The sequence below is a fragment of the Sebastes umbrosus genome, chromosome 10 (assembly GCF_015220745.1).
Source record: "Sebastes umbrosus isolate fSebUmb1 chromosome 10, fSebUmb1.pri, whole genome shotgun sequence".
Taxonomy (NCBI): Eukaryota; Metazoa; Chordata; class Actinopteri; order Perciformes; family Sebastidae; genus Sebastes; species Sebastes umbrosus.
The window spans coordinates 32,052,634-32,196,812 of record NC_051278.1 but is presented as its reverse complement, the minus strand read 5'-3'; the positions used below and the strand labels follow the sequence as shown (position 1 = coordinate 32,196,812).

The window sequence follows — 144,179 nt, the reverse complement described above, 5'->3', positions numbered from 1 at the left end:
GACAGACCTAGTTAAACATATAAAAATGACAACAAGGTTAGAGGTGTTCATCTGTTTTGTGGCGCTTTAGCTCTGACTCATGACTGACTCAGAGTTTAACAAGTCGATGCTGAACTTCTGCTTTGATTCCTGCTGCTTTGACAGCGGTACACTCTGTATTCAACTTCTTATCTCATCCTCCTCCTACTTACTCCCCATTTATCATCGCTGTCAGCAGGGCAACTCTTGCTCTGACGTTAAAACTATGTACGGGCTGAATCTGTCGAAGAAAATTCCATTAGATGATAATAAGATTTGCCATGACTAGAAAAAGAAATGTAGTCAGTGTGACGTTGTCAACACATCCTGGGCATTTGATGTGACTAGAGTGCCACTTAATCAGACTTAATGGCAACATTTATAAAAATAATTTGAACTAACTGCAGAGAGACTCTAGGGTTTGCATTTGTCCTTGATAATTTATGCTAAATATATTACTGTGTGTGTGTGTGTGTGTGTGTGTGTGTGTGTGTGTGTGTGTGTGTGTGTGTGTGTGTGTGTGTGTGTGTGTGTGTGTGTGTGTGTGTGTGTGTGTGTGTGTGTGTGTGTCTGCAGAAAGGGGACAGGCTGATTCATCATTCTAGTTGGTTATGCAGACAGGCGTAGAAAGCAGCTCCCTGGACATGGCACGGTTCCCCTCCAACATCAAATATTCAACGCACACCTTTTCCAGTCCTTTCCCCGGTGCTAAATGTCTACCTAGAAGCCCTGTGTAGAATGCTGATATTGTTTACCCGCAAGCAGTGAGTCTCCTAAGGACGTTACAACTCCTCCTTTGCAACAGAAAAAACAAAAGTGATTGTTGAATATCACAAAGAAATAAAAGAGAGAGTGTAAAGTGGAAAAACAGCTTATTCCTCCAGCAACAGCAAAAGATCCCACAACATGCAACATTTAGAAACTTCCACTGTATGTGTCATTGAAACAAGAGTTTACAACAAGTTCCTCAACACAGTTTGAATGGGACACAATAAATATAGTCCATGGTATGCCAACTTTCTTATAAGTATACAATCAGACCTGGTTTTTTTATTATTGATTAATTTGATATTCTTTCAATTAATTGAGTTGAGTAATTGTAAAAATGTGATTAAAATGAAGAATTACAATTATGATTTCCCAGAGCTCAAGGTGATAAATTCAAATGTCTTGTTTTTCCCAACAAACAGGCCCAAACCAAAGATATTCAATTCACAGTGATATAAAACAGAACTAAGCAGCAAATCCTCACATTAAAGGGGAAGTACGCCCATTTTCAAAATTCATACATGTTATTCCTACGGTCTCATGCCGGGATCAGACTAAATGATATTCTTGTCTTTGACGATGGTCACCATGTCAGATCTAACGATCACAGCGCCATAAACTCTTGCAGTGTCTTGGTCGGGTGACTGGCAAGACTACACGTATGACCACGACCAATCACGGCACGTCGTATTCCACGATCGTGCGCAAGTTCAGACGTCATCGGGGAAGCGGTTGAAGCAACTGTCAATCATGGCGACAGAAGCGTTGTGTGATGCTGGTGGTCTTGTGTTGCGAAAAGAAAAAGAAAAGAAAGGACGCGTGTTGTGGATGCACTCCTGGGTGGCACAGAGAGGACGGTACGGGCTGTCCATACTTCAGTCAGTTTGTCTCACCTGACAGCAGCAAACTCTGCATCCCTCCTCCTTTTCTCCATGTTTGTTTATTACCAAGAGACCTGACTGCGACTGCGCGCTGGAGAGAGCATCTGATTGGTCAACGCAAAGAAACACGTCGTTGGAGATGTCACACTAGGCGTGTCGAGAAGAAAAATTCTGACAGGCTAGACTTTTCTTCGGGGTGTCGTGGGGCATCCCAGACGTGGCGTCGGTTGTCGTGTACTATGACACACTACACGAGATAAGAGGATCGATTTTCGCACACGACACTCATTTATTGTTCCCGATCCCCTACGACGGCTGTGTCCGGCCGATATCGGGCTGATATCGTGTAGTCTGTACCGGGCATAAGATAGTCCAAAAAATATTAGTAAACATGAACAACTCTCTCCCATATCTGAAAACTAGAGTGCTAAAACTCAAACTTGTGATGTCAGGTTATAAAGTGAGGAGCTGCTCCATAGACAATGAATTAGGAGAGATGTTCTAGAGGACAATGAGAGCATAACATATTGGAATTCTTAATTTAGGTGGTGTTCCCCTTTAAGGATGCTGAAGCCAGTAAATATTTGACATTTTTAGCTTGAATAATGAAAATAGTTGCCAATTGAATTTATGTCAATCGCCATTGTCCAGTATAGTGTCTCCATACCAAACCCTGATTTCCAGCACTTGCATACTGCACGTACACCTACTTCTTCTTCTTCTAATACCCATCCAGTCTTGGGTCCAATAATCAATCATTACAGTCAACAGAACCCATGTCCTCTCAGATAGTATCATCATATCTTAGTGACAACATTGATAGTTCTCTCCTGTTTTATCCAGACATTTAAACTCTAATGTCCTGAATAGCTTAAAGCAGCAGTAGGCAAGATTGGAGCAAATATGATTAAAAAAGTTATTTTTAGAAAATGGTTGCTATATCGTAGTAGTAGTACATGAGACAGGTAATCTGAAAAAAAATCATGTCCTCCGGTGCTCATAATGGCATCTGCAAGATTTCACAGACCGGAGGAAAACAACCAATCTTAGCCGATGTGGAGTCTGCCGTTCAGCTGCCGTCAATGAGCCGGCTGTCAATCACTCACAAACTCCGAAAAAACGGTCAAACTAGGCAGCGCTGATCAAATATGAATCAATATTCTGTTACTGTAATGCCTATTTCTCTCCTCAGATGTTTTCAGAATCATCTTGTAGTGCACGGTTTAGCTGTAAAATGAGAAAGTTTGTGACTCGGCAGCCATGTTGAGGTCTGTCGAGGAAATACCAATCACCACCCACCAGCCGGAGCACAGCCAATAGGAACGCTCCTGCTCTCTGAAATGACCTGTTATTGGCCATAGTCTCCCATCATGGGCTAGATCTTCTAAAGCCTGAAAACAGAGCCGTGAGGAGGCTTGAGAACACGTGAATTACAGTATTACGACTGAAACTTTAATAAACCAGTGATCAGTGTGTAAGAACATGCCTCAATGGATACTCACAAATAAGTATTTTTTAAGTGTTTTGGTTGAGAAAAATGCATGAATGCAACATGTTTTGACTAAAAGTATTAGTCGAATAGTGTTGGCTTTTTCACTTCCTACTGCACTACTCTTTAAAGGACCAATATATAATACATTTACTTTAATAAATCATAAAATGACCACGATATGTCATCAGAGAATAAGGAAACATGCTGAATTGAAATACTGGCTTCTCCGACAACAATGATACAGCCAGTATGTTCTCCTTTGAAATGTCCATTCCGGTCCAGAATGTCTGTTTTTGTCTTTTGTTTTTTTTGTTTTTGTCACAAACAAATAAGTATTTCTTGAATAACTATAACTGAATGACTTGAGCATTTTAGCTCCCTGGTGTTTTATCTCATCATCTCAGCTCCAGTATTCAGAACTTACATGTTCCAGTTTGTCCTTCCTGCGAAGGAAGACGCCGGATGAGTATTCCTGCTGTTGAACCGACGTTATTATGGAACTGGCTGGAATCCCGACGGGTGGCAAGCCGAACCCTAACCCGTGACTCTTCAGGTCCATGCCACCTACTGTCCCGCGGCTCCCTCGTACCTCCATATGGCTAGATGGATGGTCTTCTCAGTCTTAAGTTAAAAAAAAAAATCAATTAACTTGTTGATTTCCTGTTAATAGCTGAAGGAAACTTCTTTTTTGGGATGCATCATGTACATTTAGCTTGAAAAAATTAATATAACTGTTCAGCCAAAGGTGGTATTTTCTTCCAAAGCAATTTGCTGCAAGCTCCAGTGGGTTGTCTTCTGACAGGATGAGGCGGATACGGAAAAAATATCACAAAGTTTTCAGTAAAACCCTTTTCTTTTTTTTTTAAACCAAAAATTGACAAAAGATCTGAAGCTTTACATTCCTCAAATGCATCACCACACAGCTTTCATTGTCATCATACCCCTGTGCTCATAAAGTAGGAGCCTCCCTGTCTTCACCACTATTGGCAGATGTCCACAGGCTGGAGGAAATCCTCTCCCAGTGTGCCTTCCAGAAAGCAGGGTTCCTTCACCTTCTCATGGTGATGCAGAGACCTTTGCTGAGCTGAGCTTTGCTAGACTGTTTTTTTAGACTGTTAGGCTCAGCTCCCAGCTCACCAGGGGGATTCAGGCATCCCCGGTGTGGGAGTGTGTGTGTGAGGAAGAGGAGGAGAGAGGAGAAGGGAGGGGTATGGAAACACAGAGGAAGAGGTAGGAAGAGAGAGGGGGGCGGAGAGAGTTGTGGTGATGCTGAGGCAGCGTCATAGAGGAAGGAAAGACCCCCAGTGGAACCCTGATGACAGTCAATGGACACACCCATACCTCCCAAAAATCTATTCTGAATCTCACACTCTCTCATTCCCATTCCTCCTTGAAGCCCCGCAACTCTTCTCTATATGTCAGATACTTCCACACATTATATATTCCTCCCTACACTTCGCCAGCTCTCTGCTTCTTTCACAGTTTTCTGCTGCCTATAGTCCATATACCGTCATGTTCTCTCCTTCTTCCCACCACTCCCAACTGAAAATTGAGTTTTTCTTTTTCTTATTCAGATGTGCTACTCTTTGCTTTGAGGGTGCTATACCTGGCCACACATATATACTTCTGACTACACACACTTACACACCTACACACACACACACACACACACACACACACGCACACACACACACACACTCAAACCTTGGCACATCACAGCAGAGTGGTGCAGTGAGGCTGCAGTGCCTCCCTTCCTTTACCTTGGCTTGCCAGAGAAGCAACAGAGCTTAAAAACTTTAATTGGCTTATAACTGACATCGGGGCAAAGCCATACACACTGTACGCACACACACACACACACGCACACACACAAACACACGCACGCAGATACTTGAAATAGAAACTATTATAATTATATAATTATAAGTGCATGCCTTGACTCTCAGCTACTGCTGTTGAGGTACTTGCAGCCAGCAATAGAATACCCAAAAACCTCCAGAGATTAAGATGAATTCAGGGTGCTGTCAGAAAGAGGGTTTATTTTCAGGTGGCATCTGTATCAACCTGAATAGAACCTCCATCCAACACTATTCACCTGTCAACACTACCAGTTATTGGTGCTATATCTGCAGGTATGTTAGAACCGACACAGTCTCAGGGAAGCTCATGAAATAGTCACATATTTTAATATAATTCATATATATTCATTCTTTCCAAATTTAACTACTTAATTAGGTTTAGGAAAAGATAGACTTTGTTAGGCTTAGGCAACAAAATACTTAGTTAGGTTTAGAAAAAGATCGCAGTTTGGGTTAAAATAACCCAAATAACCCTTAAGTACGGAAGTTACGTGACAAATAAATCAACATTGACTTGTGGTTTCACACAGGACACAAACACCAGTCTCCTGGGTAAAAGTCCTGTGTTTTTTGGACCACCCATCCACCCCGATCTCCTCCCTATGCGGCGTTTGCCGCTCTTTATACTTTCCGGTTCACAAGTACGTGGATTATATACAAATCGATTTCGTGCTGACTATCACGAAAAAAAAGTTGCAGTTTGTGTCTAAGTACACAAATCAATACATTCAATTTCGTGACTATTTCACAAACTGCTGTGCAACTGGGCTGGTTTATGAGGAAAACTGTGATGCCATCTGGGTATCTAGTTGTTTCCTTTTGGACATGCAACACAATTAAATGAATTCAGGGTGCTGTCAAAATGGTTGTTTATTTCCAGGTGGCATCTCTATCGATTTGAATGGAGCCTCCATCCAACAAAATTCACCAGTCAACACTACCATTATTGGTCCTATCTGCAGGTAGGAAGCCGATCCTAGCTGACATTGGGAGAAGGCAGGGTGACACAGGGCTGACACATAGAGACAGGAAACCATTCACGTTCACATTCACACCTACAGACATATATAGAGTCAACAATGAACTGTGGGAGGAAGCCTGAGAACCCGGATATAACCCACGCTGCAGGGAGAACATACTGAACTAACTCTTCTGCAGTGTGTAGAGAGTAGAGCGAAAGAGCGAAAACAAGCGCGGTCTGTGAGTGAAGGCAGGCAGAGGAGCAGAGGAGCAGAGTACAGCAGAGACTCTGGTCCTGGAGACTAAAGCTACGGTCTCCCCCGCGTCCTCCGACCGCGGCCAACACTGTTTAACAGACGGGCTTCACTAGATACAAACAAGAGGTTTTGGTGCTTCTGTGTAGTTTGTGTTGGAGTCTGAGTCTGAACAGCGTAGCCACACGGGAGCGCGCATGGGACACCGACCTGCAATGATTTATACGTGTAAGAAGTTACAAACAGTCCCTTTAAATAATGATTCACAGGCAGTTAGTTCCTCATTCGTTCCATGTTTATTTCCAGGTAACTACTCACATTTTTGTATACCGTATTAAAGCAGCAGTGGGTGGAACTGGAGCAAATACAATTTAAAAAAGTTATTTCTATAAAAAGGTCACTATATCCTGACAGTAGTGCATGAGACAGGTAATCTGAAAAAAACACATCATGTTTCTCTGTGTCCTCCGGTGCTCCTAACGGCATCAACCAATCAGAGCTGATCTGGAGCCTTGCCGTCTCTGAGCAGCTGTCAATCACTCACAAACTCCGATCAAATGGTCAAACTAGGAAGCGCTGATCAAATATGAATCAATATTCTGTTACTGTAATGCCTATTTCTTGCCTCAATGCTGAGTCATGCACATTCAAACTGTCACAGTCCCTCCTACAAAGTCCCTCTCATCCAGTCCAATCACATGTCTCTCCGCTGGCTGAGTGCACTGTATCAGCGGCCATCAGAGGAGACGCCGGCTGAATGCTGAGCACTGAAAGAACTTAACTGAACACGAGCCAACTCAACGCACATAAACTTTAAAAGGCTTTCAGATTTAAGCCATAGAGAAATGCATCACATCACGTCATCTGCCAGGCTTTAAATGGGCCTCGCTGACGAATGAGAAGCTTTCATGCACTGAATCACAATTAAATATTTCCACAGATTACCATTAACATGTTCAACTAGACAATACAGCACGAAAAACGCACCACAAAAACATATCACGACCCTTTCAACAGTCAACAAAGCATGTTGCAGTGCATCACAACAGAACAAGACACCATAATTCATACACAGGGATCATGTTTAATATCTTTAACAGCACAATGCAACCGTGCAGCCTGTTGAAGCTGCAGCCCTCCTGAGGCAGGGCGCGGCTTATGAAACTATAATTCAGTGCTACGAGGGGAAGCAGGGGGTGATTTGTTTACACACTCTGTGATGAAAACAATCAATAATATTTTCCTTCCAACGTTTCTTTTTACCGGACGCCTCATTTCCTCTAAAAATCAAGTGAGCTTGAGAGGCTGACAGATATAACAGATTACCGTATCAAGGCCAGGGAAGTGTATAATAAACATAATCCTTATCACAGAAGGTATGCTGATGATGACATAACACAAAGTTTAGATGCTTTTAGCATTTTATGAGAGTTATATTTGTAAACTAGGAAGCAATAACCTGCACGTCTCACAACTCTTAAAGGACCAGTGTGTAATATTTAGGGGCATCTATTTGCAGAAATAGAATATATAATATTTATAAATATGTTTTCAATAGTGTATAATCACCTGAAACTAAGAATCACTGTGTTTTCGTTAGCTTAGTATGAACCCTTCGTATCTACATAGGGAGCGGGTCCTCTCAAAGAATGTATATTGATAAGAAGAGAAAGTCAATTGTTCGTTCCATCGCAACATCAGTGCCCAGCAGTGAAGTGTATAGAAGCGAAGAGGCATAACTCTGGTGCCTTTTTTGACAATGGTCACTAGATGGCGTTGCAATAGCGATTTTGGACTGAAAACAGCAATAAGTCAATAGCCATGAATGTATGAAGTATAAAGGGACGTTTGTTTTTTGAGGTAAATCAACTTCCCAGTACGAAAACTTAAAGGGACTGTTTGTAAGAATCAGAATGTCTTGTTAACAGTGACACCTGTGGCTGTGAAGTCAACGAAAGTCAGCGTCGGGCTCGCGCTTGTGCTCGCTCTACATAGACATGAACGAGCATCGCTCAAAACAGTGAGGCGACACACATCAGCTAAAACCACAATATCGCTCTATATTTCAGCTGCTTGGCAGTAATGTTAGCTGACCAGACGAAGGTCTCTCCATGAATCAATGCTGATCCTAGTGTTGGCTTTTCCTGCCTCAGCCTCCCGACCGTGGCCGGAGGGAACAGGGGAGACACCGGAGTTTTGGTCGGAGACGATAACGTTTCTCTCTGCAGAGCCCCGTCACTTCACAAGACACAGGAAACCTCTGTTGGTCTGGAGGAGCTGCAGCAGTTATTTCTGCACAAACGTCCACTGTACATTCACTAGATATTCTCAGAGCTAAACTAACTCTTCTGCAGTGTGGAGTGTGCGCGCATGCACGTGAGAGTGGAGTGAAAGAGCAAGAACGAGCGCGGTGTGTGAGTGAAGGCAGGCAGGCAGAGGAGCGGAACGGAGTCTGAGTCTGAACAGTGTAGCCACACGTGAGCGTGCATGGGACGCCGACCTGCAATGATTTATACGTGTAAGAAGTTACAAACAGTTCCTTTAACTAGTCCTCATTTAAATCATTTTGTCCTAAAAGTTATAAACAGCTGAATCCAGAGTTATTTTCCTCGGCATTATGAACGTGCATCAGACCCACGACACTGCACCGTCTTGCACACTCATGTAACATATCCGGTTGTGCCAGCTTCCTGCTATCTGTATGCGGCTGTAATAATGGATATACTGGCTGTAATACATAACCTTTATCATCTTCTAATACACCCATGGGCTGTATGCTGTCAGCCTGTACCGTGCCTCCGCCATTTTGGACTGAAGGCGACTACAGGACGCCAGTAAAACGTCTACCTACAAAGTGCCGTACAAAAGTAAAACAAAATTATTTCTATTCTATTGTCATAATTTTAATGTCTCTACCGAAATGGCCTGTGTTGAACAATACAAATATTAGAAATATGCATACTATTATAACTAGTTACTTACTTATTTATGTATTAAAGGAGGAGCATAAAGTGAGCGATGGACATAAATGGAAGTTAGAAAAATCCAGCACACAGATTTTTGAGAGCAATCTCAAACTTTTCATGTCAAGGATCCAAAATGGAGTCCAACAGACCACAGAGCATGGATGTATAGAGGTTGTGTCCTGTGCTTTTGCCCTGCATGTCGTTAATAGCCTACAACTACATTAAGTTCTGTTTATGTCATACTACTATCGCTACTAGCTACTGGCCGATAGCCGGTTGTTTGGGAACAGAGATGTTAATACATCCACCACGGTACAGGCTGACAGCATACAGCCCATGGGTGTATTAGAAGATAATAACAGTGATGAATTACAGCCAATATATCAATTATTACAGCCGCATACAGAGGTTTCCCGTGTCTTGTGAAGTGACGGGGCTCCGCAGAGAGAAATGTTATCGTCTCCGACCAAAACTCCGGTGTCTCCCCTGTTCCCTCCGGCCGCGGTCGGGAGGCTGAGGCCGGAAAAGCCAACACTAGGATCAGCAGTGATTCATGGAGAGACCTTCGTCTGGTCAGCTAACATTACTGCCAAGCAGCTGAAATATAGAGTGATATTGTGGTTTTAGCTGACGTGTGTCGCCTCACTGTTTTGAGCGATGCTCGTTCATGTCTATGTAGAGTGAGCACAAGCGCGAGCAACAGGACGCTGACTTTCGTTGACCTAACAGCCACAGGTGTCGCTGTTAACAAGACATTTCTGATTCTCATAAACAGTCCCTTTCAAACCAGTTGCTCCTTCCGTAACTTCTCGGGCCGAGTGTCTTGTGACATCTGCTTTACTACCCATAAAAGAAATGAGAAGACATGAGATGTACCCAGTGCACAGTCCTCAAAACGTACTGCAAAACAGACAGATTACTGCCTTCATGTCCTGAAAACTGACATACACAGTGCTTTCTTTCCCAGCCTATGAATTATAACAGCTATCTGCACAAACAAGCCTTGCAATTACTGTTTGGAGTATTAATATGAATCCCTTTCATTATATGAGTCAAATTCAGCTTGGCTAGTTTAATAATACATGAAGCTTTAGTCACAAAGCTACATTACAAAAGTCAAAACTGTTTATTATTTTGTTGCTCACTAAATATAAAACTTTTTTATGTTTATTTCTCTGCTTAATTCAAGCACCTTGTGCCTTCTGACGTGACGACAGATTGCTCTCTTTCTTCTCAAGCTGACGGTCCAAACATTAAATGTCTGCCCCTGATGTTTATATTATAAAGCACATCACTGTGATGACTGCACCACCAGCTTCAATGACCTTTCATTTACAGTGGCATCCAAGGATTAGTCAGCCAAATATGCCTCAGCCAAAATCAATAACTCCCCTAAACCATCAACAGCTTTGAAGATCAGAGACGCCTTACCTCCATTGCTGCCTCCAGCTCTGCTCACGCCTGCTGTGTGCGAGCGCTGTTTCATCTCATGCAAGAGAAAATGCAAAAGACTGTTTTATCCCACATTGAACAGACTGTTAAATGCTGTGTTCCATATCAGGTTGGTTCTGGGATAAATAATCCTGAATAAGGAAAGGTTAATGGACTATCTGTCCCACCTGAATGTGAAGATTAAATACTTTCAGGCCCTCTAGAGTATCTAAGTGCTACAGAAGAAACCACCTGGTGTCTAAGAAGTAATCATTTATGTAGGGGCAAGATGGATCTTTTCAGATGAGCCTGAAGTATAGTTTCCTCCTGAAGTTTCTGTCTGTCTGTCTCTTCTATCAGATGGCAATCACTCTCTTGTTCTCTGTTAGATACTTCTTTTCTCCATCTTTCTTAGTCTCTCTCTGTCCTCCTGTTACTTCAGGCTCTGCCATTTTTGCCATTTTCTCCCTCTTTCTCTCCCGTCAATGTTGTTGTGCACTTTCACAAGGAATAATGGACTAATGTAGTGGTTCTCAACCTGGGGTCCGGGGAAACCCAAGGGGTCCTTGAGGTAGTTCCAGGTGGTCCCCAGAAAAAATGGAGGAATAGTTCATTTTCATTATTTAATTCACTAATAATAATAATAATAATAATAATAATAATAATAATAAATTCGACTTATATAGCGCTTTTCAGGAACTCAAAGACGCTTAACAATATAGACGGGAAGCGGTGTGAGACAAACAGCAGAAAAAACGACACACAGGCGCACTCTCATACGTACACACGGACAAATGGATAAGGGGGGGGGGTCTAGGAGTAGACAGAGGAGAAGAGATGGGTCTTGAGGCGGGACTGGAATAGTGTGAGGGAATCAGAGTCTCTGATGTGTTGTGGGAGGGAGTTCCAAAGCCTGGGAGCTGCCTTGGGGAATGCTCTGTCCCCAAAGCTGCAGAGGTTGGACTTGGGGATGGAAAGTAGACCAGCTGAGGTGGTTCTGAGGGACCGTGAGGGTCAGTAGGGTGAGAGGAGGTTAGAGAGGTAGGGGGGGAACCAGTTGGTGGATTGCTTTGTAGGTGAGGGTCAGGGTTTTGTAGGTGATCCGGTGAGAAACAGGGAGCCAGTGGAGGTCTTTGAGGACTGGGGTGATGTGATGCCATGATTTAGTGTGAGTTAGGAGTCGGTGGGAGAGGGTGAGATCAAATATCACGCCAAGGTTGCGTACCTGGGGGAGGGGGAAACAGAGGTGCCATCAATGGTGAGTGTGGGGTTGTTGAGTTTGCAGAGGGTAAATTTGGAGCCGATGAGGAGGAGTTCAGTTTTGTCGCTGTTGAGTTTGAGAAAATTCTGTTGCATCCAGGTTTTTATTGCAGAGAGGCAGGAGTTGATGTGGGAGAGGGGTAGGGTGTGTGGGGAGTTGGTGCTGAAGTAAATCTGTGTGTCATCGGCATAGCAGTGGAAGTCCAGGTTGAAATGGCGGAAGTGAATCCAATGTAGGTTTCACTTCCTCCACATTTACCTCCTCAACTCTATTTGACAACTATAGAATTCAGGTCTTAATCATATCTAACAACCAAAATCTTTTCAGATGGAGGTCCCTGAAGCGAAATCCCATCAAAAGGGGTGGGGGGGGTCTGTGACCTAATGTGTATCAATTTAGCAAATATATATATATATATATATTAGAGTACAGACTCAATTTCAGAGCCCTGAAAAGTGGTGACAGTTGGGAGATTCAGTGGCTTAGATTTTGGATTTGAGAACAGCATGAGTTTTGTTTTGTCAGCATTTAAAACAAGTTTTAAGCCACACAGGGTGCTTTGTACAGTATTAAAAGCAAGCTGTAGCTGACAGAGAGCCTGGTCTGGTGAAGGCGCAGAGCAGTAAATCACAGTGTCATCGGCATAGAAGTGGAATTTTACATTGGGAACATTTTGACCAAAACTGTTGATATATATAATAAAAATGAAGTGGTCCCAAGACTGATCCCTGTAGCACACACTTAGTTACATTAAAGGAGCTGGAAGTGATATCCTCTGCCTGCACACTGAGATCTGCCTGATAAATAGTTACTAAACCAAAGGACAGTTTGTTCCGACATTCCAACACTGCAAAGTCTTTGTATTAAAATTGTGTGATCTACAGTAGCAAAAGCCTTGGATAAATCGATAAAAAGGGCTGCATAATGTTGCTTGTTATCTAAAGACTCAATAAAATCATTTAATACTTTTAGGGCTGCTGTCGCTGTGCTGTATCAATTTAGGGGTCTTTGATACGAAAAAGTATCAAGAGTGAGGTGGAGATCTATGGTGGGCGCCCTATGCTCCCAAGGGGGCCAAGAGGATTAAGAAGAAGAAGAAGAAGAAGATACGAAAAAGGTTGAGAACCACTCGACAAATGCATATGATAATAAACAGATCATTCCTCTTTCCCACCATAAATAGCCTGCTTATGTACGACACATATAGCCCATATCACAGGAAGAAAGGGGAAATACCAGGGCCAAAAAAATCAGCCCTGGCATTTTGGTCCAGACCGGACCACACACACCACCCATCCTCACACTCCAAAATGTAGGATATACCAACCATGCCACTCTCTAAAAACACTATCGTTTCCGACCTAAACTCCGGTGTCTCTCCTGTTCCCTCCATTCGCGGTCAGGAGGCTTAGGCAGGAAAAGCCAACAATAGGATCAGCATTGATTCATGGAGAGACCTTCGTCTGGTCAGCTAACATTACTGCCAAGCAGCTGAACTATAGTGTGATATTGTGGTTTTAGCTGACGTGTGTAGCCTCACTGTTTTGAGCGATGCTCGTTCATGTCAATTTAGAGCGAGCAAGCGCGAGCCCGACACTGATTTTTGTTGACTTATTGTCCACAGGTGTCGCTGTTAACAAGCATTTCTGAAAGGTTACAAACAGTCCCTTTAAGAATTATGTGGGGATTTTTTTATCCCTCTTCCTGATCAAAGCTCAGTAAGTTGAGTGGAAAAATTATTTTTACACATTTGTCGAGTTTCAGTACTTTGTAGTTTCACGACTGGTCTAGAGTTTGCCTCACGGTCCGCACATTCTCACGTCACGTTGATTTTTATACATCCCGGCGTGTGCGTGAAACACAGCGTACGCAACATTTTAGTACGTGTGCACCGTTTATACAAGAGGCCCCTGGTGTGTGATGGCAGAGCTTCAGGACTAGCTGGCAGAAAGGACTCTTGGCACTGCAGGGCTTTGTACTGGTAGGAGTGGGGATCTCTAGATAGGAGGTATTCATAAAATGTGATGGCTCGTTTTTGAATTTGAATTATTATCTCACTTTCACAGTCTCTCATCGAAGTGTCATCCTGTCATCCAGGCTCTCAATACTTTTGACTTGTTCATTTTAACTTGAAAGAAACACAACGTTTTTAAATTCAACTCAGTCCATGTAATCACTAAAATAGTGTAATCTTCTGGGGGGGGAGGAACGCTCGTTTTACTACTGTTTAATCCAGCCCAGTCGCCAGGAAAATATGTTGTCATTGTACGTGTCATTTTTTGTGTCATTTTCACAGCACAACGTAGTAGTTTAAAGCCCAACCATGTAGTTCTTTCCTAAACCTAACTATAGTGGTTTTGTTGCGGTTCTTACGTTACTTTGTTATGTTGTTACATTACTATTTGAACACAAACCATGATCAGCCGTGACCGGAGGCATTATGTTTTTGGGTTGTTAGTCCGTTTTGGCAAAAATGTCCACTTGGACTCAAAGATAAACTAATTAGATTTTGGTGGTCAAAGGTCAAAGGTCAAAGTCACTGTAACCTCATGTCCATCCCATTCTTTTGATCATGATATCTCAGGAACACCTATACAGAATTTCTTCAAATTTAGTACAAATGTCCATTTGGTTCTAGGATGAACTGATTAGATTTTGGAGGTCAAAGGTCAAGGTCACTGTGACCTCACAAAACACGTTTTTGGCCATAACTCAAGAATTCATATGCTAATTATGACAATTTCACACGAATGTCTAATAGGATAAAAAGATGAAGTGATGACATCTACAGATATGGATGTAAACTGTAACTTGACTGGTTGGCGGAGGCATACAACCGCAAGGTGGTAATTCTAGTTTCTAACCTTAACCAAGCAGTTTTGTTGCCTAAGCCTAACCAATCATTTCACAACGTTAACCACGGGGCATTGTGTTTCTGCAGGCGTCATACGAGACTGATATGAAACGTATTTATGAAACTTATTTTTGGTTTAGAAAGGTCGCCATTCATTGTATCCGTGGTTTGCAGAAACGTCCAATGCCAACATTTTTTTCCGGCGAATCCTCTCAATCTTACTTCCTTCTTCAGGCTGTGGGTTATTGCAGCGATTGTTATAAAACAGTGCAAATTTAACAGCTCTGCTAATGAGTATCTCATTACATCCATGACACTTTATCCTCCTGTGTCTCTAATTATTTACTCCAGTTCTCTCTCACTCTTTTTCCCCTAGCTCTCTGAGTGTCTCATCAGCTGTGCTCTCTCATGCATACTCTCTAGCACCAGTAGACTGCACAGTCTCTACAGAAGAAACCCAAGTTAATTGGATTGATTCCTCTCATCTTCCTCTTTGAATTTGGAGCTTTGTATAAAGTACTGATATTTTGATGCATCATATGGCCTCTTCAATAATAGCAGGATGAAGTGCTTGATCGGAGACATTCTGCAATATGTTGGGAATACTGACAGTTTCAATAGAGGGTGGCTGGCAATACTGCTAGTATTGCAGAATCTGCTTTGCACAACATTTTCTAATATAACCTGGGAAAAAAAATTCGGAAACTTGTGTTTGGTCGATGATTTCTCTGTTGTTACAATGCTAATTGGCATTGTATTTTACATGGTTGGAAAGCCTGTTTATTTACCTTCACAATGATGTCCAACTTGTAAGGATCATGCATTTGTGGGATGAGCAGCACAGCTGATTATGTGGGTAGCGCCCAAGAAAAATTTGTCAAAATGCTCTGCCAATGGTAAACAGTGTATTCTCCTGTTGGTATTGACTCTTGTTTTGAGCTCCAGGTGCTGCCAATCAGGTACCTGATTGGCAGCACCTGTGTGCATGGGGCCTGCTGGGTGCTGCGTCCTACTAAAGTGATCATTTGGTGTCTGTTCCAAGCATCGGCATGCCACATTTATCTAATCTGGATAAGGCCCATGCGATAGGGCAAGTTGAAGCTGGTGTTCCGCAAAAGGCAGTAAAAGTGGGCAACAACATCTCATCATACATGACCCTCAACACAGGTGCCCTGGAGGGTTGTGTGCTCAGCCCCCTCTTATATTCCATCTACACCAGCGACTGCACAGCCAGGCACAGCTCCAATGCCATAACAAGTTCGCCGATGACACAACAGTCATTGGTCTGATATCCAACAACAACACTACGGATTACACGGACGAGGTGATGGCGCTCTCCACATGGTGCCAGAGGAATAACCTGGAGCTTAATGTGGAGAAAACTAAAGAGCTGATTCTGAACTTTAGGAAGAAGGCTGAGCACACACACGATCCCATAACCATTAATGGTGCGGCCATGGAGCGAGTCAGGAGCTTCAGGTTTCTTGGTGTCCACATCTCGGAGGACATGAAGTGGTCTCGGCATGTGGACACACTGGTGAAGAAATCCCAGCAGCGCCTTTACAACCTAAGAAGGCTGAAGAAATTTGGAATGTCCTCACCTGTACTGAGGAACTTCTACAGGTGCACTATTGAGAGCATCAGGACTGGCTGCATCACCACCTGGTATGGCAACTGCTCCGAGCAGGATCGACGGCGGCTTCAGAGAGTGGTGCGGTCGGCCCAACGGCTCACAGGTGGAGTGCTGCCTAATGGAGGACATATACACCTAGAGATGTGTAACCAAGGCAAACAAGATCATTGCTGATCCCAGTCACCCGAGCCACGGCCTCTTCATCAGGAAGCAGTCCAAGAGGAAGCCTGGCTACATCAGCATCAGAGCTAAAACCAACCGCATCAGAAACAGCTTCTATCCCCAGGCCATCCGGATGCTGAGCTGAGTCTCACAACTGACCCTGACCCACTAGAGCCTCTCTCTCTATCCATTCATCCATTCGTACCCACCTCCTCACCCTTGGTTACACTGCACTTATTGCACCACACACTTACTTGTGTGCGGGTGGGTGTATATTCTCTGTGTATATTCTCTGTTATTTATTTTATAATTGTCTCATATTTATCGAACAATTTGCTATTGTTGCTGTTATATTTATATGTTTATAAGGATGATTGTATTTAATTCATTATTGTTATTCAATTGATTGAGAGATCGATCGATTGTCTATTATACAGGGATGAGAGAGTAACAAACAGGAACAAAGAATCTCACTGCCATGTCAATGTGTATGTGATCAATAAACTAAACTTGAACTTGAAAAAAAACAACAAAGAAATAATCGACCAAACACAAGTTTCCAAACTTTTTTTTCCCAGTTTATGTCATATGTTAATATATAACTATACTACATCCCAAAATTGGAACTTCAACATGAGAGGACATGTAAGGATCTGTTAATTGGCTATGGGAATACTTTTTGAAGGCCTATCCAATTCAATTCCAACTGAATATATTAAATGAAACTCTGAGAATATGGAATGAATTGTGACGTCATCACGGCGCTGCTGCCATCTTGTGTTTTAGGTCATTATCCGTACAGATCAGATGAGCGAGTCAGCACGAAATCTAGTATCAGCAATCCTCAGTAATGAGGGACGAGGGATCTTTCTAACCATAGTAAGGTGGACAATGAGCTACAGCTTGGTGTATCTCTTCAGCCGGGTGGCCAGAGCTGTTAGCCTCGGTTTGGCAGTCTTTAGCGCCTCAGGGTATGGAGAGCTCGTTGTATCTCCTGGGTACCCCTTTATTCATCATATTGCCTTTAGCTTCTCTCCGTGCTGCCTTTATCCTAGCCTCTAACCGTCTCTTCCATGGAGGGTACTGCTTCTTATGTACTGTGTTCATCTTGTACCCAAGCAAATTTATATATATATATACAGACGTAGGCAAAGTTGTTGGTACCCTTCCGTTAAAGAGAGAAAAACCCACAATGGTCACTGAAATAACTTGAAACTGACAAAAGTAATAATAAATAAAAATTTACTGAAAATGAACTAATGAAAATCAGACATTGTTTTTGAATTGTGGTTCAACAGAATAATTTTAAAAAACAAACTAATGAAACTGACCTGGACAAAAAATGATGGTACCCCTAGAAAAGATGTAAAATAATTTGACCATAGGGACATGTTAAACTAAGGTGTGTCCTGTAAATAGCATCACAGGTATCATCAAACTTGTAATCAGTCAGTCTGCCTATTTAAAGGATGAAAAGTAGTCACTGTGCTGTTTGGCATCATGGTGTGTACCACACTGAACATGGACCACAGAAAGCTAAGGAGAGAGTTGTCTCAGGAGATCAGAAAGAACATTATAGACCTTCATGTTAAAGGTAAAGGCTATAAGACCATCTCCAAGCAGCTTGATGTTCCTGTGACTACAGCTGCACATATTATTCAGAAGTTTAAGGTCCATGGGACTGTAGCCTACCTCCCTGGACGTGGCCGCAAGAGGAAAATTGATGACATATTGAAGAGACGGATAATACGAATGGTAACCAAAGAGCCCAGAACAACTTCCAAAGAGATTAGAGGTGAACTCCAAGGTCAAGGTACATCAGTGTCAGATCGCACCATCCGTCACTGTTTGAGCCAAAGTGGACTTAATGGAAGACAACCGAGGAGGACACCAAATCATAAAAAAGCGAGACTGGAATTTTCCAAAATGCATATTGACAAGCCACAAAGCTTCTGGGAGAATGTCCTTTGGACAGATGAGACAAAACTGGAGCTTTTTGGCAAGTCACATCAGCTCTATGTTCACAGACGCAAAAATGAAGCATCCAAAGAAAAGAACACTGTACCTAATGTGAAACATGGAGGAGGCTCGGTTATGTTATGGGGCTGCTTTGTTGCATCTGGCACAGGGTGTCTTGAATCTGTGCAGGGTGCAATGAAATCTCAAGACTATCAAGGCATTCTGGAGTGAAATGTGCTGCCCAGTGTCAGAAAGCTTGGTCTCAGTTGCAGGTCATGGGTCCTCAAACAGGATAATGACCCAAAACACATCTAAAAACACCCAAGAATGGCTAAGAACAAAACATTGGACTATTCTGAAGTGGCCTTCTATGAGCCCTGATCTAAATCCTATTGAACATCTGTGGAAGGAGCTGAAACATGCAGTCTGGAGAAGGCACCCTTCAAACCTGAGACAGCTGGAGCAGTTTTCTCACGAGGAGTGGGCCAAAATACCTGTGGACAGGTGCAGAAGTCTCATTGAGAGTTACAGAAATCACTTGATTGCAGTGATTGCCTCAAAAGGTTGTGCAACAAAATATTAAGTTAAGGGTACCATCATTTTTGTCTAGGCCAGTTTCATTAGTTTGTTTTTTTAAATGATTCTGCTGAACCATAATTCAAAAACAATATCTGATTTTCATTAGTTAATTTTCAGTAAATTTTTATTTATTATTACTTTTGTCAGTTTCAAGTTATTTCAGTGACCATTGTTGGTTTTTCTTTCTTTAACGGAAGGGTACCAACGATTTTGCCTACGTCTGTATATATATATATATATATATATATGTACAGTCTCAATTTCAGAGCCCTGATAAGTGGTGATAGGTGGGAGATTCAGTGGCTTAGATTTTACATTTGAGAACAGCATGAGTTTTGTTTTGTCAGCATTTAAAACAAGTTTTAAGCCACACAGGATGCTTTGTACAGTATTAAAAGCGAGCTGTAGCTGACAGAGAGCCAGTAAATCAAAGTGTCATCGGCATAGAAGTGGAATTTTACATTGGGAACATTTTGACCAAAACTGTCGAGATATATATATATACTGGAAAAACAAAGTTTGGAAACTTGTGTTTGGTGGATTATTTCTCTGTTGCTACAATGCTAATGGTCATTGTATTTTACATCGTTGGAAAGCCTGTTTATTTACCTTCGCAATGATGTCCCACTTGTAAGGATCATGCATTTGTGGGATGAGCAGCACAGCTGATTATGTAGGTAGCGCCCAAGAAAAATTTGCCATAATGCTCCGTCAATGGTAAACAGTGTATTCTCCTGTTGGTGTTGACTCTTGTTTTGAGTTGTTTGGTGGATTGGATGATTGAACTCTCTATCAGTAACAAGGAACAAACAAGACATATTGGCTATTTTACACTTTATTCATTTAATACACCGTCAGGAGCCTCAGTAGCGGTGGAAGATCCATACGCAGCCACAACAGCCTGGCACCTCCTCATGCTGGTCACCAACCTGGTCACACGTTGCTGTGGGATGGCGTTCAATTCCTCAACCAGGATTCGTTGCAGGTCAGCCAACGAGGTTGTGTTGGTCACTCTAACACGTACAGCATGCCCAACCTGATCCCACATGTTGAATTGGGTTGAGGTGTGGACTCTTGGCAGGCCGTTCCATTCTCTCTACTCCCACATTGTGGAGGTAGTCTGTGATAACCCTGGCTCTGTGGGGGCGAGCGTTGTCATCTTGGAGGATGAAGTTAGGTCCCAGATTGTGGAGATATGGGATCGCCACTGGCTGCAGAATCTCGTCCCGATATCTCACTGCATTGAGATGGCCTTCAATGATAACAAGCCTTGTTTTTTTTTGGGCGCTACCCACATAATCAGCTGTGCTGCTCATCCCGCAAATGCTTGATCCTTACAAGTTGGACATCATTGCGAAGGTAAAGAAACCGGCTTTCCAACGATGTAAAATACAATGACCATTAGCATTGTAACAACAGAGAAATAATCAACCAAACACAAGTTTCCAAACTTTGTTTTTCCAGTTTATATATAATAAAAAGAAGTGGTCCCAGGACTGATCCCTATGGCCCACCCTTAGTTACATTAAATAAATAAATCGATAAAAAGGGCTGCACAATGTTGCTTGTTGTCTAAAGACTCAATAAAATCATTTAATACTTTTAGGGCTGCTGTCGCTGTGCTGTGTTTTTTCCTAAAACCAGATTGAAAATCAGATAAGATATTGTTAGTTGATAAAAACAATTTCAATTGTTTAGTCACGAGGGATTCCAGAACCTTGACCAGGACAGACAACTTGGAGATGGGCCTATAGTTGTTTAGGACAGTAGGGTCACCACCTTTCAGCAGAGGAAATACAAAAGCAGATTTCCATGTATGGGGAATTTCGTTTCTATCTAGGGAGAGATTAAAAAGATGTGTCAATGGTGGTGCGATAAAATCAGCCGCTAGCTTTAGAAAGTAAGGCTCCAAATTATCTTGACTTGCCGATTTTCTGGTGTCCAAAAGTGTTAGGGCTTTACGAACCTGTGAGACTGTAACCAGGTTAAAACTTAAGGCTTGACCCACTGTAACATGATTGTCAGAGCAAACAGTTGAAGAGTTTCCATGAGCAATGTTCAGAGAGTCGAACAAGGAACCAGAGGTAATGAAGTGCTCATTAAAACAACCAAGCATTTCGGTCTTATCAGAGATTTTAAGAGAGTCCGTAACAATGCATGGGGGAAGCTCTGTGCCATTGTTGTTATTATCAGCTAGAGATTTAATAGTTTTCCAAAATTTAAAGGGATTGTTGTTTAGTTTGGTTGAAGTTTTAGTTTTAAATGATCTGTTTTGGCTTTTCTTATTCTCTGTAATGCGCATGCCAGAAAAGCAGCCAGTCTGAGTCAATACTTGTTCTCCTGGCTTTTGCCCATGCCACATTGCGCTCATGAAGTAAACTGGACAAATCTGGGGAGAACCGTGCATTGTTTCGACCTTTTACTCTGTACTTTCAGAGGGGGGCATGCTTGTCAACAATTTTAATGAAACCATCATAAAAGAATTTCCAGGCAGTTTCAACATCAGCAATGAGGCTAATTTTCTCCCAGTCAAAGTAAAACAGATCATGAAAAAATCCTTGTTCCATAAAATGTTTCATGTCACGCTCTATAATGATGCGTGGCTTGGTTTTGGGAACTTTTGTATTTCTAACTGTGGCAACTACACAGTGGTTGCTAATGTCAAAACAGATGCAGCTGTGTAATTATGAGGAACAGTTGTTAGGATTGGGTCAATCAGAGATGATTTTTCAGGATATTTCAAATTAGGTCTCGTGGGACTATCAACGATCTGAAAGAGATTCAAGCTTCAAGCCCTTTATTGTCATTGTGTAGTACAACGAAATTAGATTGTGACAATCCCATAGGTGCTAATGAAAAGATAATATAATAAAAAAAAGAGATAGTACAATATAAATATAAAAAAAATATAAAAGATAATACAATATAAAAATACAATATGTATTTTGGTGAGATGACAGTTTTGCCAGATTATTGCACAAAGTGTCCGTCAGATAATTATATAATTATTGCACAGCATCAGATAATTATTGCACAGAGTGATCAGCATGTTATTGCACATATCCGTAACAGTAGATTTACAGTATTTACATTGAACAAAAGTGACAAAAGTGACCAACGTGTTATTTGCATATGTCCGTGACAGTAGATTTACATTGCACGTGTTCAACTCAGACAGAGGAGATGTCAGAGTTCAGGAGGTTTATGGCATTTGGGAAAAGGCTGTTTTTAAGTGTGTTTGTGCGTGTGCGGATTGATCTGAAGTGCCTGCCTTATGGGAGGAGCTTAAACAGGTTGTGTCCAGGATGAGTGCTGTCCTTGATGATGTTTTTGGCCCTTCTCATACAGCAAGTGTTGTGAGGGTGGTCAAGTGATGGCAGCTCAGTGCCATCAATGACCTGTGCTGTTTTCACAACACGCTGCAGGGCTTTTTTGGCAGCTTTGGTGCAGCTGCTGTACCAGGCTGTCATGCAGTTGGTCAGGATGCTCTCTGTGGTGCATCTGTAAGAGTTGAGCAGCAGCTTCTGGGGGAGGTTGACTCTTCTTAGCCTCCTCAGAGAGTAGAGGTGTTGCTGTGCCTTGCCTACTACCGATGAGATGTTGTCAGCCCAGGAGAGGTCCTCTGTGATGGTGACTCCCAGAAACTTGAAGCTGTAGATTCTCGATTCTATGAGGTGGCACTGGCCAGCCAATATAAATAAACGGCAACCTCCAGGTCTTTTCCCCAGCCATGGTCCTTGGCGTACCCCAGACACTCGACCAAGGCATTTATGGTGTGCCTTGAAAGACGGAAGTCTTTTTAAGTCTCCCTCTCCCAGGTAGAGGCGGACTACAGGGGTGTGGGCATTCAACCTCAAATACTGCCCTCGAAGCGGACCCTGTAGGAGTAGAGTAGGAGGAGAAGATGTTTTTAGACAATTCTAAGTTTTTATTGTTTGTGTGTACTGAAAATCTGTCTATATATAGTTATATAAAAATGTAAATAAAATGAATATAATGATTTTTCGATTCTCTACTGTAACAGTTAATTTTTTTCCACAGAGTTCACTTGTTTAAAGAATAAACCGTTTTCTAATAAACATGTTTGTCAGAGAATATTATTTATTGACTTATCTGAATAGTACCTATGTTAGGTTAAGAGCCGAAGTCCTTTACCTAACCATAGCTAATTTGCAAATTTCCCCACTGTGGGACTAAAAGGAATATCTTATCTTAACCCTTAAAGAAAACTTGATATGTACTTACATGGGATTCATATTGACTGATAATGGCCAACATACTTCTCATGGTGGCGTCCCTCCTTCGTCGCCTTCGTGCCACATTATTGGCATTTACAACACTAACGTATGACATTTTAATATTCTATCTATAACTATCAATATCTATTTAATATTCTATCTATAGCTATCTATATCTATCTATCTATCTATCTATCTATCTATCTATCTATATTCTATTTAATATTCTATCTAAATCTATCTATATTCTATTTAATATTCTATCTATAGCTAACCTTTCTTTCTTTCAATCTTTCTTTCTTGGCAGCAGGGGGTGATAGAGTAGCGGAGGTTTTCTATTGTTCGTGCTGTTTACTTCCGCTTTCCAAAACCGGAAACCCGCGAAACTCGGCCTCGCGTACTACAAAATAAACCGATTTACGTTCCATACTGCATACTTTTGAGGATGCGCAGTATGCAGTATGTACTGCATACTGCGTTCCTCAGTAGTATGCAGTATGCGTTTCGAATACAGCCCATGAGTGAGACATGAGACATTAGGATCAGCTGTGAAACTGCAAGCCCCCTTCAGGACACATTGTTCCGGAACAACTGCTTACAGGCGCGACAATGCGTCAGCCTGAACATTATCCCTGCCACGGATATGTCGGACTTCCATGTTGAAGGCCTGTAATCGCAAACTCCAATTCAACAAACGTCTGTTTTTGTTCCGAATCCTACGCAGAAAAACAAGCGGATTGTGATCTGTATAAACAATTACAGGAGCATTAGCCGAACCGACATAAACCTCGAAATATTCAAGGGCCATGACAAGCGCCAACGCTTCCTTCTCTATGGTTGAGTACCATTTCTGGTGGACATTGAGTTTTTTTGAAAAATAAGAAATTGGATGCTCAACTCCATCTGAACCTTCTTGCAGGTTGGATAGAAGGACAGAAGGACAGCGCCAATGCCAGTATCACACGCACCCACAGCTAGCTTTAAGGGGCTGATCAATCTGGGGCGCCGCAAGAACGGGTGCGCTCACCAAGAGACGTTTTGTCTGCTCAAAGGCCGACTGGCAGGTATCAGACTACTTAAAGCTCACCTTCGGACTCAGCAGATCAGTTAAAGGCGAGGCCACGGCGGAGAAATATTTGCAGAAGCCCCTATATTAGCCGACTATGGCAAGATTACGGCGAAGCTCGGTTCGGTTAGTTGGAACAGGGAAAACTTCAATGCACTCTATTTTTGCTCACACAGGACGAACTTGACCTCCCCCCACCACCTTCCCTAGGTAAGTCACCGTTGCCTGCCCAAACTCACATTTAGACAAGTCACCGTCAAACCTGCCTCCTTCAGACGACAAAACACTGCACGCAAATGCTCCATATGCTCAGAACATGACTCAGAACAGACAACCAAATCATCAAGATACGCTTCGCAAAACGACAGACCAGACAGAACAACATTCATTAAACGTTGAAAGGTGGCCGGCGCGTACTGCAGAAAGTCATCAGGTGTAACAAAAGCAGAGATCTCCTTTGCCCGCTCAGTCAAAGGGACGTGCCAATATCCTTTCAGCAAGTCTAACTTCGTCACAAATCTGGCACCCCCAACACGATCCACACAATCTTCCATTGAGGGAAGAGGATAACAGTTGGGTTTTGTTACACCATTCATTTTCCGAAAGTCTGTACAGAAGCGATCTTCACCATTAGCTTTATCAGCAAGCAAACACGGGGAGGTCCTGGCACTAACACTAAGCTCAGCAATATTATGCTGCACCATATACTCCACCTGCTGCTTAAGACGACGACGTTTGTCTGGATTTGCAAGAGACACGGGGAGCATCCCAAAGCACTTATTTTTCGTTTCCTCGCTCCTTGCTCCTCGATCCTCGCTTGAACCGGAAGTTGTTCTGGTGCGCCATCTTGAAGACCGTCCCAAAGCTCTTATTTCTGCACGGAGGAGCGAGGACCGAGGATCGAGGATTGAGGACGGACCTCCAAGGAGCGATGAGCGAGGATACACGAGAGCAGCCTTCACGGAAGTCGTGCAGCTTAAAAGCCGACGTACTCCGCCGACTCTCCCTCCAGTTACATCTGCCAAGCATTTGAACTATGGCGGAAAAACAGCACAAGTGTAGGTGCCCGTTATTCTGTGAAATAATGTGACGTTAATGCAACGTGTTTACATTTATTTCATCCACAATCCGTTTAGTTATGTCATGACAGCACCTCCTAATGTGTGTATTGTAGAGCATCCGTTATTCATCGGACCTTTGTTAGGAAATAAGTATGTTACGCCAGAGCAAAAGTAACGTCATCAGTATTCACATGGCGGACATGCTGCTTATTTCAAGAAACAACCTATCATTAATTGTTCTTCATATGATGTGAGCAAAATGATGTGTGACATTGCTTAATGTTTTCCAATTTCTGATATGTATGAAATATGTGTCATTTAGCATGGACAGACGAAGACACAAAAAGTCTAATAAGTCATCGCTCTGATAATGACCACCTCTTCACAGGGAAGAGACATACGGCGAAGAAGGCCTGGGGGTGAGTTAACTGTTTTACATCTGATGCCCTTTTATTAATATTGAACAGAACTATCTTGTGTCTGGGGTCAGGGATGCAATAAGTTGACATGTTTTATACTCCACAGGGAAGTCATAAGAATGATGGGCCTGGAGGGGCGCCTCACCTTCATACAGGTGTCCAAAAAATGGGACAACCTAAAGAGGAAATATAAGGTGAAATATTGTATTTCTTATGAGCTCAGTTCACTTCCATAAATAAGCATTTGTGACTATTGTATTTTTTACATAATACATCACATTATCGTGTTTTAGTCTGTCTTCATCTAACTGATAAATCCCTTGTTTGATATCTTCCAGGAGCTGAAAAATCCACCAACGGGGACAGATGAGGGGGAGGCCACGGCAGCCACTTGGCCGTGGTTCTCCCTGATGCATGAGGCCATCGGCAGGTGGCCCTCTATCGAGCCCCCCAGTCCTGATGGACTCATGTGTCGGGGAAAACCATGAGCCTGTTGCTGACGTGGCCCCCAGTGGCTCATCATCCGGAGCTGGGGCCGCTACTTGTTGCCAGGCATCTGAGGAGGAAGAGGAATCTGTGGAATCTTGAGGAGTTGGTCCGAAAGTGATATAATTTAGATGGTGGGGGACTTCGTCGCCTGGTGTCATTCCAACCACCTGTAGCTCAACACCGCAAAAACCAAAGAGATGGTCATAGACTTCAGGAAGTCTCGACCACCCCCACGACCAGTCCAGATCGATGGGGACGAGGTGGAGGTCGTGGGTACCTACAAGTACCTCGGGCTACAGCTGGACAACAAACTGGACTGGACAATAAACACTGACCACCTCTACAGGAAGGGACAAAGCAGACTGTACTCCCTGAGGAGGCTGGGATCATTTAACATCTGCACAAAACTCCTGCGGATGTTTTACCAATCTGTGGTCGCCAGCGTCCTTTTCTACGCTGTGGTGTGCTGGGGGGGGGCAGCACAACTAAGAGGGACACCTCAAGGCTGGACAAGCTGATCAGGTGGGCCGGCTCTGTGGTCGGCATGGAGCTTGACTCTCTGATGACGGTGGCAGAGGAATGAACACTCAACAGACTGCAGGCCATACTGGACAACGCCAGCCATCCTCTGCACGCCGTCATCACCAAACAGAGGAGCCCGTTTAGTGGCAGGCTGCTGCTCCCCAAGTGCTCCACAGACAGACTCAGGAAATCCTTTGTCCCCCGAGCCATCAAACTGTACAACACCTCTTTAGACTAAGCTACTGGAGCTACCCTGCACTATACTCATTTATAACAGTCTCTTCTGCACTTTTTAATAGTCGTGTATCACAGCTGTTACTCTGCACTATATTCAGTTTTAACAGTTTTCTTCATCTCCTTGTATTTTTCAAATCTGGTATATTTTTTTGTATTTTGTACTTTGCACTACTAACTTTTTTACTGCCTTTTTACTAACATGTTTTGCACTATGGAACTGTGATGCTGGAACCTTGAATTTCCCTCGGGATCAATAAAGTTACTATCTATCTATCTATCTTAAGGTCCCATATCGTGCTCATTTTCAGGCTCACACTTTTATTTTGTGTTTCTACTAGAACATGTTTACATGCTGTAATGTTAAAAAAAAACACGTTATTTTCCTCATAGTGTCTGCCTGAATATACCTGTATTTACCCTCTGTCTGAAACGCTCCGTTTTGGTGCATTTCAACAGAATTGCAACGGAATTGCGTTGCTAAGCAACAGCTTGGGTCCATGTTTACTTCCTGTCAGCTGATGACATTTACATCCACTGCAACAGGAAATAAACTGGGACACATTTAGAATGTTTACGTTTAAAGCCGTGTAATGGTCTAAATATCGCATATTTGTGACATCACAAATGGACAGAAATCCTGACGGCTTGTTTCAAACGCACAATTTCTGAATACGGGCTGTGTGTATTTCTCCGTACATTTTGATAATTTAAAAGTATTTATAAAGCACTTAAACCTGCTTTATAATATGAAAGACATGAAAATCTCACTTTTTACAATATGGGACCTTTAAAGGCCTTATAATCCTGATCTACACTCCAGACCAGCTGGTGGCGGTAATGCCCCATAGAGTTGTTTGCCAACCGTAATAAAACTCCAACGAAGAAGAAGAAGAAACCGAAGAGGAAGAAGTAGAAGAAGAAGACATCAACAACACAGACAGTGGAACTATGGCAGACGACAAGGTCGAAGTTTACAACTTCCTACGTTAACTTTACATTGTAGATGTTTGGTGTCACTGTAGCCTGTTATCATAATAACAAGCTGAACATACAGCAGCTATGCGGCAGTCATGAAGTTATCAAAGCTTTATGAAGTAAAGCTGAAACAGTCTTTAGGCTGCGGTAACGTAGCAACCTGCTGTCGGTTAGCTTAGCTTGGTTAGCGTTAACCTAAATGCTAGTTGGCCAGTTCTGTTAACTAACTAACGTTATATGGATGTAAATACGCTGAAACCAGAATGATTGAGGGTGTTTTAAACAGATGTACAGGTCCATTAACAAGCTGCTACAATACAAGAGAGAATGAGCTGCTGGCTAACTACCGTTAGCCTAGTTAGCTAGCTGTTGACTTGAACTGTGTTCAAATACTAACACGTGTATCAGGATAACAGCTGGTGACGGCTGGTGTCTGTGATCAATGGCCTCCTAACTAAGTGAACTAATACACGAGGTTAGTATAGTGAATGAGTGATCAGCCACTACACTAGACAACAACATGTATAACAGAGTGGACTAGTTTGGATCAATCCTAGACCTGTGCTGTAAAATCAGGTTAATGCCGGATATGAACAAATTGCTCTAAAAGTGAGCTGTGTTGGTGGTTTTCACTTAGAAGATAGGGGTGAGATTAGCCTAGAAGTAACTATTTGATAAATGGTCCATACTTGCAACCATTTTGACCTTAGGCCAGCTGTTAAAATGGTCTATTGATATAATTGATTAGTTCTTTACTGGGTCTACAGTGTTTGAGGTCCTGAGAATGACCAGAATACACAGTTTTCATGTTTATATTATCATTTTGTTTGTACATAATACAATGTTTTCCCGTCTTTAGATGTGCTCTATGTTTTAGGAAACCCTCGACAGCTCCACTAACCTGACCTGTAGTTTGTTTGTCTCTGTGTGTGTGCAGGGCCCTCTGGGCCAGCTCAAGGACCTGGTGGAGCTGAAGGACCAGCTGGAGGACATTCAGAGACGGATGGAGGATGAGATACAGGCTGGGGTTCCTCCAGTAAGGCTCACACATAGAGATGTTCAGATACCATTTTTTCCTTCCTCATACAGATTCTGATACCTGAACTTGCGGTATTCACTGATACGAGTACCGAACCTATATCAGCATGATTAAAGGGACTGTTTGTAAGAATCAGAAATTGCTTGTTAACAGCGACACCTGTGGCCGCTAAGTCAACGAAAGTCAGCGTCCTGTTGCTTGCATTCGCTCTACATAGACATGAACGAGCATAAACTCAAAACAGTGAGGCGACACACGTCAGCTGAAACCACAATATCACTCTATATTTCAGTTGCTTGGCAGTAATGTTAGCTGACCAGACGAAGGTCTCTCCATGAATCAATGCTGATCCTAGTGTTGGCTTTTCCTGCCTCAGCCTCCCGACCGCGGCCGGAGGGAACAGGGGAGACACCGGAGTTTTGGTCGGAGACGATAACGTTTCTCTCTGCGGAGCCCCGTCACTTCACAAGACACGGGAAACGTCCACTGTACATTCACTAGATATTCTCAGAGCTAAACTGACTCTTCTGCAGTGTGTAGTGTGTGCGCATGCACGTGAGTGAAAGAGTGAGAACGAGTGCGGTGTGTGTGAGTGAAGGCTAGCAGACAGAGGAGCAGAGTACAGCAGAGACTCCGGTCTTGGAGACCAAAGCTACGGTCTCCCCCGCGTCCTCCGACCGCGGCCAACACTGTTTAACAGACGGGCTTCACTAGATACAACCAAGAGGTTTTGGTGCTTGGCGCTATAGTTTGTGTTGGAGTCTGAGTCTGAACATCGTAGCCACACGCGAGCGCGCATGAGACACCAACCTGCAATGATTTATACGTGTAAGAAGTTACAAACAGTCCCTTTAAAAAAACTTATTGTTATTATTATTAAACAGCTGTTCACTACTGACCATGTATGGATATGACTACTATCTTTGTTGTATGGCATGGCATAGGTTAAACCCTTTTGTAAAACAGGACCAAATACAGTACGTAGTACATACAGAGAATGATGAACTTGGCAGCACTAGTGCCACTCCTCGGAACGGAAGCCTTACATACTGTACATATTGGCGTTTTACTTGTTGGATTTTCCACTGTGAAACATTGCCAAATGGCTGACATTTTCCTTGCTCTGACTAATGTTACTTTTACACTCTCCACTAGCGCCGCACTGTTGTTTGCTATTGTCATGTGACAAACTATCTGCAATCAGTTCTTCTTCGCTGCTCTAAAACAGTAGTTGCCAGTGGCAACCATGATACATCCAGTGTAACAGCACAGTGAAGGCTACTGTTTTGAAGCTGCAAAGAAGAATTGATTTCTGGTTAAACAAGGTGATTTTTTTCTGAGTTAATAAATTGCGTTATCGGATCAGTATATAGACTGGTGTACTCGCCGATACCCGATCCGAATTTTGGGCAGTATCGGACGCATTTCCGATACTGGTATCAGAACAACTCTACTCACACGGGCACTAATCTGTACATGCTCAGGTTACTCTGCCTTGAATTTGGCTCACAGGCTCCACATTGTTTTTATGTTCATACGCCTTTTTAGGCACAGGTTATGAAAACATAAACTGCTAGTGTGTGGATGTATATATAAACCCACTGATCAGGCTACCTAGTACCTGAGGTCTAATCTCTGCTCTCCTTTCCTCCTTAGGGAGGCAGTCTGCTGGCCTCTCCTTTCCTGAAGGGTTTTCTGGCCGGGTACGTTGTTGCAAGGCTACGCTCTTCAGCGTTGATGGGTGTTGTCATAGGGACGTGTACGGGAATCTATGCAGCACAAAGTTACGCCGTTCCCAACATTGAAACCACCGTCAAAGACTACATACGCAACTTAAAAGGAGGACCCAAATGAGAAGAGAGGAAGAAAAGTAAGAAGGAGAGAGGAGGAGGAGGAGGAGGAGGAGGAGAGAGGAGAGAGGAAGAGGAAGAGGAAGAGGAAGAGGAGGAGGAGGAGGAGGAGAGATGTCTTCAAACAGAGGGCGTCACCACAGCTGCATATGGGAACAGATATGTGTTTCAAAAGTTCAAAACTTTTCAGTAGTTATTATTTTCACCTTCCAGATGGATGAGTAAATAGGAAGTTTCAAACTTATGGAGTAAGGTGAAACAGTGATTATTTTAATATTTCTTTTGATTCAGGTGATCATCTGAACTCTTGCTACATACGTGTGGGGGACTGGCATACATTTTGTAATACATTTAGCATATTAGCAGCAGGTGGAAAGGATTACAGTACAGTTAATTTAAACACAGGAGACCCCACATTTCTTTCCATTGTGGTCAATGATTGAAATTTAGACTGCTACCTATAAGTATATCATTATACCTGCCATAACTGATTTCTGTCCTCAACCCTATCCATTTCTGAAGATTTATTGATAAATAATGAGACCAACCAATATCCACAGGCAGGCCAGCTGTGCTGGCTATTTCCTCCCCTTTCTTAAGGAGGTTCACTACAGAGAAACACACCACATCTCTTTTGCTGTCCAAATAGATCTAGAATAGTATTGCGTCTCTCCAAGAGGAAGTGTGTCATCTTCTGCCGTCTAGTGGTTAATAATCAACAATAGCAGCCTTTAGTATTTGCACTTTTTTTGCTCAGGGGGTGATAAAGCATGGAAAAATGGTCTCACCTCACAATCATGGTGCTCTTCAGTGTAAAACCTGTCAATACCCTTCCTGTTTGCAAGTCTGTGTTGTGGTGTGATGCGTCTTTGCAGGACAACACACCTCTCTATGTGGTTATAGGTCAATTTTTCACTTTGTACACCATTTTTATTTTTGAATTATAGGCATATAATCTCTACATCTTTGTAGAGGTTCATGGAAAATAACCTGTGATTCCAAAATTTGACACACTTGATTCAAAACTACTAAATATTTCTCTATATATTCCACTTCACACTGCTTAAAGGAGCAGTGTGTAGGATTTGGCGGCACCTAGCAGTAAGGTTGTAGATTGCAACCAACTGAAACTTGTCCCGTGTGCCAAGTGTGTAGGAGAAATAGGGTAACCAATGCAAACATGTGAATGTCCCTATCTAGAGCCAGTGTTTGGTTTGTCCATTCTGGGCTACTGTAGAAACATGGCGGCCGGCTCCGTGAAGAGAGGACCCGCTCCCTACGTAGATATAAACGGCTCATTCTAAGGTAACAAAAACACAACGGTTCTTAATTTCAGGTGATTATACACTAAAGAAAACATACATATTAATATCATATTCCATTTCTGCCAATAGATCCGCCCTAAATGCTAAAAACACTGTTCCTTTTTTTAAAAGGTCAGACTTCAGCCTGTCCTGCATACACCAAAGTGAAATTCTTGTTTAAAGATGTAGCTTTAATTGCCCTTGGGGTTTTAACGAAACAGGAAAAATGTGTATTAAAGTATTTTATGAAAAATATATATATATTATGAAGAGTGCCTACTCTGGTCTGGACTTGATATTATCATCTCATGCCATTTTGTGCAATAGCCTTTCCTGATGGGGTTTGGCTGCCTATTTTCATATGCTGGAAACTAGTTGATCTTTTGCACTTGTGTGAATTTTAGGGATTTAAAGTCGTTACTTTGTCTTTCAACAATCAATGGTTTTGTTTTTGGTCCAAGACATATCAAAACCTGTCAAAGAAAATCAGTGATATAGTGACATGTTTACTTAAATGTAGTGTCTGCAGCATGCTTTGATGAGTTGGATGTACTGAAAGGTGTCTTTTTTTTTTGAGGAAGATAGATTTTAACTGTAAAATGGACAAGTGACAATATTACAGCCATTCATTTGGCTTGACAGATATTTCACTTCGCTGGATTAACCTGAAAATGTACACATTTTTGTTAAGTTATGATTTAAACCCACATATAGGAGGTGTTTTTTTTTCACATGACCCCCAGGTACTGTATTGCTGCCATTGAAATTGCTGCCAACGCACAATGTTTATGTACACAGTCAGGCCTGTAACAGCTATTAGACAAAAAAAAAGCCACATTTGAGTTCAGATTGATGTTGTGCTCCGTTTAGTTTTGACTTTGACTGGAACGTATATTAGAAACCTACTGTATAGGTGTTGTATGTTTGAGAACTGGAACACAGAAACAACTTGTGCCTATTGACAATCATTATGTTGTTGTCTTTATATATTGCATGCTCTTACTTTCTTATTTTCCCCGTCTATAATGTTTTTGCATGTTTTTCTCTTGCTTTACTTTGCTTTAAACACTCGACATGCTGTGGAAAATAGAATATGACAGGTCAGTCGATGGTGCTTTGTTTCACTGGCTAATCATGTCGTCATGGGGTTTTCACTCAGTTTGAAATTCCCTTGTGATATTGTCAAAGAAAACCACCGGAACTGTCTTTTAAGAGTTTTATTTTGGGTTGGTCAAATAAATGGAGAAAATACAGTTTACCATTGTCTGAAAAGTTTCCTGCTTCCTGATTTTGCCCAAAAGTGTCAATATTTTTTAATCACAGTTTGATCCCCCTTTAGCCAGAGTAATAAAAAAAGAATGTGAATATTAAAAGTATAGGCTGTTGTTTAAAAAATCCACTGCTCTCTACAAACTGTTACCAGCCATTTACAAAAGTGAAAGATGGTGTAATCAATAGCAATAAACCGATAGGATGATAGCAAGCAGATAAATGGTTCTAATTTTATCAGCAGTATATAAAACCCCATTAGCTTATCAAATATTACAAATATGATTTGGATTAGAAATTAATGAAGATGTTAACATGTCATGATTCGGAGTTGAACTGTTGCTCGTCTCTGGAGGAGATTTCATCAGCTTCAATCACCTGAGAAAGAGAAAACAGATGAAAAAATACAGTTGAGTCAAAGTTTTAGCAGCAGTAGAAAGTCAGTTCAGTAGACTTCTGCACCTCCTCATGGCTCTGTTTTCAGGCTTTAGAACATCTTAAAAATTCCTATCGGCCGTTCATTCAACGGAGGCAGCTGTCAATCACTCACGAACTCCAATCAAACGGTCAAACTAGGCAGCGCTGATCAAATATGAATTAACATAAAATGTTTTCAGAAACATCTTGTAGTGTACTGTTTAGCTGTAAAATGAGAACGTTTGCTCCGGCTGGTGGGCGGTGCTCAGTATTTCCTCAACTTGATCTCAACACGGCGGGCGGGTCACAAACTTTCTCACTTTGCAGTATTTTATAAAAATAACTTTTTTTAAATCGTATTTGCTCCAATTCTACCCACTGCTGCTTTAAATGCATCCCTTCCCAAGTGTTTAAAGAGACTGTTTGTAACTTTTTAAGCGTATAAATGTACCGGGTCGGGACACATGCGTGCTCGCACATGCGCGTTCGCGTGTGGCTGGAGTCACTGCTCCTCTGCCTGCCTGCTTGCCTTCACTCAGAGCGGGCGCGTGTTCTCGCTCCACCTCTAGACGTGAACGCGTGCTCACTCCACACTGCAGAAGAGTTAGTAGCTCTGAGAATATCTAGTGAATGTACAGTGGACGTTTGTGCAGAAATAAATGCTACAGCTCCTCCAGACCAACAGAGGTTTCCCATGTCTTGTGAAGTGACAGGGCTCCGCAGTGAGTTACTTTATCGTCTCGTTACCGACCGGGTGCCGGTGTCTCCCTGCTCACTCTGGCTGCGGGTGGAGAGAGCAGGAAGACACCCTGCGGAGCCCTGCTGCCTCAGCCTGCGCTGAGACACTAGGATCAGCATTGATTCATGGAGAGACCTTCATCTGGTCAGCTAACATTACTGCCAAGCAGCTGAAATATAGAGTGATATTGTGGATTTGGTTGACATGTGTCGCCTCACTGTTTTGAGCGATGCTCGTTCAGGTATATTTAGAGCGAGCAAGCGCGAGCTCGACGCTGACTTTCATTGACTTCACGGCCACAGGTGTCGCTGTTAACAAGCATTTCTGAAAGTTACAAATAGTCCCTTTAAATATTCAGAGTCTAAAAAAAAGCACTTCTTGATTGGACTGAATTGAAACTATAGCGGCATATAATCCCATCCTACATGCAGTGCTGCTCACAGATATTAATATATGAATACATACATGGAGAATCAGATGGAACCACACGTGTACTCACCACAGCATCAGTTGACAATATCAGGTGCAGGCAACAGTTTGCGCATGCCACCTACAAAGACAGAAACTTGACTGTCAATGATATTGTAGCTTAAATCAGGGTTCAGAGATAATCATTATTTTAATAATATAAATGGTTAGATATTTTAAATCTGCATCTAAAGCCATCAAAATACAAACGGTGATTGGCGATAATGGAATTGCATATGCCAGATGTTTTTTCATACAATTAAATGCAGTATTTCATTTACAAAACGTCAATAATAAAGATTTAACTAAAATTCACTAAAAATGCACTAAAAATGAATTATTGTTTCTTGGCTCATGGCGAAATCCAGGATATTTCACATGAAATCAAGCTCCTATAATGATTTACTGAAGGGAAAATAAAACTTTTGGGATTTAAACTACTACATACATTAACATGAAACCATTGGTTCAAACTGCACATAAAATACAAATCAAATTGTTGAGTGTGGCGGCTGCCAAAATGTACTCTCAGTCTGACTTCCTGATTAGTTATCTCGTCTCACCAGTGAATAGGTCACATTGGGCCGCTCCATTGCTCATGGATCCAGGGATCGTTTCCCCGTTGGTCGGGTTCACACACCAGCACGAACGCATGAAGCACTGCTGGACCTGGTAGCGGCCGCTCTCGTCACATTTCGGGCGGAAATTTGGGACCCGCACAGGCTTCAAACCAGCAGCCTCCAGCTGGCAGGAAGTGGCTGGCAGAGCATCTGGGAGAGGAGAGGAGAAGAGATGAATTTATATAATAATATATATACATGCGATTAAATATTTTTATCAATTGACAGCCCTAAATATATTGATATAGTAAATATCTACAGAACATACCATTTTTTTCTGTGACTCCGGTAGAAGCCTCCTGCAATACAATCAGTGAAATAAAATAGAGAACTGAGAAAACGATGAAGACCACATCTTAAACTGCACACGAGGAACAAGACAGATTTTTGAAACTCAGCTATTGATCAGTATCAGCCTAAAAAAATCTGGTATTGGCCTATTATATTTACCTCGTCCAAGGTGTCCATTAGCACGGGCAAGGCGTTCATGGGCCTGTGCATCTGCACGGGCACAGCAACTACAGACACAAAGAGAAACAGTGTGTGTGAGAGGTAGAAAAAAAAAACATTGATTGAGAAAATGAAAGTTAGACCCCGGTAGAGATAAATGGAAACTTGGATCCAGTCTGGTTTGAATTTTAAGCCAACGATAACCAGTACACTACAGCTTTACCTGCTATTTTGTCCATCTTACAAAGAATACATACAAAGATTAGCCTATCCCTATTTGGTAACACTTTTTATTACACGGCTGTGCTGAATACTCGATTCTGATTGGTCAATCACGGCGTTCTGCGGTCTGTAATTTCTGCACAACATACCGTTGCTATGTATAGCAGACCGTTGCTATGTATAACAGACCGTTGCAATGTATAACAGATCCCCCTGTTGCTATGTATAACAGACCCCCCGTTGCTATGTATAGCAGACCGTTACTATGTATAGCAGACCGTTGCTATGTATAATAGAGCGTTGCTATGTATAGGAGACCGTTGCTATGCAGAACAGACCGTTGCTATGTATAGCAGACCGTTGCTATGTATAGCAGGCCGTTGCTATGCATAACATACCGTTACTATGCATAGTAGACCGTTGCTATGTATAGCAGACCGTTGCTATGTATAGCAGACCGTTGCTATGTATAACAGACCGTTGCTATGTATAGCAGCTCTGATGTCGGACTCTGGCGGACTGTTTTTGTGTCAAAATATTGATTTCTTAAGTAAGTAGCCGTGTAATAAGCGGGATAATGTACAGCGAGCGGGTCATTGTTGTGGGCGCAGAGAGACCCTTCCACCAGCATCGCCCTATCGGGGAACAATACACAACAATGACCGGCTCGCTGTACATTATCCCTTACATAATAACCATCATTTATAATTGGTAAATTGACAGTTAATTAAACTTAGTCAATAGTTATTTTACTGTTAACAAACAATGAAATGATAATTATTAATGTTTACTAATTATTAGTAATGCTATAATTTATGTTATTTCATAATTTGCTTGTGTGATGTGAAATAATCAGTTTATAAATGATATATTGTATCACAGCTGATAGGATACAATAAAAATTGCATTCTGATTACATTAGTAAAGTATTTATTACCAGTCAACTGTTGCACACATTATAACATTTTATATATTAGATATTTGTTAGTGATTACCAAATGATTTGTAAACCTTTAAGATATTGTTTGTAAATCATCTATAAACATTACATAGATAAATGGACCAGGCACCGATTATTAACCATTGACAAAGTATTAATTATGTATCTAAATAATGTTTATAGACGCTTTACGAAGTATTTATTAACCATTTAACAAGGTATTATAATCATCACTTTATAATAGCCATCCAAATAATGTTTATAGATGGTTTACAAACCAATTATTAACCATTAAAGTGTTACAAATATCTGTCTACGTAATGTTTATAGATGTTTTACAAACAATTTCTTTAAGGTTTACGAATAATGTCTTAATCATTAACAAATACTAAATATATATATATATATAATGATATAGTGTGTGCAACAATAGACTGTTAAGATAACATAAATTATAGCATTAGTAATAATAAGTAAACATTATTAATGATCACTTTATTGTTTAACAGTAAGTAACTTAATTAACTATCAATTTACCATTTTTAAATGATGGTCATTATAAAGTGTTACTGTTTTTTGTTGTTGTTGTTTGTTTTTTACAATTGATTGAATGTTTTTCTTTTTATCAAACGTCCTTGGAAAGTCCTTTCAGATCACTGTCAGAGCCACATATGGTTCAACTGGCTTTTAGCCTTAGAATAAAAGAGGAAGAAGTGCACTAATTTATCATGAATGGAATGAGTAATACTACAGGCCACTAGGGATTTTTCTGACATTTCCACTTCTTCTGTCATTTTCTTATATTATTTTGCTGCTCACAAGGCTGTTGGCATAAGACATTCTGCAAAGTGTCAACAGCGTCCAGTATATCCCTCCTGATCTGAACAGAATGTGGCCTCCTCACCAGATCTTCCCTTCGTCAGCTCTGACTGCAGGCCACTGCTCTGCTCCTTCAGTGATTTGATGTCGCTCCTCTGGCTGAGGAGGAAGTAGGCGATCACCACCTGGCCCACGATCAGGACACAGGCCAACATCGTTAAACCCGCAACCTTGTAGGCCCGGGAGGGGCGAACACTGGGAAGTTAAGAAGAGAAAGAAGGAGGGAGGAGGTGAGGGGAATGGAGGTAGAGAAGAAGAGGAGAAACATGTTTAATTTGGAGGACTTGTTTGACATTTACATATTGAAATGGAATCAGACGGAGAAAGAGTGACGGATGGTAGAAAATGAGGAGGGACGCGAAGAAAATGTCTTTAACATGACGGGGTGTTGTTATTTCAACTGTTCAAGAACCGGTATGTCTTTCTTTATTAATGACTATAAGATAAAAAAAAAGGGAAAAAGACACTGATAATTGATATCTGCCACTGACAAGGAGGTCATAGGGACTTTAGGTGGGAGAAAGAGATGACAGAAAAGAAGAGACATGTGAAAATGAGGGAGCAGAGAATAATACAAAGTATGAGGAACCTGACAGTATAGAGGCTGAGAATCACGGCAACTCAATGAAACAGGAACCAACTCAATAAACAGGTATTTACAGTACGTCACCACCAAATGAGAGATGAAGTCAGTTGTTGCCAAGGAGAAACTTGAGTGAAATTTTGAGATTTTCTTTTATGCCTTTTCCTATTTTTGGCTCAGACCAAGACCTCCTTTTGAAATTCCCAATGCTTTAAATGCCATGTCCTCTCTGTACTGCTTTTAAATCTCAACTAATCGATATGTCTTTCCTGTAATGAATTGATGCTAAAAAATGTTTTATGTTTTTTTAATTTAATTAGCACTTACTCATGAAAATAAAACAAAATACATGAAATAAAAGAAAAAGGACATCCACAGACTGTTAGTAGAACTACATCCCATTTAAAGGACCATACCTTGCTTTTGCAAATTGTATTTCTTTATCCTCAACTTCATGTATACTTTATGTTATTGTTGACAATTTTTGGGGAATTTTCTGTGTTTTAAGGTATTTCCCTTGCTTTTCACAAATCCATTGGTTTCCATTCACTTCTAGCCAATCCTATAATAAATCAGCAGACTCTGGAAGCTGGATTCAGATTGGTAATCCATCACTTTTGTCACAGTTCCACTATTGCTGTTTGGTAATGTTTGGTAAATGCTGACAGTTTAGAAAAGTCTGTTTACATGTTCAGTGTGATGGATCACATCAATCAACCAAGTTTCAAGAGTCTGCTGGTTGATTTTAATGGAAATGAATGGCTGATTGGAGGGTAGAAAATATCCATTAAAAAATCTGAAGAAGAGCACAGGTGATTTAAAAAATGGTTAGGATTAAAGTATATATATATGTAGCTTGTAAATGGGTTAAAATGATGATGAATAATCACTGTTATGGTTTTGTTTGTACAAACATTCAGTTCAACTTCAGACATGGATAAGGTAATATTACATCTCACAGGACACTCATTTATCTGTCTCCGTCTCTTTCTCTCTCTCTAACACACACACACACAAACAAAAACACACACCTGAACTGTTTTTCTATCTTTTTTTGTGAGGATTTATAACAATACCCATCAGGGAAGTCTGTATAACTAATTGACAGTAAATGGTCAACTTTGGGGACCAGTTTTTTGGTCCTAGTGGTGGGTCCCCATAAAGATAGAAAAACATCCAGTACATCCACCATCCTTACCTCTGTGCCGGCTGGTTGGGAGCTGCCAGGAGAGGCTGGCTGGTGTTCTCAGGGTCCGTCATCTTCACACACACAGAAATGATACCTTATATCAAGTCAAGTTGCAAAGCTCTTTCACAAATATCAATGGACAGAATTCAGTGAGATTCAACCTTTAAGGCTGAGGAGAGACAGAAGGAACTGAAAGCAACAGGCTGGGGAAAACCCACACTCAAGCAGAACAACCAAATTCTAGTCTGGCTGCATTTTTTTTCAAACAGAATTTCTGATTGGTTCCTCATGCTGACGCATCATCTGTTACCAGGGGCAGAGTATAAAGATATCTAGGAATCATGAAACAGCTCTTTGAAGTATATTCGTATATTCCCTTTATATATATATACATATTGTTTAAATATGTAATTAATGAAATATTTGTTGACAGACAATAACATGATAATGATACAGTAATTATTAAGAAACAGGTTAAATTTGTAAGAATACAAACAATGGATACCTGTACCATTATGGATTTAATACTTTACATTATAAATACTCACTGTATTAATAGGCTATTATTAGTATTATGGTTTTGGTATAAGTAGTATTATTTTTCATTTCAAGTTCTACTATTATTTCTGGGTTGAGGTAGATTACTTTATTACACCTGACCTGTAATGAAGTTTCTATAATGTGAGTCCCTTTTTGCTATATATATATGTAATTCCTTCTTCAAGAGCTACTGTATGCTTCCATCATTCACACCAATTAATAATCTTGCAGTTCAGGATTCATAAATCCTTAAGTCACAAGTTTTGGTCCCACAGCAGACCCCAGCATTTAGACAGTTATCAAGTTGTTATGGTATGTTGTCATATCATAGAAATAATGATAGGCTTTATTCATATTTTTTATACAACATTTCATATAAATATCAACACATTCTGTTCAGAGATCTCCTATGATTATGTCTTCTTACCACTCTAGTATACATATGTAAATGTAAATTCAGTGCCCATGTTGTACTTGCAGACTGGTTAGGCCTACTGAATTAATCCAATGATCTACATTTATTAAACCAAATCTAATAAAGCTTTCGCTCTAGCTGCTCCACAATTATATTATAGCATTTCACATTTCCCAAATATTTCGAAATTTGACCGAGACTGGTTTGGTCTGGCAGTAGGCAGTATCTTTTGGCATCATTGGGCAAAAATTCCATAATAACCTTTCCGCATATTGTAATTAAAATGTTCTGAGAGAGCGTTCCTATTGGCTGTGCTCCAGAACTTGGCGTTCCTTCACCAGATTTCACAGTGGCAGCGGCATCACAAACTTTCTAATTTTACAGCTAAACTGTGCACTACAAGATGATTCTGAGAACATTTGAGGCGAGAAATAGGCATTAACGGCATTAGGCAAAGGCAATAGGCCTTGACATAACATAATATAATATAATATTGATTCGTATTTGATCAACGCTGCCTAGTTCGCGAGTGATTGACAGCCGGCTCTCATAGACGGCAGATGGACAACAGACCTCGGACCTCAACTCTGACTGCTTGTTTTCCTCCGGTATGTAAAATCTTGTAGATGCTGTTAGGAGCACCGGAGGACACAGAGGCACACAATTTTTTTCAGGTTACCTGTTTCATGTACTACTGTCACGATATAGTGACCGTTTTATAAAAATAACTTTTTTTTAATCATATTTGCTCCAATCTTGCCTACTTCAGCTTTAAGCCATCTGCTTCTCACATTATGGACAAACAAAACAAAGCCATCATATAATTATTGAGCCAATACAAGTATTTAGGTTTTTACTTGTTTTGACTTTCACTTTTGAGGAACAAAAAAAGTTACATCAAATGGAGATACGATGGAAGTCTGACATTCGAGAAGCAGTGACTGATTAAAGGAAGTGAGAGCTTAGTGGGGAACACAGGGGGATGTAGTGAGACGGCTGAACATTTACAGGAAGTCAAAAACAACCATGAACAAATAAAAAAGAAAAAGCCTACATAGTAGTTATTCATAGGGATTTGCAGAAGTTATAACAAAGTTTCCTTGTCCTCTGGTATGAGTTAGATCATTTACAGACAGAACAGATTGAGATATATAATCATAATCATTATTGGGATAGTCCCAAAGCTTCTTTAATCATTATTGTGAAAACAAAATGACTTTTTTTTGCAGTAATAGCCCATCTATTATACCAGACTTCAGTCCAGGCACTAGACGGGCCTGTACGCTCACTTGCCAACTAAAGAAGGAAGTTGTTGGCCCTTTAAGACATTTGGATGTCCTGACAGAGTGGTGATATGCACAGATTCAAAACCTGTCTTGGAAAGTATACAGTCAACAAAAGCTGTAAGGCAAGATCTAATCATTGAATTGTACTATAGCTTGCTAAGACTGCACAGAGAGGGTATAGATATACTATTCTGTTGGGTTCCAGCACATGAGGGGGTGAAAGGAAATGAGTTTGCAGATAAACTAGCAAAAAGTTCCTTGCAAAAGGAAATAACAGTACCAGTTCTACTTGGTAAGGAGAAGGAAAAGCGGTGATTAAAAGGAAAGGAGTGGAGATATGGTACAAAAGATGGGAGGAGAACCAGAGAGGAAGGGGATATTTCAGAATACAAAAGTCGGTCATAACAAAGAAATATAAAGAAAGGAACAGAAGGGAAGAAATCATCATAACAAGACTCAGACTGGATCACACAGGTCTTAATGGCACTTTGGCTTTAATGGGGAAAAGGAACAGTGACAAGTGTGGGGATTGTGGTGATAAAGAAAATGTGCAGCATATCCTAATTCATGTAAAAAGTATGAAGCTGAAAGAAAAAGATCAGAGAGGAGGGACGGGATTGGGATTTGATGTGGATACTGGGAACAGAGGGTGAGGGGGTTGAAGGCACCAGAAAGGCAGGAAGTCACTATTAATGTTCTTAAGAGACACAGAGTAACAGTCACGAGTAAAATGACATGATGTTACACACTCTTGTACAGTAGGTGGCGGTATGCACATTAGAGCTGGTTACGATCCACCAGAAACTGAGAGAAGAAGAAGAAGACATCTGGATGTTGTGATTGGTTGAGCCGGGTTGAACCCGTACTGTTGCAGGAAGCAGGCATCCCTGCTTCATTAGCTACGAGTTCCAACCGGAATACCAACAGATAATTATAAGCATTTTCAAAGGTATAAAAGTACAACTTGTCTGTTCCGTGTTCTGCTGTACGGGAAGATAGTAAGATAGTCCATACATGTATATGACACGTTGTTGTGCTGTTTAGCAAAGCGAACTGTGCTAGCGTCAGCGAGGAGCGCCAAGTTTGAACTGTGAGTTAACAGCTAGCTGACATTAAGAGCTAGCTAACGGTAGTCTAACTTTGGTTGTGATAGGAAGTTCACGTCTACTTCAGTAAATTCAATGTTTCCTTTAAAGTTAACTCAGACTAAATGTTCCTGCTGTCTGTTTAGCTACCTGTCATTGCAGGCTGTGGACACAGTAATATAGCGTTAGCTGTGTTAACTGTGGAGAACTTAAAACGCTGACCACAATTTAACCTGACTTTATTTAGTATTATTATTATGACCGTTCCTCGCTCAGTTAGCTGAATGATTTGATAGCTCTGATGTGATGTATGCTGGCTAACTAAAGACCTTTTCTAACAGATGATGCGCAGACCACGAACAACTACTGCCAAAGTGGTAGAGAACAGAGATCTGGACTCCGACTTGTGAGTGATTTTCATTCATGTTCTGCTCTGACAACAGACTGTAGTAATCTAGTAATCAGACTGTTAGGGGGCTTCAGCCCCTAATGACAATTAGAGGCTGAACACTCCAGTATTAATAAACTCATCTAGTGTCTGCTTTTAAAATGTCCTCTGGACATGTGTGTGTTCACAAATATTCATTGAACTGGCATCACACAGTGGAACAGCAATGCTTTTTTTTCTCACCAATTCCTTTGATTTTTACTTTTATTTTTTATATATTTTTATATGAAATTATGATTTCAGATTCAGATATGCCATTATTCCACATGGAGGGGGTTATTTGTTTTTGTGTATTTGCATATATGTATATTTGTATGTATGCAGGCTACGCTATGTGTCTCCTAGTTTTTTTAGAGACTCTTGTGACAGTTCAGATGTGAGGTGTGCTTGAGCACCCCTAAAAGGAGTCTAAAATCACCACTGACTGGAATAACAGCATATTGGTGTTCAGGGTCACAGGTGCACGTTGAGGTCTATCTTCACTGTTTTTGACAAACACACGTTTACCCACATTATGAGACTATGTAAATAAGAATATGTAATCCAATAGAAACACTAGCCTGTGTTTATAATGTTGGAGGAGAGCAGGTAAACCCAAGGAAAACAGAAATCACCAGAAACTAAATCCTATTCTAGTATTAGAATTTTCAGATTTTCCTTTTTGTCTGTCATCAGGTCCTTTTCCCAGACGGCGAGTAGTGATGAGGAGGATAATGAGGAATGGAGGCCAACAGAGCCAAAGCCAAAAGCCCCCAGCAAGGCAGCCAGAGCCCCTGCAGCAGCCGGGGAGAAGAAAGCAGCTGCCAAGAGAACTGCTAAACCGAAGGAGCCAAAAGCACCCAAACAACCTAAAGCTCCTAAAGTGCCTAAAGTTCCTAAACCAAGGGCACCACCCAAACCTGCAGCAGAGCGAAAAACACAGGCCCGTAAAGTCCCAAAGAGTCCTGGTGCACCAGGGTTGGCTGGAAGAAAGAGGAAAAATATTGATGAAGGCAAAAAGGATGATAAGGTTGGAGAAGACAAAGGAGGAAAACAAATGGACTGTCCAGAGGGAGAGACGGCCAAAGAGAGTGGACCAAGTATCAGAACAAAGGAGGAGGTAAGTCTGACGGCCATCTTAGTCAGAGTACATCTGCTAGGGTGACCAGATCCCAACAAACCAAATGTGGGACAAAGGGTGTGTTTGTGTGGGACAATGTGGGACAATGTGGGACAATGTGGGACACGTTAACAAGGCTGAGAGGTAGTCTACAATTTGATGTAATGTCTTATCTAACTCAAAGGGACTGTTTGTAACTTCTTACACGTATAAATCATTGTGGGTCGGTGTCCCATGCGCGCTCGTGTGTGTCTACGCTGTTCAGACTCAGACTCCAACACAAACTACACAGAAGCACCAAAACCTCTTGGTTGTATCTAGTGAAGCCCGTCTGTTAAACAGTGTTGGCTGCGGTCGGAGGACGCGGGGGAGACCATAACTTTGGTCTCCAGGACCGGAGTCTCTGCTGTACTCTGCTCCTCTGCCTGCTCGCCTTCACTCACACACCACGCTCGTTCTTGCTCTATCGCTCCACTCTCACGTGCATGCGCGCACACTCCACACTGTAGAAGAGTTAGTTTAGCTCTGAGAATATCTAGTGAATGTACAGTGGACGTTTGTGCAGAAATAACTGCTGCAGCTCCTCCAGACCAACAGAGGTTTCCCGTGTCTTGTGAAGTGACGGGGCTCCGCAGAGAGAAACGTCTCCGACCAAAACTCCGGCGTCTCCCCTGTTCCCTCCGGCCGCGGTCGGGAGGCTGAGGCAGGAAAAGCCAACACTAGGATCAGCATTGATTCATGGAGAGACCTTGGTCTGGTCAGCTAACATTACTGCCAAGCAGCTGAAATATAGAGTGATATTGTGCTTTTAGCGGACGTGTGTCGCCTCACTGTTTTGAGCGATGCTCGTTCATGTCTATGTAGAGTGAGCACGAGGAACAGGACGCTAACTTTCATTGACTTACCGGCCACAGGTTTTGATGTTAACAAGACATTTCTGACTCTTATAAATAGTCCCTTTTAAATAATAAACATTTATTTTCTCCCCCTTATCTTGTAACATCTCTATGCTTTGTCCGATTGCATTCATAGATCGACACATCTCTTTTTGATCCGCAAGTATCTTGTGAGAATCACGTGAACTGTGTCGCTTCATGTCGTATTACCCCGTGTGCCATTGAAAAATAACTGGGAAATTTCACCAAAAACTCTGAAAATCGCCTTCCACTGGCTTATAAATACTTGTAAGTAGTTTCACAGTCTTTTTTTATACCTGCTCTTTCTGTTCTTTGTGGTAGTTTCCATCATATTCCGCCTAAATCTGCATAGCTTGTGACTTTGCGATGACTCGCAATATTCTCCGTTGGGCATAGCGTCGCAAAGACGGTGAAATGTAAACCTGTACTTGATCCACGTGTGCGCAGTTTGACAGCAAACACAGCCCCGTGATGACAGCCTTCCCTGCTTTCTTCACAGCTATTGGATAAAAGCCAGATTTAAAAAAAACGTCTGTCTTGCAGCGGTTTGACATCTGAAAACTAGAGCCAATGAAAATGTGGGACATCGTCTCAATATGTGGGCTGTGGGACAAGGGATAAAAATGCTGTGTAGTCCCTCGTAAAGTGGGACACCTGATCACCCTAACACACATGCAAAAGAAGATGTTGGCAATTATTATAACCACAGGTTTTTTTAGTGTAATTTACATAACGCTGATTTATGACTGAATTTAGAATATCTCTGTGTTCCTGAACAGTGCGCACAAATTGCTGCATGTGGAACGGTCAATTGAACAAACCAGTTTCGTTGAGTTGTCATTCTCTTTGCAACACCTTATAAAAACAGCAAAGCTCTCATTTGTGTATGGCTGATGTTAACCTTCTAACAAAGTACATATCCCATCACTTATTATTCATTTTTAATCTTTTTCTGTCTCTTGTTTTTTCTTGTAGAGGGTGTCATTTATCGTGTCAGACGCCCATCAGGCAGGCGAGGGGTCGTCACTAGCTGGGCTTCAAGCAAAGAAAGAGGAAGTGGAGGAGGAGGATTTCACATTTGATGAGCCCTGTCAAAAGAAGCAGAAGATCAATGGTGCCTACGTGGGACAACCAAATGCTTTACCATCATCAGAAGGACATGCTCTGAAGAATGAACTCAATATGAACTGGGACTTGATGGAGGTATTGAAGGGTTTGTTGGTGTGTTTTATGGGTGGGGAAGTGTTACCTGGGTCCAATGGACTAACATTTTTTTTCAGTTTATTGAAAAGTTAATAATTGGTGGTCATATGAGCAGTGTCTTACTGCCTACTTATTTGTGTATATAGATGTACTGTTTGAATATCTGTGGGTGTCTTTCCCCTCAGCTGCTGGCCACCCTGACATGTGTTGAGCAATGGGTGTGCGCAAACATCATCGGGCTGCTTCGTGAGGAGAACACAGTGCCGTTCATGGTGCGCTACCGCAAAGAGATGATTAACCACATGGACGCCGATGCTGTCCGAGACGTCCAGCTGGTGTACGAGGAGTTATGGTAGGCGAATGAAATGTCTTAAAGGGTAACCTTCTGTATTTTTCAATCTCCCATGTTTTTGTAAGTGACTAATGGGGACAACAATTTTTGAAACTGGTCCAGTATTGAGGGAAAACGCTGTAACCGGCAGCCACGAAAATGAACTGCGAGGGCAAGGGAGCAGAGTAAATGTGATGTTACGTCCTCTGAAAGTGCTTGTTTTTGCCAATGACAGGCTCAGATTGTTATTATAAAGCGTCTGACAACATTATGGAAAGAACCCTACAGAGAAATAAAATGGTTTTTTTTTAACCTTTTGCTTGATCCGGTCTGTTTGTTAGGAGAAGGAGAAGTCTTGTTGTAAAATCTGAACATCTGTATACTCTGGCTCAAATAAATACGGGTGACCATTGAATTTCAAACCTCATCCACATTGTGAAAATCATCTAAATATTTAGCCATGACATTGAATATCTTTTAGATAACACTAAGCTACGCTTTCTGTACTCCGACACAACAAACTCTGCTCGGCTGGCACTCTCATTTTCCACTGTGGATGTTTTCCACTATTCCCCCGTTGTCTTCCGGCAACACGTCACCTCCCCAGATTTCAGAACCAGACTTCTCCTTGAGTGTGACTCTTTCCATAATGTCAGACACTTATAATAATAATCAGAGCCTGTCATGGCAAAAACAAGCACTTTCAGTGGATGTAAATGACGAGTTAGTTTAGCTCTGAGAATATCTAGTGAATGTACAGTGGAAGTTTGTGCAGAAATAAATGCTGCAGCTCCTCCAGATCAACAGAGGTTTCCCGTGTCGTTTCCTGCTGCCGAGTGAATAGATGGGGCTCCGGAGCGAGTAACGCTATCATCTCCGACCAAAACTCCGTGGTCTCCCCTGTTCCTTCTGACCGCGGTCAGGAGGCTGAAGCAGGAAAGCACAGTATCAGCAGTGATTCATGGAGAAACCTTTGTCTGGTCAGCTAACATTACTGCCAAGCAGCTGAAATATAGAGTGATATTGTGGTTTTAGCTGACGTGTGTCTCCTCACTGTTTTGAGCGATGCTCGTTCATGTCTATGTAGAGCGAGCACAAGCGTGAGCAACAGGACGCTGACTTTCGTTGACTTAACGGCCACAGGTGTCGCTGTTAACAAGCATTTCTGATTCTTACAAACAGTCCCTTTAAATTAAACAAAAAAACAATACACCTCATTACCCACTCATATTCTCACTAGCACTCATTAAATGCATGCAGAGGCACATTTAGATTCAGAGTTTCATATATACAGCTGTAACCATTAAATGTTGTAAGTTAGTATTAGTCAATAACTAATATTTCAAAATACACCAGTCTTACAAAAGTCTAATTAATTCAACAAGCCAGCACTTTCTTATGTGAGCTGAGCAGGATTGGGTTAATTTCCAGACAGCATATTTAACATTGGCCACTAGATGGTGCTAGTGGTCAAGCTTTGAGGCCTGAAACACTATCAACTGTGTGTGATTGTTTTACTTGAGCACGTGTATGTGTGTGTTGTAAGTTTTGCACTGTATATATAATCTGTTTTTCCATTTCTTTTTGTATATTTGTGTATGTGCGTGTGTTGCTTCAGCTCTCTAGCCAAGAAGACCCAGTCTGTGATTCAGACCCTGAAGAAGGACGGGGTTTTGACAGCTGAGCTGGAACAAAACCTGAGGAGCTGCCGATCAGCTGATGAACTGGATCATGTGGTCAGAATCACATTTTTTTTTTCCTCATTTAAATGTGATTTGGGGATGTAAATGTTGGTTGCAGTATTATTTATTATATACAATTGAATGTGGCTCTTACACCCCCTCATTTCCAATCATCTCAGTCCAGTGCTTCTGTCTTTGTCTGTAGTATTCTCCCTATAAGAAAGGCAGTAAGCTGACGAAGGCTCGCAGGGCCAAAGCACTCGGCCTTGAGGAGGCCACCTCTGTACTCATTGACGCACCGCACACTCTGGATTTAAGGACATGGGTAAAACCTGGTACTGAGGGTAAGACATTGACACATACACACAAAATGAGGAGTTTTTTAGATATTAAATTAAACGTAGTTTAGTAGCACTGAAGGTAGAGCATTATGTAGCATTATGCTTGGACAAGAACCCTTGGACATATTGACCTTTTCTTGTGCCACAGTCATGAAGAGAATATTTTCTACATAATAGATCACGTTTGGAGAAATTACTGACGCTAGTTATTTATTATGGACATATTTTGAGCCGTTGAGGATATTACATGAATTAGGGGCATGTACCTAATGGTCACTGATTGGGCTGGACAATTTTCAGCTTTGATTCAAATGGTTAAAATGTACAGATTCAGACATATGCATATTTATCCGCACCATAAACATATACAATCATCACATTTAAATTGGGAAAAATGTAACAACACATTGTTGAAATTATATTTTCTCTTACCGGTTTATAGAGCTCATTAAAGGGGACATGTCATGCTCATTTTCAGGTTCATACTTGTATTTTGGGTTTCTACTAGAACATGTTTACATGCTTTAGTGTTTTAAAAAAAACTTTATTTTCCTCATACTGTCTGCTTGGATAAACCTGTTACCCTCTGTCTGAAACGCTCCGTTTTAGCGCATTTCAATGGAATTGCAACAGAATTGCGTTGCTAGGCAACAGCTTGGGTCCATGTTTACTTCCTGTCAGCTGATGTCATTCACATACACTGCAACAGGAAATAAACTGGGACACATTTTAGAATGTTTACATTGAAAACTGTGAAATGATCTAAATATTGCAGATTTGTGACATCACAAATGGACAGAAATCCTGACGGCTTGTTTCAAAAGCTCAGTTTCTGAATACAGGCTGTGCGTATTTCTCTGTGAATAAAGTGTTTCGATACTTTCACAGTATTTATATAGAACTTAAACCTGCTTTATAATATAAAAGCCATGGAAATATCACTTTTTACAATATGGGACCTTTAAAGGTCCACAAGTGGACTGTTTTTAAGTACACGATGCATGTGTTTTTTTGTGTGTCAGGTCTGTCATCGGTGGAAGAAGTGGCTACAGGTGTGGAGCATATCTTGGCTGATATGATCGCCAAAGACCCTGAGACACTCACCTACGTGAAAACATTGTGAGGACGTATCCACATGCACACAACATTTCACATTTTCTGTGACGTTTGATTTTAATTTCCACAGTGGTCTGTGTTACATTAATATTGACCAGAGTATATTTTACCCGCTGCATTTCTAATGATACAGTGCTGTCTTCTACTCATTCCCTCTGTGTTTCCCTCTTGCTGTGTCAGGTGTGACAAAAGCTTTGTGACCATGCAGTCCGCTGTGTCCAAGTCGGCACTGAAGGAAAAAGAGCAGGAGAAGTCTGTCCAAGGCCCTCATAAACCAGGGCCCCAGCACAACAAAAACAAGGACATCGACAAGTTCCACCTCTACGTCGACTTCAACTGCAACATCAACCGCATCCAGCCTCATCAGGTAGCAAGACAGACCATTTATGGTCCCTCCTTTCCTTCTTTCCTTCCTTCCTGGAGTAGTGCAGTGGTCTGCAGGATAGTTTGAAGATTTTGGTACTCACACGTTGGCATTTCACGATATCACTACAATTTTGTAATAGCACGGGAACAGTTGGGTATTTATTGTCTATCTGAAGAGTTAGCCCTGATATTCTTGTCATCAATGTTTCTCCCAACGCTCTGGCTATTGCTACCTATACCTTCAAAATAAATGCCCCAGCCTTTACGGTATAACTAAGGGAACGAATAATAACACAGCTTTAACCCCTTACCATTCCGCCCTCTTTTTTTAAGAGGGTAGGGGTGGGGGATGTTCAGGGAGAGATAAAAAATCAAGAGTATATGCCACATAGAAGTGAAGATTAATTTGAGGTGCAGCTCAGCACTGTGTCAAGTTGTTCTAGTTAAAAATGAATAAATGAATGAATTAAAATAACTTGTAAAAGTGTATAAGAGCTAAAACATTATGATAGAAGTATATGATGGCCATCCCCTTGCTCTATTATGTCTCCTAAATTGTTGCAGCAATTTTTGGGTTGATACCATTTGTTACACAGATTCGGTGCTAAATTTATCCATTTTTTACCACTGGAGAATTGATAAAAATGATTAATAACCCCTCCAAAATACCACATTAAGACACCAAGACCTTGAGGAGCACCATAGAAAAAGCCATGCTGTGATTTGGGATCAAAAACTTTTGACATTTGAAGTTTTCTGCAAGAATTGCATTTTTCGGTGATGGGATGGCGAGAGCTTCTTTTCTGGAAACTACTCAGAAACCCCCTTATTGTGAATCTAGCTAGGAAAGCCATCCATCCTCTGAATGCTCTAGGTCTCTAGTCTGATCCATCCATCCTCTGAATGCTCTAGGTCTCTAGTTTGATCCATCCATCCTCTGAATGCTCTAGGTCTCTAGTTTGATCCATCCATCCTCTGAATGCTCTAGGTCTCTAGTTTGATCCATCCATCCTCTGAATGCTCTAGGTCTCTAGTTTGATCCATCCATCCTCTGAATGCTCTAGGTCTCTAGTTTGATCCATCCATCCTCTGAATGCTCTAGGTCTCTAGTCTGATCCATCCGTCCTCTGAATGCTCTAGGTCTCTAGTCTGATCCATCCATCCTCTGAATGCTCTAGGTCTCTAGTTTGATCCATCCGTCCTCTGAATGCTCTAGGTCTCTAGTCTGATCCATCCATCCTCTGAATGGTCTAGGTCTTTAGTTTGTGGCTGTAAAGTTTCATGAGGCTGTGATTATCCTAGAGGTCACCACAGGTCATTTTATAAAGTGAAGTCACGTCCACAATGAAATGGCTCCTAATGGGGACTAACATCATCATATATTAATACAACTTGGCTCATTGGATTGATAAGAGTCTGAGATTTCCAGCCATACTCAATTTATGTAATTCCAAAACTGTTTAGGGACCCCAATATGCAGAAATATTCAAACACACCATTTTATAATAGGCGAAAATAACACATTTGTACTGCATTCAAAAAAACTGCATGATTGCATGATTTTTACCCCAAACTGCATGTGATCATCATAAAGTGTGCATGTCTGTAAAGGGGAGACTCATGTGTACCCATAGAACCCATTTACATTCACATAACTTGAGGTCAGAGGTCAAGGGACCTCTTTGAAAATGGCTATGCCAGTTTTTCATCTCCAAAATTTAGCGTAACTTCGTAGCGTTATTTAGCCACCTTCCCGACAAGCTAGCATAGCATGGATGGTAACAATGGATTCCTTAGGTTTTCTCAGGTACTCTCTAGCTTGAAAACTGAGCCCACTACAACCTCTGAAAGACAGAATAGCAGCCGGGCCCGCTTGTGGGCGGTTCGAACACTTGAAAAACTAATTATTGAAATAACGGTATGCTGGACCATCTAAAAGTCATTTACACCTGTATCCTGTGTTTTGCCTTGACTGATCCTCACACGCACGCACGCACGCACACACACACACACACACACACAAACAAATGTCATTTCTGTCTGCTTCACGTGTGCCGCTTCTGAATGCTAGCCATGTCAGTCGCAGTTAGCTTTGTCTGTGCCTCCCATATTTCCCCCTCCTTCGCCCTGCTCTGCCCCCCCTCCTCAACCCTCCCCGTCCCTCTAGTGACTAGTGGGTTACTCAGAGTTGGTCCCGGGCCTCATGTGTCACCACAGCTTCCATCAGCCGCTGCCTCTCTGCCACACCACACTCTCTGGCAACCGCGCTCTGCCCTACAGTCATACAATCACATAAACATACAGCCATGTGCACACACTTTCTCTCACACAAGCACACCCTGCAAGTCCCCTCATTCTCTCCTCTTAACATATGTGACATGTCCCCTGCCGACATGCCATTGGATTAGGAGGCTTTGATTGACAGGCGCTCTCCTGTAGTGACAGCTACTGCTGCTGGGCCCACAGGCAGACGGACGGAAGGATGGGGAGAGGGAGAGGGGGTGGTAAAGGGAGGGAGAGAATGAACAGATGAGCGACGTTGAGGTGCGTCCGTCACTTATCCCTCTTGCCTTGCTCTGATCTGCCTCCCTCTCTCTTTTTCTGACTAAACCTCAGCCCTCCAATCCATTCCACACCTCCCCTTTCCCCCCATATCCTCTCCCGTGTATGAGAGGCCTTTAATTCGATGACTCGCCTTTGCCACGGAGCGTTAATCCACGGGCTGCCGTGACCCTGCTAGCTGTCGGATTCCGGCTAAAATGAACCTTTTCTAGCCGCGAAGGGGGAGCAGGTGGGAGATGTGTTTTGACAGGAGGCATGTGTGTGTGAGCACACACTTGCCCGTTTGCTTTAGCACATTTTGTTAAGCCCCAGCTCTGGTGGTCGGGGCATTTTAGGAAAGGAGCGATCGAAAGGTTTTAGAGATGGTCCAGTGAACATGCAAGTTCACCCGGAGATAGAAAATAACACACTGCGGTGACAGGCAAAACAAGTTAGTTAAGAAATTACATCCTTAATATTTAAGTTTACTTGGAATGATGCAGGAAAGAAAATCTGAATTAAGGTATTGGTTTTAATTGAGTAGACTAAGATATAAAAGGACAAATATGTTATACAGTATAAAGCCAGAGGTAAGACCAAAGAAGGATGAAATATGGACATTCAGTGCCTTATTGTCTGCTTCAAATGCACTTTGGAATTAAAAAATAATATTCATTTTCAATTAAACTGCCAATTATTTACTCTTTGATTAATTGTTTGGTCTATAAAATACTTTGTGATGTCATCAAATTGAATTGTTTTGTCCAAACAACTGTCTAAAATCCCAAAGACATTTATCATTTAATTTAAATTTTACAATCACATAAGACAGAGAAAAGCTTCTCACAATGAGGAGCTGGAACGTTTTGCCTTTTTGTTTGGAAAATGACTGAAACGATGAATCAATTTGATTATCAAAATAGCTGTCAATTAATTTTCTGTCGATCAATTAATCGATTCATTCATTTCATTTCAGCCCTAAAATAGCATTTTCTATTATGGAGTGTTATGGAATATAATAAGTCCCCCCCCGATGTATGCCTTTTATAAAATGTTACAACTGTTTCATACATTCTCTAAAGTTAGTGTATACGAAGCTGTGGTAATCAGTATGTCTTAAAGCCATTTGACATATCTAGCTGAGATGCTTAGCTCAGATTGAATTCCGTCAGATTTGATTTGAGGTCTTCTTCGGAGGGTTCTCATTTACCTCATAGCTATTAGCAGCCGGTACGCTCTTGAGTATGCCAGGGCGGATTTGTTGAATGTGCAGCGGGCTATTTTTAATGCGTTTTGCGTTGTGATCAAATGGTAGTTTAGTGCTCCAGTGTGGGGCTCGCCTGCAGAGGAGCTTGGGTAAATGGAAATGTTTTATCAATTAAACACTCCTTTTTGATGGACAGGTGGAGAAAAACAAGTTTATTTGCACTCACATGTAAAACAAACACTTATTGTTTTGTGTTTGTTTGTATTGGTTAATGCTTTGAAAGATTATTCTGTATTATTTCTTGTGGTACACTGGTGCGATATTATATAACTTCTGAGAATACATAGACAAAACATAGTAGTTCTATTTTTTTACACATCATATTAACAGTGACCTCTTTTCCATTTCAAGAATAAGGCCCCCACCCAAAAATGTACATATTTGTGTCATAGATAGTTAGAACTATTCTAATTAGTGCTTTCTGGTTTGTTTAATCCCTTCTGCCTTCTTTTTTGTACTTTTGGTAATATTACATATTTACAACTGCGATAATGAGATAAATAATAAATAGGGCTGTCAAAGTTATGAAAAGTTACCGTGATAATAACGCTTTAATGCAAATTTGTTTTAACGTCACTAATTTCATTAACACAACTTGCGTTTTTAAGGTTGTAGCGGGCTCAGTTTTAAAGCTAGAATGACGTGAAGATGGTGAATATACTGGTATCATTTGAAATTAAAAAACCTAAGGAATTCATCGGTACCAACCATGTCATACTAGCCTGTCACGAAGGAGGTTAAATAACACTGCAAAACTGAGCAAAATTTGGGCGAGGAAAAACTGTCGTGGCCATTTTCAAAGGGGTCCTTTGACCTCTGACCTCAAGATATGTGAGTGAAAATGGGTTCTATGGGTACCCACGAGTCTCCCCTTTACAGACATGCCCACTTTATGATAATCACATGCAGTTTGGGGCAAGTCATAGTCAAGTCAGCACACTGACACACTGACAGCTGTTGTTGCCTGTTGGGCTGCAGTTTGCCATGTTATGATTTGAGCATATTTTTAATTCTAAATGCAGTACCTGTGAGAGTTTCTGGACAATATCTGTCATTGTTTTGTGTTGGTAATTGATTTCCAATAATAAACATATACATACATTTGTATAAAGCAGCATATTTGCCCACTCCCATGATGACACGAGTATTAAATACTTGACAAATCTCCCTTTAAGGTGCATTTTGAACAGACAAATAATGTGAGATTAATTTGTGATTAATCGCGTTTAACTAAGGACAATCATGCGATTAATCATGATTAAATATTTTAATCGATCGACAGCCCCAATAATAAATTTTAAACTATGAAGTACAGTAAGTGCTAATTGAGATGCTTTTCCTCTCTCTCCTTCCTCATTCTGAGATGAATTTTGTTGTTCCATGAACGGCCGTCAGCCCCCGTGCTGTGTTGTGTTTGTTTTTGGATAGAATAAGAGAGTGTAAAAGGGACAGAAGGAGTACAGAGTTCTCCCTGAGCAGCCAGTATGCATGTGTAAAAAGACCAGTGTATCATGCTGGGCCATGATCCCTTGTGGTGACTTATCCTCATTGATATTTAGAGAGTCAATATTGATCTGGAACTGTGCTGTCTAAAGAAAAATATTCACTAAATCTAGCTTACATTCCATATGATCCACCAGTTCTAATTGAATTGTTTAAGAGGAAACATTATACGCTCATTTTCCCTTTTGTTTGTAACGCTCTTCCAAAAGTAGCCTACAGCTAAGCCGTTACTTTTGTTTTAGGAATATAACGTGTTCTGCTGACAGCTTTGTTCAACTCTAATCATACAGTGTGTCCCATGTGTGTCAGCATCCAGGTCAAAAAGTGTGCTGGGAATCTCTGTGTGTGTGCGTGCGTGCGTGCGTGCGTGCGTGCGTGCGTGCGTGCGTGCGTGCGTGCGTGTATCTGTTTGTTTATCCTTGATATGTCGGATGGATGGATGTGTTGATGATAGTATTCCTCTAAAGGAAGGGTGAGAGAGAGAAGGAGACAGATAGAGAGAGGACCGTCGTTGGATGGCTGCCCTCCCTTGGGGGGCTGGTGGTGCAAGGATGAAGGGACATCGTCTTGTCAGGGTTTGGCCAGTACTTGGCCACATGTCACTCCTGGCCCATCTAACACGCAAACACACGCTTCTCACTCTGTCTCACATCACCCTTCCTCTCGGATCACCCTCCGTCTCCCACCAGTGACCTAACCCAGGCAGAAACTGAGAGACGTACGGACAGACTAGAGGTTATTTATCATCAGCGAGGACGGTGGCCGGCTACCAAGGAAAACAGAGCAAGGACACACACAACTGTTGGAGACAGCCAAATGTTTTGAATTTTGGTGGGGCAGAGTTGCATTCACCACTGTTAGGGTTTGGCAACAAGGCAAAGAGAAGATTCAATTTGAGTTTTTTGGTAGTTAAAAATTACAGGATGCTGGGAAGCACAACATCGGATTGTGGATTTGCAGCAGTGCTCATCTGTATTGCTTGTTTATTGCTCTTGTGTGTTTATCCTGTAGGCAACAGATGGAAGGATGGGCTTTGCAAATGTTCAATATCTGGTACATAGAACCTACTTAATTATAATTACAAAGATACTTTTAATCGTCTTTTATCCGTGCATCATAGCATTGTGTATGATGGTCACATTTTTAAGGTATTGTGAAAACAACAGTTCATTTTCTGGTCTGAGACTTTTAACTAGGGCTGTCAGTCAATTAAAATATTTAATCACATAATTCATTTTTTGATCTGTTCAAAATGTACCTTAAAGGGAGATTTGTCAAGTATTTAATACTCTCATCAACATGGGAGTGGACAAATATGCTGCTTTATGCAAATGTATGTATATATTTATTTCTGGAAATCAGTTAACAACACAAAACAATGATAAATATTGTCCAGAAAAACTCTCACAGGTACTGCATCTGGCATAAATAAATATGCTCAAATCATAGCATGGCAAGCTATGACTTGCCCCAAACTGCATGTGATTATCATAAAGTGGGCATGTCTGTAAAGGGGAGACTCGTGGGTACCCATAGAACCCATTTACATTCACATATCTTGAGGTCAGAGGTCAAGGGACCCCTTTGAAAATGAACATGCCAGTTTTTCCTTGCCAAAATTTAGCGTAACATGGTAACGTCATTTAGCCTCCCCCTCAACAAGCTACTATGACATGGTTGGTACTAACGGAATCCTTAGGTTTTTTTCTAGTTTCATATGATGTCAATATCTTCACTTTTCACTCACGCTTTAAATCTGAGCCCGCTAAGTTGCGTCAATGCGTTAATGTAATTAGTGGCGTTTAAACAAATTTGCATTATCGCGTCATTGTGGCGTTAACTTTGACAGCCCTGCTTTTAACTGGTGCCATTTGTTGTGCGTGCTAGGTGTAGGAAATGTAGGAATCACGTAATGACTGTATGTCGTTCTTCATGACTGTATGTCGTTCTTCATGACTGTATGTCACTCTTCATGACGCAAAATTATGTTAAAAAAGATCAGAAACTGAGAGCACAGATTTAGCAAGGCAGTTTTGTATTTACTACTTTACTTTCACTCGTGGGCTCTCCCAGATGTTCAGAGAATTCAGAAAGAAGTGTTTTGCTTCCTTCCTTTAACGGCATGTTAAACTTCAGTGCTTTGATGAAGATTGTTTGAGAAATCCCATCACAGTCGGTGCTTCAGCCCTGGGCAAAAACATGCCATCAGAAGAGAAATCTAACTTTCATCATAATTCAAGCAAGCTCGCTGCATTAATTCTTGCCTCTGCCATGCCATTAGCTGTGTTTTATATTTGTATTTGTGTGTGTGTGTTGCATATGGGTGCAACACATCCGAGGGTGCCGCTGAGTGGTAATAGTTGTGGCACCGTGTGTGTGGGAGTGGGTGGGGGGTAGGCCTTGCGGTCTCAGCGCTGATGGTGGCGTAGTGGTGGCATTTGTCAGCTCGCCTCTTCCGCTTGGTTTCCAGATTGACGTCTTGTTTCTTGGCCCTGTTCTGTGACGGGCTAAAGGTTCCCCACTGAAAAGGTCAGACACTTACTACAGTTTGCTTAACAGCATGTAACAGTTCCTCTGAGGGAGGACCAGCACACAACACAACACAACAGGCCTGGCCACAGGATATACTCCTAGGCTCATCACTTTTACACGCATGTCTGTGGAGAGTTAAAAGATTTTGTTTTTGTGCTCATGGGCGGAGGTTTGGGTGTTTTTTTTAATACAAATACGTCTTGTAACCAGTAACCTTGTCTAACCCCAACTAAGCACTATGTGTACAGATGATATTTCAAAAAATATTTGCTTCCTTCTCCCCCCCCCTCGTGCTTCCAAATAGAAACAACAAGACATTCTGAAAATTAAGATCACCACCGTTAGATTTGTATGCTTGTGGCTGAACTTTGCATAAGCAAACAGACTACAAATGGAAACCAACGTATAAACTAGGGCTGTCAGTCGATTACAATACTTAATCACCATTAATCACACATTTTTTTTAATACTCAATATGCGTGCTTTATGCAAATGTATGTATATGTTAATTATTGGAAATCAATTAACAGAAAACAATGACAGATATTGTCCAGAAACCCTCACAGGTTCTGCATTTAGCATAAAACAATATGCTCATATCCTAACATGGCAAATGGACGCGGGGGGAGACCGTAGTTTTGATCTCCAGGACCGGAGTCTCTGCTGTACTCTGCTCCTCTGTCTGCCTGCCTTCACTCACGCACCGCGCTCGCTCTCACTCTTTCGCTCCACTCACACGTGCATGCGCGCAGACTCCACACTGCAGAAGAGTTAGTTTAGCTCTGAGAATATCTAGTGAATGTTCAGTGGACGTTTGTGCAGAAATAACTGCTGCAGCTCCTCCAGACCAACAGAGGTTTCCCGTGTCTTGTGAAGTGACGGGGCTCCGCAGAGAGAAATGTTATCGTCTCCGACCAAAACTCCGGTGTCTCCCCTGTTCCCTCCGGCCGCGGTCGGGAGGCTGAGGCAGGAAAAGCCAACACTAGGATCAGCAGTGATTCATGGAGAGACCTTCGTCTGGTCAGCTAACATTACTGCCATGCAGCTGAAATATAGAGCGATATTGTGATTTTAGCTGACGTGTGTCGCCTCACTGTTTTGAGCGATGCTCGTTCATGTCTATGTAGAACGAGTGCGAGCAACAGGACGCTGACTTTCGTTGCCTTAACGACCACAAATGTCACTGTTAACAAGACATTTCTGATTCTTACAAATAGTCCCTTTAATGTGTTAAATAAATTAGTGGCGTTAAAATGAATTTGCGTTAACATCTACTGTGTGGATTTGATACTGTTGCATTTTAAAATGTTTATGGGTTTGGTGTGGGAGCTGTGAAGGTTGTTCAGTTTCTGGGAGGGAAGTGGGTCTTGTCTCTGTGTTCATGTGCACTGTTTATACAGGTTATTGTATTGTATCAAAAAGGGGAAATGTGTTGTGTGTGTACAGACCCTGGCTATCAACCGAGGGGAGAGTCTGAAGATTTTGACAGTGAAGGTGAACATTCCCGACAGGGTGAAGAGCGACTTCACTCGGTGGTGCCTCAGCAGCAGGTCAGAAACACAATAAAACACAAACGCCTGGTGGTGTGTGCTGCAGAAATACTGAACATGAAATTACATTCCAACAAGACAAGTATGAAGGCTCCTCACTTTTATACAAGCATTCATTGGTCAAGGTTTGTTCTTTAGAGAATATTTTACCTTGATGAATAATTGAGTTGAGCAGAAACTCAAAACATTTTGTGCAACATTTTTTCCACAAAGTACAATTTAAAGCGTGGATTTAAAAAAAAAAGAGATTGTATTGGTAGAACTCTGACATTAATTTGTACTGCTGCATCATTTAGTTTTAATCACATTTAAATATTCTTTTGAATTTCAGGTTAGAGAAAAATTTTTGTAGGCCAACCAGGAAGTTAGCATCACTCGGGTTCCCTCGACAAAAAGCAAATGGCATTGTTCCATTGGGTTTTGGATTATAGCAGAAAATAAGCTCTGTGGCAAACAAACGTTTATGATACTTTTATGACTTTTATGATGCTGAACACGTTTTGGTCAGCAAGATAATCTCCTCAAATGAACACCACTTTTTTGATTTCTGAAGTGTGAATGCAATCGCCAGAAGTTAAAAGCAAACGTTAGGTTATAAATGAACTACACCGTGGTCGCATGAGCGAAGCTGTAAAGGAGGACGAGTTGGCGTGATGACGTTTAGTAGTCTCATTTAGCCACTTGTTAGCAACCGCCTTTTTTAAGACACATAAAGGCTTCAAAATTCATGAGTGAGGTATTTATTGATGTATTTTATGTCGTAGAACAAAACGTTTAAATCTCGTCAGCTTGTGTTAACCACAGACCTTATTACAGGCATCTAACTAAAAACCCATTCAAAAAACCCGTTGACTTCCAGATAAGGGAACCAGAAGAGCTAAAATGCTAACTAATTTCCGTGTTTTAGAACTTATTCTTGTAACACTCTATAACATATCATAAACTGCAATATGTAAAGCAGAATACAAAAATTTTTTAATTTGGAGCAGGGCTTTGCTTGTATGAATAAAGGTTAAAGAATTCAAATAGCTCTCAATATTTAATCATGCGGCTGCTCTATTTATTTGAAAGAATGGTCTGGTCATGTAATACCAAATGTGCAACAGAACACTCTGGTTGCTTGAAAATATAGTAAATGCTATTTCTTGCACAAATTGTGTTTTTGTTTTTTGTGTGTGTGGGATGAGATATGCGGCTATTTTCTCCTGAAAGAGAGTGACTTTGCAGACTAGAGAAAGTCCCATTTACTTTTATAGATTGCATGTATAAGTGGAAATGGCCCATAGAAAAAAAAAACTTTTCCCCCAATGTGTTAATGCAGATGGAGGCCGAAGATGTTTGCAAAAGAAGAGCTTTTTGCAATCATCAGGAATGCTGTAGAGGACTCTTATAAAAGACTTATTCTGCCTTTCCTCATTCGGAGTTACAGGTATTTTGAGTATGACTGTTAATGTGTGTATGTGTGTGTTCTCATGGCTTTCTTTATTTTAACAACCAGTTATTCGTTTACACAGTGTCCCTATTCCCTCTTCTTCTTTCCCCATCACTCACCTCTTCCTTTCCTTCTCTTTATTTCTTTTTACTCTCACCATACAAACCAACCTCTACATCATCTTTATCCATTCTTCTTGTTCACATCTTCACCTACTCCTCTGCCCATCTTCCTCTCTTCCTCCATCTCTCTTTTGCATCCCCTCTGTTTAGGACTAAGCTGACAAGTGCAGCAGAGAAGGAGTCAATCTCCATGTTTGGGCGGAACCTGCGGCAGCGCTTGTTGGTGTGTCCAGTCAGAGGCTGTGTCATCATGGGCGTGGACCCTGGCTTTAGACATGGCTGTAAGCTGGCTGTTCTCTCCCCCACTAGTAAGTGACCACATAATGTACTGAACTTGTGTGCATACCACCTACTTTTGCATACACAACACTTTGAGCTCTTATTCTCATAAGACCAAACCCATGTACAATGTTGTCTTGTCTTTATTACACTCTTTTTGAAAGCCCTAGACCAGAGGTTCTCAATCGTTTTTCAGCCACAGACCCCTTACAGACCCCCTCATGTATGTCCCTTGGAGTAATTTGACGTAGCCTATTTTTTTTTACACTTCTACACGTCTTAGTTACGTGAAAGACAACACAAGAGAAATGTATTAGAAATATATTAGACATGTATTAAACACATTTGCAGATTCTAAGAGTTATAGATTTGTTATAATAGAACGTTATCTATGAACTATTATACCAACCCAGGTGTCAGAAAAAAAGTTGGTATTGTATTTTTCTGTTAACCACAGGATATGTTGAATGTCGACATTTCTGAACCGAAAAAAAGTTTCATATCCGCCTCGTATCATGTTTGCAGAAATGCACAATGCTACGTGGTTAATGTTGTGAAACAATTGATAAGGTTTAGGCAACAAAACGACCTGGTTATGGTTAGAAAAAACATTACAGTTTGTGTTAAAATAATAAAGTAACGTAATAATGTAACATAACATAACAACCGTAACTACGTAAATACATAACAAACGCTCTTAGCGGACTTTCTTACATGATGTTACATAACAAGCTTAACAACATTACGTAAAACGTTACGAATAACAATGTAACGTAAAACAACGTTACATAAAAAGTTACGTAACGCGCGACGAGTCAGCGTTTACTTTTGGTTTCACATGGGACATGAACAGCAGTCTCCTGGATGAGTAGTGTGGTGTGTAAGTGTAGATTTAAAATTTTAAATATTATTCGTTGAACAACAAAGCCTTTTGTAAAGAAAAAAATGAAATATGGTCATTTAAATGCATGAATCTGAAAACTTTTCACGGACCCCCTGGCAGAGTTTCATGGACCCCCTGGGGTGCCCATTTTGAGAATCACTGATATAAAGTACAGCTCATAAGCTTCAGATATGCAAATTAAAGCTCTTCTTCTTTTCCTAATCAATGTTCTATTCAAACATGTAATTGGTCGTTGATACATTCAATAAGCATTAACACAAATTGTTTTTAAGAACAGAACCGTTGTATTTCACCAACTATATTTTTCTGTAATTGTAGTCACATGTGCGTTAGGATTATCTACTCTATCACACTGCGCAAACTAAGTGCCACCCCAAAATCAATAGCTAATGGCCTACATTTTGGTGTGTGTATGCATGTGCATGTCAGAGACTAGATGCCACTTGGCATGAGTGAGTGTACATGTGTGTATGTGTGTTTTTGTGTGTCTGCTGTACTGTACAGTATGTCACAGCATGCGTCTCAGTGGGTGTGGCTTCACACTGGGCAAGGGTAGACTGATTGTGTGGCCACAAGTCATCCTGACACACTTGGAACAGACAGACGCAGGTATACATCGGGTGCCAGGCCCAGCATGGTTTGGTGGTTCCTAGCTCACATGACTTCCAGTCAGAGCTACACTCCTCCTCTGAGGAAGCAGCTAACTGTCAGGGGCTGGACTTCCTGTGGAGGACAGTAAAGACGTGGAGTTCATGAATTATTTGATTTATTTAGGGCATTGGTGCTTCGTTACAGCCCGGACACACCAGGAACATCAGGAGCTGTGTGGCGGCTGCGTTACCTGTTGTTTTTTATTTCGGTGGCCGTGTTAACAGGTTAGAGCAGTGAGACGCTCAGCTGCGTCTCTTCTACAGAATAGAGGTCTCACCTATTTTTGACGGGTGCGGCGCGTGTCTCACAGCAACAACAGACAGTGAAAGTGTTCTATTGACTGTATATTGACATCATATCAGCTACATTACTACATTTTCAATGTCTAGACATCTGTAGAATATGTCGCAGACAGTGAAGGTGATCTATCGACTGTATATTAACATCATACCAGCAAGATTACTACAGTTTCGATGTCTATCTGTAGAATATGTTACGGAGATGAAAAAAAGTAAAGACTTATTTTTAAATCAACACTTCCTGTTTTCATTTCGAAATTTTGTTCTATGGACAGAATTCCTTCATTTGTTAACACTAGGCTTTTATTCTGAAATATGTGCCGGACAGTGTTCTAGAACATGCAGTGACTTAGAGAGCTCCATGAATGAATATAGTACGGAGTTTTAATAGTCGATTATTACTATTATTTACAAATTACCACACGTTTCTTAACCTTTCTTGGTCTAAAATAAATATAAATGATATTTATGATGAAATGAAATGGCCATTAAAAGGCAAACTCTATGTAGAAAGAAAGGGCTGACAGCAGCAAATGCAGCAGCAGAATCGCAGCAGACACGCAGCTGAAGTGCAGCTGAAATGCAGCTGGTCTGAACGCCCGACACGTGGATCACGCAGCCACCACTCCACGCAGCCGCCACGCGCTCCTGAAGTTCCTGGTGTGTCCGGGGCTTTAGACAGCATACAGTGGTGGGGAGACATTAGCTGACAGAGCTTAGTCTCTTGAGCCCCCTCTTGTCATCATAATACTTCATCAATAATATTGTGTTTCCTCTCTCCCTCTGTTTGTCTTCATCTCCCTGCTCTCAGGTCAGATTCTTCATACTGATGTCGTGTACCTGCATAGTTCAGGCCAGCAAAGAGAAGCAGAGAAACTGTGCCACCTTATGATGAAATACAGGTACTTTTTAAATGTACTGTTTCAGATGAGTTAAATACAGTGTCAGAAAATCTAGCCTTAAAGGTACGTAGGGTTGGCAGTGTTCTTCAAATACACTTTTGTTATATCAGTTGCAATTCTCATTACATCCCAAAAGCAACAATAAATCAAATGCTCTGACGAAAAAAAGAAAAAAACTCTGGTAACTGTGGCTGTTGCATGACTGTAATCAGGGTTTTTCCTTGCTCAAAATGAGGCAGAAGTGGTACCCTGATCGTGTCTGATAAAGTGGGGAAAAAGTTGATAAAAAAAGACAACTACTTTATTTTCTTACATTTTACCAGGTGTTAACAGACGCACAATGGCGCTGTAGCAATGTTTCCCACAGGATTTTGTGAGACTGTGGTGGGTGGACCTCGGACCCTCTAGACACCAAGACCTTGAGTAACATCATAGAAAAAGCCATGATGTGATGTGGTATGAAAAACTTTTGACATTTGGAGATTTCTGCAAGAATTGCATTTTTCGGCAAATGGATGGCGAGCACTTCTGTTCTGAAAAAACTGCTCGGAAACACCCTTATTGTCAATCCACTTAGGAAAGCCATCCATCCTCTGAATGCTCTAGGTCTCTAGTTTGTGGCTGTAAAGTTTCACGAGGCTGTGATGATTAATACAGTGAGGTCAAGTTTCAAATAATGGTCTCACTACAATGGAATGGCTACTTCAAGGCTGTTTATGGACCCCAGTATGCAGAAATATTCAAACACATCATTTTAGAACAGGCAAAAATAACACATTTATACTGCAGTCAAAAAACTGCAATGTTTTTGCCCCAAACTGCATGTGATTATCATAAAGTGGGCATGTCTGTAAAGGGCAGACTCATGTGTACCCATAGAACCCATTTTTTATTCACATATCTTGAGGTCAGAGGTCAAGGGACCCCTTTTTAAAATTGCTATTCCAGTTTTTCCTCGCCAAAATTTAGTGTAACTTTGTAGCGTTATTTAGCGATCTTCCCGACAAGTTAGCGTGACATGGGTGGTATCAATGGATAGATGGTTTTGTAGTTTCATATGATGCCAGTATCTCCTCTCTATCTTGAAAACTTAGCCCACAATAGACGTCGAAAGACAGAATAGGCGGGCCGGCGGAGTTTTAAGGGGTTATAGTGATGCATCAATAATTATAATCCAATATTATATAGGCTATTATTATGAAATGGGCCATTAGGAGTACTTTGACTTTTGGTACTTTAAGTGTATTTTGATGCTAATACTTTTGTACTTTCACTTAAGAAACATTTTGAAAGCGGGACATACTTGTAACAGAGTATTTTATACACTGTGGTAATACTCTTTAAGTGAAATATCTGAGTACTTTCTCCACCACTGTGCTCTAGTAAACAATTTAATCATGAACACATTGGTTGTTTTGATATGAATGGTGATGGCACTGCAAAAAAAGTCACAAAGCATGGTAAATGAGACGGAGCCGGGTCCGTGTTTCAAGATGGATTGGGTAGGGTTGCTGACATTGCCGCTGACCTCTGACGCACTCTGAGGACAGTCCGCCCCGGTTGGCAGCATGGATGTATAAAGAGGTTGACAGTCGCTAAGTCCGCCGCATGTTCGTTGTTTACCTTTATAATGAGGGGGAGTGGCTTTGGAGGGAGGCCTGAAGGGACGGACTGTCAGTGTTGCCAACTTGGCGGATTTCTCTCCAGATTTAGGGACCTTCGGAGCTAGTACTGCTAGCTACTTTCATTGGAAAAGAGTTGGCAACACTGGACTTGGTTTTTCGGTAGGATCATTTTTAAAATCTAGTGTACTCTTGCTGATTTCTTAGTAGGGCTGTGTATCGGAAAGAATCTTGCGATACGATACGCATCGTGATACAGGATTTTTAGGAAAACTGTCATAGTATAAAGACACACTACCATATGTGTAAAATCTGAATAAAGAAGAATCAGAACAGTTGGACTTGGATTTGCATTTATCATCTGCTGTAACATCCAACATCATAGCACTACTTTGAGAGGGCACATATCTTTGCAAAATGAAACAAAGTATTATATAGTCTATAAGCATATCGCGATACTATATATTTTTGATATTTTCTTACATCCCTATTTCTCAGCATTATCGACCCTACCTTTAAGGGATGTTTGTGTTGTGCTAATCAAGGTTTCATTGCTGTAACTTCCCTGTCTGCATTTATATAGCAGCAGTAATAACTCAGTGCTACAAAATTATCCGGTCTGTTTTCTCATGTATGTGTTTCTTCCACGGAAACAAACGGAGAAAGAGAATTGTGAATGTGAACCTAACCTCATTTTAAACCTTTATGGATCGCCTTCATAATCTTCATTGTCTTTCTCCTCTTCCTCTTGTCCATACTAGCTGTGCCAGGGTTGTCATTGGCAACGGGACAGCGTGTCGTGAGACCGAGTCCGTCTTCGCTGACCTCATCGCTAGGCGCCGTTTTCACCCCCTGGACGTGTCCTACTGGTAAGGTGTTTCATCCAGTGCATGCTACATCAGGCCCCAGTTACCCTGAATAGAAAGAAGTGGGTATAGAAAATTGTTTGGTAAACCCCACTGTCGAGAGGGCTGACATCCATGGCATAGTTTTATATTTATTGGTTCCACATGATTCACATATTATGTATTGTGTTGATATTAATTAACATTCCACATTATATTTTGTATATTTAAAGTGTACCTTCACCCATAGGTCTGAGCCTAAGTCCACCCACTGCATAATTTAGAAAAATGCTAAAAAAGTGGGCAAAAGGCTGAGAGATGAAACCACACCTACTTCCGTACGACTAAAGCCTTGATGCGGCGTTCACAAAATTTTACCCAGCCAGCTACAGTAGCTTGGGAAATAGCGATATGGGACACTGAATTTGATGAATCTATTGTTTATAGTATAATAATTGCTTCATCCACACATTCTTGTCACAGCGTAGGAAAGCACATCGCTATCACTAGATAATTAGACATTAATGCTGACTCACCAGATTTTGTAATGTGCTGATGGCTTAATTGTCAGTCCACAGAACAGGCTCGTGCTGTGCTTTGATTGTAATGCTACACAGTGGTTAAGGAAAAAGTGTCAAGACGCTGTGGGGAGAGGTGAGGAGGGGTTCTGATTAGAGGGTGTTAAAATTATTTTTTTTAAATAAAAATTTCATTACGCGGATTATTCCCAAACGCTCGACTATTTCTCAGAGTTGGTCATGTCTAGAAGGTAACCCGCAAATGGCAAAAACTACGACCTAACCTAACCTTAAAGGGACTCTATGTTAAAATCAGAAATTGCTTGTTAACAGTGACACCTCTGGCCGTTAAGTCAACTAAAGTCAGCATTCTGTTGCTCGCGCTTGTGCTCGCTCTACATAAACATGAACGATCATCGGTCAAAACAGTGAGGCGACACACGTCAGCTAAAACCACAATATCACTCTATATTTCAGCTGCTTGGCAGTAATGTTAGCTGACCAGACGAAGGTCTCTCTCACTGCGTTGTCCTGCTTCAGACTCCCGTCTTCTGCAGGGTGTAGTGTGCACGCATTCATGTGAGAGGTGGAGCGAGTGAGAACGAGCGCGGTGTGTGAGTGAAGGCAAGCAGGCAGAGGAGCAGAGCAGCATCGACTCCGGTCCTGGAGACCAGGTCTACAGTCTCCCCTGTGTCTTCTGGCCGCGGTCGGGGGGCTGGAGCAGGAAGAGTTGACACTGTTTTGCAAGACGGGCTTCACTATATATAACTTTGTTTGTGTAAGAAGTTACAAACAGTACCTTTTAACTATACGAGGTCAATGCCTTACCTGAACCATCTCGCAAGAGTTTCCCAACTCCAGGGTTACCTTCTTGACACAACCCTCAGAATTGGCCTTGCAAGATTAGGGCTGATTTAAAACAGTAGATGGCGTGTTGAGCCATTTTCAACCATATAATTGAGATTTTTATAAATTCTGTAAGAAATGTCAATACTGACACCAGCAGTGATGTGCTTCATCACAGTTCAGTCATATCATTGAGTTCATAGCTTAAAAAAAGACGTTTAAGTGCTGCAGTAAGTAAGACAAACTGTATTTCATATTTCCCCACTGTTTGAAAAACTCCTCAAGCATGTTTCAAGACTTTCAAATATCCCGAACCTTTTAGAATGATAGTTTTCTGAATTATTCCTGAGTGTCATTTGTAAGATTCAATGCCAAGGTTCAGTGTACCGTCAATGAGTACGAGACAGGTATGTAAGGATGGGGAAGACCGTGGGATGAAGGGGGGTGTCAATGAGGTCTGGAATGATGATGATGATGATGATGAATGAGAAATAATGGTTTGGGTATAATGGAGAAAGTTAAGTGTGTGAAGAGGAAAAGGGCGGGTGAATAAAGGGAGTTAGCAATGTGAAAGAGTAAAGGACAGAGGAGGAAAATGTGTGGGAGCGAGAGAGCTTGGACAAATTGGAATGTGTCCCTCAAGCGTATATTAAGCGTCTATTAAAGCCATCTGGGCTTTGTTTCACTTTGGTCCAATTAAAGAGACGTTTTGCGGTCCACGTTGTGTCTGTAACCGGGCCCGGTCCACTCTTCAGAATGCAACAGCACAGAACGTCGGTCCAAGCATAACAACCACTGGCCTCTCCTTGCTCCGTCTCTTTCTCCCTCTGCTGAGTTCCATGTGTGTTTGTTGACTTGAGGTTAGCATTGGGACCACAGCCTAGAATGATTCTGAGCTGTGCGTGAATGTGCGTGTGTCTGCATATGAGGGTTTTGTCAGTATCTTTGAGTACATACACATTTCAGAGGTCATATCTTTGGTGTAATAGCCCACGTTTTTTCTCTAAAGTTCCATTTTCTGTCTATTTGCAAGAACAGAAACTGTCAAAGTGGGGCGTTTATTAAGTTAACTTCCCCTTGATTATTTTCATGACAGACATTATTTCTTTTGAGCAGACTTGAGCACCTCCAGAGCAGCAAAATTTAACATCTTGATATAATGTCTCTCTTGTTCATTCTTTTACTGGAGCTAATGGCACTCGTGCTTTTCAAAACGCGTAAGAATGTTGGACCTCTGCTTGATGTGGTGCTGGCTGAATGTCCTATATCACCTGATATGATTAACTATATTTTTTCAGCACGTAGCACATGTGTAAATGGTCTGCCTTCGCTTTAGTAAGGTTTGTGGAATAAAGGCTTTTGCAAGTGCATGAACTTTGGAAGAGCAGAGAGATGTTATTTTGCTGTTAGCCATAGAAGTATGGTTGTTGTTATCCAGATGATATCGCCCCGGAGTCATCTGGTCTCGTGCCTCCTTTTGGTTTCTTTGGCCCATGCCTGGTGTAGGCTCAGAAACATAGATGTTAAAGTGGAATTTGTGTGTCTGTATTAAAATGTAGATACAGACTCTGTTGAACTTTTCTCTATAGCCATCGTTTGTCTTATTCTGTGTATTATTTCTATCTTCACTCTGCTCTCTCCCTCCTTCCTCGCCACTGTCTTCTAAGCTTTATCTAATAATGTGCTTTTTAACCCCCTGAGACCCGCGATCCTGACTGACTTTACTGTCTTTCAGAGGCTCTAGTAGGTTCAATTTTCTGACTAGAGTGAAGATATCCAATGAAACTAGAAAAACAAAGGAATCCATTTGTACCAACCAAGTCATGCTACCATGTCGGGAGGTTGGGCTAAATTTTAGCGAGGAAAAACTGTCATGGCCATTTTCAAAGGGGTCCCTTGACGTCTGACCTCCAGATATGTGAATGTAAATGGGTTCTATGGGTACCCACGAGTCTCCCCTTTACAGACATGCCCACTTTATGATAATCACATGCAGTTTGGGACAAAAAACATGCAGTTTTTTTCGTGCAGTATAAATGTTATTTCTGCCTATTCTAAAATGGTGTATTTGAATATTTCCGCATACGTAGGTCCATAAACAGTCTTGGAATTGCATAAATTGGGTATTACTGTAAAGCGAAAACTCTTGTGGATCCAATGAGCCCAACTGTATTCATGTGTGATGATGTTAGTCCCCATAGGAGACATTTCATTGTAGTGAGACCATTTTTTTTTTTTTTATTTGGCCTCCCTGTAAAAAAACAAAATAACCTGTTGTGACCTCTAGGATAATCATCACAGCCTCATGAAACTTTACAACCTACAAACTTATGACAGTGCTGCTACAGCCACTGATGTCGGATTTTTTTTTTTTTTTGTCAGAGCACTTTATTTGATGATTGCTGTCAGGACGTAAAGAGAATTTCAACAAATGTAACAACAAATGTTTTTGAAGAAGATTACCAACCCTAGCTTTAAGTAAATTAGATATTTGACTCATTAATTAACCCTATGAGACCCACAATAGAAAAAAACGACATGGTTTTTGGCCCAAACTGTATGTGATTATCATAAAGTGATTATCATAAAGTGATTATCATAAAGTGATTCATAGGTACCCATAGAACCCATTTTCACAAAAGTCTAGTACTGTATTTTTGGAATTAGCTATACCTAACATTATTTTACTATCTAACTAGCTAGCTACCAATATGCCATGCCTGGTCGCTAGCATGGTCGCTAGCCGCGGGATAACCGTCACAACATGCGCTGAAATCCCGTCATGAATCTCTCCGTTCCAGTGGATTTCTCTGTTCCAATCGACAGCACTTACATAAACTATAACTAATGGAAAATGAAGGAAGTCAGAAAGCTTATAAGTGTTTTTTTGTTGACATAAAATACATTCAGAAAGTGGCAGCGTGTTTATTTATATTGCAAATGTTGTTGAAATTGTATACTCGGTTACTACGGTTTACCGTGATGACGCTGCCACCTTGTGGTTTCCTTGCACGCCCTCTCAATATGTGCGTACATGTTGCAGTATGTTTTCCATCATGTTCTATCACTTCCAGAATAATATAAATTTTTAAAAAATGTCCGTTGTTCCCCTTTAAGGATGTAGTAATGGTGGTACATAGGGGTTAGGCATAGGTTAGACTCCTTGAAGATATCTGGATGAACGTTGCTATCCAATGTTCTATCCCTTGATAGATGATGATGGGAGGGCAGGGAGAGATGACTGGCTTCAAGGAGTGACGGTTGTTGCTAACTATGAGGGTCTTCCTCCCCTGCTGACTGACCCACCGCGCTGACCCTGACCTGCCATTAGGGAAACCTCATTACCACGGCAACAAAGATGATGGCAATGACGTAGAATTGCCATGTAGCATCAGAAACAGCAAGGGGTCTTAGTGCTTGCTGTGAATGTCCCCAGTACAATTAATTGACCCAGTTTCTGGTATACGTCGCGACTATTTGTGTTTCTATATGTACGAGCACTTGTCGGCTGACCTTATACCCAACGAGGTTCAAACTGGCGTTGATCGACTGGTGTAGAAAGTCTTTCAGGCAGTCGCATGCATATAGGAAGCTGGCTCAGTCACACCAGCACATACAGCGACCTTGCACTTCTACAGACACACTATTCCTGAGCTGAATACTGTCCCGTCCGCTTCAATGTATTTATAACGTCAGTTCCATCTCCACCTTACCATCTGTGTTCCTTTGGCTTCCCTTGTTTTTTGTGCTCTCTCTTTGTCGTCCTCAGCTACTGAAAGCAGCTGTGCTCTTGGAAAGATGTATTTTGGCTCAACTATCCACAAGAATGTGTGTGTGAAAAAGCGAGTGATTATTTTGTCTTCATTGTGTCGTTTGGCCAGACTGGAGAACAGTTTTGATTTTATAAGGGTTTTAACATCATTACCTTGTTAGGTTGGATCAGCCGTTAAAATGTGACATTGCCAGAGTTTTTATTTTTGCAGAAGTGCTGTTTGAGGTATTATAGACCTGTGTTTTTTTATAGGTAATACAGACTCCTCTTCTCTTCTCTTCTCTTCTCTCTTCTCCTCTATCTACCTCACCAGTGCAGTAGTTCATTAAAGACCTCAGCCTCATTTGCACCATCTGCTTCCTGTCTCCCCGTGAGCCTTCATTGTGTCACCACCCCCACCCTTCTCCACCCTTTCTTCTCAACCTGCCTCTCTCTCTCTCTCTCTCTCTCTCTCTCTCTCTCTCTCTCTCTCTCTCTCTCTTTCTCTCTCTCTCTCTCTCCCCGTCTCTCCGTCCTTCTGCCTCAGTGCTCAGCTGGAATGACAGACAGAAATGGCAGCCTGCGGGACATCCTTACTTGTATGTCTTCCGTTTGTGTGTATGCAGTTGTCAGTGCCTTAGTCCTGTTCGAGTAGACTCATCGTACTGAGTCACCGCTTCCATCATTTGTAAGGAGTGTGGCCTTTTCTCAAGACGGCCAGAGAAGGGCACACATTTGTGTGAGTGAGTGTGTCGAAGTAGTGTAATTTAAGTGGAGGAATCGGTGTGAATGTGTATAAAAGGCTGGCCAGTGTGTGTGCATTTCTCCAAATGTCTGTCCTTGCCATAAATATAAATATATGTTGCAGATGATGATGAAATTCCTTTGGTTGTTTCTTTTTTTTTTTTGTAACAGAACAGGGACATTGTTAGATATTATGTATGTATTCACAGTAGGGCTGCAACTATCATGTTTCTGTCATATTTTATTATGTTGTATTTTTTCGACAGATTAACTCTAAAAATATCAGAAAATAATGAAATGTGCCAATAAACAATTTCTCCTACCAACAGTCCATAACCCAAAGATACTAAACAGAGAAAAGCCTCAAATTCTCACATTTGAGCAGCTTGAACCAGGACATATTTTCAATATCATAAAAATGGTTGACAAAGATGAATTTTCTGTTGTTTGAGTAATCGATTCATTGGTTAATTGTTTCCGCACTAATTTACAGCTGATAACAGTTATGTTGTTATAAATATTACTTTGACAAATAATTCAAATAATTCTAAACCAAAGTCTACTAACAAGCTTTTCTGAAACTTTTAACTGCATCTCATGGTCATTCGCTCTATCCCAGACTGTGAGATGCTGTTGAAAGCTTCATAAAAAGCCAAAGATTGTATATAAGAAGTAGACGTAATCACCGTGACGTCAACCATTGCCATCAAAACTGCTGTTTTGAAGCCTTGAATTCGGCCTTTTGGCCGTCGCCGTCTTGGTATTTAGCCATCACCATGTTAGGTTTTTTGAAACCAGAAGTGACACAAGAGGGTGGAGCTAATTACAACTGAATGCTGAATAAGATATTTTGCAGGCGATCAAAAAGGTTATAATTAACTTTCATTAACTGAAACACACTGTGAAAGGATTGAAGTTCTAAGACAGAAACATGGACAAAAGACAGACTGGACAACGCCGTGGTAGCGACCTGTCAATCACAAGGTAGCCCCGCCCTAAAGTATCCTTTGCTTTATGGTCTATGTGACTCTAAATAGGACCATAATTTACTAAATGAACATCATGCTGTCTTGAAGAAGACTTGAAACTATTGGGCTACCTCCGGGTCTGAGAAGTAAAAGCAATGTGGAAGTGCCTTAAACTTGCATTCTTTCTAACAGCCAGCAGGGGGCGACTCCTCTGGTTGTAAACAGAGGTCTGATTGTATAGAAGTCTATGAGAAAATGAGCCTACTTCTCTCTTGATTTATTACCTTAGTAAACATTGTAAACATGAGTTTATGGTCTCAATCACTAGTTTCAAGTCTTCTTCAATACAGCATGATGTTCATTTAGTAAATGATGGTCCAATTTAGAGTCAGATAGACCATAAAGCAGGGGATGCTTTAGGGCGTGGCTACCTTGTGATTGACAGGTCTCTACCAGGGCGTTGTCCGGTCTGGGAGTTGTCTGTGTTTTTGTCTTACAACTTTAAGCCTTTCACAGGAAAACGTCTTTCTCAGTGTTTGGTTGTATTTAGCTCTGACCCTCTCGTGTCACAACATGGCGATGGCCAAATACCAAGATGACGATGGCCAAATACCAACATAACAGACAAAATGGGTGACGTCACGGTGACTACATCCAGTTCTCATATACGGTCTATGCTTGAAACTAGCGATTGAGAACATAAACTCATGTTTACAATGTTTACTGAGGTAATAAATCAAGTGAGAAGTAGGCTCCTTTCCTCATAGACTTCTATACAACCAGACTTCTGTTTCGAGTCGCCCCCTGCTGGCTGTTATAAAGAATGCAAGTTTAAGGCACTTCCGCGTTGACATCACTTCTCAGACCCGGAGGTAGCCCACTGAAAAAAGCTAGTAAATGGACCGCATACATAAGACCGAGTTTTACATTTAGATGTGTGAGTATAACCACTGTAACCACAGCATAAACTATGACACCTTTTCAACCGCATCACATGTAATAGTTCTTTATCTCCCTTTACTGTTGTCTTCGCTAAGTGAGGAACAAATGACCAGATTGGACTCTTCATCCCCCTATCAGATATACATAGGGCGGCTGTGGCTCAGAGGGTAGAGCAGGTTGTCCACCAATCGGAAGGTCGGTGGTTCAGCTGCTCTGGGTCACATGTCGATGTGTCCTTGAGCAAGACACTTAACCCCAAATTGCTCCCGGAGGCATAGCCATCGGTGTGTGAATGAGTATTTAGATTAAATCCTGATGGGCAAAGTTGGCACCTTAGTAGCCTCTGCCATCAGTGTATGAATGTGTGTGTGAATGAGTGAATACTGACATGTAGTGTAAAGCGCTTTAAGTGGTCGGAAGACTAGAAAAGCGCTATATAAGTCCAAGTCCATTTACCATTTACAAGTAACCTTACATGATTAAGCTTGAACATTGCCTCTATGAATGACCAGCCTCCTGCAGGACATTATTCAGCATGAGGTATCATTAAGCTGACAAGGTTAGTCTGTGCCTGTGACGGCCCCCACTGAATGCACATCAGGTTATTTGCCATACAACTGTGTCCCAATAATGTAAAGAGCTCCTGCTGGAGGTCAGTGTGTGACATATTAGTTTAGAAAACAAACGCTACATTTCTGACTTAAGTCAGAATCATTTGATAGGTTGTGTGTTAAGTATGTGCACATGTGTATCTGTTCTGATGTTTGTCTACCAGGTTATTGACATGAACACCTTCTCATTGCTAGCACACTGTCCACTATGTGTGTGTGTTTCTTTCTGGCTTCTTGACAGGCCAGTGCAGCATGACCTTGTCTGTCATTGTGCTTTAGCACTGACTGGTGGAGCATGCAGGCCTTGTCAAAGCTAATAAAAATGCTCAATACCAACCAGACAGATGTCTACATGGGAGTGTGTGTGGTTTGCAGTGTTTTTCTTGTTGTCGCTTCGTCGTCTCTGTCACCCTCGTCAGTTGGCGTTTCGGGATTTTTGTGCAATGAGCTGATTGGTACACACACATACCACTGTGAGTCCTGATCTATCAACACTCACGTTGTAACTCCAGTACTTTTGAGAGGATCTTACATATTGTAGCAGAGATCAACCAGTCATCTGCTTCCATTTCTTTACTACCACCTTCACGAATCAGCCTACAGACAACATCCCTGAAATGGGTTGGGTTCATTAATCTGCGGTTAACAAATCCTTTTCAAAGTCATACAAACTGTATTGTAAGCTGTTGACAACCTTTCTCAACTACTGTGCTTTACCAAGCAAACCTGCTCTTGTTGTCAAGTGTTTGCATATCTATTAGGGCTGTCAAAGTTGATGCAATAAATGTACATTTTTTTTAACGCCACTAATTTCTTTAACGCAACTGCGATTTTTAATTAACCTCTTAAAAATCTGACAGGCCACCGGATCAGTTCTAAAGCCAGAGTGAAGATACTGGCATCATATGAAACTATAAAAACCTAAGGCATCCATCGGTACCAACCATGTCATGCTAGCTTGTCGCGAAGGAGGCTAAATACTGTAATGCTCCAAACTTGCGCTAAATTTTGGCGAGGAAAAACTGGCACAGACATTTTCAAAGGGGTCCCTAGAGCTCTAACCTCAAGATATGTGAATGTAAATGGGTTCTATGGGTACCCACGAGTCTCCCCTTTACACACATGCCTACTTTATGATAATCACATGCAGTTTGGGGCAAGTCATAGTCAAGTCAGCACACTGACACACTGACAGCTGTTGTTGCCTGTTGGGCTGCAGTTTGCCATGTTATGATTTGAGCATATTCTTTATGCTAAATGCAGTACCTGTGAGGGTTTCTGGACAATATTTGTCGTTCTTTTATGTTGTTTATTGATTTCCAATAATACATATATACACACATTTGCATAAAGCAGCATATTTGCCCACTCCCATGTTGATAAGAGTATTAAATACTTGACAAATCTCCCTTTAAGGTTCATTTTGAACAGGTAAAACAATGTGCGATCAATCACGATTAACTATCGACAAACATCGTTCACGATTCAATATATTGCGATACTGTAAATAAGGCGATATGTATTGCAATTTTTTTAATCTAATTTCAGGAATACTGTCATAGTATAAAGAACACACCACCATATGCATAAAGTCTGAGTAAAAAACAACGTTGACTTTGTTTATGCAATCAGAACAGTAATTAAAAATCAATACAGTGTTTTTGGGGAATTGATACAGTATCTCAAATCATAATATCCCGATATCAATTTTTTTCCTATATTTTCTTACACCCCTATTAATCGCAATTAAATATTTGAATCGATCGACAGCCCTAATATCTATCTGTTAAAGTGTAGCAGAAAACAGTTTTTTTTTTTCTAGTTGCAGCATGAAATGATTAAAAAGAGCTCCTTACCTGCTGAGCAACTCAAATATTTGTAACAGTTTTTTGAGAAATATGTTAAAGGAAAAACTCACCCGGTTTATGGTTGAAGCTGGTTTTGATGCTTGAATCCAGCTTCACGTTATTTTGTCTGAGACGTGTTGGCTACTTTAGCTTGTTCAACTAAACTTCAACTCTTTGTTTTCACAACTTGTGATTGAACTATAATACATTAGAATATTTGAATGTGTTTGTTTGGGGCTGTATGCATGAAGAATGACAAGTTGACAGTGTTTAGCTACGACAAGCAGATGTTAATGATATCAGAGGGCAAGACTATGTGGGGTAAGGTTAGTGAGATCTTTGGGCAATGGTGATGATACACACACACACACACACACACACACACACACACACACACACACACACACCCCAATTTATTGACCACTTGCTCCGTCGCTCCTGAAGGCAGTTAGATGACCGACCCGGTTACTCTTTTTCATAAATACACAAATGCGTCCTTGAGGGTCTCCAAGTCACTGTTCCCTGTCTGCTGTGAATGAATTACTTGAATTACAATGTCAATTGTAATATGAAATTAATCTAATTTGAAATGAACTACATTACACAGTCTGTTAATTTGCTGTGTCATAAAGAATCTATTTTTGCTACTGTTTAACAATGCTGTACTGTCAGTTTATTTAGACTTGGTAGCTATGTCTGTGCCTGATGTTGTACTCTCTAGCTGATAAGAGTAGTAGGCCATCTCTCTTTCTAGTAGTAGTCATCGTTCTCTCCTTGACTAGTTCATACTTGGACCAAGAGCAATACGAGCAGTCGCGGCAGGAAATATACTCAAATAGCCAACAGTGTACGCCTGCACTGACACACAGACATGGAGGGCAAGACCTTGACCGTCTTGCCCTCCAGCTCACTCCTGGTGGGATGAGATCATTATTACTGGCTAGCTGATGGACCTGGAGGACAGCGGTGTAGACTGTATTTATAACTGTGTGTGTGTATCCCCTGTCATGTCCTCAGACCAGGCATGCTCCCAGGGCCATGGCTGAGTGAGTGATGAACATACAGTGGCAGGACCAGTGATGACTGAGTGACATCCAGGCACTCAGGCCTCATCGAAAGGTTTGACGGTTGGATAGCAGGAGGAGCAGAGGGGGACAGATGGATTTAAAGGCATGGAAAGGCCTCGGTCCGGCTCTGGGGTTGTATCTTCATTTCAGGGGAGAGAAATGAACCCATGGATACATGAAAAGGTTATGTCTTCGACTTAATACAGGATGGATCGAGGAAGGTGGAAAATGTTTAACACGGATTGGAAAGGAACATTGTAATGGCAAATTATTATTATTATATTATAAAAAAATACAGATTTTACATAAGATGAACATTTCGTTTGTTCTCTCGATCCTTTCTTATTTGAGCGAGACATGTTTGTCACGTATGTGTGCAACCATAAAATATATTTAATAGGGTTGTCAATCGATTCGAATATTTAATCAAGATTACTCGCATGATTGTTCGTAGTTGCAAATTAATTGCGCCTTTTTTTTATCTGTTCAAAATGAACCTTAAAGGGAGATTTGTTAAGTATTTAATACTCTTATCAACATGGGAGTGGGCAAATATGCTGCTTTATGGAAATGTATGTATATATGTATTATTGTAAATCAATTAACAACACAAAACAATGACAGATATTGTCCAGAAACCCTCACAGGTACTGCATTTAGCATAAAACAATATGCTCCAATCATAACATGTCAAACTGCAGCCCAACAGGCAACAACAGCTGTCAGTGTGTCAGTGTGCTGACTTGACTATGACTTGCCCCCAAACTGCATGTGATTATCATAAAGTGGGCATGTCTGTAAAGGGGAGACTCGTGGGTACCCATAGAACCCATTTTCCATGGGCCATGCCAGTTTTTCAATTTTGTTTAATTTTGGAGCATTATTTAGCCTCCTTCTCGCCAAGCTAGTATGACCTGGTTGGGACCAATGGATTCCTTAGGTGTTTTAGTTTAATATGATGCCAGTATCTTCACTCTAGCTTTAAAACTGAGTCTGTTACAACTTAAAAATTGCAAGTTGCGTTAAAAGAATTTGTGGCTTTAAAACAAATTTGCGTTAATGCGTTTATCGCGTCAACTATGACAGCCCTGATATTTGGTTACGTATTAATTCATTGGATTGGAAAACGAGGAGCTACTAAAATAGATGAGTTGATGGATAAATGTCTGTAGTCTACTAGAGAAGCTTAAGGGTACACAGGATGACTAACTTGTTAAGTGATGATGGGTGAGGGAAGTAGGAAGATAAGGTAGAGAGCAGTGTGATGTGCTAAAGCTTTGAGTTGTTGCTCCCAGGAAGCTGAGAAAATGTTTTCCACTGCCCATCTCTAGCATGTTTGTGCTTCTCCTTCCTCGCTTTTACCCACCAAACGGGCAATACTCAGTCTAAAGGGCATGAAATGGCTGTGACATCTGTCCTCCCTCTGTACTTTCCTGCATTACTTTTTCTTTTTTCTTATCTGCTTTCTATTTTGTTTCTTCCTTCCCTCTTTACTTCATTCCTTCTTCCTCTCTATCCTTCCTTCCTTCCTTCCTTCCAACCCTCCAGGAGCTATAGGAGATAGCTTCCTATATTACAGGCAAAACCAGCTTTGAGACAGATAATTCAAACTGAAAAGATAAATCTAGTCAATTATTTATTAAGGCTGGGGCGATACACCTACTGTATCTCCATATTCGATGCTATCACAATTCTTGGGTGCCGATTCGAAATATGTATTGCGATTTTTAAGTATTGCGATTAGATATTACAATGTTTGTTAATTTTTTAGACCATGGGGAAAAAGCTGAATCATACACTTCTAGGGACTTTTACTTTGGAAAATATCTAAACTAATCCAGTAAAAATGTTTGATTTTCAGCATGTATGTAGTCAGAGATGTCCTGAAGTCAAATATATCAGGATCATTGTCAAGAATTATTTATGAAAGTTTTCCACCAACCCAAAAATCAAAGAATAAAGACATTTCCCTCACAGATTAGTGTTATTTTCTTTATAATTTATAAGGGACATGTAATGTTTTATACTTCTGGTGAATATAATCCATTAATCTTATTTCCATATATGTAATTTGTATATACAGTTCCCTTTGTTAACACCTTATTTTGAAAAACGGACGTAGTCATACGTGTCTACTTCCTCTAACTTCTCCAAGGTGGTCTCTAGCTCTCCTGTCAGCTCCGTTCTCTTTGTCCATCCATGATCAGCTCCATCGGGGCCGTTTCAATGCAGAGAACATGAATGTCAGTATATGGGTGCTCTACAGTTGCGCCGATTTGACCACGGAGGTGCGAATGGCGGCTGGTTGGACCACACGTTACCGCAACACTATAACGTTTCCTGTCCGTGACAGAGTTAGCATGCAGCTTTAGCCGTGATGTCGAGCTCTGATTTTCCTGTAATGTGTAAAACCCAAAGTGTTTCCATCCTTTACTGGATGTGTAGTGTTTACCATGCTGGATTTAAAATGTGAGGATGCAGGTCGTATCCACGCGGACTCCCCGTCGTTTTTCTACTTTCTTGTTTCTGCTCGCCGTGGCCGGCTGCGGTTAGTTTCGGGGTTCTGACGGATTACGGATCGATATGATGTCACGTTACTCAGACTACAACAATAAAAGCGGCAACTTCCTTCTACTGCCGCATAGACTCAAATGAAGCAAATAGCATTAAAAAAAAATCGATTTCAAAATTGTAAAAAGAAATTGCGATACATAGGTGAAACTAATTTTTTTTTCCACCCCTATTATTTCTATACAATTTTGACTCAAGGGGCTTTACAATCTATACAGCATATGGTACCCGCTATCCTTATACCGTCAATTTGTTGTGTTCCACCTTTTGTTTTGAAGCAGATTGCACCACGCCTTAGCAATTTTTCTTGAGAATTCTAGATTTGTGCTTGTGTGTGTAGCTCGTCATGGGTAGGGAAGAGGCGTCGGGCTGAGGATCTTTGGCATTCGCAGGTGGTGGACAGTGAATATCTGCCAGCCTCATCCATATCACCCACAGCACCCGCTCTCATCCCATCACGCCTCACTGGTGGTCAGTCCTCCGTCCGTTCTTCTTCCCCTCCGTCCACCCTCCCTCCATACCGCCCTCCCGTAGGGTTCCAGTGTTCCCTGCGATGGTCTTGCGTGTGACAAATGTGTGATGAGTCTGCGTGACATGCCTTGTGTGTATTTGATTTTGGGGTGTGTGTGTGTGTGTGTGTGTGTATGCGTGTGTGTATGCATTTGTGCGTGACACAAGTGGAGGCCTTTCCTGCTACCAGATTGACATGAGTGTCTGTGAGGCTTTGCTCTTTTCAGACGTGCCTCACACTGGCAGTTGGAGTTTATGTGTGTGTGCGTGTGCCTGCCTGCCTTCTAGCGCCTCGCTAGAGACTGACGGCCCCTGACACCTGCCATTTGGACGCTTTTCTCTGTGAAAAATGTCATCGTCTTCAGACCCGACGTGTGTGTGTGTGTGTGTGTGTGAGAGAGAGAGAGAGAGAGAGAGATGGTGCGTCCCTCAATTTGTCTCCCTGAGGTCATGCTTTGCAGCTGACTGAACAATGGACCCAAGCTGTTTGAGCAGCCGGGACAGAGAAACTTGTGTGTGTGTTTTTTTTTTTTTATATGAATATATTTTTTGGGCTGGTAGTATGTGACATCACAACTCCTTCTAAGGCAGTAAAATGAGGCCAATCCAACTATCTTGAACACAAACTGAGTTGTGGACAAAGAAAGTGACAGATTGAGCCAGTATAGTAGGATACTATATACTGTAGGTGTGTGTGTGTGTGTGTGTGTGCAATCCTCAGTTCTCTCAAATGTTCGAATTGAAAGCCATCTAAAAATGTGTACAATCTAGTCAAAGTTAACGCGATAATAACGTGTTAACGCACATTTGTTTTGGTGCCACTAATTTCTTTAACGCAACTTAAGATTTGTAAGATGTAGCGGGCTCAGTTTTAAAGCTAGAGTGAAGATACTGTCGTCTATGAAACTAGAAAACCTGAGGAATCCGTTGGTGCCATGCCACGCAAAGGAGGCTAAATTACGCTCCAAACTTAAGAACGCTACATTTTCAAAGGGGTCCCTTGACCTCTGACCTCCAGATATGTGAATGTAAATGGGTTCTATGGGTACCCACGAGTCTCCCCTTTACAGACATGCCCACTTTATGATAATCACATGCAGTTTGGGGGCAAGTCATAGTCAAGTCAGCACACTGACACACTGACAGCTGTTGTTGCCTGTTGGGCTTGGAGCATATTTTGTTATGCTAAATGCAGTACCTGTGAGGGTTTCTGGAAAATATCTATCAATCTATCCATCCGTCTATCTGTCTATCCGTCTATCCATCTATCCATCTATCCATCTATCTCAACTGTTCAGTTTTCTTCAGATATTAGATAAATGAGGGTAAGTTACATAATGTTCTGCAGTACCATGTTCTACCATTAACAGTCAAATGAGCGATGACTTTATGGGCTCCTCACAACTGGAATCAACCCAAGTTTTAACATCTACAAAGTCACTCACTTTTGATGGAGGTACTTCAGATCCATATGACTAACTTAAGGTTTTGAACCTTCTCGTGCCACGTATTATGTGTCTGTGTGCCTAGAATACTTAGAAATACAACAATTTCTTCAAACCAAACATCAATCTTGCGTTCTTTTTCAACCTATAGTGCCGTTACCCTTCCCCCCCTCCCTCCAACTTTTTGTCCTGTGTATCAAATTAGTTCATGATATTATTGCCCCTCTTCATTTCTGACTGATCTGATGAGCTGTTTTTAATTTAGATTCAGGCCGTGTGAGCCAGAAGGCTGTAATGAGGTATCAAAGTGTGTATCCATCTCTTCCAATGTTAGGTTTCTTGAGGGGCAGCGGGGGGGGGGGGCATGTCAGGGTGTGTGTGTTTGTGTGTCAGGCCCAAGGGTGTGTCTCAAAGATGGCCAGTAGGGGGACAGATAGGGGAGCCAGTTGGTGACTTTGCCCCAGGATGGGACAGGGCTAAAAGCTGGCCTGTGTTGAGAAAGCAAAAGAGAGTGCGAATAAATGGTAACCCTACAGGGCCGCCAATTCATCGCTTTACACCAAGAGGCGATCGTGCGTGCGTGTGTGTGTGTGTGTCTATGCTTCGACCATCCATCCACTTAGGCCAGAGAGCTGGGGAGCAGACAACCTTCTGCTGGCTGCCAGGATGATGCCCTCACTATGGCGACAGCCATGGACGCTATGGCGACGAGGGCTCAGAGCTGTATCCATGACCGGGCTGTTACCCAGCTGTCCCAGCGGCAGCCTTAATTAAGTTAGACATGATAGGGGCTGGTGGTCTCCCTTACTTTCCTCTCCATATCCTCTTGCATTCTATTTGTATGTGTTCCTAATGATATCTTTTTTTTTTATTATTTAACGTTTGTCTGCCCTCCTATTCTGTCTTTCTTGAACAAAACCAGCTGAGACGCTGCCTCTCTTTCACTTGACCTCCATTGTCCTACTGCCTCTGAATGAGGACAGAGAGGGAGGTTTAGTGGTGCCTTCTGTGTTTTCTTTCCATTTGGCATAATTGAACGCCTCGTCTATCTTCTTTAACGTTTAAAGAGAGAGAGAGAGCTGTGATATTTTTTAATTATATTCATGTTATCTCTGTGTCTTACTCAGCATAAATGACGTGTGTCTTTACGCCTCTGTGTGCGTGCGGGACACGCCGTGTGTGTCAGGTTAATGACCAGCTCTGGTTTGACCTCCTTGAAGGTCATGTGCCAGTGCTCGTTAGCAGTGTCACCATGGCGATATGTCAGCTGTCAGCACGATGGATAAGGAGCTGACAAAAAGAACAGTGAGGCGGAGGAAGGGATGAGTAGAGAGGATGGGAAAGAGAGGGAGGGAGGACAAGTTCATTTAAATGTGATTCCCATCAGAAGGCCTCTGCCACTCCTCATTAACAAGATACTTCTAATTGGCAAGGTTGTTGCGGCAAGGTCCAGGCCTCTGGGATAGTGTGTGTGTGTGTGTGTGTGTGTGTGTGTGTGTGTGTGTGTGTCAGTGTGTACTACAGAAGGTCTCATTCAGAGTTGTGGACATTGGGAAGGTACTGACCCCTTCCTCATATTGGTCAGCCCTGAGGCCCCTTTCTTCCTCCAGTCACCCCCCCCTTCCATCCAGCCGAGAGAATAGAAGGACTAAACAACATGACAGCTTCAGTTGTTTGTCGGTTGCATCAACACGGGTATCGGTGGCTTTGTTGTACCACCGTCCTGTCTGTATGGTGATGGGTGGTAAGCGGCCTACTTTATACTGAATACATTAACATGGGAAATGGTTTAATTTGTTGCCATGTAAACCCCATGTTGTCAGGTGGATTCGGTTCATTTACATTGTCAAGATGTTAAAAATGTCAATAATACAGAAATTGACACGTGAGCTCAATTTAGCTCAATTTCAGCTGAATGAAATGAATCATTGTGTGTTGATTTTATCGGGTAGTACTGTAATTTGAAGGGTGTTTTTGTTAAGTCTTCTTAAAATCTTATCTAATAATCCCTTTACATAAATAATAAGTAATTGAATGAATTATAATGCACTGAAATGTACATGAAACTAAGCAGTATAATAATTATATTTATTAGGACTGAACGCTGTCATTCTGGCAAACCCTTATTCACCATTCAACTGTATCAAATGAAAGCTGGCAGGAACAACAAATGACTGAAGTTAATTAAGGCAGTCCCTGTTTTTATTTTTTGTTCTTGTACCCCTGACAGAAATTTCTCTTTTCTAGGGATGCACTGATCTGACTTTTTCAATCTCGATACCTGGGCTTTGGGTATGGGCCAATACCGAGTAGGGATCTGATAGCAGTGTTTAATTAATGAGCTGTATGCCTCACTGTGTGGAAGTGACTGGGATCATTCTTTTATGTGTAAGGCAGTCTAATTTCAGGTTTGACGTAAACATCGCTTTCTTAACTTTGTAAAACAAAATGTAACAAATAAAATCATAGATATACATTTATTTAATTGTTATTTATTATAAAAATAGTAAATCGTGCACCAGCAACTTATTAAAACAAAATCTTAGAAATTAACAGTAATTACGATTCAAGTGTAAACCACTGTAGTACTGCAACAAATTGGTCACAAACAGGAATTACAATTACAATATCTAATGTATATAGAATATAAACATAGAATTAAATTGAATCGATCGGTCACCAATACCCGATCCAGCTATTTGAGTCAATATCGGGCCAATATCTGATCCAGTATCGGTGCATCCTTAGTTTTTCGGTTGGATCATTTTTTAAATCTAGTGTACTCTTGTTAGTTTCTTAAAATTAGCAATCCTAGCTTTAATCTAAAAAAAACACTTGCTAGCATTGATAGCTTTTCTCCAGTGAAACAGTACTCAATGTATAGGTAACTGAGGAAACTTGAATGTACTGCCAGCAGAAAGTGTTTCGGTATCAGTGCATCCCTACTCTTTTCACCTAAACATTCCATTAAAATCTGGCTCTTGCTCTGAAAATATTTCACGTAGAAGTAGGACATACTGTGCCTGAATCCTTGAATTCAAGTTTTCAGTGACAGCAGTTGGTGTCTGTTTTTTTTTAATTTTTTTTTTTACCTCAGATATTTTAAGTTTGAAAACGTGGTTCTCTTCTCTTGGTTAGCTTTGCACGCAGACCGCATATTTTAGAGAAATCTGACTGTGTGCAAATTGGGAGTGGTATTTTGTCTTCAGGTCTACACAAGAATGAGCAAAAAGCATATCTTCTTCTAGATTTCTGAGCAAGAATTGTACATCCTAACCTGAGGACATCCAGGGTTTTTCCTGGCCTTACATTGGATAGAGTATTAATCGTAACGCTAACACCACTGTTGTACAGTAACCTTTTTTTTGTAAAAATTCTCAACATCACTCATGACAGCAATGTAGATACTGACAAATAGCAGTACACACCAAAGACCTCTAGATGGCAGTAGTGTTATATAAATTGTGAGTGCACTGCAGAGATCTGCTGATGATCTGTACTTTAACAAAGAGCTCACATTGTCTGTCATTAAAGTGTCAAGCGTTTCACCGTGCAAAGGGGAAATAATATTCACAGAAAAATAGGTGATTGCGAATCTATACTTACCCAGGGAGCGCCATACTTTTAAGTAGGCAAAATGATCTCACTCAGTTACCGGACTCATTGACCTATTCTTAATATGTCAGTCTCTGAATGTATAACAATTCATAGTTATATATACCAAGCCAATGGCTCATACATGCTATCAGGATGCATGTGGTTCTTCGCACCTGCGGTTAGTTGAATTCCTAAAGGAAGTGCATTTGAAATATTGTAATTGTGCTGTTAATATTAAGCCATGCCCGCTTGTGATGATGCTATTTTGGCCATAATGTCAGTAATGATGGTTAAGCTTTGGCTAGGTCTGTCCGTCTCCCCTCGCCCCCTAATTGGCTTCCTCTTTCACACCTTCTCCCCCAACCTGCCTCTTATTCCCTGTTCCTATATATATATATATATATATATATATATTTTTTTTTTTTGTCCTCTCCTTTCTTTCACCAGTATAACCAATGAGGCAGGAGCATCCATCTACAGTGTGAGTCCTGAGGCTGTTAAAGAGATGCCAGACATGGACCCCAACCTTAGGAGTGCAGGTACGCTAGCTATAAGCAGCCAGGCTTCATTGTCTTCATCTGATGCTGATTTAAACATTTTTGCCAAACAGCTGTGTGATATTCTTGGCCATGTTTTTTAATGGGCCCTTGTCTATGGCAAAATGACTGGTGTTGTGGAAGACTGGGGCTGCAACTAACAATTATTTTACTCATTGATTAAGCTGTTGCTTATTCTCTCGATTACTTGTTTTATTAATAAAATGATAAAAAAAATAGTGAAAAATATCACAATTTCCCATAGCCCAGCGTGACTTATACAAATCGCTTGTTTTGTCCAACCAGCAATTGAAAATTAAAAAGATAATTAATTTATAATAATAAGAATAGTTTAGTCAAACAGCTGATTGACCAGTTGTTTGAGCTGTACTTGTAGATGCTCGTGTACCACAGTAGAAATACCCAAATGTTTGGAATAGAGCTGTCAAAGTTAACCCGATAATGCATTAACGCAGATTTGTTTTAATGCCACTAATTTCTTTAACGCTGACAGCTGTTGTTGCCTGTTGGGCTGCAGTTTGCCATGTTATGATTGGAGCATATTTTTTATGCTAGATGCAGTACCTGTGAGGGTTTCTGGACAATATCTGTCATTGTTTTGTGTTGTTAATTTATTTAAAATAATAAATATATACATACATTTGCATAAAGCAGCATATTTGCCCACTCCCATGTTGATAAGAGTATTAAATACTTGACAAATCTCCCTTTAAGGTACATTTTGAACAGATAAAAAATGTGCAATTAATTTGCGATCACTCACAATTAACTATGGACAATCATGCGATTAATCGGGATTAAATATTTTAATTGATTGACAGCCCTAGTTTGGAATCATTTTCAGTTTTAGCGAGTGTGGACCCTAATGTAACATTCTTTTTTCTTTTTTTTTTAAAGTTATTTTTTTGGGGGCATTTTTCCATTTTTTTTATGACAGGACAGTGGATAGAGTCTTGAAAGGGGGGAGAGAGAGAGTGGATGCGGAAAGGGCCACAGGCCGGATTCGAACCCGGGCCGCCGCGGTCAGGACCAAGCCTTAATACATGGACGCCCGCTCTACCAACTGAGCTAACCCAGGCGCCCCTAATGTAACATTTAAGCTGAAGTACTGTCAGGGACACAGAAAGAAAGAGTCCACATAATATGTACCATTTTAATTTGTACTATTCTACTACTGGATGTTTGGTTTAAGTAACAAAGTGAGGATAATACTGGTAAGTACAATGCATGATAGTCGAAAACTGGCTGTTTTCACACACTAAGAAATTCTGTGTACAATGTGAGCAGTCATCTCAATTTCTGTTAGAAAACATACCCACAGAACGTGCAATATTGTCACATTATGAGTGAATTTCTGGCATTGCTATTAGGCGCTCTTTTGTCTCTCCTGCTTTCCTTTGCATCTCTCACTTGCCACCTCTCCCCTCACTCACTCCACATACTACATCATTGAAAACACAGCAGAATAAGAAATAATCGCACCGAGTTTTGGAGAACAAATGTTTCCAGCAGACTTCCTCTATAAAAGCCATAAATCAAGAGAGGCTGGATTATTCCTCACTAGTTTCCTGTGGTCAGCAGCACTGGGAGCCACGGAGAGCCATATTTATACCCCTAATGAAAGCCATGAGAAATCTACAGACTTTAGATGGGTATGAAAAGAGGGGGGTGCTGAGCTGAGACACTACGGTTACAGAGTCGGATGTGGCGACAGCGTGTTTGTGTCTGTCTGTTTCACCTTCAGGGGGCATGTGTGTTTCTGCCTCCGTCTATATGAGTGGCCATATAACATAGTATATAGGGAATTGTGAGTTATAGGCACCTTCCATCTGTCCTCCCTGTTGTTGGGAGATCTAGGGACACCTAGTGGTGATAGGCAACATTTCAACCATCTGTTTTAGTGTTCAGCTAATTTCTGTGCTCCTCTCTGCTCCGATCTGAGACAGACAGAGTGGGAGATTAGTCGAGAGTGAGCACAAAGTAAGGTCGGTTGAGACTGAGAGTGCAGATCAGTGTCACTCTTTCATTGCCTGTTGCAGTGTGACAAGCAGTCCATGCTGCAGCTCCTCAAAACTATTTTGATCTGACTTTTTTTAACCTCATGCTCTGCAACAAAAACAGTGCTGCTGCACATCACATTCTTCCAGTTCTCCTGAGTGATATGTGGGTGTCTGAAGCTGGGCCTTCCTCTCTCTTTTCTTTCTTTATTGCTTCCCATTTTGTATTTTTTTGGCTCATAAACTTTCAATAAGTGCTGGAGAGTTATGCTGGACTGCATTTAGAAATCAGTTCTATGTGTGTATATATTAGGGCTGTCAATCGATTCAAATATTGAATCGCAATTAATCGCATGATTGTCCATAGTCAATTGTGATTAATCGCAAATTAAATGGAATTAATTTTTATCTGTTCAAATGTACCTTAAAGGGAGATTTGTGAAGTATTTAATACTCTTATCCCTCAGTAAGTGGGAGTGGGCAAATATGCTTGCTTTATACACATATATGTATATATTTATTGTTGAAAATCAAATAACAACACAAAACAATGACAAATCTTGTCCAGAAACCCTCACAGGTAACCTCAGAATGCTCAAATCATAACATGGCAAACTGCAGCCCAACAGACAACAACAGCTGTCAGTGTGCTGACTTGACTATGACTTGCCCCAAACTGCATGTGATTATCATAAAGTGGACATGTCTGTAAAGGGGAGACTCGTGGGTACCCATAGAACCCATTTACATTCACATATCAGGAGGTCAGAGGTCAAGGGACCACTTTGAAAATGTCTGTGCCAGTTTTTGCTCTCCAAAATTTAGTATTAAAAGTATGCAGCGTATTTTAACCTCCATCACGACAAGCTAGTATGACATGGTTGGTACCGAGGGATTCCTTAGTTTTTTTTAAGTTTCATATGATGCCAGTATCTTCACTCTAGCTTTGAAACAACCTAAAAATCACAAGTTGTGTTAAAGAAATTAGAGGTGTTGAAATGAATTTGCGTTAATGCGTTATTGTCGCGTTAACTTTGACAGCCCTAATACACACACACACACACACACACACACACACACCCACACACCACACAATAAGCTTGTGTTAATGTTAATATACTGTTACTGTGTACTGTCCAAATATTTGGATAAATTGCATTTTGATGATTTAGCAACATTTCTCTTGGAAGATTTCAAGCCAATAAAGCCCCCTTGAATTGAATTGAATTGAGAGTACGAGACAGAATAGATGGAAAGCGTATAGGAGAGTTTTGGTGGTGCGTTGCCCTGCAAGGCCAGGGATGAAACTCCATCCCTGTCTAAATATTATCTCAGGCAGCAGCCTCATACCGCAGCCAGAGGAGAGGGAGAGGAGAGCCATTGATTCCAGACATACTCCCCTCTTTTATTCCTCTCTTTCTCTTTGTCTGTCCATTCCGCCTCAAAGATCTAAGTGCGACGTGCCCTCACGCAGCACACTGCATCGCTGACCACTGCAATTCAAACATACACATCATGGACACTAGTGGCGGCTGGCGACTCAAAAAATTGTGGAGGACGGGAGGAAAAGCCAACCCACGACGTCATGTTATTTTACACTAGTTGGATACTTCTCTACTTTCTTTATTTATTAAACATGAGAACATAATTCACATTCAGTATAACAATAACAAAAGAGCCAGGGGTATATCACACTAAACAAATATATAATATAAGGTATTTATTGTTTAATTTATATTTATGAATAAAAGATTAAAGAAAACAAATTTATTATAAGAAAATATTGTTTTGGTGTTTTTGAAGAAACCAAACACCACATTTTCCCATAATAATGTCTTTAAATATATGATCAATGACAAATCTGCCAAGGTCTTTATGTCTTTTTTTAATTTCTGCATGTAGTGATTCACTTCCTTATCCTTATTCACTGCTTCTTTCAATAGCCTATATATCAGTTACAAACCGATTCCAATATGCCATGATGACATATGAACATCTCTTTGAAGCAGGGCAGTTATGGCTCTATTATTATTTTGGAGATATGGTGAGAAACATATTCTTCCTACTGGGGAGTCAGCTGAGTTGGGCTTATCTCTACTTTCTTATTGAGCAGTAAAACAACGACTTAGAAGATTTCTAATAAACAATCACTGCAGTCTGCATGGGGATGAACCTCGTGTGTGTGTTTATGTTAGGGATGTCAATAATTAACCGTCTAACCGTTAACCGACATTAAGCATTTTAACCGATTAATGCTATCAGTTAAAACGGTTAAAAGAAATGTTGATAATTAATTAAAAAGCTGAGCGGCTCAGAGGAGCAACTCGTCTCTTTAAGGAGAAAAGCTGGTCCACCTTAACAGCCCACCTTAAGAGGCGGAGCCGGAGTTGCAGGATACAGGAAGTTGGCTCCGGTCTCTGGCTCGCTTGAGTGGAGTGGAGGAGTTGTAGTTTCGTAGCATTTATTCACCAACAAATAAACTGTACACACACTGCTACACCTACGATCACAGCTAGAACAACACCAACAACCTCACACTCACCACCAACACACACACACGGTCTGTTGGAAACTCACTAAAGTTACGCAGACTACGTGTGCAGTGGCGAGCACGAAGGCTAGAGCTGCTAACGTAGCACAAATACACACACTGTTTGTGGACACTCGCTAAAGTTCCGCCGGGCAGACACACAGCAGACAACCTGCTAAACTACACTAAATGTGCGGTGGAGACTTTTACTGGGAAAGTGGCTGCATGTCCGCGACACTACACGCAGCATCGTAGCTGCTAAGTTAACGCTCCTGGACGCTGAACTGGAGACTCCCTTCAACCAATATCTGTTGTGCTCCTGCAGCTGGTACGAGGCACAAATCTTGTCGGTTAACGGTTAATAATCAGTTAACGAGGGTCGGTTATCGGTTAAGAACATTTTTCAAAATGAGCATCCCTAGTTTGTGTCACTAGAAGCCTGTCAGTCCAACGAGCGGTGACGCAGCGACCCAATACGTTACAGTTGGGATCTGTTGCCGGGATCCGGTCCGGGGTGCGCGGAGTAAGTTACAGAAGCATACGTCAGACCGGGACCCCGACAGTCCCGCTGTAATTCTACTGTCAGTCCAGCCCGGACAGCTGAGGTAGCGGGGCCCGAGTTATGCACCAGCAGAGCGGAGCTCTCCATTCCCCTGGCGGTGTCCTGCAATGCATTGAGTGGATATAAGATGTCCCGCCCTAAGGGAGGACGGAGGGTGCTTGTCCTCCCTTAACCCCCACAATACTCACAACCACTTGACACACACATGCTGCCCTTTCCCCTCTGCCCTGCAGGTGTCGCTGTTGAGACATTTTAATTAGAATTTATTAGATAATGGATTTTTTCCAAAGAAGAGGGATAAATATTTTATAAATGATACTGAGATTTGTTGATGACTTATTTTTTTTTTAGATTTTGATCTCCTTCTTGCCTCTCAAAAGATTTAGGAGGAGCAACCTCCTCTGCCTCTATGGACCAGCCTCCACTGATGCAAACAGCACTAAACAGTGGCAAGCAGCAGCAGCACAGGGAGGACAGGAAAGGGGATTAATCATACAATGTGTTTTAGCTTAAATTAGATGTGTAAAACATTTTGGTCATTCTCTATTCCTTGAATGAACTCAAACCATTAAAGCTGAAGTAGGGAGATTGGATCAAATATGATTAAAAAGAGCTTTTTTTATAAAACGGTCACTATATCCTGACAGTAGTGCATGAAACAGGTAACCTGAAAAAAACATGTGCCCCGATGTCCTCCGGTGCTCCTAACGGCATCTGCAAGATTTCACAGACCGGAGGAAAACAAGCAGTCAGAGCTGATCTGGAGTCTGCTGTCTATGAGAGCCAGCTGTCAATCACTTGCGAACTCTGAACGGTCAAACTAGGCAGCGCTGATCAAATATGAATCAATATTGTGTTACTGTAATGCCTATTTCTCACATCAAATGTTTTCAGAATCATCTTGTAGTGCACGGTTTAGCTGTAAAATGAGAAAGTTTGTGACCTGGCAGCCATCTTGAGATATCTTGAAGGAACGCCAGTCACATGACCGGAGCACAGCCAATAGGAACGCTCTCTCTCTCTGAATTGACCTGTGATTGGCCAAAGTCTCCCGTCACAGGCTAGATGTTCTAAAGCCTGAAAACAGAGGTGGAGCAGAAGTCTAGTTTTCTCTGAAATTGATAACTTGAAGCAAATATAATAAAAAATTATTATAAAATGGTCACCATATCCTGACAGTAGTGCACATGACGGTTAATCTGTGAAAAAAAATCATGTTCCTCTGCCTCCTCCTAGTGCTCCTGATGACATTTGAAGCATTTCACATCGTCAGAGGAAAACAACCAATCAGAGCCAAGCTTTCTCTGAGCAGCTGTCAATCACTGCTCGCAAAAACTTGTGAACTCTGATCAAACGGTCAAACTAGGCAGCGCTGATCAAATATGGATCAATATTCTGTTACGTTAATGCCTATTTCTCACCTCAAATGTCTTCAGAAACATATTGTAGTGTACGGTTTAGCTGTAAAATGAGAAAGTTTGCTCTGTAGCACGGTGCTTGGTTTTAGCCTGACTTTTTTCAACATGGCGGCCGGGTAACAAACTTTCTCATTTTACAGCCAAACTGTTGAGGAGAGAAATAGGCATTACAGTAATCAGAATCTTGATTCATATTTGATCAACGCTGCCTAGTTTGACTGTTTGATCAGAGTTTGAGTTTCACATGCATTGATTGACAGCTGCTCAGAGACAGCTCGGCTTTGATTGGTTTTCCTTCGGGCGCAATGGAATCTTGCAAATGCCATTAGGAGCACCAGGAGAAGGCGGAGGAATCTAATGTTTTTTTTTCAGATTATCTGTCTCATGCACTACTGTCAGGATATAGTGACCATTTTATAAAAACATTTTTTTTTATCATATTCACTCAAAGTTAACGACTGCAGCTTTAAAGGGACTCTGTAAGAATCAAAAATTGCTTGTTAACAGTGACACCTGTGGCCGTTAAGTCAAGGACAGTCAGCGTCCTGTTGCTCGCGCTTGTGCTCGCACAACCGACACGCACTGAACTGAATGTGATTGACGAGCATCAAGTAGATTAACGTTAGCAACATTAGACAGCTAAAACCCCAATATCACTATATATTTCACATGCTGGCAGTAATGTTAGCTTACCAAACAAAGGTCTCTCCATGAGTCGAAGGCCCAGCCGACGTTGATCCTGGTGTTAACTTTTCCTGCTTCAGCCTCCTGACCGTGGTCAGAAGGAACAGGGGAGACACCGGAGTTTTGGTCTCCTGGGCCGGAGTCGATAACATTACTCGCTCCGGAGTTAATCCCCGCCGTCAATCCACTCAGCAGCACGGAACAAGACACGGGAAACCTCTGTTGGTCTGGAGGAGCTGCAGCATTTATATCTGCACAAACGGCAACTTCCACTGAACATTCACTGGATATTCTCAGAGCTAAACTAACTCTCTTCTGCTCCGCTGCTCGCTTGTTTTCTCACACACTCGCTGTCGCTCTCTCTCTCTTGCTTCACCACTCACTTCCCACGTACACATACACTCTTCACACTGGCTCTGCTATTCTCCCACAACACTAATTTTTGAAGTGCGTTTGTTGTTTTCTCAAATATATGATTGGCAATTTTGGAAATGAAAACACACATGACAAAGAAACTTCCTTTCTTTTACAGGGACATGAATGTGAATGTTATTTGGTTGTGTAATTCCCTCCCTCTCTCTGTGCCTGTGTGAGTTGGGGCTGATGTCATGTGTTATGGTGTGTATGTGAGTAAGGTTGTTTGTAATTTTTCTCCTTGTCACTTGGCCCTGCCAGCACATTCATGGAAAACACATTTGGCCTCATGTGAAGCAGCAGGCTGAGGCCTTACAGACTCCGTCGTTAAAAAGCAACCCTACTTTGGTTGATACCAACTGTGTGTGTGTGTGTGTGTGTGTGTGTGTGTGTGTGTGTGTTTATTTGTGTGCTACATTTGGCTGTGCACACCAGTGTGCACGGGCCTGGTTAAATTAGAGGTTTTAAAGGTTCACGGCTCCAGCATCCATCAGGAAGCTAAATGACAGGTGCAAAGACTCCATTTGAAAGCCAGCTTTAATTATTATTATGAGGTTGAAGGAATGACAATTAGGTTTGGCCTGCCCCCAGGCCAGCAGTGTAATATGCAGACAATTTGCATATTCAGTAATTATAAATAATATGGATTTGCATATTCAATAACTGTGATTCAGATAGCTCATGAAAAACACAAACTATAGACTCTCATGAGACACAGAATCACATGTTTGTTTTCTGTGTGTGTGTGTGTCTGTCTGTCTGTCTGTCGACAGTGTCAATTGGAAGACGTGTCCAAGATCCACTGGCTGAGCTTGTGAAGATTGATCCTAAACACATAGGCATTGGAACGTACCAGGTAAGTGTGTTTTAGTTTTTTTTTTTTGTTGAGATGCTCCTTGTGGGTGAGAGCTTCTTGTCCCCAAGCAGTGAAACATCTGCTGTGAGTTAGACTGAAGCAAACGGCTGAGTAGTGTGTGTGTGTGTGAGAGGATGTTTGAGTAAAAGCACATTAACAATAGACCACGGTTGTACACACGGTCTCCTGTAGTTTGTGGTAAAACGGCAAACACGCAAAGATGGGACATATGTATTTTACATTTTTGCCTTTATTCTCTCTTTACTTATTCAACCATTATGGGCTCTTTAAGAGAGTCCTGACCAAAATGTGCAGCATAATTATTTGACATGAACCAACACTCAACCAACATTCACAGAAGGAATAAGAGCAAGGAAGGGAGAAGAGCATAAAAGCCATTTAAAGCCATTATTACCACAACACTTCTCAACATCAAGTGAACTAAAACATTTAACAACTGCACATTTCAATCCCTAAAACCAGGGCCGACTCTAGCCCTTCTGGTGCCCGAGTCAAAATTCTAATTTGGAGCCCCCCCTATGGTGGCGGCAGGGGGCCGCTCTAGGGTTAGGGTTAAACCCCAGAACCCTAGCCCCGTAAACCGCAACACACATGGTTTTAAGACATAAATTACGATTTTTACTTTCACAAATACCTTTATTTATTATAATACAAATAAAAAAATTGGTCTTCTGGTATTGTTGGCTTGAAGTGATTTTTGTTAGTTTCTCTATTTACACTTTTATTAACAAATAAATAAGTGTGTTCCTTTCTTTCCTTCTTTCTTTTTTTCATTTGTTACTTCAATGCAAAAAATAAGGAAGGGCGACCACTGGCATTTTTTTTTTAAAGTATGTACATGTACTGAATGCTCTGGTCTGTTAATTTGGCTATTTCCCTTCAGACTTCTTGCAGAATTTTAGGTGTGACTTTTGCATTTCAGGCAAAACAAAAAAAAGCAAAATTTGGACTTGAGGCATAAAGGGAATGCAAGTGAGGGGTTAAAGAAGTGACAGAACGAATGAGTAAAACTTAGAACAGGTTGAGAGAAGTGAGGCAAGTAGAAGGGGAAGTAGATAAACGTGGCTGAGGCTTGTGTCAACAGATGATGCTAAGGGTGACAGCTAATTGAATTAATGGAGATCAGGCATGATGTATGTTTGCTTGTGTGCTTGCTGCTCCTTGTCCATATGCACTCAAGTGTGTATGCAGATGAAATAACAGTTAGCTCAATGTTGATTTTGCTCATTACAAGTGCGTGTGTAATTGTGTGAGAAAGGGAAGACATGCATTAGGTCAGTGTGCCTCCTATTTACGCCAGCTATTGATGCAGTATTGTTCTCCATATATGGTAGGTTGTGGGGTAAAAAGGATATGAGAGGATGGAAATTGGAATAAAACAAAAAGGACCGAGGAAGACAAAGGCAAATAAAATAAGGTCAAATTGGCAGCTATACGTGAGGCAACCGATAGTGAGTAATGCCGTGGTCACAGCATCCAGATGACACATCCAACAAATCTGATTTTTTATTTAAAAGCAGCAGGCTACCTCCGGGTCTGAGAAATGAAGTCAATGCAGAAGTGCCTTAAACTTCTTTCTAACAGCCAGCAGGGGGCGACTCCTCTGGTTGCAGTCAACGAGGCAAGAACCGGCAAATGTTCGGCCAATAAATGGATGCGTCAGCCACTTTAAATGAGACAACAAAAAGGACAGCAGAGGGTGACAAATGTCAGAGGAAAAGGAACGATGGGGAGATCTAAAAGAGTGAGGGGAGAAATGGAGACTTGAAAGAGAAAGGAGGAGGTCATATTGTGCAAGTGCTTGTGCTTATGTTATGTATGTGTGCTGAGTGTGTTAGGTCACAGGCCCGTGTCTCTCATCACGTCCTGACTGGGCTCTCTGGGGTGTCTGGGGGTTCTGCACCTCCCGCTCTCAGATCATGTGACTAGGTCAACAAATGATAATATAACCGGGTAAATAAACTCTGGGTGCTGACAGATATGAGATGGGACATCACTTTGACCTGCGTTTCAGCTCACACACACACACACACACACACACGCACACACTATCCTCCCCATCCCTTTTCTGAGTCTTAGGGTTAAGTATGTGCATGCATGTGTGTGTATCAGTGTGGATGTACTGTATATGTGGGAGGAATGAGTGTGAGAAAAGTGCACGCATGCATAGTTTTCTTGCAAGTTCGTTTGTGTGTGTGCATTTTGAGCTTTCTGAACGTTTATTGCCATTAGACCCGAAAAGCATAAGGGCAGATGTAACTCTAGACAGCTGGCACAGCATGCTCCCTCTTTCTCTCTCCCTCCGCTGACCCAGTGAGTGACAGCTCTGAGAGAAAGGAGGAAATGAGCTGAGGGCTAAAAAAGTGAGGCCCATTAAAATCAGATTGGACGTAACTATTGGTGTGGGAACACTGTTTTCACTACAGCACCTCTGGCAGACAGGTTTTTCTGGATACCGAGTTCGCCAGATACACGTCTGTTTGAACGGCAGTACTATTAGTGCTTTTTTTAAGAAATATATATTTGTGGTAACCGACAGCACAATACATTTAAACAGTGTCTCATATATTTGAGATATTGTATATATAGGGCAGAACACATACATAGACAAACATATTAGGTGTCTTTTGTTCCTTTCTCATTAGACACTTAGTGGGCGTGGCCTTTGGACAGCTCCTCCATCTGTCAATCAGCTCTTCATGTTGCCATGGTCTGTTGACAGCTGGGTAATCCCCAGGGCTGTGAAACTAACTGCTACTGGAAAATACACACACAGACACACACTGCTGTGTAAGAAAACATTGCCCGCCAGCCGGATATTAAAGCAACTGTCACTCTTCTCCTCACCTCTTTCAACCGTCCTCCTTCTCTCACTCCATTTTTTCCATCTTTTTGACAGAATTTCCCCGCTCTTGTCCCAATGACTCCCATTCCTCTACATTCCTCATATGCCGCATTTTCTTCTCTCTCTCAAGTGGTAGGACATGTATTGTGGACATACACTGTAAGCACTATAGAACATACAGCAGTATCAGATATAGCTGAGGGGAAAGTTCGGTGTGCTGCTTGTTGATACAATATCAGTCAATGTTTGAACCAGAGAATCCAAATGTGGTCAGGACATTAGCCCCGTTTCAACCGTAGGAGCTTTCCCCCCAAAACTAGGAACCTTTTTGAGGAACTCATTGTGTTTCGATGGCAGGGACCAGGGTCTAATGCCAGGATCGGACTACACGATGTCAGCCCGACACGGCCGTCGTAGGGGATCGGGAATGATAAATGAGTGTTGTGTGCGAAAATTGATCGTTTTATCTCGTGTAGTGTGTCATAGTACACGGCAATCGACGCCGCGTCTGGGATGCCTCATGACGTCCCGACAGAAAGTCTAGCATGTTTGATTTTTTTTTTTGCCTTCTACTACGTGTGGCCGTGAATTTGATCGGCTGAGCATAGACACACACAGATGTAAACAGAAGCACATGGCTACTTATTATGCAGAATGATGCCAGCGCAACTGTAGGAATTTCAATCTAGGTTTTGTTGGAGTAAAAAACACCACCGCCGTTGCGTCTTTGAGCATGGAGCATCCCGTTGCGCGCCCGCTTTCACTTCTCCCTGTGAATTATATTTTCATTGTTCTCCCCTGGAGCCTTGTGGGCCCCTTTACATGGTCGGGCCCGGGGGCTTGAGCCCCAGTAAGCCCGTATATTAAGACGGAGGTGCCGGGAGACCGATGTGTAGTCTGTCATGTGTCGTGGCCAAGTCTGTCATGTGTCGTGGCCAAGTCACGACAAGAATGTATGACTCTCAATCGTCTAATCTGACATAGTGACCATCGTAACCGTCAAAATATCATGTAGTCTGATCCCTGTTCAGACCTGGTATTAACATGCGTCCTCAGCGATCCGATCACAAGTGGACAGCTCTAAGTACAGGTGTGAACGCACTCAAGACACATTGCGATCTGATCTCTCAGACCACATTCAGAGGTGGTCTGGGCCACATATGGCCCCATTCTTATTTTCAGTATATCTACAGACTAGGCACGGGAAGTGCATTATTACCATATTGTCGGAGATAAGTCTGTGTTTTTGTTCCGGTGCCCTGCATGGAGCTTACTTACTTATTTACTATGTGTTTATTTGCATATAGAGCGGGGAAGTGAGATCGGATCACAGGTGGCCACTCAAGACGCATGTGGAGACGTATTCTAATGCCAGGTGTGAACAGACGTACTTAAAGCTGTTCACTTGTGTTCGGATCACTCGGGACACATGTTAATGCCAGGTCTGAACAGGGCCTAAATTAAGTTCCTGTGACATTTTACCGGGCCTTTTACCCCCTAAAAAGGCCCTGGTCGGGGGTAGTACTCTCTGAAAGCACCGGAACTTTTGGGTGGAGTGTGCAGGGATGACCATCGCTGATTGGTCAAACTAACACACAGCACCACTGCTTCAACTGTACCGCTTAATTTTATAAACAAGGAAGTACTCGATTTAGGACAAGGGAAAAGCATTTCTCTCTGTTTGATAAAATTAAAATTAAAGTTTGTCTCTGCTGTCGGCTTCCATACTCATTTAGAAAAAGACAGAGAGAAAAAGAGATTGCATGAGCGAGAGGGCGATCAGTAGAAGAGAGAGAGAGTGCAGCGCAGTGGTTCTGTGAATGAGAGAAAGATAAGTTATTTTACGCTCAAACACTCAACAGATGATTTACTGTGGAGACAGACGCTCTTGGTTTCATTTTTCTCCGATGCATTTCATTCATTAGATCCAACGTGCATCAGTAAATAATGCAATGCACCAGTAAATGTCGTCGCAGTGAGATACAACCTAATTAATTTTTTTTCAACTTATTTTGAGATGAAACAGGCAGACACACTGAACTACCAGCTGCTGTGACCACCAGCAGCCTTCGTCACGTCATGTTGCTTTTTCATACGTCAGCGGACTAATTTGCCTAATCTTTGCAGGTCTTTAGACCGCGGTGGAAATGCAAACAGTGGGCTGAAGGAAACTTTTAATTCCATAAAAGTAGGGATGCACCGATGCCACTTTTTTCAGACCGAGTACAAGTACTTACATTTGGGTACTCGCCGATACCGAGTACTGATACAAGTACTTCTCTGTGCCAAAAGACCCTCGTTAACAGCCAGCTGGAGGGTGTGAGGGACACACGGCAGGCTGGGGAGTCCTGCACACGAGGCGGTGCGCCGCGACCGGCTCTGGGTCGGCTTGGAAAGGCTCGGGGCGAAGATGCTTCCCGGGGGCCGTGGCCAAGATGTCACCGGGGCAGACTGTGCTTAGTGTGCCCCGACCGCGTTGTGCCCCCAGGTTGGGGCTCGGCCCACGTAAAAGGCGCCAGGGGTCTGCGGCGATGTCGGCAACCCACCCGACCCGTCTTGAAACACGGACCAAGGAGTCCAAAGCACGCGCGAGTCAGAGGATGCAGGCAAAATCCCGTGGAGCAATGAAATTGAGGGCCGGCACGCGCCGGCTGAGGTGGGATCCCGGCCCTGTGGGATTGAGCGCAGCACCGGCCCGTCTCGCCCGCACTGTCGGGGTGTTGGAGCGTGAGCGCGTACGATAGGACCCAAAAGATGGTGACGAGAGGTTAACGTCACGCTGCTGTAAAGTGGTATCGGAGCCGTTTTGCGAGTACGAGTACATGAGCACAGTATCGGACCCGATACCCAATACTGGTATCGGTATCGGTACATCCCTAATTAAAAGTAGTTCTAGGGACTAAAAAGTCCCAGGAACTTTTGGTGGAAACCCAGCTATTAAGGGTCTGGATAGGCCTGAGGTTGGGCAAGGTAGCTGCAACCACCTTATCAGAGCCATAGATCAGTTTAGACAGATAACATTGATATTTGAGGGTTAAAAAAAACAAACTAGAAATAGCAATATATCAGCCAAAAGAACATATCTTTGGCATTTCTGTGCTGCGACTGTGGAGTGACACTTGTGCTGATACTATTATATTTGTAATAATTCAGCCTTTAAAATAGTAATATATCTACAGCTAAGTTTTGACTTTCTTTAGAGCCCAGCCATGTTTGCGTTGATATAAAAATTCCGTTGACTGATTTTGGGGTTTTCACCTACAGCTAGTGCAAGTGATGTCACCTTTCACACCAAGGCTGCTGTGTCTGTAGTGCGTTGTGTGTGTGCGTGCATCCGTACAAATGTGTATGTGTGCGCTTGAGCATACTATCTTTCACTGTTGAATGGGAGTGCCTACAGGGAGACAAGAACAGACAGAGCTGAGAGACGGAAGGTGAGCCAGAAATGGAGGGTTGACAGTGATTGATAGTTCCTGCTGCCTCTGTGTTTGGAGGCATGGGAAAAACAAAACTGTCTCTTAAAGACTTGATCAGCTGCAGAAACTGCCAAACATTACCTGCCACTATTTTAATTATTTCCCTCCGGTCTGTCACAGCATGTGTCTGTGTGTCGAGTGAGGTTGTGAGACGAGTCAAGCTTGTATCTTTGCTTGTATAATGGATTTAAATAGACTCATGACAATTTCCTACTTACAATTTATAGAGCATTTACTAGCTGTTGTCACGTCAGGCTATGTATTCTAGCGCCGTGCAATTTACATTGAGTGAGGATGTCTGTGTTTTCGGTGGTAAGTCAACCTTTTATATTTATTGGTACCATCTAATATCAAGTTGTCACATGTGCTATATGGAAGGGAATTAAACCAGTGGTTGAAGCAGGGAAAAGGAAGTCAAAATGTGTTTTTTTGGGTGCAATGGTGACCTGAAATCAGCTGAATTGAGCTAATACTACTGGGAAAGTTACTCCTTGTGCCTGTCTGGAAACTTCTCCTGCTTCGATTTTCTCATGCTCTGTTTTGCACTCCCTCAGGTAATGTGCGTGTGTGCATGATTGTTCTGCAGGAAGTTGAGAAATAGCCATTAGGCATTCATGGAAGGTGTTGGAAAATCATAAAACTATCTCCTCGCTGTCATATCGCTTTCAGCTGCTGATTTACGACCGGCATTTAACCATTTAACTATGCACGTATTCACACAGTCACACATGCGCACACATGCACGCGCAAATACACAGATACTCAGACAAGCCTACATGCCGGGAATAGTATGCAGTCGTTCAGGAGGGAGTTCTCAAAAGGCCTTATAGAAGCTGTCAGTCAAGAAGAAGTCACGACCTTCAGATAACCTCAGGCACCCTGTTAGTTGGTACGCAGTCGTTCCATTGATTATTGGAGAGTGAGGGATGTGAAGCAACAGTTTCACAGCATTGTCACACGCATGCACAAGGGAGCACACATTTTGAGAGAGTACACACCAAATACTGGCTTCTATTCGTTCCATTTAGGAGTCACAAACACGAGTAAGCTCTTTCTCAGGACGATTGCAGTTTCTAGTCTTTCCTCTCATTATTCTAAAGCTGCAACAGCCACAGCCAAAGGACTGGAGTTACATAACGATTATAGGGGTTCAGATGCTCCTCCACTTATGGACAATCCCCCCTTGCAGTCTCACTATTTCACTGCGTGTGGGCTATTTGTTGAAATTCATTACATCCCGACATCAATCAATAAATCAAATGCTCTGGCAAAAAAAAGGAAAAAAGAAATTCTGCTATCTGTGGCTGTCGTGGGAATGTAATAAGCCCGTCTAACAATTTGATTTGGCCCAAATTAAATGATTGGACGGGCTACCTGCTTGCTAACCTTCCTTTTTGTTCAAAATGACTATTTTGGGGGAGTGTTTTTTTAGGGAGGCCTGAAGGGACGGGCTGTCAGTGTTGCCCAGTTGGCGACTTTCTCTCTAGATTTTGGGACTTTTGGAGCTAGTGCTGTTAGCTACTTTCCTTGGAAAGAGTAACCCAACACTGGGCTGGGTTTTTAGTAGGGATGCACCGATCCAACGTTTTCAGTCCTGATACCGATAGCGATACCTGGGCTTTGGGTATCGGCCGAAACGAGTACCGATCAGATACCAGTGTTTAATTAATAAGCTGTATGCCTCACTGTGTGGAAGTGACCGGGATCATTCTTTTATGTGTGAGGCGACATCAGGCTTGACTTAAATATTGCTTTACTAACTTTATAAAAAAATAAAAATAAAAAAAATACATAGATATAAATTTACTGAATTATTTATTATTAAAATAATAAATCATACACCAGCAACTTGGCAAAAAAAATCATCAAAATGAAAAGGAATTGCAATTCCAGTATATAATATATAAATATAGAACTGAATTAAATAGATCGGCCCCATTGTCACCAATACCCGATCCAGCTATTAAAAGTTACTAAAAATAAATAAAATACTTGCTAGAATTGATAGCTTTCCTCTAGTGAGCAGTACTCATTTTTAAGGTAACTGAGGAAACTTAAATAAACCGCCAGCAAAAAGTGTGACAGGAAGGACTGTGAATCTCTTGAATGTGTTGAATGCTTGGCAAAGAAAATGACCATAATCAAATTCAACATGCCTTTGAACTTAAGAATGGATGCGTCTTCAAGCTGAAGTAGGCCAGATCGGAGCAAATATGATTAAAAAAAGCTTTTTTATAAAACGGTCACTACATCCTGACAGTAGTACATGAAACGGTTAACCTGAAAAAAATCATGTTCCGCTGTGTCCTCCGGTGTCCTCTGGTGCTCCTAACGGCATCTGCAAGATTTCACAGACTGGAGGAAAACAAGCAGTAAGAGCTGATCTGAGGTCTGCTGTCCAGCTGCCGTCTATTAGAGCCGGCTGTCAATACCTCGTGAACTCCGACCAAACTGTCAAACTAGGCAGTGCTGATGTTGGCATCTGTTACGTTAATGCCTATTTCTCTCCTCAGATGTTTTTCAGAATCATCTTGTAGTGCACGGTTTAGCTGTAAAATTAGAAAATTTGTGACGCCGCCGCCATTGTAAAATCTGGTGAAGGAACGCCAAGTACCTGGTCACATGATCGGAGCACAGCCAATAGAAACGCTCTGTCTCTGAAATGACCTGTGATTTGTCAAAGTCTCCCGTCACGGGCTAGATGTTCTAAATCCTGAAAACAGACCCATGAGGAGGAGCAGAAGTCTAGTTTTCTCTCAGAACACTTGAATTACAATATACTGAAAGGTTATTATGGGATGTTTGCCCAATGATGCCAAAAATATACTGCCTACTGCCACTTTAAATGCACTAGATTGATCAAAAATGTATATTTTGCTCACATCAGTCTAACAGGACTCTCATTGGCTGGTGCCACATGAAAGAATACAAATATGAAAATTATTCTAATTTGCAAGACAGGAAAAGAAGTTTGTCATGTCCCAGGCTGAATGCAATGAAGGGAGGCCTAATGCAATTTGATCCCTACAGTTTGTAATCGTCTTACAGTTATCTGTCCGTCATTTAGTGCCCTCAGGCTTTTGGTGCATGCAGCCACTCTGGCTCCAGCATGGTTCCAGTTGCCAAGCTCTTAGTGGCATCATTGTCAATCAACACCTCGACTCTCAACAGTTGCTTCGCCTCCTCTGGCTTCCTTCTGGTTCTCTATATTTATAATTTGTGGATTCAGATTATGTATATGCCTCATGTTGCAACACATTTGTGTTTCTGTATCAGAGAAAAGGACATAATATGTTTTTCAGTTTCTTGGTGAAATAACTCACAGAGAAGCTTGTTTTGGTTTCCTGTCTTTTCTCTCCTGCTCTGTATTTCTCACCATTCTCTTTTTCTTTATATCTCTCTGATTGACATGTGGTAACTCTGCAGCATTTAAGTACTCGAGGTGCAGACAGAAGCACTTTGTTCTTGCGTGTCGGTTGGCTGGTTTCAGCTGGTTTCCGGCCAATCCAAACATGACCTTCACACATACTGTGGGGATCCAGTCCATTGGCTCTGGATGATTTTGAGGTTTGGGGATCCGGGTGTTGGGACCAAGGAATAGGGGAATGGAGGTGGTTTTAAAAAATGGATGGTAGCGTATCTATGGGGTGGATGGAATAAGAGTTTGTGAGGCAAGATGTGCTTGTGTCCTTAAGTAAAGATCGAGGATAAATTTGATAATAGTGTTTGTCTGAAAATCTGTTTAAAGTCTACTGTGTCATTGTGACTTTCTCTCGCTAATTTGTATCTATCTATCTATCTAGCCATCTAGCCATCCATCCATCCATCCATCCATCCATCCATCCATCCATCCATCCATCCATCCATCCCTGTGCCCCCATACCACCCATGCAGTCCTAATTCAGATACTAAGAATTAGGGTTGGGAAAAATTGGTTTAGCTATGTATATCGATTTATTTATTTATTTATTTTTTTACAATTTTGAAATAGATTTTATAATGCCATGCCAGGGAACGATATGACGATATATTTGATTCACTTGAGTCTATGCGGAGGTAGAAGAAAGTTCCCGCTTTTATCGTTGTAGCGAATAACGTGACATCATATCCGTTACGTATCCGTCAACCAAAACGCAACGCAGTCGGCCGCAACGAGACGCAACGACAAAGCAGAAAACGGCAGAGGGTCTGCGTGGGTACGACCTGCACCCTCACATTTTAAATCCAAAGTGGTAAACACTACACATCCAGTAAAGTATGGAAACACGTTGGGTTAGACACATTGCCAGGAAAAGCAGATGCTAAAGCTGCATGCTAACTCTGTCATGGACAGGAAACGTTATCGTATTGCGGTAACGTGCTGATCATGGATGTATAAAGAAAACGGAGCTGACAGGGAAAGCTAACGACGGACTTGGCAAAGTTAGCGGAAGTATACACGTGACTACATCCGGTTTTCAAAATAAGGTGTTAACAAAGAGAACTGTATATACAAAATACATATATGGAAATAAGATTGATTGGATTATATTCACCAGAAGTATAAAACATTACATATCCTTTATAAATTAAAAAGAAGATACCACTAATTTGTCAGAGAAATGTCTTTATTCTTTGATTTTTGGAAAATGTTCTGAAAAATGGCTGACAATGACTTATATATATTTGACTACATACATGCTGAAAATCCAAAATCTTTACCTTTTAAATTTAGATATTTTTCAAAGTAAAAGTCCCTAGAAGTGTATGATTCAACTTTTTTCCTATGGTCTAGTGTTAAATATCCCATATGGTAAAAAGTGCGATTTTCATGTCTTTTATATCATAAAGCAGGTTTAAGTGCTATATACATGTAAATACTGTGAAAGTATCAAAACACTCAATCCATCGGAGAAATACACACAGCCCGTATTCAGAAACTGTGTGTTTGAAACAAGCCGTCAGGATTTCTGTCCATTTGTGATGTCACAAATCTACAATATTTAGACCATTTCACAGTTTTAAACGTAAACATACTAAATGTGTCCCAGTTTATTTCCTGTTGCAGTGTTTGTCAATGACATCAGCTGACAGGATGTAAACATGGACCCAAGCTGTTTCCTAGCAGCGCAATTCTGTTGCCATTCCGTTGAAATGCGCTAAAACGGAGCATTTCAGACAGAGGGTAAAATACAGGTATATTCAGACAGACAGTATGCAAAAAATAATGTGTACATTATAAAGCAGGTTTAAGTGCTTTATAGATACTGTTAAACTATCAAAACGCTTTATATACAGAGAAATAAACACAGCCCGTATTCAGAAATTGTGCGTTTGAAATAAGTCGTCAGGATTTCTGTCCATTTGTGATGTCACAAATGGACAATATTTAGACCATTACAGTTTTAAACGTAAACATACTAGATGTGTCCCAGTTTATTTCCTGTTGCAGTGTATGTGAATGACATCGGCTGACAGGATGTAAACATGGACCAAAGCTGTTTGCTAGCAACGCACTTCCGTTGAAATGCACTAAAACGGAGCATTTCAGACAGAGCATGAATACAGGTATATGCAGACAGACTATATGAAAAAATAATGAGTTTTTTGAACATTAAAGCAAGTAAACATATTCTAATAGAAACCCAAAATGCAAACATGAACCTGAAAATGAGCATGATATGTTCCCTTCACAATATATCATAATATCTCAAGTACCAAAGTATCGAATCGGGAGATAGGTGCATCGTCCCAGCCCTTTTAGGAATATAGATTAGAGTGAAATAGCCAAAGAGGACCACAGACATAGAAAAGGCAGTAAAAGTAACTTAGGAAATAAGACATCAGATAGGAAGAAAGTGATGTGCAGAGAGCCGAATGATGAATGTCAGTCATCTGTAAAAAGAAAGGCTCAATCTGAATCTTGTAAATTGTTATTCCTGATGCCCATTAGCCAGTCTACTTCTAGGTGAGATTAATGAGAGATACGTGGATTGAGAGATAGACAGAAAGATACGGGAGGACATGCTCCATTGGTGCAGTTAGTGCTGCTGTAAACTGAGTATAGCACCATGAGGGCCTCTGCTGTCAGGACAGACACACACATACTGGATTGTGTGTATGTATGTTTAATAGAGCAGAACTTGCTCGTTTTCTATAACGGCTACTCTTGCACTCCAACTCTGGCACATTAAATCACTGCTGCTGGTGCCAGAGACACACTCTCTAAATCTGCCTGTTTGTTCTGCTTTTCTTTCTAACTTGAATTTTATGGTCATTTGAGTTTTTCTAGTCAAACGCTGGCCTCTAAAAATACTTTTCCTTCTTTCTTTTTTTCTTTTTTTCTTGTGTGACAGTGTCTGGGCTTTTTTATGATTGTATTTATCATATATTTGCATTAGGGCTGTCAATCGATTAAAATATTTAATTGCAATTAATCGCATGATTGTCCATCCTTAAAGCTTCAGTAGGCAGTATTTTTTGGCATCATTGGGCAAAAATTCCATAATAACCTTTCAGCATATTGTAATTCAAGTGTTCTGAGAGAAAACTAGACTTCTGCTCCTCCTCATGGCTCTGTTTTCAGGCTTTTAAAAAATCTAGCCCGTGACGGGAGACTTTGACCAATCACGGGTCATTTCAGAGAGAGAGCGTTCCTATTGGCTGTGCTCCGGTCATGTGACCAGAACTTGGCATTCCTTCAACAGATTTTACAATGGCGGCGTCACAAACTTTCTCATTTTACAGCTAAACCGTGCACTACAAGATGATTCTGAAAACATTTGAGGAGAGAAATAGGCATTAACGTAACATAACATTGATTCATATTTGATCAGCGCTGTCTAGTTTGACCGTTTGGTCAGAGTTCGTGAGTGATTGACAGCCGGCTCTCATAGACAGCAGCTGGACAGCAGACCTCAGATCAGCTCTTACTGCCGGAGGACACAGAGGAACATGATTTTTTTCAGGTTACCTGTTTCATGTACTACTGTCACAATATAGCGACCGTTTTATAAAAAAACTTTTTTTAATCATATTTGTTCCATCTCACCTACTTCAGCTTTAATCGCAAATTAATCATACATTTTTATTCTGTTCAAAATGTACCTTAAAGGGAGATTTGTCAAGTATTTAATACTCTTTCAATGTGGGAGTCGGCAAATATGCTGCTTTATGCAAATGTATGTATATATTTATTATTGGAAATCAATGAACAACACAAAACAATGACAGATATTGATCCAGAAACCCTCACAGGTACTGCATTTAGCATAAAACAATATGCTCAAATCATAACATGGCAAACTGCAGCACAACAGGCAACAACAGCTGTCAGTGTGCTGACTTGACTATGACTTGCCCCAAACTGCATGTGATTATCATAAAGTGGGCATGTCTGTAAAGGGGAGACTCGTGGGTACCCATAGAACCCATTTACATTCACTGATCTGGAGGTCATAGGTCAAGGGACCCCTTTGAAAATGGCCTTGCCATTTTTTTCCTCAACAAAAATTAGCACAAGTCTAGAGCGTTATTTAGCCTCATTCGCGGCAAGCTAGTATGACATGGTTGGTACCGATGAATTCATTAAGTTTTGTAGTTTCATATGATGCCAGTATCTTCACTCTAGCTTTAGAACTGAACCTAAAAATCTCAAGTTGCGATAATGCGTTTAAGAAATTAGTGGTATTAAAATGAATTTATGCAAAATGTTATTATCTCCTTAACTTTGACAGCCCTAATTTGCATGCATGACAATTTTTTTTTGATTTGTAGGATCAGCGACTAGCTACGTTGTACCTTATCTTTTAGACCAGATAGCTACTATTGCTAAGCCATATCTCAGGGCTTTGGGCTTCCGAACAATGTACAGTTAGGGAAATAATAGCATCGTACTTTTTTTTGACCCGGCCAGCCAATTTTGAAATCTAGTCTTGGCCTCAGTGGTTTGCTGAGGGTAAATTTGAAGTCAGATTTCTGAGTATGAAAGGCCATGAAAGAAACCTGTGTTATTGCCTAGCTCGCTGAGATCAGCTCTGCCAACCCCTTTGGCAACAAATTATATTTTCAGCGTTAATTTAAGTTTCAATTTGAAGATTGCATTACTGTAAGTTTTGGTTTTGCAAAATGAACAGTGGGGCTGTATACTACAGAAGGAAATACCCAACTCTTTATCTTTTAGCAAGTCATTATAGAATCATTAGCAAGCAAAACTTTATTTATACAGTACAGCTAATTTAATTAAATATACAGTGTGCTTCACTGAAAACCCATAACTTTAAAATTGTATACACATACTGTCAGTGGTGGAATGTAACTAAGTACATTTACTAAGTACTGTACTTAAATACAATTTTGAGGTACTTGTCTTTACTTGAGTGTTTCTATTTTATGCTACTTTATAATCAACTACATTTCAGGGGATAAATATTGTACTTTTTACTTCACTACATTTATTTGACAGCTTTAGTTCCTTTGCAGATTCAGGTTCTTAATACTAAATATAAATCAACAAATACATTCTTATATAATATTATAGGTTCCAGCACCGTATAAAGCAATTCAAATTAGCTCCGCCTTTATCAGCTTCAACATTAACGCGATGACCACATTAATGCATCAATAATTATAATCCAATAAAATAATATGATTCTGCCTTAAAGGCCCCATATTGTAAAAAGTGAGATTTTCAGGTCTTTTATATCATAAAGCAGGTTTAATTGCTATATAAATACTGTTAAACCATCAAAACGCTCAATATACGGAGAAATACACACAGACCATATTCAGAAATTGTGCGTTTGAAACAAGCCGTTAGGATTTCTGTCCATTTGTGATTTCACAAATATGAAATATTTAGACCATTACGCGGTTTTAAACTTAAACTTTCTAAATGTGTCCCAGTTTACTTCTTGTTGCAGTGTATGTGAATAACATCAGCTGACAGGAAGTAAACATGGATCCAAACTGTTGCCTAGCAACGCAATTACGTTGAAATGCACTAAAACTAAGCGTTTCAGATGGAAGGTAAATACAGGCATATTCAGGCAGACAGTATGAGGAAAATAAAGTGTTTTTTGAACATTATGGCATGTAAACATGTTCTAATAGAAACACAAAATACAAGTATGAACCTGAAAATGAGCACGATATGGGACCTTTAATATAAATTTAAATATGGTTTATGCTAATACTTGTATACTTTTACTTTAGTAACATTTAAAATGCAGGATTTGTTCTTGTAAAAGCATTTTTTACACTGTGGTATTGCTATTTCTACTGAAGTAAAAGATCTGAATACGTCTTGTACCACTGCATACTCTACATACAGACATAAATGCTGTGCTAAGAGTTAAGTATACACACAATTGAGCACAGGGATGGGAATTTTGCTGATGGGAACTAGCAGCTTAAACTCAAGTGATGCCCTGATTAACATTAAAAACACTAGTCATTATGAAATATTTGTGTTGGGTAGGCTTTGCTTCAAAAAGTAATACTTCATAAAGCCTGTTTAGAGAGGATTGTGCTGTGACCTGAAACGGTGTCAGTTGGCCTGGTGTGACCACATTTTTATGTATTTTCCCCATTACTTCATGAAATGAATACTTATTAAAGTTAAGTTGCCGCTTCAGTTCAGTTCAATTTTGTGAGCACAGTTTTGTACTGTGGTGCACGTGCACCTCTGTATTAGCAGTCAACAGCTTAGATCCTCTTGTGCTGCTCTCACCTCTATAGGGTTTCAATAAGAATGTGAGAACACATTCACTGGGGTTTTACTGCAGGTTAAAACTCACACTGCCTCGCACACCTCCACCTTTCTCGTGTGAAAACATTCTTCTCAGGTGTGTCATTACAGGTGATTTCCTCTTTCTCCTCCCTGACTATCTCTGACTGACTCATGTTTCTACCTTCTCGCCGGAAATCATTAGACTTTCTATGGAAATGTCTTATTGTTTGCAAAGTTATTTTTAGTGTCTCCAAAATGCCTCTGGCTGTAGTGCCTGAGCATTCTCACGAAGAATCAGACTGCAGGTCACATGAGGAGTCACCACCGGGGGGTGCTGTGCTGTCTTTCTCAGCACCACCTCACCTCTTTGTCTTTATCTGTCTTCCCGTCTCGGCTCAGTCACACAGTGGTTACCATCCTGCTTACTAGTACAGTGCCCGTTCAAAACATGCCTGTTCAGAACGAGCTGAATGCTGGGCCTGTGTACACCCAGGTTGGTTAGTCGCGGTCAGAAACATCTGTGAAATACACTTAGCAGAGCTAATTTCCAATTAGGCGTATTAGTTGCTTACTTTGACATAAACACAGTGGTTATAAAGTAGAGCATGGATCTAATCAGTCTTACTCATGGGGAAAAACATGCACAGGTCGCAGCTTACTCACGGTCCCACCGGTGAAATACCAAGCCCCCAGGAAGAGCGCCTGTCGTTGATCCCAATTTTTGTAGTGGCCAAACGGCGGTACTACAACTTCCGTGTCCGTCACGTGATGCCATGGGGCCCAAAAATAATTTTCCCCATAGACTTACATTGGGAAAGAGACGTCTGTAACGCAGCAGATCCTTTTTTTTTTTTAAGGTGAATCAACTCCCCAGTACGAACACTTGAATAGACCTTATTTAAATCATTAGGTCCTAAAAGTTGTAAAATGGACTAATAGCCAAATCAGAGTTGTTTCCCTTCCTCCGTTCATATGAATGAGACCCAGACCGAGGCTGGAGCAAGGGCTGGAAGGCGGAGTTAGCAAGCCATGACGACAGCGTGACAGCTGTGACCCCGTGACTGAGCCGACTCTACTGGAGCGCCTGCTCCATGGGCCCAATGGATGATGAAGATCGCCAAAAGATCCGGATACTTGTCCAGTAGTTGAGCCGTTTTGGCACCGTGCACCACTGAGCAACTTTCATAGGAATGAACGGGGCCCCACCTCCAACGCTGTATCTAGTTCTCTTTATACATCCATGTGAAATACACTCTTGTTCGATTCTGCTTCCAGTTGGCTATCCGCTGATTCCGCACGTGACTCCAGGGAAGGGAAGAAGAGCTTGGTTGTAAAATGAACAGGTGGTCAATGAGCCGCTGACGTTCAGAACGCGTGCCCATTTGGAACGGGCCGATTGCTTGACTCCCGGTAGGCTCCCGGTATTGCCGCTTGCAGTGTTGTCGGGGGCATGTCCCCCATTCAGAGTGCGGAACCACGGTCGGCCCAGAGGCAGGCGACATGCTTGTGTCAGTCTGCACTGAGCTCTGTCTGCTTGTTTGTTCAAAGAGTCTTAATATTGAACCTGTCACGTTTCCAAATTGTACCAAATTCAACACTGCATGTCCTTGGGTCCCCACCAATACTCTCGCCAATTGTGAAGTCGATCGGATGAACGGTTCTCGAGATATACGTATAACACACAGACAGAGATTCCTTGCTTTATAGTTAGACTGTTGGCTCGGTTTAAACTAACTGTTTTCTTGCTGATATTACAGTAATTCATTACACTTTCAAAAGAAGTTCTTGCCAACAGGACAAATGAAACCTGAGCTCACTGAATACAACAACAGATTAAATAAATACTGTCATTAATTACTGAGATGTTATTTAATACGGAAACAATATCTAGTCATAAAGAATTAGTACTGGGTAGATGATTTTGTTAGTTAAAACTGCCATGTGCCACAATCTAAAAATAAGAGTCTTGTGTTTAAAATTAGAAACTGTTGATGAGTGATAGGGAATCTTCTTAGGCAATCTTGGTGATGTATCACAAAAATTATTTTCACAAATAACTCTGATGAAATACCATTTTATAATATTGAGTTTAAAGTTAGAGTGAAGATACTGGTATCATGTGAAACTAGAAAACCTAGGGAATCCACCGGTACCAATCATGTCATACTAGCTTGTCACGAAGGAGCGAGGCCAAATCACGCGAGGAAAAACTGGCAAGGCAATTTTCAAAGGGGTCCCTTGACCTCTGACCTCAAGATATGTGAATGTAAATGGGTTCTATGGGTACCCACGAGTCTCCCCTTTACAGACATGCCCACTTTATGATAATCACATGCAGTTTGGGACAAGTCCTAGTCAAGTCAGCACACTGACACACTGACAGCTGTTGTTGCCTGTTGGGCTGCATTTTGCCATGCTATGATTTGAGCATATTTTTTTATGCTAAATGCAGTACCTGTGAGGGTTTCTGGACAATATTGTTTTGTGTTGTTCATTGATTTCCAGTAATAAATAATATATATATATATATAAGTTTGCATAAAGCAGCATATTTGCCCACTCCCATGTTGATAAGAGTATTAAATACTTGAGAAATATCCCTTTAAGGTACATTTTGGACAGATATAAAAAGTATGATTAATTGCAATTAAATATTTTAATAAATTGACAGCCCTAGTTTTTATATTTTACACACTTTCATATCATTATTTATTTCATGATGTCTTTGTTTGTTTGTTTGTTTAGTATTGAACATTCAATTCCATCATTTGCATCTCTCTTACAGTGTTATGAAGTGTTCAATGATATGTCTATTCTCGCCTGATTGCACACTCATATATGCTTTTGATGTTTTAATTACTATTTGTTGACAACTGTTATGTTATGGGAAATCAGATCACGAAGAGGTATGTTAAACAACAGCAGAATGAAGGGGAAAATGTGTTTCACGATGTAATCTATCAGAAACGGAAATGTTCATCTGAGATGTTTTTATATGCACCTGTAACCACAGTGTCAGTGGCATTAGAGTGCAAGTTCCCCTATAATTCAAAGTTCAATGACAATTAGAAACCTAGAGTGCTTAAGCATTTACATACAATGCCAAATCTAATGCACTTCTTCAAAGATTAGATGTTGACACACCGTCTTTCTGATTTGTTGTTCTGATTTTAAAGTACGTTAATCATCCACTTGATACTTGTGAGCCGCAGTATCAAGCCCCCCCCCCACCTCCCACACACACACACACACACAAACACCTGCCCGAGCCAATCACGAATCAAGCACTGCCGCAGCTTGCTACCGTTTGCCACCTAGCTGCTACGTTAGCAACACTGCAGACGTTTGGCTAGAAAGACACAACAACCAACAATAATGTCTCTATAACTACATTTATGATCAAATTGACACATGTTCTATTACACAGACTCATGATTAGGTTATGGAAAGTTAAAGTTACATCTCCTCTCGTACAATTCCCGAGCCTCCGGCTCCTCGACTACTTCACTCAGCGTCAATCTTGACGTCTCACCCCCTTTTTATAGCTTCAAATTACTAATTAAAACCAACCTTTTCAGAAAAATGAACACTTGAACATACACCACTGTACTTGACTTTTTACTTTGGCCCATGTTCCATCTACTAACATGGAGGGGGTGGGATTTATGACCTGTACTACAGCCAGCCACCAGGGGGCGATCAAGATGTTTTGGCTTCACTACTAGGGAGCTAGTAGTAGTGGTGGTAGTAGTAGTAATAGTAGCAGTAGGAGGAGGAGGAGGTTGTGAGCCTAGTAGATAGCTCAGGGCATTTGCCCTTTTCTATCCATAAGCAGTCATCGATGGAGGGAGGAGGGAGGAAATGGAGGAGGAGCCCACTCGGTAGGGAGGCAGCATGTCCCATGCCCGGCCAGTTGAGTAGTTTTTTTATTTTTCCTTTTTTTCCTTCTTCTTATAACAAATAAAATAAAATGAAATATGAATAAAATAAAATAAAATAAATCCGGAAAAAAAAAATATATAATTAAGAAATTAAATATAGATAAAGAAAACAAAAAAAAAGCCAACGGAACTGGGCAAAGATCAATATCAAGGTGTGTGCATGTGACTGTACGGTGTGTGTGCTTGAGAAAGGGCAGTCTGTCAGGGTGCAAATCAAATTAAGGCAAGATTAAAAATAAATAAATATAAATAAATAGATAGGTAAAAGAATGATGGATAAAAAGATGATGTTTTAGTTGTATGTGGTGTGTGTGGACTGTAAATGGAGTTACATGTAATCCTGGGTTAGTGTTGGTGGGGGGAAGTGTTGATAGTTTTGGGCAGCTGTCATGTCGTCCATCCTTATATACAGTCTATGGTTGTAGTAAATATAAATAGTCTAGTAGTAGTAAATGGCCAAGCAAATCTTAGGAGTCTAGTGTGCTCTTTCACCCGAACATCCCCCCATCTGTCTCCCTCTCCCTCTCCCTCTCCCTCTTCCTCTCCATCTCCCTCTTCCTCTCCGTCGCCATCTGTCCTGCTGTCCTGTTCTTGCTGACAGAGAAGGGTGCGTTTGCTAGCTGGCCTTGTTGTTATCTGTTTACAAGCCAGTGTTTGTTCAGAGCATGATCATGTTACAGGACAACCCATGCTAGTCTCAGTCACTGTCACACACAAACACTCGCGCACACACACACATGCACAGACATATAGCCCAACAGTAGTCTAGTTTAGACTGTCAGCTAATCCTCGAGCAGTTGCTGAGGCATCAATCTCCATCTGAACTCCTTTGGTTTTTGGCCCTGTCTCCTGCAGCCAGGGCTTCTGTTTGACTGGGGACCGCTGCTAGGCCTCGTAGTATTTCTTAAATCTCATTACGGTGTTTTGTTTTTATGAAGTTTTTTTTTTTTTTTGTTCACTCCACTCCACCATTTTCTTCACTTGAATTGTTGCCTGTCCTCCCTGCTCCTTATTGGGGAAAATGGTTCCAGCCCTTTTGGAAAATATGTCCTGATTAGTGGTCGATTGGCTGGTGGTTGAGAAGTGTGAAGAGTTCATTTGGAGGATCTATATCGACAGCGAGCTACGCTAACGAGAACACTGTGTTAGCGGCAGAGAGAGAGGGAGACTGTTGACAAGCCAAACATTCTCTCAGCTTTTTCCCCTCTACACTCTACTCTCTCTCTCTCTCTCTCTCTCTCTCTCTCTCTCTGCATCTTACTTGCTCTACTACTTGTCAAACCTCAAACCATCAAACCTCTTTCGCTCTCAGTTTGACAGTATTTTATTGCTAACGCTCTTTGCTGCTGTTTGTCTTTAAGGATGACATTTTAATTATCCCCTTGGGGAAATTGTGACTACACAGGACCAAGTAGTAGTATATAGCACGAATGGAATAGAATAGTGAATAAATATGTAGCATGGAGATTTTGTAAACAAAACATGAATATGTAAAGTCCATTAACCTCTTAAGTCCTAGGGTGCTGAGAGGTGTAGTTCACCTAGACAGAGACATACCCATAATAAATCAAGAATAGCTCCACAACTAGCAGGTCTGTATAAGACGTCAGAGAATTCATCCCCAGTGTCAGTAACATGGTGACTGTTCCTATGCCTGAGTAAACTGTGATGAACCAAAGGAAAAACTTTAATTTTTATCCTCGCCTAAAATGTTTTCTAGATGAGACAGTGGATAACACCATTATAGCAGTGAAGCAGTTTTAGTCAGGATAGGACCAGGAGGACTCTCCATTTAGCCACTTGGACACCCAAAGTGTGCCAAATGGGGTTTTGTACCTCTTGAAAGGGAATCTGGCTCTAAAATACTCCTGATATCCACTACAGGAGGCGATGTGCACACAATGGAGCCTTTGGCCATGACATTTACCCTGTGCATCGTTGCCAAACAACATTTTTTTTGGACAAAATACATTTGGAGTGTTGTTTTAGTAGCGTTAAGGCCTCGTCTTTTAGAAACAATTCAGAAAAAAGACCACCACAGCATTTTATGAAGGCAGTGTTTTAACACGCAGCTCAGCCAAACCCGGTACTGAGTTTTAAAAAGTCTGCAATAAAACATACTGGGAACAGACTTAATAAGACTTAATAAGACTTAATAAGACTAAATATGACGAAAAATGACAGCATGGCGACAGCAGAAGGCAGAAGTATTAGCTTTAGAATAAACAGAATTTGCATATATGGCTCATACTATTTTTTTTACTGTGATTCCATCTCAAAAAGATTAAAAAAGTCCTAAATCACTAAAAATTCCTAAAGAGCACTTGCTCATATTTCTGGATGTGTTTGAGCAACAGACATAAGCAGTACTTTAATGTTGTCTTCTATGCTAATCCACTTTTCTTCCATGTGTGCGTGCGTGTGTGCGTGTGTGTGTGTGTGTGCGCACTTTTGCAAATATGTGTGTGTGTTTGCCAACTGTGTGTTTCTAGCATGACGTGTCATCTGGAGCTCTTAAGACGGCACTGGACGCTGTGGTGCAGGAATGTGTGAGCTTTGTCGGGTGTGGACATCAACATCTGTTCCGAGACGCTGATGAGGTAGACGACACATGAAGACACACACATATATATATATATATATATATATATATTTGCTCACAAGCATGTGCACTCTCTCCTACACACACACACATATATGCAAACAGAGATGAAGTAGGGCTTAGACCTCTGACATACTTTCCCTTAGTAGTCACAACATGGCAAAGCTTCATTCACACACGTGCTCGATGCTTTCGCACATGCATGCACACACGCACACACACACACACACACACAGGCGGCCTGCCAGCTTTCTGTTTAGACTAATGCTTCACACCCTGGCCTCACTTATTGGGCTGACTGGCATCAACAGAAGGGATTAGGTGAGGTAGACACACACACACACACACACACACACACACACACACACACACAGAAATATACATGTATGCATAGTTGCAAATATCTTCGGTGGTATGCTGTGCACTCACACCCTTATTTACTACAACATGTACTCTACATCCATGTATGTACACACACATACACATCATTTAAAAGTACAGGAAGTGCACAAATTTGATATATACACACACACTTGAAGTAGATACAGTCTAAAATGAGCTGGCATTAGCTGCAGGGCAGGCATCAGGTCATCTGTTTACCTGTCTGCTCTGCAAGTGAGCTTTTTTTCCATTCCTGCCAGAAGTTATGCTACACACACACACACACACACACGCACACACACACACACACACACGCACACACACACACACACACACACATTAAACACACACCAACGTGTTGATGACTGAGGTATTATGTGGAGTGTTGACATTGCCGTGTGTTGTAGCGTGAGTGAGTCACTGTGGGCATTAACAGAGCAGACCTAATTGAGTTTCAAATCACCTCTCCTCGTTGCTCGGCCAAAACTGGACTCACTAAATATTGGCTTGTGAGCGTTTCCCCTCCTTGTTTGAATGCCAGATCACAGTCTGCATAATCTGCTCTGTTTGTTTGGATATTATAGAGATCAGGGGCCAGATGTAGAAATGATATGTACGCAAAAAAACAAAAAACAAACAGGCAAACACCATTTCCTACATATAAACTGGTATATATATTAAAAAAAAAGAATGTGCGGTGAGAATGTCACCTCAAGATACTCCAATGTAGAACAGAGACCTCAGATATAGACCTCAACAAACTTCCAGAAAGGATTTTGATAAATAGATGATGTGTTCTGTGACATTTTCTCTCTTCATTTGTTGTTTTATCTCCTAGGCATGTAGCAGGCATGAACGTGGGCAGGGCGCGGAATATCGCAGAGTGGAGAGAGCAGAACGGTCCCCTCATCAACAGAGAGCAACTCAAACTGGTCAAAGGCATGGGGCCCAAGACCTACCAGCAGTGTGCCGGCTTCATTAGAATCAACCCGCAAACCCTACACAGGTACACACCCGTATGCAAACTGTATGTATAGATACACACTAGGGATGCACTGATACCATTTTTTTTCAGACCGAGTACAAGTACAAGTACTTACATTTGGGTACTCGCTGATACCGAGTACCGATACGAGTACTTCTCTGTGCCAAAAGACCCTCGTTAACAGCCAGCTGGAGGGTGTGAGCGACACACGGCAGGCTGGGGTGTCCCGCATACGAGGCGGTGCGCCGCGACCGGCTCTAGGTCGGCTTGGAAAGGCTCGGGGCGAAGGTGGCTCGCGGCCGCAGCTTTACAGCGCTCCCTGCCCGGACCTCGCCGCACCGTGGGCAAAGGGCTCGCTGCGCCCTCTCTCCCTGCCGGGGATGGCCCCCTGCTCCCGGTGCGACTGTTGACTGGGGCGGACTGTCCACAGTGCGCCCCAGCCGCGTCTTGCCGCCAGATCAGGGCTCGGCCCACGTTAAAGGAGCCAGGGGTCTGCGGCGATGTCTGCAACCCACCTGACCTGTCTTGAGACACGGATCACGGAGTCTAACGCACGCGCAAGTCAGAGGGTGCAAGCAAAACCCCGTGGCGCAATGAAAGTGAGGGCTGGTGCGCGCCGGCTGAGGTGGGATCCCGGCCCAGCGGGGTTGGGCGCACCACCGTAAAGTGGTATCGCAGCCGTTGTATCGGAGCTGTTTTGCGAGTACTAGTACATGAGCACAGTATCGGACCAGATACCCGATACTGGTATCGGTATCGGTGCATCCCTAATACACACACAGGTACACACAGCTGAATCAGGTTCTGTCTCACATTACTTTCTTACCTATATTTCTCATGAAAGGATCAGTCTACACAAATTGCAGAAAAACATTTTTCCTTACTTACATTTTGTGGAATCTACCCGAGCAGGTTTTTTTGGTTTAATTTGCCCAGGTTTTCTTCAGTTGAATTTTGTTTGTGGTGTTCGAAATGACATTTAAGAAATTCAAACAGCAACATCTCGCTCAAAGTTCAGCTTTATGGTAATTATATACTAGGGATGCTCATTTTGAAGAATGTTCTTAACCGATAACCGACCCTCGTTAACTGATTATTAACCGTTAACCAACGATTTGTGCCTCTCATGCAGCGGTGTACCAGCTGCAGGAAGCACAACAGATATTGGTTGACGGGAGTTTCCAGTTCACCGTCAGGGAGCGTTAACTTAGCAGCTACGATGCTGCGTGTAGTGTCGCGGACATGCAGCCACTTTCCCAGTAAAAGTCTCCACCACACATTTAGTTTAGTTTAGCAGATTGTCAGCTGTATGTCTGCCCGGCGTAACTTTAGCGAGTTGCCAACAGACAGTGTGTGTGTTTGTGCTACGTTAGCAGCTCTAGCATTGCCGGAGGCTTCGTGTTCGCCGCCGCACACGTAGTCTGATTAACTTTAGTGAGTTTCCAACAGACCGTGTGTGTGTGTTGACGGTGAGTGTGAGGTTGTTGGTGGTGTTCTAGCTGTGATCGTAGGTGTAGCAGTGTGTGTACTGTTTATTTGTCGGTGAATAAATGCTACGAAACTACAACTCCTCCGCTCCGCTCAAGCGAGCCAGAGACCCGAGTCAACTTCCTGTGGCCCACAACTCCGGCTCCGCCTCTTAAGGTGGGCTGTTAAGGTGGTCCAGCTTTTCTCCTTAAAGTGACGAGCTGCTCCTCTGAGCCGCTCAGCTTTTGAATTAATTATTAACATTTCTTTTAACCGTTTTAACCAATAGCATTTATCGGTTAAAATGCTTAATGTCGGTTAACGGTTAACGGTTAATTATGGACATCCCTATTATATATACTATGGCAGTGGTGATACGTATCGTATCGCCAGATTCTTGCAAATACACAGCCCCAGCATCTATGCTAACCTCTTCAGGAGTTGCCATTGTTGTTTTGAGCAAACTGTCGCTTCTCTGTGCCTCAAACACACACCTGTAGCCCGTAGCTGCGAGTAGCTCTCACAGGACTCTGATTGGGCCGTGCCATTTGATATGTGATCCCGCGATTCTCGCATGATCTTGTGACGCAAGAATCCAGCTGTCGTGCAAGGTAATGACTAAATACCACAAGATGTAATTGAGAAATACGTTTTTTTTTTGTAATTTGGTGAATCGACCCCTTTGATGCAAAGTTGTGTTTGCTTCCTAAGACTTCTCCTCATACATTTAAAACACCTTTGTTTCTTTCTTTCCAAACAGTGCCAAATCCTCACCTCACCCCGTACCAGGGAAACCAGCGGCTAAGAAGGGCAAAGGAAAGACTGGTGTCAACATATCAAACTCATTTAACCCTCTGGACCAAACCTGTATACACCCAGAGTCCTACCATGTGGCACAGAGGTACAGTACACACAAACACACACACACACACACACACACACACACACACACACACACTTGAACAGCAGCATACCCCACCGGCCAAAGCATGTTCGGCTAAGATGGAGTTGATTTTGACACCGTCTCATATGGGGCTGGTTATAGTGGTGGAGGACTCTGATTTGATTTACACAGACATGAGATACAACAGAGAGAGGAGGCTTTGGCTTTGTACGTGTGTATGTCAGTGTGACTTTGTGTGTCCTCATGTGAGAAATGATTGTTAGTGCTGCTGATGCTGATATCAAAAGCACATTGAACATCTGCCCAAAACTTGTAGGTCCTGTTTTTGTGTGTGAGTGAGTGAGAGTCTAGAGAGGGAGGGAGGGAGGGCCCTCTTTCTTACAGCTGTAGTCACTCAACTGTGTTTAGTCTACATAAGTTCTGACACTAGTGGCTCTAAGCATCGCTCCCCTCGTGTTGATGCGCCTTTAATGGCCTCTGTGCATGTGAGTGTGTGTGGGTGGATGCGTTTCCATGCGCACATGGTTGAAGACAGATTGATCTCGCTTGTATGAAACTGTGTTTTTGCTTATCTTTCCTACTTCCACTAAGTGACCATGTATGTTTGTGGGTTTATGATGTGTCTGTATCATTCAGTATATCAAAGAGCTGTTGGGGGTCAGATGTTTTAAAAAGACAAATAACCACCCCCCCTTCTATTATAAAACAACCTCTATTCCTTTCTCTCTTTTTATTCATCCTCTCTGTCTCACACATACAGCACATGTGCACACTACCCCCCCCCCCCTCAATCCACACAACTGATGTTTCTTTAAATTTCTGTTTAATGTTTTTATTCATTCCTGTTGTTTTGGCAGACACCTTTCTCTTCTTTCTGTCTTTCTCTCTCAGCGCTGTTTGTTATCACAACTCAGTAAGGTGCCCAAATACTGCTGTTGTCATGGCCTCTTAGACGTCAGTCATCATTACCCACCAAGGCTGTCAATCCATTCAAATATTTAACCGCGATTAATCGCATGATTTTCCATAGTCAATCATAATTAATCACACATTTTTTTATCTGTTCAAAATGTACCTTAAAGGGAGATTTGTCAAGTATTTAATACTCTCATCAACATGGGAGTAGGAAAATATGCTGCTTTATGCAAATGTATGTACAGTGCAGTGAAAAAGTATTTGCCCCCTTCCTGATTTCTTATTTTTTTGCATATTTGTCACACTTAAATGTTTCAGATCATTAAACAAATTTTAATATTGGACAAGATAACCCAAGTAAACACAAAATGCAGTTTTTAAATGATGATTTCATTTATAAGGGGAAAAAAGATATCCAAACCTACCTGGCCCTATGTGAAAAAGTAATTGCCCCCTAAACCTAATAACTGGTTGCGCCACCCTTGGCAGCAATAACTGCAATCAAGCGTTTGCGATAACTGGCAATGAGTCTTTCACATCGCTGTGGAGTAATTTTGGCCCACTCGTCTTTGCAGAATTGTTTTAATTCAGCCACACTGGAGGGTTTTACGAGCATGAACGGCCTGTTTAAGGTCATGCCACAGCATCTCAATCGGATTTAAGTCCGGACTTTGACTATGCCACTCCAAAACCTTCATTTTGTTTTTTTTAAGCCATTCAGAGGTGGACTTGCTGGTGTGTTTCGGATCATTGTCCTCCTGCATAACCCAAGTGCGCTTGAGCTTGAGGTCACGAACTGATGGCCGGACATTCTCCTTCAGGATTTTCTGGTAGAGAGCAGAATTCATGGTTCCATCAATTATGGCAAGTCGTCCAGGTCCTGAAGCAGCAAAGCAGCCCCAGACCATCACACTACCACCACCATGTTTGACTGTTGGTATGATGTTCTTTTTATGAAATGCTGTGTTAGTTTTACGCCAGATGTAACGGGACGCACACCTTCCGAAAAGTTCAACTCTTGTCTCATCAGTCCACAGAATATTTCCCCAAAAGTCTTGGGGATCATCAAGATGGTTTTTGGCAAAAGTGAGACGAGCCTTTGTGTTCTTTTTGGTCAGCAGTGGTTTTCGCCTTGGAACTCTCCCATGGATGCCATTTTTGCCCAGTCTCTTTCTTATTGTTGAATCGTGAACACTGACCTTAATTGAGGCAAGTGAGGCCTGCAGTTCTTTAGATGTTGTTCTGGGTTCTTTTGTGATCTCCTGGATGAGTCGTCGATGCGCTCTTGGAGTAATTCTGGTAGGCCGGCCACTCCTGGGAAGGTTCACCACTGTTCCAAGCTTTCTCCATTTGTGGATAATGGCTCTCACTGTGGTTTGCTGGAGTCCCAAAGCCTTAGAAATGGCTTTGTAACCCTTTCCAGACTGATAGATGTCAATGACTTTGTTTCTCATCTGTTCTTGAATTTCTTTCGATCGCAGCATGATGTGCTGCTTTTTGAGATCTTTTAGCCGACTTAACTTTGACAGACAGGTTCTATTTAAGTGATTGGCTAGTGAAATTGAACTCAGCTTTCCAAAACATGTGGTTGATCACAGTTAATTCATGATTTAACAAGGGGGGGCAATTACTTTTTCACATAGGGCCAGGTAGGTTTGGATAGCTTTTTCTCTTAATAAATTAAATCATTATTTAAAAACTGCATTTTATGTTTACTTGGGTTATCTTTGTCTTACATTAAAATTTGTTTAATGATCTGAAACATTTAAGTGTGACAAATATGCAAAAAAATAAGAAATCAGGAAGGGGGCAAATACTTTTTCACGGCACTGTATATATTTATTATTGGAAATCAATTAACAACATAAAACAATGACAAATATTGTCCAGAAACCCTCACAGGTACTGCATTTAGCATAAATGTATTTCGCATAAATGCAGTACCTCAAATGTTCAAATCAAAACATGACAAACTGCAGCCCAACAGGCAACAACAGCTGTCAGTGTGTCAGAGTGCTGACTTGACTATGACTTGCCCCAAACTGCATGTGATTATCATAAAGTGGGCATGTCTGTAAAGGGGAGACTCGTGGGTATCCATAGAACCCATTTACATTCACATATCTGGAGGTCAGAGGTCAAGGGACCCCTTTGAAAATGGCCATACCAATTTTTCCTCGCCAAAATTTAGGAGCGTTATTTAGCCTCCTTTGCGACAAGCTAGTATGACATGGTTGATGCCAATGGATTCCTTAGGTTTAACAGTTTCACCCTAGCTTTTAAACTGAGCCTGCTACAACCTAAAAAATCGCAAGTTATGTTAAGGCGTTAAAGAAATTAGTGGCGTTAAAACAAATTTGCGTTAACGTGTTATCACGTTAACTTTGACAGCCCTAATTTGAAGTTGATTGAAGTCCGAGTGGCACAAACGGCTTTTTTTAAATTTCCAGTCAGGCGATCATTTTTCTGTGAATGTCTGTAAGGAAAGTTAAGTCAACGACAGTCAGTGTCCTTTTGCTCGCCCTTGTGCTCGCACTACGTCAACACGAGCGAGCATCAGTCAAAACAGTGGGCGACTCACAGGAGACTGAACGTCATTGACAGGCATTATGTTGATTAACGTTAGCAACATTAGACCGCTAAAACCACAATATCAATATATATTTCACATGCTGGCAGTAATGTTAGCTTACCACAGGAAGGTCCCTCCATGAGTCGAAGGTCCGGCCGATGTTGATCCTGGTATTAACTTTTCCTGCTTCAGCCTCCCGACCGTGGTCAGAAGGAACAGGGGAGACACCGTAGTTTTGGTCTCCTGGGCCGGAGTTGATAACGTTACTCGCTCTGGAGTTAACCCCCGCCGGCACTCCTCTCAGCAGCAGGAAACAAGACACGGGAAACCTCTGTTGGTCTGGAGGAGCTGCAGCGTTTATTTCTACATAAACTGCAACTTCCACTGAACATTTACTTGATATTCTCAAAACTAAACTAACTCTTCTGCTCCGCTGCTGACTCATTTCACCGCCGCTTTCTCTCTCTCTTGCTTCACCATTCACTTCCCACGTGCACACACTCCCACATCGCTAGTTTTCACTCGACAGACACACAGCTGACAACCTGCTAAACTAAACTAAATGTGCGGTGGAGACTTTTACTGGGAAAGTGGCTGCATGTCCGCGACACTACACGCAGCATCGTAGCTGCTAAGTTAACGCTCCCGGACGGTGAACTGGAGACTCCCGTCAACCAATATCTGTTGTGCTCCTGCAGCTGGTACACCGCTGCATGCGAGGCACAAATCTTGTCGGTTAACGGTTAATATCGGTTAACGAGGGTCGGTTATCGGTTAGGAACATTTTTCGAAATTAGCATCCCTACTTGCAGCGTTTTTTTTTTGCTTCCATGAAGTCGGAGTCTGAGTTGTGGTGGGGGCTGGTCGTTTGTTGACAGAGGAATAGATAGAGGAAACCCAGAAAGTCAATTTATTTGGGTTAGGTCACAACCTGTTCACACATTGGTAATAAAAAATGTTTAAAGCACATTTATACATGTAAAAAATACATACAGTCCTTTTAAAGGTCTGTTTTGTTTTTTTAACGAATGTTCACACGGTAGAGAAAGACAGGAAACATTGTGAGTAAGTGAAAGGAAGAGGGATGACCTGCAGCAAAGGTCCCAGGCTGGATTCAAACCATGAGGGCTATGTGTGCGTCTTAGACCACAAGGCCACCGAGACGCAAGTGTTTCTTTTCCTGTCAAGAGATATATGGTCGGAAAGTTAAGAAGCCTAGGGGGGAGACGCAGGAGACAAGATCCTAGTGTTAGACAGGCTTCCCGTTTTGGTCCAAAGGTGCTGTTTCCTCACCACTAAGCCATTTCTGGCACATACTCCGCTACTATTTTGTACCGATCTGGCTCGCCGGTGTTGAGGGATTGATTCCGCTCGTCTCCCTCTTTCGGACGGCAGACGGTGACTTAGCTGGCGGGGGCCTCTCCGCTCACAGCTGTCTCATACATAGTTTGTACACAAGCCGTGTCCCGTTACATCCGCACTGTCTCTGCTACTGCCAAATGAGCATTTCTGAACAACATTGTGTATGAATCAACTTTGTGTGTGTGTGTGTGTGTGTGTGTGTGTGTGTGTGTGTGTTCGTGTGTTCTAATATGTGTGTGTCCACCTGTTCCGTCCATCATGGGGGGGGGACAGCTGCGGAGTCTGTTAGGCGTCAGGCTGCCAGTGAGCGACATCCATCACGGACGCGACCCAGCTGGTCCACATGCATAGAGGCACATGCATTCACATCTATCACCAGCCGTGGAAAGTGCCTGCTGTAAATAATATATACAGTACGCACAACACTCACAGAGACACACACACATCACACATTTTTTCCAGAACCCCTATTTGCTACTCCGGCTTCTCATGCCAGTTTGTTACTAAGTGTGTTTAGAATGTAGGCTAGCTAATTAGTTTGGATTTAAATCTCAGGCTCAGTGAGTTTTAAATGGTGCAACCTGACTGACTGTCTAGACATTTTGGAGGTGGGACATCCTGCTAGAATAAAGCGATAGAAGGAGATTTTTCCAGGCGGTGAACAGATGGACAAACAGTCTAACCTTAAGCAAAGTGGAGGCAGTTTCATGAGACAAGGTGTCAGGGTGTTTACAGCCCACTGCGGATTTACCTGATTTAATAGGGGGGTAAAATAAATGTGTATTTGTGCTTGTGTGTGCTTTTAGAAACAGAAAGCCCCGCCTCGGCAGCTCATGACTTTGTGTGTAATTGCTCCCACACCTCTCCTGCCCTCTCCCTGTCCCCCCCCCCAGCTCCCTCTCACTTTACCTGCATTAGCTTAGCGTCTCGCTCCCCTGCTTCCTACGTCTTTGCTTTTCTCATCTTTTGTTTCTCTTCTTTTTGACAGTTGTACTTTTCTTTTCCTAATCATTCTTCCCAGGCTGTCGTCACTTTCCCCCCCTCCTTCTCCCATCCCTTCCTCTTTCCTGCTCTGTTACACTATCCCTCATAGGCCTAGGCCCTTGCCTTCAGTCTGCGAGGGAGGTGGTGCATGTGCTTTAGCCCAACACACTCGCTATTAAAGGTCCCATATTGTAAAAAGTGAGATTTTCAGGTCTTTTACATTATAAAGCAGGTTTAAGTGCTTTATAAATACTGTTAAACTATCAAAACGCTCTATATACGGAGAAATACACACAGCCCGTATTCAGAAATTGTGCGTTTGAAATAAGTCGTCAGGATTTCTGTCCATTTGTGATGTCACAAATATACAATAATTAGACCATTACACGGTTTTAAATGTAAACATTCTAAATGTGTCCCAGTTTATTTCCTGTTGCAGTGTATGTGAATAACATCAGCTTACAGGAAGTAAACATGGACCCAAACTGTTGCCTTGCAACGCAATTCTGTTGCAATTCCATTGAAATGTACTTAAACAGAGCGTTTCAGACAAAGGGTAAATACAGGTATATTCAGGCAGACACTACGAGGAAAATAATGTGTTTTTTGAACATTACAGCATGTAAACATGTTCTATTAGAAACACAAAATACAAGTATGAACCTGAAAATGAGTACGACACGGGACCTTTAAAACTCATTTATGCCTAAATGAATGTTTTGTGCCTAAACCTAAACATTCAAAAACATTATTTAGTTTGTTTTAGGGCTGTCAAAGTTAACGCGATAATAAAACGTTAACGCAAATTTGTTTTACCACTCATTTTTTTGTTTAATACATTAACGTATTAACTTACGATATTTAGGTTGTAGCGGCTCAGTTTTAAAGCTAGAGTGAATTCATCAAATGAATTTAGAAAACCTAAAACCTGTGATAAATCCAATGGGAGCAACCATGTCATACTAGCTTGTCTCGAAGGAGGCTAAATAACGCTACGAACTTAAGCTAATTTTTTGGCGAGGAAAAATACCTCAATTTTCAAAAGGGTCCCTTGACCTCTGACCTCCAGATATGTGAACATAAATGGGTTCTATGGGTACCCACGAGTCTCCCCTTTACAGACATGCCCACTTTATAATAATCACATGCAGTTTGGGGCAAGTCATAGTCAAGTCAGCACACTGACACACTGACAGCTGTTGTTGCCTGTTGTGCTGCAGTTTGCCATGTTATGATTTGAGCATATTGTTTTATGCTAAATGCAGTACCTGTGAGGGTTTCTGGACAATATCTGTTATTATTTTGTTGTTAATTGATTTCCAATAGTACATATATACATACATTTGCATAATGTGCATTTGCCAACTCCCATGTTGATAAGAGTATTAAATACTTAACAAATCTCCCTTTAAAGCTGCAGGAGGCGAGATTGGAGCAAATATGATTAAAAAAAGTTACTTTGATAAAACGTTCGCTATATCCTGACAGGAGTACATGAAACAAGTAACCTGAAAAAAATCATGTGCCTCTGTGTCCTCCGGTGCTCCTTAACGGCATCTGCAAGATTTCACAGACCGGAGGAAAACAAGCAGTAAGAGCTGATCTGAGATCTGCTGTCCAGCTGCTGTCTATGAGAGCCGGCTGTCGATCACTCGCGAACTCCGACCAAACGGTTAAACTAGGCAGCGCTGATCAAATATGAATCAATGTTATGTTACGTTAATGCCTATTTCTCTCCTCAAATGTTCTCAGAATCATCTTGTAGTGCACGGTTTAGCTGTGAAATAAGAAAGTTTGTGACGCCGACGCCGCCATTGGGAAATCAGGTGAAGGAACGCCAGGTTCCGGTCACATGACCGGAGCACAGCCAATAGGAACGCTCTCTCAATGAACTGACCTGTGATTGGTCAAAGTCTCCCGTCACGGGCTAGATGTTCTAAAGCCTGAAAACAGAGTCATGAGGAGGAGCAGAAGTCTAGTTATCTCTCAGAACACTTGAATTACAATATGCTGGAAGGTTATTATGGAATTTTTGCCGAATGATGCCAAAAATATACTGACTACTGCCACTTTAATCGAGATTAAATGTTTTAATTGATTGACAGCCCTGGTTTGTTTATTTGCCCGAACAAGGACTGAACGTTTTGATCGGAGCCAAACCGATATTAATTTGCAGTGCTTTTTAAACTATTTGTCTTTTATGTCCTTTCAGTCGTTATGAATGACACATAACAGCATTATTTATCAGTGTGTTGTAGTTTTAAAAGTTTAAGTTTCACACTCTGCGCTATATTTTTACAAAACTTCACTCCTGTCCAGGTTTCTGTCCCTCGTGGGTGGGAGTGCAGACAAGATCGGGAGTGAAGGCCTGCGACAGTGCGTGGAGAGCAAGGTTAGGACCGGCAGTGTCAAGGAACTGGCCGGGACGGTGGACACCACACCCGAGACCCTCCAACTCATCATAGATGGCCTCACGCAGCCGCCTGGGTTCGACATCAGACAAAGTAAGACTCCTGCCATTCACACTCCCACTGAAATAAGATGAAATATGTTCTCACGCGTAACACCTGATTAACCTCAACAACACAAACACGAAGAACCAGAATACAAAGTGTAAAGGCAAACATTTCCAAGAGGAAAAAATGACAGCATATTTATCCATATTTCAGATTGTAAGAGGAATCAAACAACGTTTCCATGAACACCACATGTATCAATTTATAGGAATCCAAATCGAGCAAAACCAGTTTAACTCTGGTATTAACTCTCAGTATTTCCTGTAGGTCACTCCTACATATATTTTTCGTGCAAAAATCTGGTCAGCGAACACAAAACTTTCATTGTTTTGAATGAAAAAAAAAAGAAAAGACTGCCGTCTGCACATATCTGCAACCAAGCGGTCGCAGTAACTTCTCCTAGTCTCTCATCTTTCCTTCATAATGTCCTTTATTGGTCCCTACTGACTGATAGAATGTTGAACTTGTATTCGTCCAGTTCTTTGACTGGTTTGCTAGTTACAGCACACACACTGTCTCATCTTGTGCCTTTTATTATAATAGGCATGTCTTGGCAGTGTAACTTGATAGAATCTGACAGTGCTGTGGCTTCCTCCCTGTAGTAGTATGTGTCCGACAGAGTGCGATGGCTCAAGCAGACCGTGCTGTTGGACACACTATATTTGCACACACATACACGAAGACCTCTGTTTTTCTCCTTAATGTCATACTCTTGAGTTCAGGCACACATAAACTGACCAGTCAAATCATTCACACGTAGATTTGCGTCCGTTTTGCTGTAGAAGAAGAATTTCTGTCACATCTCGGTCTCACTTTTTTTTTTGTACTCTTGTCTATATTTTGAAAAAAAGTGTATAAAATACAAGAGCAGTTAGCTGAGAGCTGTGTATTGTAAATAAATCCAATATATTCAGTGCTAGAGAGGAAGGGGAAAACTTTGTTTTTTGGACTGTTGGGCAAATAATAAGGCACTGAGAGCTGTCTTTTGAAGATGGAGCCGCTATTTGAAAAGAAAACAAAATGAATATAGTTGCTGTTATTGTGTGCGTCTTCTTGTGCCACATAGGGCTATGTATTGGCAAGAATCTGCTGATACAATACGCATCATGATACAGGAGTTACGGTTTAATATATTGCGATACAGTAAGCAAGGCCATATATTGCAATATTTTTTTTTAAATCAAATTTGAGGAAAACTGTCATAGTATAGAGAACGCAGCGCCATATGCATAACATCTGCACTAACTAGTTTCTGTTTTATACAATCAGAACAGTGGGATGTTCATTTTCATTTGTCACAGTCCCTGTAACATCCAACATCATACTGTAGCACTACTCTGAGAGGGCGCATCTATTTGCAAATGAAATAAAGTATCGACTGAGTTCATATTTGCATGTAAACTATTAATTAAATTTCAGTGTTTTTGAGAATCGATATTTTCTTACACCCCTGTGTCTTACTCTCACTGAGTCTGGAAACATCATTTTAAGAATGACTATTTCAGAAAAATGAAATGGTCAGCGGTCTTTTCCTTAAAAAAAACAACAAACATAGGTCCTACTTGGTCTGTTATCTTTATGTAAAACAAGAATTAAAGTGCAAACTTAAATGACCTCTGGGTTTATAAAATGTTTTTACAGTTGCTATCTGATTTCCAGACTGGTGAGCTAAATACCAAATAACTCCGGTGCCGTTATTACCAGGCTCTCCTTTTTCATACAGTTTCATGCGAAGAGAAAAAAAAAAGAGTCCAGCCTGGATACCCAGTTAGTTCTGGCTAACTCTTCTTCAAATTAAGGAACGCAGCTTCAAAGTTCACTCTCGGGTTGGCCCTATTCGGTTGCAGCACACTACGCTTGGCCTCCTAGCCAGCGCTCAGCTGAGTAAACAGATGGGCCGAGGCTACCGCATGAAATCAGTGCTGCGGGGAGGATAATTGGACCGGACTATTTCCTGGGGCGCGAAACCTTCCTTGTTTGTGTTAATGCTACAGAAAGGAAAAAGATCTCTCATGAACAGGCCGAGTGGAAAGTGAGGTACAATAGAATGTGGAAGTATGCAGACACAAGTATCGGGTCGCTACTCGAAATGTAATATCTGTTTGTCATTTCAGCCCCGCCCCCCCCCCCCCCCCCCCCCCCTCGCTTTCCTGCATCCCCTTTTCCCGTCTCTCCTCCCGAGCATTTGTGCAAGCTGCCAGCCGGACCGGATTTGGCGTAGTTCCCTCTCCCTCACTTCCATTTAGTCACCTCATGTTTTTGATATTCTCTCTCTTGATCTCTCTTTTCCAGGTTTCGGGCAGGCGGACTTTAAGCGGGGCATTGTGTCGATGAGCGATCTGCGGGTGGGCGCGGTGCTGACGGGCCGGGTGGACAACACCACTCTGTTCGGGGCTTTTGTAGATATCGGTGTCGGCAAATCGGGCCTCATCCACAAGAGCAACATCACCCTGGACAAACTGCCCGTCAGCCAGCGCGGCCGCAGCCTGGCGCTGGGACCCGGGGAACGGGTGGAGGTCCGGGTCCTGAATTTGGACCCTCAGAGGGGACGGATCGGGCTGGACCTGATCAGGATCCTGCAATAGAGTCCCCTTAATTCCCATAATTAATATCCTTTAATTGGAGTGGATTCATGACAGTAAAATTAGCTACTGAGAAGCAAATAAGTTGAACTGATATGGTTCTCCTGAGCAGATAAGCAGAGCTGAGTCATTTTAACAGGCAAACTGTCACTTAGCGATCATGATATCACACAGCCAACAACCAATGTCGACATAATTTGCGAGGGCTTGCAATTTTAAACTGCAGTTCCTGCATTTTTCTGAAAAAATGGTCAAATCAAAAGAAAATAATCCAGCTCAGAAACGGCTGTTACAAGTCCAGTCAAATCACATCAAACTTCCTCACCCTTCTGGTAATCGCTGGGAGAGTTTCTCTCCCCTGAAGTCATTTTCTCAGGTAGTACTTATTCTCAGCCTGTTAATGCTAAATGTGTATCACTGGGAGTGCTACTTTGGATTGAACACTAAGCCTGATTCAGCTTGTTGGCTAGCCGTCTGCATAGTGCACACTATACTGTCTACTGGTCATTAGTGAAGACTTAGAAAAGATGGGGCGACTCATTGAGATGGAAGCCACAATTATTTGCACTTTAGCAGTAGATAGCTTCATCCTTGAGCTGCCATTGTTTATGTTGTATGAATATATGATACTTCCAATATTATTCACATCCTTAAATAAATGAAACTCTTCAAGATATCTTTTGTTTTGTACCGCTCTGAACAGTTTTTCAAAGCACTCGTTTGTATCTTTGTTATTCGAAGCAGACTTTGTTTACTGTGTTTGTGGACACTTGAACAAACCAACTGAGGGGACTCAACATGTAATCTTCAACAGACTTCAAACTGTAAAATGACTGGCTTCATCTGCAGATGAGGTTTTGACATTAAAGAATATGTTCTGTATACCTTGTGCTCTCAATGTATATTTTCTTAAAAATGAAGAATTCAGCAAATGATGCACTCAAGAGTGTGATATGATTCACATCGGAGAGGAGGGGGCTGTGGGAGAGGATTGAAAAGAGGGAGGATGGCATGAAGCAGGGAGAAGAGGAAGGTGGGAGGAATAGAGGAGCGGATGTGTTAAGTGATGGAAAGAGGAAAGAAGACACAAGTTAAAATAGACTCGGTCGAAGCCGAGTATATGTGTGGACCGTGTACGGTCAGTTTGTGAGTTTGTGGCTAAATCGTTACACAAATAATCAGTAGTCACGTCTATAATGTTAAATCCAGCAGTACATGTCCCCCAGGTCCGGTGAGGACACTAGGGGACACGCTGCTTCACTCAACTGACTCAACTAACTGTTCAAGCCGTGACGTACCCTCTCGTGGAATGCACCCGATTGGTCCCTGGTTTTCTGCTCACCGTTTCAAACGGGAATCAACATGGCAGCCTACTCGTAAACCTTCTGTTATTCCGTCTAAACAATCCACCAAAATCTACTTCTGGAAACATTTGAAGTGAGAAATAGACTACGCCACTGCTGAATCTAGTTTCATTCTAGAACTAGATAACCTACTTTTGACAGCTTAGTCCAAGTTTCATGAGCCGGACGCGTCACACCGGACTTGCTCGATTGCATAAAGGACCATTCCCGCCTTTTCATTTTGAAAGAGCAACGGCCGATGAGGAAACTCCAACTCGAGGCCGACCAATCGTGTAACTTCATCACTCAGTGATAGTCTTTTGTGTTTTGTAGGGCTGCAGTCCAGCCAAAAACTAGTTTTTGTTCCAGACAAAAAGAAAATGTGAAAAGACAGAATGAGCGGACTGTAGGGGGGGGATGGGCGGGGACAAGAAGAGGAGGAGGAGAGGAGGTGGAGGAGGAGGAGGAGGAGGAGGAGGAGGAGGGGAGTGTTTCTATCTCCCAGACTGCAGTAAAGCCTGAAGGCTTTTGAGGCATGGTCCCAGACACAATTATCCCAGGACACACACACAAACACACACTAATCAACTCCTTCAAAATTAATCCCAGACTCCCCATCCACATTATCTAATTTGTTTGTTTTTATGAAACTGGAATAAATAAAAAGAAATACATAAAATATGTTTCTGAGAAAGCCTGAGGTCCCCCCCGTACTAAACCTTATACTGAATGCAGAATACCTAATCACTGTTAGTGCCGCTGCTTCACTATCTCCCCTTTGGGGAACAAATGGAATATATTCTAGACACACAAACACAAAGAGATGTTCCATCAAGGTTGATCACAAGTGGCAGTTTGCTCAGTGATGATCTGAGAAAACTACACGCACGTACAGACTAGTTTCACATATTGTATTTCATTTTCTCTTTCATTTTCTAATCAAGGTGCCTTATTTTATTTGACATTAACTCCCTTTGTCATTTTGTTGTCTTGTGTTTGTTTTGATCCCGTGTACTGTAGCTCGGAACAGTCTTCAGTATTTTTGTCTTGGGGAACACATTTCATATTCGTACAAGTACACACAGCTTCACCTCAGCATCGTTCCTGCTTTTCCCGCCTTCAATTTTCCTCCCTCTGCTAAACGTGAGCACACAGATGGGACAGGCAATCTGGATGCCAGCTATACCGCTGCCCCTTGGAGTTTTTGTCAAACATTGACCAGTAATGAGCCTGTGATAAGAAGAAGAGTGACTGCGGGAGTAGTTGTGTGGTTTCTCTGTTATCCTCCGCTTCACTGGTTCACAGCTGTTGTGTTGTGGAGTGAGCTCAGGTGTGCCTTAAAGGGGACATGTCATGCTCATTTTCAGGTTGTATTTTGGTTTTCTACTAGGACATGTTTACATGCTTTAATGTTCAAAAAGACACATTATTTTTTCTCCTACTGTCTGTCTGAATATATATTCACCCTCTGTCTGAAAAGCTCCGTTTTAGCGTCTGTCTCTTTAAGACCCCCCCTCCCGAAAAAGCCTAGCCTGCTCTGATTGGCTTGTGAGAAAAATCTGGTGCACCTAGTTCTCAAGCTGTGGGAGGTATATTGTAATGAGCCTGCCTGTGACATAAGAAGGGGAGCCATATCTGAATGGCTTGTTGAATCACATGTTTTCTGATCTAGACAGTAGGGGTGGGGAAAAAATGGATTCACTAATGTATCGCAGTTTGTTTGTTTTTTTGCAATTTTGAAATTGATTTTTTTAAAGCTAGAATCAATTTACAGTAATTGCTTCATTTGAGTCTGTGTGGAGGTAGAAGGAAGTTACCGCTTTTATTGTTGTAGTCTGAGTAACGTTATGTCATATCCGTTCCATATCCGTCACCAAAACAAACAGCAGCAAGCCAAAACATCAAAGCAGAAAACGACGTTTGATCCACGTGGATACGTCCTGCGCCCTCACATTTTAAATACAGCGTGGTAAACACTACACATCCAGTAAAGGATGGAAACACTTTGGGTTTCACACATTGCAGGAAAAGCAGAGCTAGACATCCGGCTAAAGCTGCATTCTAACTCATGGACAGGAAACGTTATCGTGTTGTGGTAACGTGCGGTCAAGCCGGCCGTCTTCTCTCATCTCGATGATCAAATCGATGCTACAACTGTAGAGCACCCATATACTGACATTTATGTTAAATGCATTCAAAGAGCCCTAATGGAGCTGACCATGGATGTATAAAGAGAACGGAGCTGACGGAAGAGCTAGAGGAGGACTTGGCGAAGTTAGAGGAAGTATACACGTGTGACTATGTCCGGTTTTCAAAATAAGGTGTTAACAAAGGGAACTGTATGTACAAAATACATGTATGGAAATAAGATTGATTGGATTATATTCACCAGAAGAATAAAACATTACATGTGCCTTATAAATTAAAAATAAAATACCACTAATTTGTGAGAGAAGTGTCTTTATTCTTTGATTTTTGGGTTGCTGGAAAAGAATTAATAAATAATTCCTGACAATGACTGATATATTTGACTTAAGGATTTCTTTGCTGAAATCAAACATTTCCCTGAGTAAAAGTCCCTAGAAGTGTATGATTCAAATTTTCCCATGGTCTGTGTTAAAATCGTTAATAAAAATCACAATAAATCGTAAAATTGAATCGCAATACCTAAAAATCTCAATACATATCCTATCGGCACCCGGGGAATTGTAATAGAATCAAATCGGAAGTTAGTTGTATCGGCTTGGTAGGCACTCCAGATACAAAAATGTGTGTGTACAAGTATTGAAAAAGAGAGGTTTTTTTTAATGACATGTCCCCTTTATGTTTTGATGAAATATGAAGAAAATTGATTTGTTGTGTCTTAAATCCTAGACTATTAAAGTTAACAAAGAAAAATATCCCAAGTGGTCGTGCAGGGCTCTCTTTCCTCATATGTTTTTCAAGATCCAGCCGCGGAGACACAGGCGGATACAATACAATACATTCACACAGTAGCAGAGAGAATGGTTCTCACAGCTAGTGAATGCATCCTGCTAAGGGAACATTGAGTACAGAATATATCTTTCTCTGTCGATCTCTCTCAGGCCACCTGTCAAAAAAAACAGGAGTAAAAGTCTAAAGCACTGTGAACAATCCCTAATAACCGATAATACAAGTCAGTGCTACATAAGCAAACACCGTACTGATTATTTTGCTATCTGATGTAAAAGGTAAAACAAGTTTTCCCTGAGATTGGTGTAAAGGAAATGTTTATTTTATTTAAAGGTCCCATATCATGCTCATTTTCAGGTTCACTCTTGTATTTTGTGTTTCTACTGGAACATGTTTACATGCTGTAATGTTAAAAAAAAACGTTATTTTCCTCATACTGTCTGCCTGAATATACCTGCATTTACCCTCTGTCTGAAACACTCCGTTTTAATGCATTTCAACGGAATTGCGTTGCTAGGCAACAGTTTGGGTCCATGTTTACTTCCTGTCAGCTGATGTTATTTACATACAATGCAACAGGAAATAAACTGGGACACATTTAGAATGTTTACGTTTAAAACGTAATGGTCTAAATATTGTATATTTGTGACATCACAAATGGACAGAAATCCTGACGACTTATTTCAAACGCACAATTTCTGAATACGGGCTGTGTTTATTTCTCTGTATATAAAGCGTTTTGATAGTTTAACAGTATTTATAAAGCACTTAAACCTGCTTTATAATGTAAAAGACCTGAAAATCTCACTTTTTACAATATGGGACCTTTAACCTTTATTTAACTGGGGAAATCTCATTGAGATTAGAAAATGTCTTTTTCAAGAGAGCTCTTGCCAAAAAAGCAGCAATGTGGCGTTTCAAACAAAACACACAAACATTTCAAATATGTAAAACAACCATACAGTATGTCAGATAACATACACACAAACATTTAAATCACATGCAGTATCACGTCACAGTATGCAACATCCATGCAAATGTTAAAAATACTTCAAACAGAACATACAGTATCCACTACAAAGTCATGTGCCCAGGAAGACAGACAAGAGGAAACATGCAGTATGTAGATATGGAGGCGACTACAAACTCCAATTGAAAAGCCATGATATAGAAAGATTTCTCCCCTAGTTAGCAATGATAATCTGTTTTAATAGTTCTGTTATCCACATCCAGCCCTTGCACTTCTAAGGAGATATGGGAATACTGGAGCAGATGTAAAAAAGAAACTCGGTCCAAACCGAGTATATGTCTGGACCGTATATGGTCACAATATGAATTTGTGGCTAAATTGTTACACAAATAATCAGTGGTCATATCTATCATGTTTTGTGAACAGTTTTTTTCCACTTATATCTTAATGTTTGATTGAAACTTATGAAACAAATGACATTCAGTAATAGCAAATGGTAACATTTACTAGTCAGTATATTATACATTTTATACAAGGTGAAAAGGTATTAGCATGACATACAGTATGCAAGGTTAAAAGTATTTCAGTTTTTTATTAAAGCATGTGTATCAAAAGCATTAATCCTATAAGTCGTGTGTAACAATATATACATACTTTTTTTACTCCATTCAGAAAAGAAGCATTTTAAAAGTTGTCTGCTTGTCGTCTTGCGGACAGACCCGACAAAGCATGAATTCAGACTTTTTACTAATCAGCCTCATTATGTAGTTATTTCGGGACACTTTTGATCTGTTTACAACAATGTCGCTGCCGTATTTATGCCTAGATGACGTTGTGTTGAGTGTTAATGGAGCAGCTACAATGTTAGCATATCCTGGCACTGATCGATCCGAACTCCATTCAGAAAACAAGCATTTTAAAAGTTGTTTGCTTGTTGTCTTGCGGACAGACCTTACAAAGCACAAATTAGGTCTTCATAATGTTGTTATTTCGGCATAATTTTGATCTGTTTATTGTAATTAAATCACAGCACAGTCTGTTTATTTTGGGCTCACTCACTCAGTGACATACTTTTGCGTTTTTAGGGCTGGCCCTCTGCGGTCCAGCCAAAAAAAAGTTAAGGTGCAGTCAGTATCGGCAATTCTTGATACTGTCACATGGCTGCATTCGTATCAGATACTATATTATGTCTGACTTTGAATATTGAATGTACTGTATGTGTCTGTGGTGCTACAGATGCACTAGTAATAAGCAATACAATAAATCAGCTTGGTAAATTTGGAGCACCTGCTATCTAAAAGTAAAGCTGGGGAGTATTACTGTACACCTCTAGTCCCAGTCTCCATTCCTCCTGCGCTTGTGCTGTGAACACTTTCCCGTCTCCTCTCCTTTCTGTTGTTCCACGGCTACGATCGCCTCAGTGTGATTGCAGTGGTCTGCGCTGGTTTCTCCTTCCAACAGAAAATAACTGCAGGTTAGCGGTGTGACCACTGACATCAATACAGTCTCCCTCTGGCTGCAGATGTAAGTTTTGTGAGAAAAACTATTCTCTGTGGTCTACACACATTTATACCGACAGCATTACCAAAGATTGCTCTCGCATGTTGACTCACAACAGCTGGTGACAGACTCAAATCGCCATTTCACTTTGCTGAAACCCACTGTTTAGCAAACTCTCCTCCCCGTAGCTTCCTCGCAGAACAGTAAGCTGCAACCGACTCTCTGTTGACTTCAAAAAATCTTGTCTGCACACTTCTAACACATATCCAGAGCTTGACAATGCATCACCCTAAAAACTACATTTATATTTCAGAATAAATACTGATAGTTTTGCATGTGGCTGCATTGCTAAAGAAGTTAAACAATTTTGAAATGAAATGAATCTAAATGTATTCGTTAAACTTGGAGTTTATATTTCAAACATCTGTTTCAGTGCCGCTCTCTGATGCCCTTTACATGAATTTGTGTTTTGCTGTGTGGGTATTAAAACAAACATATGATAAACATCATATGTGTGATTTATGGCGCAATTTAAATGGGATCAGAAACATATTTGTCTCTCGCCGTTGACCACCGCTCATATTTTTCCGAAATAAGGTCCCATGGTAGTCCAGCCGAAGGGGTGACTTCGCCTCCCTATTGCGCGTCACCGGAGTCTTCCACAAGCTGCTAGCTTGACAGCTGTGAGTACTAACAATAGCAATGTTTGTTGTTTATGTTCATAATGATAATTTTGGGGTGAGTGGCTTTTGAGGGAGGCCTGAAGGGACGGAGTGTCGATGCCGCCGACTTTCTCTCTAGATTTAGGGACTTTTGGAGCTGGTGCTGATAATAATAATAATAATCTTTATTTGTATAGCATCTTTCTAAACATAGTTTCAAAGTGTGTGGACACATACAATGAAATACAGACAAAATAAAAGAACAAAACATAAAGACCAAATAAAGAGAAAACTAAAACCCGTAACCAGTTGGTATCAAAACAATAAGTTACTACACATAAGCCAAAAGAGGACAATATAAGGTGTGGGAAAAGGCGCACCAAGCTGCGCTGGGTTTTTAGGTTGAATCATTTTTTAAATCTAGCTTACTGTTGCTAGTTTTTTAAGATTACCAACCCTAGCTTTAACTGAAAATGACTTTTAGAGGAAGCATAAAAGGAGTAAGAGGTTTCAGAGCTGCAACAATTGGTCGATTAATTAATCAACAGAATAATGATCTGCAACTCTTTTGATAATTAGCTATGTTCTTTTTTCAAGCATAAATGCCAAACATGACCTGGTTCTAACTTGTGAGGATATTCTGCTTTTCTCTGTCTTATATGAGTGTAAGCTGAATGTCTTTAGGTACCGGACTGTTGGTCGGACATTTTATAGACCAAACTGATCTGTCACTTTAAAAACAAAACGCTCTCATATTCTTATTTTCCAGTGTTGGGTGACACTGAAACATTCCAGATAGACAGGGTGAGAAAGACTTTGACTTTTGGCATCAGTGGTGAAAAACAAGAGTAGGCAGAAGGGTGGAGGAGAGATGGATGAATGGAGGTAGGAGAGCGAGGGATGGAATGAGACAGGAAATGAAAGGCTTTCTCCGGTTTCACTCCCCGTGACCTCATCAGTGTGATCATGGGTTTTATGAGCTTTCCCTCTCGACGCCCACACACCACCTCACACGTGCCAGGACACACACACACACACACTTCAGCCCATATATTTCATTCACTGGCTCAGAGACAAACACACGCTACATGTGTTTTTGTCTCTCTGTCTGTTCCTTTTCTCACACTCTCTCCGTCAACCTTTCACATACTTCATCACACGCCGGGACGCTCAAAGAAGCCGACACTCACTTAGAGCCACTGACACACAAGTAGTGACAGAGAGAAGAAAAATTGTCTTTATTACTGATTGCATTAGCCTTTGCGGGGAAAGTAGGACGCTCAGTGTAACAAAGTAAAACCTTTTAACTAAGCAAAGTTCATAAAATATATGAAAGCCAACATTTACATATCCCACAGCACATAAGCACACAACACGCGTTGTAACAATTCAGGTATTCCTGAGGGACGGTGATGTGGCTTTTAGCATAACCCCTCACCAACAGAGCTTATAAAGGCTTCTTCACTGAGGGGAAAGATGAACGGCAACGAATGAGCAAGCATCTGATTTGTAGGTCTGTTGGAAACTTGCTGAAGATACGCCGCGCTGACAGACCGTATGTGTGTGACTACGGGGAGCAAGAAGCTACCAACAGAGCTACAGATGCTAACGTAGCACAAACACACACTGTTTTATCAGACAATCCCTATCGTTAATCCGGGCAGACAGAGCACACGCGGTCTGTTGGAAACTCGCTAAAGTTACGCAGGCTACGTGTGCGGCGGCGAGCACGAAGCCTCCGGCAATGCTAGAGCTGCTAACGTAGCACAAATACACACACTATTTGTTGGACACTCGCTAAAGTTCCGCCGGGCAGGAACACAGCTGACAACCTGCTAAACTAAACTAAATGTGCGGAGGAGACTTTTACTGGGAAAGTGGCTGCATGTCCGCGACACTACACGCAGCATCGTAGCTGCTAAGTTAACGCTCCCAGACGGTGAACTGGGGACTCAGTTGTCTGTTGTGCTCATACAGCTGGTACGCAAAAATCTTGTCGGTTAACGGTTAATAATCGGTTAATGAGGGTCGGTAATCGTTAAGAACATTTTTCAAAATTAGCATCCCTACTTGAAAGCCAAACCAGTCTCACTATCAAGTCGCCAAACACCGCAAAACTGGGCAGCGCTCCACAGCATCGGAAACCGGCGCACGGATGCACCCTTTAGTAACAGTTTGTGACGAACCGGGCTTCCAGCTAACTCGTTATATAATAACCCTAGTTATTGGGCGGTCTGAGCAAGTGACGTAGTATTAATAGCGTGAAAGTCTGCTAAGGGTTGGCGGTAGGGGGTGGTGGATGGGTCAAACCAACATAAGACTTTCAACCAGGAGACCGCTGTTCGTGTCCCGTGTGAAACTAAAAGTAGCATTGACTTATTTTGTCACGTACGTCGTTAGTCGCGTTACTCGTTGGTATCGCTAGTCACATGAGTTGTTAGTCACATAAGTTTAGTCAGTGAAGTTGACGTCAACACAACTGTTTCCTAACCCTAACCAAGATCCCAGGTTTAGCGCCTGGCTTTGAAGCAAATTTTTGTACGTGTCGGTCACGTGATGCCAGAGTCGTCTGTAACTCAGCGGATACATTTTTTTTTAGGTGGATCAACTTCCCAGTACGAACAATCTAATAGTCCCTATTTAAATCATTAGGTCCTAAAAGTTGTAAAATGCACTATAACCGAATCCAGAGTTATTTCCCTTCCTCCGTTCATGTGAATGAGACCCAGACCGAGGCTGGACCGAGGGCTGGAAGGCAGAGTTAAAGGAAACACTACTGCGTCTGCTCTATGGGCCCAATGGATGAGGAAGATCACCGGAAGATCCTGGTACTTTATCACTCGGCAGTCGAGCCATTTTGGCATCATGCATCACTGAGCAACTTTCATAGAGTAACACAAAGAGGGGTACCCCGTGTGTCGGTCTCTGATGCCTAGAGACGCCGGCCAAGCATCGGTATTTGTCGAGTTGGGAGTGTGAATCTGTTGCGACCTCCAGCGCACGTGTGTGTTTTCCCTCATGTCATCACGCCTTTCTTTCATCCAGGTCTCTCTAATACTACGTCACTCACAAACTCCCAGTCTCCGGCAGCTTTGCCACTTATCTCCCGCAAAGTGGGTAATGCATTAAGACTGTGTGTTTGTATTAATCAGTATTAAGTCTTCTTGGATGTGGAGTGGAAAAGCAGGGAAAGGGAACCAGAGGATGGGGTATGTCAAGAGAAATGTCCCTTTAGCAGTGAGTCCTGCCTGGGTAAATGTTTTCATAGGTGCCAGGTGTTCACCAGCCTTCCTCCACACTCTCATACATAGAATATATGAAAATATTATTTTGATTAACTCTATTTTTGCATCACCGCAGTTTACAGACCCTTTTACACACAGACGGCAAAGCAAAAAAAAGAAGAGAACAAAATAATGGATAAATCACGAGAGAGAAAGTGAGACTGCAGCAGGAAGAGAAACAAAGATTAGTGTAACTTTCCAGTTGTCAGGTATGCCAGCGTCAACGATGACCTACTTTTTGTGGCATCAGCATAATCCTTTTACAGACACACACACACACACACACACACACACACACACACACACAGACACACACACACACACTAAGGCCACCCTATATTTATAACAGCTGATTTTGTTCTCCTTGTTTTAATGGACTATGCATTCTCTAATAAACTAGAGCATCGCTTTAAATTTCATGGAGGCATAAAATAAATTTGGAACAAAACAATATACTA

The 144,179-nt window shown here is 41.6% G+C and overlaps 3 protein-coding genes across 7 annotated transcripts; 2 read left to right on the top strand and 1 right to left on the bottom strand.

Moving 5' to 3' along the window:
- Positions 1 to 27,895: 27,895 nt before the first annotated feature.
- On the top strand, positions 27,896 to 33,535 carry LOC119495082 (SLC35A4 upstream open reading frame protein-like). 5 transcript variants are annotated; one of them, XM_037781288.1, is made up of 4 exons: positions 27,896 to 28,072; positions 29,022 to 29,120; positions 30,780 to 31,005; positions 31,074 to 33,535. In XM_037781288.1, exons 1-3 carry the CDS (start codon positions 28,058 to 28,060, stop codon positions 30,975 to 30,977), a joined length of 312 nt encoding a protein of 103 aa, XP_037637216.1. In that variant the 5' UTR covers positions 27,896 to 28,057; the 3' UTR covers positions 30,978 to 31,005; positions 31,074 to 33,535. The 5 variants fall into 5 exon arrangements, with proteins under 5 accessions (XP_037637216.1, XP_037637215.1, XP_037637213.1 ...); XM_037781287.1 differs by having other exon boundaries at positions 31,068 to 33,535; XM_037781285.1 differs by having other exon boundaries at positions 27,898 to 28,072; positions 30,780 to 31,011; positions 31,050 to 33,535.
- Positions 33,480 to 40,245, bottom strand: LOC119495081 (insulin-like growth factor-binding protein 2). Its single transcript, XM_037781283.1, has 7 exons — positions 40,063 to 40,245; positions 38,307 to 38,476; positions 36,241 to 36,308; positions 36,059 to 36,089; positions 35,734 to 35,940; positions 35,202 to 35,252; positions 33,480 to 33,924 (listed from the first exon to the last, which is right to left on the bottom strand). Exons 1-6 carry the CDS (start codon positions 40,122 to 40,124, stop codon positions 35,209 to 35,211), a joined length of 582 nt encoding a protein of 193 aa, XP_037637211.1. The 5' UTR covers positions 40,125 to 40,245; the 3' UTR covers positions 33,480 to 33,924; positions 35,202 to 35,208.
- Positions 40,246 to 43,249: 3,004 nt separating this feature from the next.
- srbd1 (S1 RNA binding domain 1) lies at positions 43,250 to 133,912 on the top strand. The gene is given in 22 exon segments (XM_037781282.1): positions 43,250 to 43,384; positions 43,721 to 43,785; positions 44,503 to 44,926; positions 46,819 to 47,046; positions 47,232 to 47,398; positions 48,996 to 49,113; positions 49,265 to 49,403; positions 50,423 to 50,519; positions 50,697 to 50,883; positions 60,172 to 60,275; positions 61,597 to 61,704; positions 61,980 to 62,137; positions 64,774 to 64,864; positions 67,248 to 67,355; positions 87,196 to 87,287; positions 95,684 to 95,766; positions 118,251 to 118,319; positions 118,321 to 118,358; positions 119,580 to 119,747; positions 121,954 to 122,094; positions 130,250 to 130,434; positions 132,739 to 133,912. Coding segments are annotated over 21 exon segments (3,063 nt in total). The 5' UTR covers positions 43,250 to 43,384; the 3' UTR covers positions 133,032 to 133,912.
- Positions 133,913 to 144,179: the final 10,267 nt, after the last annotated feature.

Excerpts from the sequence above, each read along its gene's own strand:
- LOC119495081 (XM_037781283.1), bottom strand. The coding sequence starts at position 40,124 with ATGACGGACCCTGAGAACACCAGCCAGCCTCTCCTGGCAGCTCCCAAC. Across the intron at positions 36,090-36,240 it reads TAATGGACACCTTGGACGAG|GAGGCTTCTACCGGAGTCAC; the intron begins GTAAATATAATA and ends ATTGTATTGCAG. Across the intron at positions 35,941-36,058 it reads CGGAGTCACAGAAAAAAATG|ATGCTCTGCCAGCCACTTCC; the intron begins GTATGTTCTGTA and ends CTCCTCTCCCAG.
- LOC119495082 (XM_037781288.1), top strand. Across the intron at positions 29,121-30,779 it reads TACAGGCTGGGGTTCCTCCA|GGAGGCAGTCTGCTGGCCTC; the intron begins GTAAGGCTCACA and ends TTTCCTCCTTAG.